This window comes from Eurosta solidaginis, chromosome 5, assembly GCF_040869045.1.
Source record: "Eurosta solidaginis isolate ZX-2024a chromosome 5, ASM4086904v1, whole genome shotgun sequence".
Taxonomy (NCBI): Eukaryota; Metazoa; Arthropoda; class Insecta; order Diptera; family Tephritidae; genus Eurosta; species Eurosta solidaginis.
The window spans coordinates 11,901,209-12,027,219 of record NC_090323.1 but is presented as its reverse complement, the minus strand read 5'-3'; the positions used below and the strand labels follow the sequence as shown (position 1 = coordinate 12,027,219).

Sequence of the window (126,011 nt, the reverse complement as noted above, 5' to 3'; positions counted from 1 at the left end):
GACGCCTTTTCGAGATATCGTCATTAGGGTGGGCCAGGGGTGACTCTAGAATGTGTTTGTACGATATGTGCATCAAACGAAGGGTGTTACTGAGCATTTTAAGAGGAAGTGGGCATTAGGTCTATAGGTGGACGCCCTTTCGAGATATCGCCATTAGGGTGGGGCAGGGGTGACTCTAGAATGTTTGTACGATATGGGTATCAAACGAAAGGTGTTACTGAGCATTTTAAGAGGGAGTGGGCATTAGGTCTATAGGTCGACGTCTTTTCGAGATATCGCCATTAGGGTGGGCCAGGGGTGACTCTAGAATGTGTTTGTACGATATGGGTATCAAATGAAAGGTGGTAAGGAGTATTTTAAAAGGGAGTAATCCTTAGTTCTATAGGTGGACGCCTTTTCGAGATATCGCCATAAAGGTGGACCAAGGGTGACTCTAGAATGTTTGTACGATATGGGTATCAAACGAAAGGTGTTACTGAGCATTTTAAGAGGGAGTGGGCATTAGGTCTATAGGTGGACGCCTTTTCGAGATATCGCCATTAGGGTGGGCCAGGGTGACTCTAGAATGTGTTTGTACGATATGGGTATCAAATGAAAGGTGGTAATGAGTATTTTAAAAGGGAGTAATCCTTAGTTCTATAGGTGGACGCCTTTTCGAGATATCGCCATAAAGCTGGACCAAGGGTGACTCTAGAATGTTTGTACGGTATGGGTATCAAACGAAAGGTGTTACTGAGCATTTTAAGAGGGAGTGGGCATTAGGTCTATAGGTGGACGCCTTTTCGAGATATCGCCATTAGGGTGGGCCAGGGTGACTCTAGAATGTGTTTGTACGATATGGGTATCAAATGAAAGGTGGTAATGAGTATTTTAAAAGGGAGTAATCCTTAGTTCTATAGGTGGACGCCTTTTCGAGATATCGCCATTAGGGTGGGCCAGGTGTGACTCTAGAATGTTTGTACGATATGGGTATCAAACGAAAGGTGTTACTGAGCATTTTAAGAGGGAGTGGGCATTAGGTCTATAGGTGGACGCCTTTTCGAGATATCGCCATTAGGGTGGGACAGGGGTGACTCTAGAATGTTTGTATGATATGGGTATCAAACGAAAGGTGTTACTGAGCATTTTAAGAGGGAGTGTACATTAGGTCTATAGGTGGACGCCTTTTCGAGATATCGCCATTAGGGTGGGCCAGGGGTGACTCTAGAATGTTTGTACGATATGGGTATCAAACGAAAGGTGTTACTGAGCATTTTAAGAGGGAGTGGACATTAGGTCTATAGGTGGACGCCTTTTCGAGATATCGCCATTAGGGTGGGCCAGGGTGACTCTAGAATGTGTTTGTACGATATGGGTATCAAATGAAAGGTGGTAATGAGTATTTTAAAAGGGAGTAATCCTTAGTTCTATAGGTGGACGCCTTTTCGAAATATCGCCATTAGGGTGGGCCAGGTGTGACTCTAGAATGTTTGTACGATATGGGTATCAAACGAAAGCTGTTACTGAGCATTTTAAGAGGGAGTGGGCATTAGGTCTATAGGTGGACGCCTTTTCGAGATATTGCCATTAGGGTGGGCCAGGGGTGACTCTAGAATGTTTGTACGATATGGGTATCAAACGAAAGGTGTTACTGAGCATTTTAAGAGGGAGTGGACACTAGGTCTATAGGTGGACGCCTTTTCGAGATATCGCCATTAGGGTGGGCCAGGGGTTACTCTAGAATGTTTGTACGATATGGGTATCAAACGAAAGGTGTTACTGAGCATTTTAAGAGAGAGAGGGCATTAGTTCTATAGGTGGACGCCTTTTCGAGATATCGCCATTAGGGTGGGACAGGGGTGACTCTGGTATGTTTTTGTACGATATGGATATCAAATTAAAGGTATTAATGAGGGTTTTAAAAGCGAGTGGCCCTTAGATGTATATGTGAAGGCGTTCTCGTGATATCCACCAAAATGTGGACCAGGTGATCCAGAAAATCATCTGTCGGGTACTGCTAATTTATTTATATATGCAATACCACTAACAGTATTCCTGCCAAGATTCCAAGGGCTGTTGATTTCGCCTTGTAGAACTTTTTCATTTTCTTCTACTTAATATGGTAGGTGTCACACCTATTTTACAAAGATTTTTCCAAAGTTATATTTTGCGTCAACAAACCAATCCAGTTACCATGTTTCATCCCTTTTTTCGTATTTGGTATAGAATTATGGCATTTTTTTCATTTTTCGTAATTTTCGATATCGATAAAGTGGGCGTGGTTATGGTCAGATTTCGCCCATTTTTTATACCAAGAAAAAGTGAGCTCAGGTAAGTACGTGGGCTAAGTTTAGTAAAGATATATCGGATTTTGCTCAAGTTATTGTGTTAATGGCCGAGCGGAAGGACAGACGGTGGAATGTGTATAAAAACTGGGCGTGGCTTCCACAGATTTCGCCCATTTTCACAGAGAACAGTTACCGTCATAGAATCTATGCTCCTACCAAATTTGAGAAGGATTGGTAAATTTTTGTTCGACTTATGGCAATAAAAGTATTCTAGACAAACTAAATGAAAATGGGCGGAGCCACGCCCATTTTGAAATTTTCTTTTATTTTTGTATTTTGTTGCATCATATCATTACTGGAGTTGAATTTTGACTTAATTTACTTATATACAGTAAAGATATTAAATTTTTTGTTAAAATTTGAATTAAAAAAAATTTTTTTTTAAAAAGTGGGCGTGTTCTTAATCCAATTTTGCTAATTTTTATTTAGCACATATAGAGTAATAGTAGTAACGTTCGTGCCAAATTTCATCATGATATCTTCAACGACTGCCAAATTACAGCTTGCAAAACTTTTAAATTACCTTCTTGTAAAAGTGGGCGGGGCCACGCCCATTGTCCAAAATCTTACTAATTTTCTATTCTGCGTCATAACGTCAACCCATCTACCAAGTTTCGTCGCTTTATCTGTCTTTTGTAATGAGTTATCGCACTTTTTCGGTTTTTCGAAATTTTCGATATCGAAAAAGTGGGCGTGGTTATAGTCCGATATCGTTCATTTTAAATAGCGATCTGAGATGAGTGCTCAGGAACCTACATACCAAATTTCATCAAGATACCTCAAAATTTACTCAAGTTATCGTGTTATGGGACGGACGGACGGACGGACGGACGGACGGACGGACATGGCTCAATCAAATTTTTTTTCGATCCTGATTATTTTGATATATGGAAGTCTATATCTATCTCGATTCCTTTATATATGTACAACCAACCGTTATCCAATCAAACTTAATATACTCTGTGAGCTCTGCTCAACTGAGTATAAAAACAGTCTGCTCAATATGCGCCGAATAAGGGGTTGCATCCACTATTACTGTGTAATACTTGACGGACTTTCTCTCGCCTTCTACCTTTCTAATTACTTGACTTGCACAGATTTCTATGAACTAATTTTGTATTCCATCAGACAAATAATGTGCTTGGAGACGATCCTTTTTCATTTGAGATTCCCTCACCTTCTCCAAATGTTCATGCAATAGGGCGTCATAATTGCTAATCAGTTCCAAAATACCAAGAAATTTTCCATTTTTTGGATTTCCGATCAATGAATTATGCCCTCTAAATGCCAGTCCTTTTTCTCCAAGAAATAAAACAACATCAAGAATTCGGCGAAGTATCTCTCTCCAGCGAGCTGCTTCATTTTTAAGGATTTCCGCTAAGAGAATATCCACTGAACTTGCATTTCGAATTCTCATTTCATATTGGCGCCACTCTATATAGCAAGTTTTATGATTTTGACTATTTTCATGTTCAGGAATTTTGTCGTGTAACTTCTTCCAACCTTTTTCTTTAGAATAACCTGAAGATTTTGTCAAAGCTGATCGGGTATTTTCGGAAATTTTGCTGAAAAGCCGGCATGGAAAACAAAAAAGCGCTTCTTTTGTTGCACTCCAAACGAGCCAATCACGCTTTACTTTTTCTCCGTTTTTTTAGAGTAGTATGAAGTATGATTTGGAGGAAATGGCAACCACTTAAGTCGTTGGGAAGTCGAAATAAACTGTGATTTTAAGTTAGTTGAAGCATTTTTGACAGATGGCGCTTATAAAAATGTGTCAAAAACGTTTATTTAACTTAAAATCACATTTTATTTCGACTATGACTATGCCCCATAGTATTTGATTGGATGCTTATGATTTTAGTTAGTGATTTTCAATTTTAAAACAATTTTTTGTAGCAACAAAATATGTATGTATCTATGAAATCCTAGTTAGAGTACTGTCAATATTGCTTTGCCTTGCCGGGCCCCCAAAAACCTTCCGGCCCCCAGGGCAGTTGCCTCTCCGCGGCCCTGAGCAGGTATGGGCTTGGCCCCAACATTATTTAAAAATCAATCTGCAGTAATTTTTTGACGTGTTTTGAGGTTAAGGCCATACCACGACCACTTGGGCCAATTCTTATAGCTTATTTGGATTAAGCGCATAAAAATGTATAGAAAACATGAGTTGCATTACCTGATCCGACAACTTTTAATTTTTTTGTATGGCTGTGTTAACAAAAAATTAGATCAGTTTTTAAAATTTTTGTTGTGCCAGAAAAATGAATGTGCTAAATTTCGGAAAATAGAAGCGATGCGAACAGAGCACTTATCTCAGTTGAAAGAGCATAGTGTGAATATAATATATATATACACTTTTACATTAGAAACTAATTCTTCTAATTTTGAGGGAGCAATAAACTTTGAAACTCGATTTCCCAACATTTTCATTTTGGCACATTCATGCTTCTGGCAAGCGGGCGACGATATAATACTGCCATTGCAGCGATTGAATTGTATTTCGAGAAGCTCGCGAGCCCAACGAGTATTTCGGGATTTGGAAATCTCGCGAGAAGCCGATACTCGCAAATAATTTTTCAAACAAATTCGAGAAATCGTAAGATCCATAACTTACCAACTATTTCCGAGCTCCGCCGGATCAAACGGATGTGACATGTGTTTCCAAATCTCATTGTAGTGCTTACGGTTATGTCCCCCAATTCTAATCAGGAGTCATCTGCTCGTTCGACCGTATTTCGCATAAGAGTTGATGCATACTCTTTACCAACTCTTCGTCCGCACATCTTTGAGGAGCACTTAAACCGAATAAGAGAACAATCGGTCTCACTAAGGCGCTTTCTTTTTGAACACAAGTCGCTACGACTTATTTCACAGCAATTAATAAAAATAAATTAAATTTTTCTATGATCAACATCTTACTTTCGGTTGCAAATTCCATTTATATGTTCAACACAAATTTATGCAGCAGCTTAACACACTGATTAACGCCACCTTGTGCGCATCTGGGTCCCTTAAATGTTATTATGCAACTACAACTCAGGCGTTTAACTATCATCGCATGGCAACAACCACTTTGTTAGCAAATAAATCGCTTATCACTGTTCAAATTAGCTTGTAGCTAATGATAATTCCGCATGTCAATGTAAATACCTACACACATCATGTGCAAAAAATTTAATACCCATATTTATAAAGTAATGATTTTTCGTTGATTACATGGCTTTTAAAACAAGGATCAACCCATACTGACAACATACAAGTCTTCTAACAACACAGGCACACAAAAACAATATAATATGAAAATAGCATCATGGAATTGTATATTATAACGTAGCCTATATGCTATCAACGATACATTACATTCTAAAAAAATGCATTCTTTTCATCACTTCAGGGATGTTGTAAGCCGAATTTGAGGGGTTGAACTGCTTGGCGAGGGTTAGAGTAGTTTTTACTTGCAACAGTGTTTTTCATCTGAAATTTCCTTTTTTGTTATGCTAATATCCTTCTCAGGTTTAAGGTATATGAGGGCTGGTAAGAACGCAAAAAATGCGCAATATCACTGCCTTTTCATAATTATATTTTTACGAGCTACTCAAGGTTCAGCACTTGTGCATGTCTGCAGCTGTACAACCAGCCATTCAGAATGTTATATAAATAAGCTATTACATCGACTTACTAAATATAGAAGCTAACAAGTAAGGAAGGCTTAGTTCGGGTGTAACCGAACATTACATACTCAGCTGAGAGCTTTGGAGATAAAATAAGGGAAAATCACCACATAGGAAAATGAACCTAGGGTAACCCTGGAATGTGTTTGTATGACATGTGTATCAAATGGAAGGTGTTAAGGAGTATTTTAAGAGGGAGTGGGCCATAGTTCTATAGGTGGACCAGGGGTGACTCTATAATGTGTTGTACGATATGGGTATCAAATTAAAGGTATTAATGAGGGTTTTAAAAGGAAGTGGCCCTTAGATGTATATGTGAAGGCGTTTTCGAGATATCGACCAAAAACTTGGACCAGGGTGACCCAGAACATCATCTGTCGGGTACCGCTAATTTATTTATATATGTAATACCACGAACAGTATTCCTGCCAAGATTTCAAGGGCTTTTGCTTGCGCCCTGCAGAACTTTTTCATTTTTTTCTACTTAATATGGTAGGTGTCACACCCATTTTACAAGGTTTTTCTAAAGTTATTTTTGCGTCAATAAACCAATCAAATTACCATGTTTCATCCCTTTTTTCATATTTGGTATTTATTATTTATTATGGCATTTTTTTCATTTTTCGTAATTCTCGGTTTCGAAAAAGTGGGCGCGGTTATAGTCGGATTTTGGCCATTTTTTGTACCAAGATAAAGTGAGTTCAGATAAGTACGCGAAATGAGTTTAGTAAAGATATATCGGTTTTTGCTCAAGTTACCGTTTTAACGGCCGAGCGGAAGGACAGACGGTCGACTGTGTATAAAAACTGGACGTGGCTTCAACCGATTTAGCCCATTTTCACAGAAAACAGTTAACGTCATAAATTCTATGCCCCTACCAAATTTCAAAAGGTAATTGGTAAATTTTTGTTCGACTTATGGCGTTAAAAGTATCCTAGACAAATTAAATGAAAAAGAGCGGAGCCACGCCCATTTTGAAATTTTCTTTTATCTTTGTATTTTGCTGCACCATATCATTACTGGAGTCGAATGTTGACATAATTTACTTTTATACTGTAAAGATATTAAATTTTTTGTTAAAATTAAACAAATTTGTTTTAAAAGTGGGCGTGTTCGTCATCCGATTTCGCTAATTTTTATTCAGCACACATATAGTAATAGGAGTAACGTTCCTGCCAAATTTCATCATGATATCTTCAACGACTGCCAAATTACAGCTTGCAAAAATTTTAAATTTCCTTCTTTTAAAAGTGGGCGGTGCCACGCCCATTGTCCAAAATTTTACTAGTTTTCTATTCTTCGTCATAAGCTCAACTCACCTACCAAGTTTCATCGCTTTATCTGTCTTTGGTAATTAATTATTGCACTTTTTCGGTTTTTCGAAATTTTCGATATCGAAAAAGTGGGCGTGGTTACAGTCCGATATCGTTCATTTTAAATAGCGATCTGAGATGAGTGCTCAGGAACCTACATACAAAATTTCATCAAGATACCTCAAAATTTACTCAAGTTATCGTGTTAACGGACGGACGGACGGACGGACATGGCTCAATCAAATTTTTTTCGATCCTGATGATTTTGATATATGGAAGTCTATGTCTATCTCGATTCCTTTATACCTGTACAACCAACCGTTATCCAATCAAACTTAATATACTCTGTGAGCTCTGCTCAACTGAGTATAAAAATGGCGGTGTCACCTCAGAGCATAATAACTTCAATTAAAGAACTTTCATTACCCTGCAGAGAAGCTTGAACAAAATTTTAACGGTGGAATATCACCGTTTTTGGGCAGCCTTTTCGAAAACACCCTTTCTGAGAATATTTTTCAAAAACAGCCTATTTCAGAATTTTCTTAAAAATGCTCTATCTCAGAACTCGGTTGAAGAACAAATTCTGATAAGAGTTTTCTGAGATAGGGCGTTTTCGAAACGGCAGCCGATTGGTTCAATTTGTAGGAAAAAAGCACCCTTGGAAAAAATTTTCAGAAATCAATGCGAATTTTGAAAGACTATAACATGTACTGTGTCAGACTAAAATTGATTTGGCTACATAACTGCATAACCAAAAAATTAGAGAGCTCCATACAAAAAGTACGAAATTTACGCGAAACTTTCTCAAGTTTTTCGAATGTTTTCAAAAACATTTTTGGGACTATGTTGAGTAGGAGCTACAACAACTAGCTTTGATAGTTTGTTGTTATTGCAAATCTGGGATTGCCCATTTGCTTTTAAATGCATTCACTATTCTTTTGCCAGCAATTATTTAAATTTTATTTTATTAATTGTTTGGGAAAGAAGTAAACAACTCGACATCAGGACGACGAGGCGACAGCTGTTTCGACTATACCTTGTAAATCTCTTCAAAGCCTTTTATCCGGCGAGTGGGGTGTGAACCCGCGAAGCAGCTGTCGCCTTCTCTGTGTCCTGATGTCGAGTTGTTTAAATTTTTTTGCAAAAAATTAATAAAATAAAATTTTTGGGACTGGTTCAATAAAAGTAATTTCTAATATTCAATATAAAAAGAATAAAAATTTAATTGACGAAAATTTATAAAAAATTGCAACCTACTGTATATATAAAATACAATATGGCAATTTCAATATCAATCACCTTATTATAAAATCTTCATCGTAGCTCACCGCTAAGTCGGGTTGGTCCTATACTTTTGCAGTACAACACAATTTAGCTCGTTGAATAAAACAAAAAAGCCATCATACCAACAAAAAGATGAGAAAATGTATTTTTTTGTAATTTTCAGCACTTTATGCGGTGTATAATTTGCGCCCTAAAATCGTTGTGGCACTTGAACTTATTACGAGATAATATGCTTATAGTGGAATAAATTTGCGGAGTGATAAAAAGAAAATACTTTGCGGTTATGAGTATTTTTATTTGGTTATTTCACTTCTTTCCTTTATCTGTTTAATTAAGGTGGCGTAAACGACGTTTACTAATGCTAAACGTATATTATATAGATTTCGCTTGGATTCCTTTCAGATGAATGCCGGCAATAGAAAGGTGAAGTGAGACCAAAAAAGACTTGTAAATGATATTTTACCAGGATAATGAAGTACTTTCTAAATAACGCCACTAGAACATAAACTAGGATATATAAGTCTCGTTAGATCCTAGAAAGGTCAATGTCCCATGTATTCTGTACAGGGCCTTGCTAGATTATTTTTAGCCTCGCTCGAATGGCAAATTTTGTCTTGTTTTTCCTAGGTTATTACATATTCTAAAAAATTCTATCTTGGTACTAAAAGTGGCCTGCCTTGTGCTATTTAGATAACTTCAGAAGCTGACTGGACAATTTTTTCCATCATAACTGGTCTCTGTATCAAGAGAGCACCATGAGCCACGAGCACTAGTGGGCTGATCGGCTGAAATGGTGGTATGGAGCTAGCGTGCTCGCCTCATTAGCAAATATTTTAAAAGTGTTAGTTATAAATGGAGTCACCCCTAGGCAATGGTTTGGCAAGCAATGCGAGTATATTCAGCCATGAAAATATTCAAAGTAGCACGCCACAATTTGGAAACAAGGTGGCATGGCTCTGCTGGAGGGAGGTTAAAATTCTAAGCCATATAACGGTCACAGTGGTAAATGATCATGATACAAAAAGGGCACAAAGGGGTACAAGAATGGATTTTTTTGGCTTTGGAATTTCTTGGGTTTCAACTTAGCCAGATCACAAAGATCGTTAAAGAAGGGAGATCCCAGAGATTTCTTCCTCTTCAATCGCACAGTAAATGCTTGACCCAGCCGTTGTGCATGCTTCCCGATAGCTATATGGCCAACCACCAGAGATATGTCCCCCTTCTAAGAAGAAGAAGACTTCTTTTGCGTCTCGCATCCCAATCAGGCCACACGAGCGTAGTGTTGTAGCAGGACTCGATATTGCTCCATCTCACACCCGCTTCCCTAAAAAAATCCCTTTCAAAGTGAGCTTACCGGTAGCGAACGGCATGCTCAATCCTTTCGAGGACGACGAAAGCGGAACGAATGTGCCGATGTGCTTGCAAGTTCATCAGCCATCTCATTGTCCGGTATATAGGAGTATCCAGGCGCCCATACAAGACTGAGGGAAGTTTGCTCAGCGATCTCGTTACGAGGTCTACATGTGACCGATCGAAGCGCTTTTAGTGCAGCCTGGCTGTCAGAGTAAATACAAATTTCATTATAGCCGTGAACAGCATTTCTCAGATGATCAACGGCCTCAGTTATAGCAGCCACCTCCGCCTGAAAGACGCTGCAATGATAGTTGAGGTGCAAAGACCCCGCTGCCCACCTTTTTATAGTGCTAGTAGAATTTGGTAACAACCAAAGTTAAACTGGGCGGTCAAAAAAGACCTCACATTGACTCAATGCGTATAATGTTACCAGAATTTTGTGGCGACGAAACGGAAAACTCCCAAATAAGGTACGAGGTATGCTGGTATAAAACAACCCCGTCCTCTTGGCAAGTACTAGTTGTCTAGGGCTTAGCTCAATTGCTGTCTCGATATCTTGCAACTTTTCTGTTCCTAGGTAGCCAATAAGGTACCAGGTATTATGTTATAAAATAACCCTCTTCTTGGCGAGAGTTTTCTATGACCTTAATTTCTGCTACAATATCTGACAACTCCGCCGCCCCTAGTAGTTGGAGAGTCGACCTCGTAAGCGCACGACACGAACACAGAACGTGCGAAACCGGTGCTTCCTCCAGGCCGCTCTTCCTGCATCACTTATTACTGACGGGGCCTTATTTATGTGACGCCCGAAGGCAGTGTTAGTTAATCTTCTTCTTAGATAATACAAAAAAGTCTGGAAGAATAGTCACTAGGTTTTTTTATATTAAGAAATATCTTGATATAGGGTTAACCTTTTTTTTTATTATTTTTTTCCGGACGTTGTGGAAGCGCACTGCCCTCAAGTGGCCAGATGAAACCAGGCTAATCCTGTTTTTGGTTTTTTTTTAATTCATACATACATTTTTTTTTGTATGTATCCTAATTCTTATTTATGTGTTATTTATAATTTTTTTGTTACTGAGTCTTTGAGAGGCAGTGGCTTCTTAAGCGCCGAGATCTAAAACCGCTCAGCTACAGAGAAACTCATCAGCTGAGAAATACAGATTCACAAAATACAATAGACTAAAAGTTAATATAATTTTTTAATTATTAAGAGAAGATAGAACCGTCTTTTTTATGGCAAAGAGCGAGTCCGAAACATCAATTATTCTCGAGTGAGAGTTATAAGGGTTCGTGTAGTTGAAAATTGCTTCTGCATTGTTTAAGAATTATAGGCTTATAATGCCTTGAAACACGGCATGGAACATTCAAGTTTACTTCGTTCAAAAGAAATGGCCATTAATTGTGTAGGAAGCCGGCTGTATGTTCCCACGTGAAAAACACATGGATTTACATTTTTCTATGTTGAGAGGCATAAAATTCGCATTACACCAAGTAACTAAACGATTTAAATCCGCCTGGAGTACAGAATGTTCTTCAACCGACGCGTATGACTTAAAAAGTTTTACGTCGTCGGCATACATTAAAATTTTAGAATATTTTATAGTTGTGGAAACATCGTTTATAAAGATCAAAAACAAAATAGGACCGAGATGGCTGCCCTGAGGCACACCGGAGGGAACATCGATGACATTCGAACAAAGGTTTTTAAAAATGACTCTTTGAGTTCTACCGCAAAGATAGGAGGAGATCCAGCGAGTTAGGCTAGGTTGAAAACCAAGCAATTCGAGTTTATAAACAAGTAATGAGTGGCGTACTTTGTCGAATGCTTTGCTGAAATCAGTCGGTACGATGATTGTTTCTAAACCCATTAAAGACGTGAGTTGTAAATTCAAGCAAATTGGTTGTGGTAGATTTGGCTCTACAAAAGCCATGCTGAGAACTATCTATCAATGTAGAAATCGAAAGCGTAAGGTGATTAGTAACGATTGCTTCGAAAAGCTTAGGGATAGCGGAGAGCTTTGCTATTCCACGATAGTTTTCAATAGACGACTTGCTTCCTTTTTTATGGAGTGGGATAAGAAAAGACTCCTTCCAAGCCGTCGGGAAAATACCATTTTTTAAAGAGTGGTTAAACAGATCAGTAAGGGGCTGGTAAATGTATTCCGCACATTTTTTAAGAAAACATGTTGGGATCAAATCGGGACCGTATTTGAAGGATTCTTTTAGGGTCTTTAGATGTAGTAGAACATCTTCAGGCAACAAATGTGGGGCATATATTGAGTTACTAGAATGGAGCTCATACGGATAATTTGTAGGTGATGAATCAACCACAGCAGAGTAATTAGAGTGAAAGAATTGAGCGAAGAAGTTTGCAATCTCTTGATCGTCGCTGGAAATGCTATTTCTAAACTTCATGGCAGAAGGAAACCCGTTAGTTCTGCGTTTAGAATTTACGAAATCATAAAAATACTTCGGGTGGCAAATAATGTTTCTTTTAATTTTACATATGTAAGCTTTATAACACTTTTTATTAAGTTCAAAATACTTATGACGGAAAATAGCGTACTGTGTATAATGAGAATGTAAATCGGTTCTCTTATATAATTTGAATAAACGTGATTTCTTATTTTTTAAAGCTTTTAAATCTTTAGTAAACCAGACTTGCACTGGTTCAATGTACGAGCATGTGCGTTTGGGCACATGTTTTTCAAATAAAGTATAAATGGTTTTATTAAAATGTAAAACGTTTTGCTCTACATCCTCTTTATATCGAGGCCACGGTATCTCAGATAGATCTTTATTTAAATTGTTGAAATTAGTTTTGGAAAAATCAAAGCATCTGGTAGAGACACGTGTTTTGTTGGTGCTGCCGACTTCGTTGCTTATGATTTCGTAAGTTATCTCAAGAGAAGGGTGGTAAACGTCTTCTGACAAAACAAGAGGTTCACACCGATTTATAGAGAAGTTAGATATGTCGTCAACAAATGCTAATTCTAAGAATTTTCCATACTTATTCGGAAAGAAGTTGACCTGATTAAGGCAAAGATCAGTAATTCCATCCAAAAAGTCATTGTTATGGATCTTGGATGATGCGGGCACAATATTGTTATCAACGGTATTCCAAGATATATGTGGCAGGTTAAAGTCGCCTAAAACAATCATTGAGTCCGTGGGCTTTATCATCGAGTTGACTGATTGTAACAGTGAAATATGGTGCATATACACTGATAAATCAGAAGACGGTGGAATATAGCAAACGGCTAAGTAAATATGACCCCGGCCTAGTAAGATTCGGATGCATTTAAACTCGATGGAATAAACTTCGGCTAAATTAACATCTTCAGATGGAATTGAAGAATGTACAGCTAGCAAGATGCCACCTCCGGTCTTATTTAAGCGATCATTTCTATAGGTCTGATACTCACCGCAAAAAATTTCGGAATTTAAAACATTGGGTTTCAGCCATGTTTCGGCAAAAGCAATAATATTATAGTTACAGTCAATGGTTTTCAAATATAAGTCAGTTAATTTAGTATTTAAGCCTCTAACGTTTTGATAGTAAATGCTTAAGCAAGATGTTAAATTAAGTTTTTTGGATAGGAACTTTGAGGAGGAATTTTTGCTACATTTTGAGTAATCTCAATAGTCTTATGCACAAATTCGCGAACAAAAGTCCCTGGCGGCCAAAATGCGCTGTCCAAAAGTTTATCAAAATCTTTTGAGTAAACATCAATTCTAAATGAAGAAATGTTTCTTTCGTATTTAAATTTAAATTTTCTTAAAGTCATGCCGTCAGCCTTAATTTTCGAAGTTGAGACTTGATATCCTCAACGGAAGTGTCTTTGTCAAAGCGAGATACAAAAATTAATTTTTTGAGAGGGACTACAACCAACTTCTTAGCCGGTGCTTCTGAATAAGAAGTCACAGATTGAGAAGTTACAGTTTCAAAAGTTACAGTTTGAGACTCTAAGGTTTTTTCCGCGGCCCTAGAAGTGGATGGAACCACAGCTTGCGGATTAGGGGAAGCCAAGTCTATGAGCTCCACTTGCGGAAGATTAATGTTCTGAGCAGGATTAAGATTCAAAGCGTTAGGTGAGTCTTCAGAGTGTTTTTGTTTATTATCGCGGTTGTCTTTTTTTCTATTTAAACAATGCGGTAACTCATCCAAACACTTGAAGGTTTTGAACAAGCTATCGTATTGATTGAACTTTTCCGTGATTATGGAAAACTCTTTAGCAATTTCAGAAAACGCATTTCGTGTTTGTCTAAACAGTTTAAATAGGTCAACCTCAGTTGATCTGCATTTAATGCATGACCAACGTACTCCCTTCTCCCCATCATTGACAGTGTCAACAACCATAGCCGTCAATCCCGCGTACTTTCCATGGGCGAGTCCATCGCAAAGCCAGCAAGAGACAAAACGTTCGGATTCGCTTTTTACCTAACAGTTTTTAAAAATGCAAGTCATTTTTTATAGAAAGGTGAAAATAGACTAGTATAAGAATATAAGCTGGAGACATTGGTGCTTTATCGGTAACCGTATCGGTAACCTTTTAACAGCTGATTCGACCATCCTTATGAGAATCAATGCAATCGATTATTGGTGCCGCTAAAGTCGTAACCGTATCGTAGCCAACCAATTGGGTTTTGGTTTACCGTCGTAACGATAAACAGCTGATTACGTTAGGGATACGGATACAGCGATACGACATACGGCACCAATGACTCCAGCTATAGAAATGGTAAAGATATGTTTGTAAGTTACAAAGAAAAAACAGTTGAAATAGCACTGAGAATGAGAAAGGTTATATATAAAGCAACTCTGAAAGTTTGGGAGCTTGGCGGTAGCTAGCAGTTTTAGAGTCACTGTCACTTGACACTTAAAAAGCGACGCAAACAGCTGCGAAGACAGTAAATTGCGGGAAAAACAAAAATTGTGCGCACAAAAACAATTGCAAGGTGAATAGGTGCCAATCAAAATTGCAACAAAAACACAAATGCACAATGACTCGGCAAACACAAAATGAATAATAAGAAATTGATTAAAAACTTTAAAAATTCACAAAATCTTAACTTTTCAAAACAAACCAATTGTATTAAAATGAACTCTAGGTTTTCGCACTTATTTTTGTCACAAACTAGTATTACAATTTAGATATTATAATTTAAAACTCGCAAAATAAACACAGCAAAATAAAATGCTACTTCACAGCTATAATGACGTTTGCGTTAAGTCGAAGATCTTAAATTTTGAAGTTATAGAAGCTCATACTAACCGGCTCCCCAATATTAGTTCCAGTACTCACCCAGATAGGGCTTAGTAAATACTAATATCAAGCCGACCCATTCCTGATTCACTTTTAGGAGAAGAAATTATCTCATGAAAAGGCATAGGTAATAATGTACCTATGTGCCAGTTTTGGAATAGGCACATGCACAAGTAGTTCCGAATATTATAAGATTGTATAGATTTATTTTCTATTGGAAGCTGTACAACCCCCTTATTTTAAAATAATTTGCCTAATCTAATAAATAGTTTGACAGCTCAAAAACATGTACAAATAAACAAAAAATATCAATTTTTATATACAGACATATAAGATTTTAATATTAGGCACACAATTTAGAGCTTGCACATACAATCAAACACCTACTACTTTATACATAAAAAAAAAATATTGAAATTAAACCTTAGTTAATAGCAACAATCAAATGTCAAACTGCGTCAAAGTACTCTGGTGACGCATGTTGGCGATGAACTCTGAATATTAAAAAATTTCGCCTAATTGCTTTATCCCAGCAGTACTTACATACATATGAATATATGAACGCGTATTTTGGCAGCATGTGATACAGATTGTATTCTGACAAAAATTCATATTTGATTATACAATTGACATTGAAATTGCATGCCGTCAGTTGAAGTTCACATCATTGGCTATTTATTGCACGTGCAACAAACGAGTCCGCCAACTTCTACACCTTTTTTAAAGTACGAAATCTATAAAAAAATTGTGTACTGATAATTTTTTTTTACATTAACATTTTACCTTAATGACATCAAATTTGTACATCCCTTACAAAATACTCGAAATATCCAATAAGTTAGGTCATTGGCATATGATTTTGAAACCTTACGTAACTCGCTGGATTTTCTGAGCCTAACGCAAAATTTTTGGTAGACATTCTGATTGCTGGGAATCGGACAAATTATTACGAATATAATCAGGGCTGCTCAATAATTTGTATTTGGACGGGCAAATCACAATACATATCGTTAGCTTAATGTGAAAATGTGCTAAGTCACTTTTTTTGAAAAATTGTATTTTAATGCAGTTTTAAAACTGAATTCAAAATACATCGATCACAAAAAAAAATATTTTTATTTTTCATTTTTACGTGCTGTGGGCAATGGTGTGTAAATGAACTCAGTCGTCAGTTGTTAAAAACAATGTGCTAAGTCAACCTGTTAATAATATCAATCTGAATTACTAGTCATTTCTTTGTGGGCGCATGCTTTGTTGTTGTTGTATTAACGATAAAGACACTACCCGAAGGCTTTGGGAAGTGCTACCGATGTTGGTGGTCCTTTGCCGGATATACATAGATCCGGTACGTCCCGGTAACAAAGCACTATTAAGGTACTAGCCCGACCATCTCGGAAACCATTTATATGATCACATTAAACCTTCTAGGCCATCCCGCCCTCCCCACGCCCTAGTTCCATGAGGAGCTTGTGTTCGCCAGAGTCTCGGCTGTCAATGAAACAGGATTCGCCACGGTTAGGTGAGGTTGACAATTGGGTTGGAGAAACTATATATTGCGCTGGCAACCCCTTAAGAGGGTTGCGAACACAACCTCTTGAAATTGGATTCACCCAATTGAGACATGCTTTTGGTTCAATTCTTACATGTCGATAACTACATGCTTTCTTAGAGACTAGTTAAAAATAGAAAACAATTCAAGCTTAAACTTATATAAGCTGTTATTAAGATTAATAACACTACTGAATTGATTTGCTAGATGTATAGTCCTAGTTATAGGTTCATTCATAGCATATTTCGTTTTATGGGTTATTGTGGTAAATAATCTATTATGCCGAAGATCACGCAGTGGAATATTTGGAATGGACAAATTGGATAACTCAGAGCAATTCGTGCTAAAGTTTATAACATTATAGGCAAGCATGAGTGAGATAAAAGTTCTTCTGTCATGCAAAGCCTGAAGACCAAGCAATTTGTGCCTGCTGGTATATGATGAGAGGCCGTCTGGCCAGTGAAGCATATGTAAATGTGTATGGAGTTTGGAGTCAAAAATTACACCCAAGTCTATACTCTTTGAAACGGTTAAGAGATTTAGCATTTAGTTTGTAGATAAAGTATGTGGCGTTGTCGTTATGGAATAAGGACACAATACAGCATTTGTTTGAATTTAAAAATAAATTATTGTCTGCTCAGCATGAGGCAAAACAGTCCAGATCAGCACCGTTTGGAATAGTTTGACAAATAAATGGTATTTTTTGTGAAATATATAGTTTTAGTGTTATATTTCAATCATTAAAAGGGAGGAATGATGGGGAAACATATTGAGCAAAAAGTGCTAAAGTCAGGAGAAAAAATTTGTTTTGAGTGCGGAAATTGTGCTAAGTCATAAAATAGCTGCTGGGTTAGCATACATGATTTTTATTTATCTTTTTCAAAGCTTCTACACTCAAAAGTATTGCAACTAAGGTATCTTCATTCACAGTTTTGAAAAAAAGAGGTTATTTCAAAAATTATTCATTTTTTTCGTCTCCTGTAAAATTCGTAAAAAGCGACTTAACACATTTTCACACTAAGCTAACGATATACAAAATTATATGTTAACTGAAATTTTTTTAAATAAAAAAAATTATTTTAAATGTTTGAAGAATTTTAATCAGGGACGGAAAATAATAATTTTTTTTTTCGGAGTCGAAAAAGTCCTGGTGGGTTTTGAACATATGGAAGCTCATAGTAAGCATCCGTTATTGTCGAGACTAGTTTTGCGATAAAAATTAATAGAAACGGGAGTAAGAGAAACATTTACCATATTTATTGGCTATCAGTCAACAAATGCACTCTTCCATCTACCACTTTTTATGAAAAAAATTCAGTCGTTGTAAGCCCATGGGGGGTTTGAACCCCCAGACGCCCGCCCTTTAATTAATAGTTTTGCAAGGCTTTATATTATAGAAGGAATAACAGTTTCCGCCCTGATTTTAATGGCGCCCTTAATGAATAAATTTTGAATAAAAATTTGTATACAACATTTTTGAAAAATTTGTTGTTGTCAATTTGTTAGTGTAAATTTGAATATCATACCGAAGTGCCTTGGCTTCATATGTAAATGCTTTTTCTTTGCACTTTCAAATTCAGGCACTTTCATATGTGAGGGCATTTTCTTTTTTACATTCAAAGTATGAATTTGTATGTGAGCCTATTCTTCAGGGCAAAACAAAAACAAAAGCGCTTTTAAAAGTATAGGGGTTGAGCAGCTCTGAATATAATGTTTAGGCAATTCACACGGTCACCTATTCGCCGTATGTGCTATGCTTTAATCAAATGTTATATTGTAAACAGGTGCGGATCTAGGGGGGGGGGGGGGGGGGGGGGGGGGGGGGGGGGGGGGGGTGAATAGGGGACATCCCCCCCAAAAGGTCGAGAAATGTTATTTTTCAAATACTTTACAGAACACAAATGAAATATCCAAAGAAAACAAATATTCAAATGTTCAATACTTAATATTGGCATTTCACGATGCACGGCAATTTATACATGAATACCGCTTTTATAAAATAAAAACTAAATTTATGAAACTTGTTGATACCACCCCCCCCCCCCCCCCCCCCCCACTCCACACTCACCGCCCACAGTCAAGCTCACGATCCGCTAGTGATTGTAAACCATGGAAACAACTCAAATCGTTAATTATTGCATGATCGACACTCCTGCTAATTGCCCAATTATTAATAGTAATATTGTAAACTCTTGATTTAAAAAAGACAATTCCTGATGTAAAGGGAATAAGTATTTTTTTTTTTCCTACACAGAAATTTTCATAAGTGCCGTGAGTATGTATGTATAGACGTTCGGGCAGTTCCGCTTCCGTCAGCAAGTACCACTAATGGAAAAAATGACTGCAAATTGTTCAAAATTCATGTTTTTTACCATACTCATATGGTGGACTTAATTAAAATTCATATCAGGTTATGCTTGTAAGTACAGTACAGTTTCTATGTAGTATGAAAATTGAGTTTGGAAGTTTAATATTATTTCTTTTAAATAAATGGGCATTGACTTTAAGCTTAAGTCTTGGCTGATAAATATACTATTTTATTATTATTTTAAGGATGATGAGTTTAATTGTGATATAAGTAGGCTGTTATTATAATAGGCCTGATTACATTCACGACGGCTTCTACAAACCCAAATTATTTTTATACCCAGCTGTACTTGTACACAAGGTATTATAACTTTGATTGGATAACGGTTGGTTATACAGGTATAAAGGAATCGAGATTGATATATAAATAGATTTCCATATATCAAAATCATCAGTATCGAAAAAAATTGATTGAGCGATGTCTGTCCGTCCGTCCGTCTGTCCGTTAACACGATAACTTGAGTAAATATTGAGATATCTTCCACCAAATTTGGTAGACGAGCTTATCTGGACCCAGAATAGATTGGTATTGAAAATGAGCGAAATCGTCTTTCGTCCACTTTTTATATATATAACATATTGGAAAACACAAAAAAAACTGATTATTTAGTAAATAATACACCTAGAATATTGAAATTTGACATGTACACTGATATTGAGACTCTTGATAAAAATTTGAAAAAAATTTTTTAAATGCGCGTGGCACCGCCCACTTGGGATAAAATCAATTTTACAAATATTATTAATCATAAATCAAAAATCGTTAAACATATCGTAAAATTCGGCGGAGAGGTTGCCTTTACTATAAGGAATGCTTTGAAGAAAAATTTACGAAATCGGTTAAGGAACACGCCCACTTTTATATAAAATAATTTTAAAAGCGTCGTGGACGAATAAAATAAGCTATATCTTTGCAAAAAAGAGATATCATTGGGATTTCATTTCCCAAGTGGATTTATAACAATAAATAGGAAAAACTTCAAATTTAAAAAAATGGGCTCGGCACAGCCCCTTTTACGGCTAAGCAATTTTCTATGTTTCGGGAGCCATAACTCGAAGAAAAATTAGTTCAGAATAGAACCATATGTATATGTATTATTGCGCAGCCTTGTAACACTATTAAGCACACAAAACAAACAACAATGACTTTTCAAATGTACAGCTGGGTATGTAATGTTCGGTTTCACCCGAACTTAGACTTCCTTACTTGTTACACATGTTCTGATGATGGTCGTTATTTTCAACGCGACAGAGCGACACGACAATCAATCACGAATGCCGCTATAGCCAGAAACTAAAATAGAAGTAAATAACAGATAATAAAAGCTAAAATCATTCTTTTGGGCATTTTTAAACTACGGTTGTCGTCAAGCTTTGCTTCGTTGTGGTTGTGGTCTGTAGACACCATGTTGGATGTAAGCAGCCCTAATATTTGCTCAGTAAAGGTGTGGGTGGTATGAGTAATATTTACATATCGCTCACGTTGGTTAATAGGTTGCTAATTCAAATCCCGGCGACCGCCGTTACGTGATGGTGGCGTACTCCGCCTACCACACCCTGGATCCCGGGTTCCCGCCGCGAGCAAAGCAAAATCATGAGTATCGAAGTGCATTTATGCTTTGAAAAGCTTCTCAGTGAAAACTCGTCTGCCTTGCAGATGGGAGCTTCCACGAGAAAGAGAACCTCAGACCAAAAATTAGTTTTTTATTAAAACTAACAAACCCTTGCGAAAAACGCTGTTAAATATATTAACGCATCCGAAAAATAACAAATTTTAACATTAAATACACTTTTAATGACTTTTTTCACTTTTTAAAGTAAAGTATTTGCCACGCATTTTTTGTAAGGATGAATAAGGTAGTTTTGAAATACCTGTCAAATTGTCTGTGGTTCTAAATTCAAGTGAATGATAATTGTAGTAAATACAGGGGATCGTCTTTATTTAATAAAATGTAGTTTTATCTCACATTGGGTACGTTATTACTATTTTGTGTACAATAAATAAAACAATATCGGCCTTGTCCCAACCGTGACAAAAAACACAAAATTCCTTTTTTTCATTAATTTGTGGTGAACCGTTTTTTTTCTTGTTTATTGCCTAAAATTAGAATTATATTGGGAATGTATACCACAATTCCAATATCGTTTCTACAAAGTTTTTTAAGAGATGTGCAGTAGTGAAATATGTCCCACCCGTGACAGATATGGGAGGGACCGTTGTTGGAGGTGGGTTAACAGGGCTGATGGGCCTTGTAGTGAAAAAAAAAAATGTTTCTTATAATTATGTTAACAGAAATTTTGATCAGAACTATGGGTAAAACAACATCGGCGGAAAGAATGAATACATAAATAAGGTAAGGAAAATACTTCCTTCCAGCCCAAACAAGAAACTAGCACTCATTCGAAAGCTTGTTTTGGAAAATGTTGATAATCCTCGTAACTTACTGCTCCCACCTGAAGGGAAAAGAATGTGTAGGCATGCTATTTCTAATGTAATAAAAAAATTAGTAACAAACTTTTATCAGCGCGACGATATTAGCCGCGAAACACCTGGGATTAAAGATGTTAAGATTGTAAAGGATATTGAAACAGGGGAAAAAGTACCAATTCAGAAGCTTTATATGAATATGACGGTTCGAGAAGCTTATTTTCTCTTCCAAAATGACAACCCTGAGGCGAATATACACATTTCCAAATTTTATGAGCTTCGTCCTGAATATGTACTGTTGGCTAGTCGAATGCCACAGTATGGTCTTTGTATATAATTACCACGCAAATTTCAATTATCGAACAGAAAGTATGCCAGAAAGATTCCGGATTTCCCTTCTACTGGCAGTGACTTATTACAGAAGATTTGTTGTGATGTAACATGTGAGGAATGTATGCTTGGAAAATGCAGTCGATGCATAAAGCAAATTAAGAATATTCTAAGAAACACTAATAGAAATGATTTTAATGCCCTTTTTTGCTGAAAAAAATGGACAGAAATTGATGGACGGCATAAATTGATATCAGTAGAAGGCACTATCGAAAACGCCCTTGCAGAGTTATATGAACAAGTCCCCCGCTTTAAGAGTCATGTTTATGTAAAAAGAGTGCAATCTGACAAATTTATTAAGGTGAAACTAGAAATATCTACTGACGAAGCAATCATGCAAATAGATTTTGCTGAAAACTATAGCGTAATAATGCAAGATGAAATTCAGTCTGCACATTGGGGCCATGCACAGATTACAGTATTTACTGCATGTGTATGGCTGGCTGGCTGAAGGCAAAATTTATTCGTACGCCATTGTTAGTGATGTTTTATGCCACGACAAGTCTACTATGTATGCATGCCTAAAAAAGATTATCGTGTCACTAAAAAATGAAATTCTCGGACTGAAAACAATTAAAGTGTTCTCTGATGGTGCAGCATCACAATTTAAAAACAAGTAAGGACGGCTAAGTTCGGGTGTTACCGAACATTACATACTCAGTTGAGAGCTGTGGAGACAAAGTAAGGGAAAATCACCATGTTGTAAAAAGAACCTACGGTAACCCTGGAATGTGTTTGTATGACATGTGTATCAAATGGAAGGTATTAAAGAGTATTTTAAGAGGAAGTGGGCCATAGTTCTATAGATGGACGCCATTTAGGGATATCGCCATAAAGGTGGACCAGGCCTGACTCTAGAATTTGTTTGTACGATACGGGTATCAAATGAAATGTGTTAATGATAATTTTAAAAAAGGAGTGGGCCTAAGTTCTATAGGTGGACGCCTTTTCGAGATATCACCATAAAGGTGGACCAGGGTGACTCTAGAATTTATTTTGTACGATATGGGTATCAAATGAAAGGTATTAAAGAGTATTTTAAGAGGAAGTGGGCCATAGTTCTATAGATGGACGCCATTTAGGGATATCGCCATAAAGGTGGACCAGGCCTGACTCTAGAATTTGTTTGTACGATACGAGTATCAAATGAAATGTGTCAATGATAATTTTAAAAGGGAGTGGGCCTAAGTTCTATAGATGGACGTCTTTTCGAGATATCGCCATAAAGATGGACCAGGGGTGACTCTAGAATTTGTTTGTACGATATGAGTATCAAATGAAAGGTGTTAATGAGTATTGTAAGAGGGCGTGGGCCTTAGTTATATATGTGCAAGCCTTTTCGAGATATAGCCATAAAGGTGGACCAGGGGTGACTCTAGCATTTGTTTGTACTATATGGGTATCAAATGAAAGGTGTTAATGAGTATTTTAAAAGGGAGTGAGCCTTAGTTCTATAGGTCGACGCCTTTTCGGAATATCGTTATAAAAGTGGACCAGGGTTGACTCCAGAATGCGTTTGTACAATATGGGTATCAAACGAAAGGTGTTAATGAGTGTTTTAAAAGGGCGTGGGCCTTAGTTCTATAGGTGGACGCCTTTTCGAGATATCGCCATAAAGGTGGACCAGGGGTGACTCTAGAATTTGTTTGTACGATATGGGTATCAAATGAAAGGTGTTAATGAGTATTTTTAAAAGGAAGTGGGCCTTAGTTCTATAGGTGGACGCCTTTTCGGAATATCGTTATAAAAGTGGACCAGGGTTGACTCTAGAATGCGTTTGTACAATATGGGTATCAAATGAAAGGTGCTAATGAGTATTTTAAAAGGGCGCGGGCCTTAGTTCTATAGGTGGACGCCTTTTCAAGATATCGCCATAAAGGTGGACCAGGGGTGACTCTAGAATTTGTTTGTACGATATTGGTATCAAATGAAAGGTGTTAATGAGTATTTTAAAATGGATTGGGCCTTAGTTCTATAGGTGGATGCCTTTTCGAGATATCGCCATAAAGGTGGGCCAGGGGTGACTCTAGAATTTTTTTGTACGATATGGGTATCAAATGAAAGGTTTTAATAAGTATTTTAAAAGGGAGTGGGCCTTAGTTTTATAGGTGGATGCCTTTTCGAGATATCGCCATAAACGTGGACCAGGGGTGACTCTAGAATTTGTTTGTACTATATGGGTATCAAATTAAAGGTATTAATGAGGGTTTTAAAATGGAGTGGCCCTTAGTTGTATATGTGAAGGCGTTTTCGAGATATCGACCAAAATGTGGACCAGGGTTATCCAGAACATCATCTGTCGGGTACCGCTAATTTATTTATATATGTAATACCACGAACAGTATTCATCCCAAGATTCCAAGGGCTTTTGCTTGCGCCCTGCAGAACTTTTAATTTTTTTCTACTTAATATGGTAGGTGTCACACCCATTTTACCAAGTTTTTTTCTAAAGTTATATTTTGCGTCAATAGACCAATACAATTACCATGTTTCATCCCTTTTTCATATTTGGTATAGAATTATGGCATTTTTTTCATTTTTCGTAATTTTCGATATCGAAAAAGTGGGCGTGGTCATAGTCGGATTTTGGCCATTTTTTACACCAATACAAAGTGAGTTCAGGTAAGTACGTGAACTGAGTTTAGTAAAGATATATCGATTTTTGCTCAAGTTATCGTGTTAACGGCCGAGCGGAAGGACAGATGGTCGACTGTGTATAAAAACTGGGCGTGACTTCAACCGATTTCGCCCTTTTTCACAGAAAACAGTTATCGTCCTAGAATCTAAGCCTCTACCAAATTTCACAAGGATTGGTAAATTTTTGTTCGACTTATGGCATTAAAAGTATCCTAGACATATTAAATGAAAAAGGGCGGAGCCACGCCCATTTTGAAATTTTCTTTTATTTTTGTATTTTGTTGCAACATATCATTACTGGAGTTGAATGTTGACATAATTTACTTATATACTGTAAAGATATTAACTTTTCTTTTAAAATTTGAATTTAAAAAAAAAAATTTTTAAAAAGTGGGCGTGGTCGTTCTCCGATTTTGCTAATTTTTATTAAGCAGACATATAGTAATAAGGATAACGTTCCTGCCAAATTTCATTATGATATCTTCAACGACTGCCAAATTACAGCTTGCAAAACTTCTAAATTACCTTCTTTTAAAAGTGGGCGGTGCCACGCCCATTGTCCAAAATTTTACTAGTTTTCTATTCTGCGTCATAAGTTCAACTCACCTACCAAGTTTCATCGCTTAATCCGTATTTGGTAATGAATTATCGCACTTTTTCGATTTTTCGAAATTTTCGATATCGAAAAAGTGGGCGTGGTTATTGTCCGATAGCGTTCATTTTGAATAGCGATCTGAGATGAGTGCCCAGGAACCTACATACAAAATTTCATCAAGATACCTCAAAATTTACTCAAGTTATCGTGTTAACCGACAGACGGACGGACGGACGGACATGGCTCAATCGAATTTTTTTTCGATATTGATGATTTTGATATATGGAAGTCTATATCTATCTGGATTCCTTTATACCTGTACAACCAACCGTTATCCAATCAAAGTTAATATACTCTGTGAGCTCTGCTCAACTGAGTATAACAAGTATACCCTATCGAACCTTTGTTATATGCCTACAGATTTTAATGTGCAGGTAGAGTGGTATTTTTTTCGCCACTTCCCATGGTAATGGAGCAGTAGATGGAGTTGGCGCCGTTGTGAAGAGGTCGGCATTGAGTTAAGTACGGCAACGTAAGGCTGATATCAATAATGCTGTAGATTTGATGTTGACTGCTAGAAAGAAGAAGACGTTGAAGCTAACAGAATCATGCTTGACCATCGAACCTGCGTGATCATACCTAATTCCATGAGGAACTGAGCGGAGTATCTTCTGCTAAAAGACAGGATTCGCCACGGGTAAGTGAGGTTGAAAATTGGTTTGGAGAAACTACTAATGAATTGCGCTGGCAGCACATTGAAAATTTATTCCAGCGACGATGAAGGTTCATGGAACGAGTCCGAATCTGAACCTTTGGCATCTATAAATTATGGTAAATAAGCTTTCAAAGTACTTTCAGTTCGAACGTGTCCCACCCGTGACACTACAATTTTGAATTATTATTGTAAAAGTAGAAACTGAAAGTAAGCTATTTTTGTGTTATTATATTCCACATATGTCAGTGCAAATGGAGATATTTAAATAAAATTATTTGCTTTTATAAATTCCCAGAGTTTAACTAATACTTTATGTGACTAGAGAATAGCTTCTTTTTCTGTCCCACCCGTGACAATTTTTAAAATTTAATTTTTTCCAAATACGTTGTAATATTACGGTTCCGTTTTTGATTGGTCCATTAACAATTGACTATATTTTTACGAATATTAGCAACACTAAGGGGTACTGCCATCTCTAGGCCGATACTAAGCAGTGACGTGAATGCACATCAATAATTCACTCATTATGTCTACACATATGTACGTACACGCAGCGGAGAAGCAATGTACAAACACATGCATATATCTGAGATACTCCTGAAAGTATGCAATGAGAGAAGCTACAAAATCGTGCAATTGTAGTTACAGCTGAGAAATTTGAGAGCTGATGGCAACTAGTAGATTCTGGAAATGGAAGCCCTAGAAGATGCGAATGTTGAAATCAGAGAGTATAAAAGGCAGCAAATGTAGAGGCACTGGAATTCAGTTTGATTTGAGCTATCAAGCAGTTATTGATTAAGCACGAAATCTGACGGGCAATAGTAGAATTTCATTTGAGCTATCAATCAATTTGGTTGTTAAGCAAGCTAGTTGCAAAGTATAAGTGTTATTGTGAAGTATTTTAATAAAAGCCATTTTTCCATTATTCAATATTGGAGTTATTTATTGAACAGTTTAATGATTCGAACTTAGCAGAAGGGCAAATAAGAGGATTTGCAAGTAAATTCGTTACAATATTTTCCAAAATCTATATTTAAACTAGGAATAACTTGTAAAATTTATTAAAATCCTTTAACAAACATGCAATTATGCGTACAAGTGTCGCATTCGTGACGATGCCGTTCGGAGCCGGCAAAAAACATGTAGATCCCGTCCCGCCAATTCGTAGGAAAAATTAAAAGGAGCACTACGCAAATTGGAAAAAAGATTGGGCTAAAATCTATTCGAAGTTTATAGCGCCATACATTTATTTTTTATTTAAGTCAAACATCTGAAATTTCGATTTTATGAGTACTTCTAATTAAAGAGAAAAGACTTTGTAAAAAATACTTATAGTATTGCCGCATATGCAAGAGTCAATGAGTTTTCACTTTGTCTGAACATTGTGATTTTTTGAGTTCATCGCTTTTTTGATCTATGTGTGCGATATGGGGCTTTCCATGCCAGCTTATCCTACTGATGGATTTTGCATTACCGATTAAGCTGGAGTTTTAATATTTTTTCGTACTGATCGAAAAGGTTTAAATGCTTCCGAATCTTTACTTAGCAGATGGCGCTGCTCATCGTCATTCGGAAAAGCTAAGCTTTGCAGGCAACTTTATTTATATTGTGGATTCTGCAGAGCACACGCAATTCCAATATATAGGCAAGCGCTCGTCCCATCATGTAGAATTTGTTGCATGCTCTTTATATAATGATATGGTACGTTCCGGAAAACAGTACCATTCAGGCTCTTGCCGAAACGATTAATGTGACAGTGAGGTTGACAACTGGGTTGGAGAGGATATATATGCGAACCCCTTCTTGAATTCCGGTGAACTCTTAGTGTGTGAAGTGGTTAAATAAAAAAAAAAATGTTGAAACATTTTTTTGAATGTGATTTTTTTTTTCACTTGATTGTTTCACAAAAAAACAATTCCCGCTCTGGACTTATGTCATAAAATAACTCCGTTCTCTTGGCCCCTAGCAGCTGAAGCTTGGCTTCGCGCAGGACACGAATGCAGGACGTTCTCAACCATTTCTTCCTGCATCGCGCACGTCCAACATTTGCTGGTCATGACGAGGACTAATTTATAAGCATGTAATGCCCGTCTCTACTTTTAAATTCCACCAAAGGGTTTTGGGACTACTGGAGTATACCGGCGTTTTCGTTACCTTCCTCTATTTGGCGGGAAGACAGTTAAGATGTACACTCCGGCCTCTAACGCTTTATTCGCACTCCAGGACACTTCTTGATGATTATTCCTTTCTGCGCCTAACTGTAGCATAAGCACGCTTCCTCCTGAATTTTTGCTGCTTTCGTCACGGCTGCAATTTAAGCCTGAAAGACATTACAGTGATCCGGCAGCCTATAGGATCTACGTATTTTGGATCGAAACAGTATACAGTAGACCATAGATATTCAAGTGTTGCATATTGTGACGAATATGAGTGACACTAAGTGATACTCACATCCCTAGTCTAATGCTAAGTAAATGAAGTCACAACAACAATAAAGCAGACAGTCACTTGTAAACGAATAAATCATTATGTCTACACATATGTACGTACACGCAGCAGAGAAGAGATGCACAAACACATGCAGATATCTGAGATGCTCCCAAAAGTATGCAATTGTAATTGTGGAAGTGTCGCTCACAAATACAAGCATGTGAGAAGCTATATACGTGCATCTGTAGTTATAATTATATGGCGGTGACTAAGTAAATTCTGGAAGCGCCTAGAAGTTTCAGTTAAGCACGCTATCTGTCGGGCAATAGATCAGTTTCATTTAAGCTATCAGTCAGTTTGGTTATTAAGCAAGTTGCAAAGTATAAGTGTTATTGTGAAGTACTTTAATAAAGGCCATTTTTCCATTATTCAATATTGGAGTTATTTATTCAACAGTTTAGTGATTCGCACTTAGCAGAAGATTGCAAATAAGAAGATTTGCAGTAAAATCGTTACAATATGTTTTGCCATTTACGCACCTTTGTGTCAACCCTTCACCCCAAATTACATTTACTTGGTACCAAATTGTTGAGCTTCAGACCCAACCTTTTACAAATGTCTGCTTCAGAGAAACAATTGACATCTATATCTCTCCGAATATGGCTTCATGCTTATTCGAGTTTAGTTGTTCCAAAACAGATCGAAGTATTGGACCTTTGGAGAAAGTGTGATCTTCGGTAATAGTCTAGTTGAGGGGTCGACTGCTAATACGCTACCAAAAATATCGAGAGAGGTGTCAAACGACGCGTCTTGACATCCGTATTAATAATCCGAAGGCGTAAAATAAAAATTTTAACTCGTTCAAAAGATATTAATGAAAAACCGAAAAAATACCCGTGGGTACCTCCGAAACCGAGGTGGGATCTATAGTATTTTTGCGCAGAATACCTTTCTGTGTTGGCGGCCTTCGGCCGCGCTTATAAAAAATAACACTGGGCTACTCCATGCCAAGTCCTGTGTGGGTACAAACACAACAACAACCACATGAATATCGCCAACTTCAAATGCAAATATCTCCGGACAGGATTATTGTTATCGAGATTAATACGCGTCTTTTGACACCTCCCTCGATATTTTTGGTAGGGTATTAGCAGTCGACCCCTCAACTAGACTTTTACCGTGATCTTCATTTTTAGGTGGCGGCTTAACCGCAGCCACTAAATGGTGCAGAATATAAACCATGACGGAAGCATACATTTCGCCATGATATAAATATCGCGGTGCTAAGCCCGACTGTGATGGCAATTATTTGATTTGTGCGATTTACAGGAAAATTAGTAAAATTGTATGAATTCACAATGTTGTTGTTGTTGTTGTAGCGATAAGGTTGCTCCCCGAAGGCTTTGGGGAGTGTTATCGATGTGATGGTCCTTTGCCGGATACAGATCCGGTACGCTCCGGTACCACAGCACCATTATGGTGCTAGCCCGACCATCTCGGGAACGATTTATGTGGCCACATTAAACCTTCAGGCCATCCCCTCCCTCCCCGCCCCCAAGTTCCATGAGGAGCTTGGGGTCGCCAGAGCCTCGTCTGTTAGTGAAACAGGATTCGCCGCGGATAGGTGAGGTTGACAATTGGGCTTGGAGAAGCTATATATTGCGCTGGCAACCTTAAGGGTTGCGCTACACACCCCTTGAATCTGGTATTTTAGTCGCCTCTTACGACAGGTATAGCTATCGCGTGTATATTCTGACCCCCTTACCCTCTGGGGGCATGAATTCACAATAGTTATAATGTAACTAATTCACAATAGTTAGTACTCACACCATTTTTTGTGGAACGTAATTGTATAACATCCACAATTCCTCTTAGTGTATATGACTCAAATCTGGCAGCACAAGCAAGAACATCATACCAATCGAATGCAACCATGTAAATTTATGATAGCAAACGTAGAAGTCTAGCGGAATGTGAAATATGCGTGAAAAGCTGTGATTTTAACCGATTTGATAAAGAAAAAATATAAAATTGGTAATTGTATTAAATATATTTCAATTTGCTTACTTAATTAAGTTTAAGTCAAAACGCACCTGTAATATATATGTGTATATAATTGTAATCAATGTGCTTTATCAATGAAATGTGCTTAGTACGCGTATGGCGTAATGACCTCGAATGAACCGAAGTTGAGCGACCCATCAAGAACATCATCAATGTGGTGCAAAAAGCAATTCAAGGGAGAGGAGTAAGAAAACTGCGGAATTAATCAGTTGCTTATAGATTAGAAACGATTCTTATGCTTTGCATATGCTCGTCTAAACTTTGACTTTCCACGTCATGCAATAATTAGAACACTAAGTACTTAAATAGAATATAAAATTGAACAGCTGTGGCATTGTATGTCCGATATGGGCGCAAGTGGTTTCAAAACCGAAGGTAATAAGCGGAAAAGGCTATCATATTTTTTATATTTCTTTGTTATAATTTTGCTTCTCCATTACATTTGTAGATAACAAAGTATCTGTAGCAGCAACAATTTTACATAATATTACTGGAAGCGGCAATGGTACAAGTGCTGTTGGTACAATAACAACAAATACAACAGCAGCGGCCAATATGAGCATTGAATCGTGTTTGGTATGTGGTGATCGTGCATCGGGTGAGTACAAAGGGGAATAGAAATATGTGTAATGTAGACCTTTTATAATTGAATACATTATAATGAACAAATGAATGTGTTCTTTCTTGCAGGCCGACATTATGGCGCTATATCTTGCGAAGGCTGTAAAGGTTTCTTCAAGCGTTCCATACGCAAACAATTGGGATATCAATGTCGTGGTTCTATGAATTGTGAAGTTACCAAACATCATCGAAATCGCTGTCAATTTTGTCGTCTACAAAAATGTTTAGCCAGCGGAATGCGAAGTGATTGTACATACTTTTCATATACTTCGCAACACATTTTTACCCCACCCTTTATATAGACATCGTTGCTAACAAAAGCAAAATGTACTATTCAGGTCAATTTAAGGTCACGTAATGCAACATGCGGCAATCGTAAGATGGTTTTCACATGCAAAACTTTGGAAACCGCTTGCATGAGAAGTTGTCCAAAATTTTAAGGAGTGATGCTGAGGAGACAGGTCTTGACTGGATTAGAAATCATTGAAGTACCACACATATACAGGATTTGTATACTGTGTTTGACCTTGATGCATAGGCTTTTTAAGGGAACCAGTTTTTCCTAGCTGGGTTATTATCAGTCATGTTGTAGGGGGATTTAGAGTGCTGTTAAACTTTAAAATAAAAATAATTGCTTTATATTATTACAACCTAGTCTTCAGTTTTTGAAAATTAGGTGACCTGCTTCTGGAGCCAAAGATAGCTTCGGTATACACGAATTAAACAAAATTTGGGAGAGGAACAACTGGCATAGTATAAATGTTAGTTTTTTCGTTCGTATACATAACTTTTTCACCTTAGCCGGCTTAATAGACATTTTGGTCATGAAATTTCACCAATTAAACCTCTCCATCAAAGGATTTATCATAATTTTTTTTCGAATTTGAAAAAAGACCTTTGATGAGCGTTTTTGCTGTTAAACAAGCAACAAAACTTTTGCAATGTATCCAGGCCGTATCAGCACAAGTCGACAGCCTGCGATGCCATCAATCCTCAGCGATTGCATTACTTGCATAAAAGGAGACTATTCAGTGTACCTCAAATATTACACATATTTGTATCACATAAGTTCGCTACCACTAAGAGCTGACTCAATGCGTTTGGGAGCTTGCCTTTGTGCAGATATCAGCCTACGGAACCGTATCCTTCAGGATCTCAATCTCGCAGGGCCGGCATATTTTTGTCACAAACGCGGTCATATTCATATCCATTAAACGTTTTATTTGATAACCAATATTAAGTATTAAACATATTTTTTCATATTATTATTCTACATTAGCTGTACAACATGAACGCAAACCTATTCTTGACAAGAAAGAATTTGCAGGCAGCTCTTCATCGGGATCTTCCACCTCTACGGTGACAAATGCAGCCGCAGCTGTTGCTGCTATGGGTGCGAATAGTGCTGCCGCCGCTGGCGGGTCTATGTTATTCACTCATAATATGAGCGGCAATGCAGTTAATGCCAACAACCCTGATGCACCATCCACCTCAAAACCTGCACCTATATTTTCTTACAATATGACATTACCGGAAATGAGACAAGGTATGCAACGTTAACTTCGTTAAGATCTGTTTAAAAATTAATAAAAATTAAATTAACTCTCTCATGTCTTAAGCTATTTCAAATAATACGGATGTACCAGTACCACCTTTACCCTTTCATCTAACTTTTGCCGATATGCAACAAAGTAAAATAATTATTTTATGGTTCAGGGCAAAATATCAATAATTTGTTAATCAAATATCTGATTTTTTTTAGTTATACGAAATGCTAAAAATTTCCAACATCAAGAAAAACAACTAATGCACAGTGTACAAACTCAGCCAGCACAAACGCTCTATTGCTCGCCAGATATGCCAAAACTTGGTAATGAGGAGATTGATGATGATGATGATGATTCTTTGGATAATAGCAGCACACAATGCTTACAAAATCTCACCAACAGTGCAAATAACAACAATTCGCAAAATCTAAATCTTAATATAGATCCTATGCATAGTCCTGCCACAGCAGTTGCGCAAATACAAACTTCATTAGATCGACGTGTTATTGAAAAAGCTTTACAGTTGCTGATACCTATACAAAATCAGTTGGATCGTTTGTCATTAGCAACTGGTAGTGGCAGCATAAGTGGTGGTAATACAAGCGGATCGCCTGGTATTAAATCTGAAGTAGATGACGATATGGGGGAAGGTACGTATATACATGCGCATGTAGTTAAAAGTTTTCCTACCATCTCGTTAAAAAAACAAAAAACTACAAATTTAGTATCAAAAGTAAAAGTTTGAGAAGAAACTGCAAGACTCAAACCAAAATGAGAATTACAAATTTACATGATTATTATTGTTTATTTTTTAGTTAAGACCTTTCCGTTATAACATTTACAGACAGTGGCACTGATGATGACTTTGAGCTTGCAGAAACGATACTTGGCATTGTTAATACAAAGGAATTCATCATAAACGAATGTGTCTTCGAAAATGAAATTTTGTCTGGCGATCAAGCCGCTTTTAATCTCCAAGTGCCCACGTTGGTATCGGCTTACTTAAATCTACATTATATCTGCGAGACTGGATCACGCATAATATTCCTTACCATATATTGGTTGCGCAAAATAGAAGTATTCGATCAGTTAGATAGTCGCAGTCAAATCAAACTTTTACGTGCTAGTTGGCCCGGTTTGTTGGCAATAGCGTTGGCACAAGTGCGTAGTCTAGCAACGAATACTATAATAAGTACGTTGGTGACGAATGTACGTCAACTGGCTGAAATTGATAAAATCGAACCACAAAAAGTGCGTAAACTAAGTGAACATATTGCACGTGTACATTCTTATATACAAGAAACACTCTCCTTAGAATTAGATGATATGGAATTTGCATATTTACGTCTTGCTATTATATTTAATCCACATATGATGCTGCGTAAACGCGAATCTGTTGTTCGAAATTTTATACAACGTGTACAACTCTATGTTTTATCTAATTTACGTAAATATATCGCATTGCGCTTAAGTGATGAGCAACAAGCTGAGGAACGTTTTAGTACGTTGATAGTAACATTATTACCATTGGCTGCCTTAGAATCAGAAGTTATTGAGGAGTTATTCTTTTCTAGTTTAATTGGGCAGGTGCAAATCGATAATATGATACCTTATATATTGACGTTGAGCGCCAATACAAGCCTATGAGTCATAAGATAAGGACGAAAAATAAGTATGGTCTGTCTGTAACAACTGTTAAGGTTCTGTCGATACATTGTTACAAACATGTTTAAATTTGAGCACTACTATAAGGAAAAGGGCATACTAGGATTTAAAATAACCGAATGCCGTACACGGATTCTGATAAGTATATACGAAATAATGGTTTCTTGAGTTGTCAACGTGCATAATAAAAGTACTTGACAAAAAGTCAAATCACAAACTGATTTATACAGTTCCGTGATACTTTCTAGTACTTAAGTAAAGCACCTTGAAATTACAAATTTCCTGGTGTGCGATTTATAATTTCTTGTCACTTGCGATTTTAGTCAGTAGTAAGCAGTTATGTACTTCTGCTGCTACATCAGGACAATAAATAACAAATTTTAATCTAAGTGTAAGCAGATGCTTAATAAGAAGTCTGCCAAAGTGAAAATAAATATATAAATATATAAAAATACATCTAAGTGACAATATTAATAGACTGAAGTTAAAAAATGTATAATAAAACTTAAAATAGCACTTTTGGCTATTTTCGTTTATGGGCACTATGCTCCCAAATTAAGCAAGAAATTGGTGCCCAGAAACAAAGAAGGGTGAAATTAAAAATTTCACCTGAATATTTTTGAAACCACGAAAAATTAAGTGCAAATTTCAAAGATCAAATCTTTGCAATTACAATTAAATATACATACATACAAATGTTTTACATTATTAGGTAGCAACCAATGAAGGTGAAGCTATGTCATAGATTTAAGTAATATTATTGGAATATACATATATAAATATATGTAATATCAGCATTTTTGAATTGCAATAAAAGTAAATTTTTTTATCAAAAAATAATTGAATAAATACCAGTTTAATCTTCAGATTCCATTTAATTTTCAGCTAAATTTACAATATTGTTATAAGCTGTACACGTTTCTGCCAATCAGTCAATGTTGGCGTCAGCTCTTTAGTTGTTATATCAGGTAAACGTTTAAACGAGCTATACACGCCAATATCAGCAATTGAAATTTCATCGCCACTAAAATATTTTTGTTTTCCCAAACGCTGATGGAGTGCACGTAGCATAGAGGTACGACTTTTTGGCGTTGTACAACGTAACAATTGATAGCATATATCAAGCACAGCATCGATTTCATTACAGTGGGGTGAGTCTTCATAACGGTATGCGATTGGACCAACACGTCCCAAGTAACGTATTATATTCACTTCACCATAAATGGGTACATACATTGTTGGCGAGCTAATCATTTCAGTATGTGCGCCTTTAATTAAAATAAAAAAAGGTAATTTAATATGAATTTAAATGTATCAAAAAATGTGTATAATGTGGGCCTCACAATTTTTCCAAATTAGCGACACATTCACTTTAGGCTTTGATGGATCAATTTTTACTTCTGCTAAGTTACTTTCAAATTCCGCAGCTGGTTTACCAATATCAGGCACTGTAGAGTGCTTGTACGTTTTCACATCAATTGTAAATGTATCCTTCCAAGCATTTTTTAATGCTAATAAGGCATAAGGTATAAAGTTTGGATGCACATTGATAACAATATCATGTAGAGGTTCCTAAGAAAAGGAAATGTGTGTTTTTTTTTTAAATCTACTAAAATTAAACCAATGCTGTATTAAGGCTTGTGGATTTAGCAACTACATTCATCAGAAATGAAATTAGAAAGAAACTGTTCAAAACGAACGTCACGTCTTGATTTCCTCGATCAGATGCACATTTGGCCCTCTTGTACAATAGTAGCTTATTACGAGGAAAGGGGATGATATACCACCGACGCATACCGTCACTATGTATCTCCCCAGGAGCAATGATCAGGAATTCGCGCTTGAACTGCTGAAGGCACAGAACACATTCTTAAATGTCGCGTTGTGGCGTATAATCAGCAGCAGTGCGGAGGAGGGAGGCCTACGGGTAAACGTAGCTATCGACGAGGCATCATTTATAAAAATAAAAGAAGCTGGTTTCAAGGTGAACTACCGGTTTAGCTTTGTCCCGGTCAGACCCTGGAAACAAAAAGCCCCAGCTAGTGTGGAGCAAACCCACTCACAATCGCAGATCACTGGGGGGCAAATCCCAGAGGCACCAACAACATCCACCCAGTGCCCAGCCAGCGTCTCCTCAGCCATAGGCGCAACACCCGGGTTAATCACCGGTCAGGAGCCTACGCAAGCTCCCTCAACACAGGAGCTACTGGAAGGGCTGAATTTAGAGAACCTAGGTTTGGAGGACAAAGGAGAGGAAACCCTGCGGCTGTCCGGTGAGGACGAGCTGTTAAGGTTTCAGCTCTGACCGACCCACACACAAAGGTTGCCCAGATCAACCTGCACCATGCTAAAGCTGCTTCGGCAGTAATAGCATGCAGGTTCGCCTCGGAAGATCTGGGCATAGCACTCATCCAAGAACCTTGGGTGTATAAGGGTCAGGTGAGAGGACTAAAAGAGAGAAATAATAAGGTAATTTGGGATCTTTCTCAGGAAAGACCAAGAGCGTGTGTAGTGCTTAACAATTCCATTAACTACTTTTGCATTACAGAGTTTATGAGTCAAGACCTCGTAGCAGTTCAGGCGGTGATGTAAATACAGGGAGAGCCAAGGAACATCGTCTTCGCAGCGGCCTATTTTGCGGGAGATAACCACGAGGTCCCTCCAGAGGGTGTGAAGAAACTGACGGAATATTGCAGACGGGCAAAATTACCGTTAATTATGGGATGCGACGCCAATGCGCACCACGAGGTATGGAACAGCTCAGACACCAATTCAAGGGGTGAGTGCGTTCTTGAATTTATTATTAGTAATGACCTAAGTATATACAACGTTGGGAATTCACCAACCTTCATCACTAGGTCTAGAGAGGAAGTCCTGGATATAACCCTGGGTAACGATCTGGCTGATGAGCTGGTCTCGGGATGGGGGGTTTCCTCTGAACCCTCCATGTCGGACCATCTTATTATCCAGTTTGTCATCGGGGCTATACCTCTAGAAGGACCACCAAAGCGAAATCCCAGGAATACAAACTGGGATATGTTTAGAAATACAATACAGGAAAATCTTGCCACTATAGAGAATAGGAACAGAGGAACAAGTTATATGGAATTAGAGATCAGGGTTAACAACTTCAACAGTGTGATTATTGAAGCGTATAACTCTAGCTGTCGTGAATCAAAGGGCCCAGGGAGTAAAACCCCTGGTGGTCGAGGAAGCTCTCGGAAATGAGGAAAACCGTGCGCAAACTCTTCAACCAAGCGAGACGCACGGGAAACTGGGAGCAGTACACAGCAAATCTAACAACATATAACAAAGAGATTAGGAAAGCTAAAAGAGAGAGCTTCAGGAAATTTTGCGAGGGCATAACAGAAGTTCCAGAGGCAGCAAGGCTTCATAAAGCCCTAGCCAAGGACCAAAGGGAGACGCGATTATCGATGAAACTCCCCGATGGAACCTATACAAGGACAGAGGAGGAAAGAGCACATGCCCTGCTTGCAGCGCACTTCCCGGACGCATCCTCGGAAACCTCGCCGGAGGAGGTTCGAGAGGTAAGACCGACACCCACAGATTGGAACCTCGCCAAAGAACTCTTCAGCGACAGCACAGTTAATTGGGCAGTAAGGTCTTTCCAGAGCTACAAATCTCCGGGAGTGGATGGCATATATCCAGCCTTTCTGCAGCAGGGAGAGGAATTGATCCCACACCTGGCCAGGATTATGAGGGATAGCCTCGCACTGGCATACATCCCAACAGTGTGGAGAAGAGCAAAAGTGGTCTTTATACCTAAAGTGGCAAAAAAGGACTACTCTAGCCCAAAGTCCTTTAGGCCTATAAGCCTGACATCCTTTGCTCTGAAAGCAATGGAGAAAATTGTAGACCACGAGATCAGATCAAAGGTTCTCGATAGAATGCCACTACATCGAGATCAGCATGCATATAGGACAGGCAGGTCGACAGAAACTGCATTGTATCAACTGTCCACAGAAATCCAAAGTGCGTTCGAGTGCGGGGAGATAACGCTATGCGCATTTTTGGACATAGAGGGGGCTTTCGACAACACGACACACAAAAGTGTGAATCGGGCACTCGAGAGAAGAGAGATACAACGTCCAATCCGTATGTGGATAAACGCCTTATTGCGTACGAGGACTGCCGAAACCTCAAGTGGGGACGGTACAGTAGAGATCAAAACAACGAAAGGATGTCCGCAAGGGGGCGTCCTGTCACCCCTGCTGTGGAGCCTGGTAGTAGATGAACTTCTACAGAGGCTCTCAGAAAACGGAATCCGATGTCAGGGGTACGCGGATGATATTGTTATCATTGTACGGGGCAAATTTGAGAGCACCCTTTGCGACATAATGCAAAGGGCATTGAGGCTAACGAAAGAATGGTGTAATGAGGTAGGGCTAAGTATCAACCCTAACAAGACATCCATTGTGCCCTTCACCAGGAAAAGAAAACTGGAAGGGATTAGGCAAATCACAATGGAGGGAGTACAGATGGAGTACACGACTGAGGTGAAATACTTGGGAGTCACGTTTGACTCTAAGCTCTTATGGAGGAAACACGTCGACAATACCATATCAAAGGCTACAAGAGCAATAATGGTGTGCAGACGTATTGCAGGAAGATCCTGGGGATGCAGCCCAAAGATCCTAAGATGGATGTACACTATGATAGTGAGACCTATCATAGTGTACGGAGCAGTTGCGTGGGCATCAAGGACAACCATGGTGACCGTACAAAAATCACTCACGAAGCTTCAACGCTTAGCGTGTGTCTGCATTACGGGAGCTATGCGAACATGCCCGACGGCAGCAATGGAGGTGCTGATTGAGTTAACGCCTCTACATATAATAATTGAGCAGGCAGCCAGGAGAACTTTAGTAAACATAGCTAAAGAGGGATATGGAAGAGGCAAAGTGATACAGTCACGGAGCATGGCGAAGCTGCAGGAGCAGATTCCACTTATCCAACTTCCCAGAGATGATACGAGGAAGATAATTAAGTTTGAGAAGCGCTTCAAAATGGAGCTGGGGAACAAATGTACGTGGAACACTTCCAGGATTGAAGCGCTTCACCAGGAACACACCATAATATGGTACACCGATGGCTCGAAGACACCGGAGGGCATAGGAGCGGGGATCGTCGGCCCCCGAACCAAAATATCCCTACCACTCGGAAAATATCCGAGCATCTTCCAAGCCGAAGTTGTTGCCATAAGCAGGTGTGCAGAGACAAACTTACAGCGGGGATATACCAACGAGAAAATCGCTATACTCAGCGACAGTCAAGCTGCACTCAAGGCATTATCATCAGTTGAGATTAAATCATCAACAGTCCTTGAATGCGTAGAGAGGTTAAACAGTCTAGGAGTTAATAACACCATCAGTCTAGCATGGGTACCTGGACACAGGGGAGTGGATGGTAACGAGCGAGCGGACGAGCTTGCCAGGTTGGCAGCGGCCGGAAAGCCAATAGGTCCCGAGCCTATGGTCCCAATAGGGTCACATACAATAAGGGAGGAATTTAGACAAAAGGAGGCGTGCCTCAGAGAACAACACTGGCGTGAAAGTCCAGGACTTCGGCAGGCAAAGGCACTAATAGGAGGGTACAATTCAAAGCGATATAAGGCTATGATTAATCTCCCAAAAATTAGCCTTAGGATTTTAACAGGTATACTCACAGGTCACTGTAGGCTAAAGAGCCATATGCATAAATTGGGTATATCGGCTAGTAGCCTCTGTCGATTCTGTGATGCCGAAGATGAGTCTGCAGAACACATCCTGAAGGAATGTGATGCAGTCGCGAGACGAAGGCTTAGGATCCTAGGATCATCCAAATTAGAAAATAGTCACATACATTCTCTGAAGCCAAGAACCATTCTGGATTTTATCAGAGAACTCGGCTTGGATGAAGTGTTGTAAAGAGAAGGAGGGCACAATAGACCAATAGGTCGCAGTGCTTAACCTCACAACATCTATCTATTTATCTATCTATCTACAATAGTAGCTTGATTGTAATTAAATGCCCATGCATTATCATGCAAAGTGTAAAAAGTTACAATTTTATGTTTTATCTGTTCTTCTCAATTGTTAGAATTCGGTGAACTGTATTATTCTTATTTCAATGCATTTATATACGAACCTCTCGTAATCCTCCATTACGTGAACGAGTTTGTGCTGTATGCTGTAAACCTTTTTGACAGAGCCCTAATGTAGCACGTATACTGGACATTTGTTGTTTGAGTTCTTCTAATTGCTTTAACACTTTCTGTTGACGTGCAGCCACCGCTGCAGCATCATTCGATGTCTGTAAATAAATGTGCAAAAATTAGTTATATAGCAACACTACTTATTAGACAAATGAGAGCACATTATGCAGTTTGACATCGATTAAGTATACATGCAATCTTTTAACACTGTTTTAGAGTTTCCATGATTTCTCTCATTATTCTTTCCACAGAACCTAACCTCTTGATACGCATGTGGCTCTGACATTCTTTAGCAGAGAACTTATGTCAAATACTAAATGCCATAAAACGAAAGTTGTATGAGATTAAAATAGATTGTACCTACATATACACATATGTATATAGTATACAAATGTTGCACATTAAACACTGAAATCATACAAGAGCCATTCGCAGCTGCATACTGTTAAACATTGTTAAATTTACTATGCAAGGTCCTTTGGTGTGACCAATTGGCGCCGGTTGGCGGAGCGAAGGAGCGACTGGCGCGCCTTGTTGGACGGCCATAACCGTTTAGACGGTTAAGCGCCAATTAAGTAAGTAAGTAAGTAAGATGAAGATTGTGGTTGATGTAGCGAAAAATACACTCCCCGAAGGCTTTGTTGTCATTTGCCCAAGCACAATCAAGATACTAGCCCAACAATTTCGGAAAAATGCGTGTAGGTTTGAAAGAGCATTTGAATAGTTACCAAAGCTTTTAGCGTTTACTCTGTACACAAATCGTGTTATCCACTGGACGAGAGCCCAGATAAGTTCTGAATGATATGTCAATGTATGATGTTGAACATATGTCTAAAGGTGGCAGGTGTCAAGGTCTTGAACGTACGTCTAGCGTAGTACTCCAACGGGTCTCCTGTAACCTATTAGCTCAGGCCCAGCGCCAATCTTGTCAACTGTATTAAATGTAAAATTAAAATAGACATTAGACAAACGAGATTATCGATTGTTCCATAATTGAGCAATTTCATATTAAATTAACACCAGCAGGCAAAATAACGCCGTTGCATATATAAATTGTCGTGAAAAAATAATTTTTGTTTAGAATGCCCTACTGGCATATACTCAAGTTTGACCTGTGTTGTACAATACGGAATTGCAAGATCCCATAGTAATGACAAAGGTTTCTGGGGAGTGCTATACGTGTAAAAGTGTTCTTTATTACGGTGCTCAGGACCAACTTGAGTTGCTGAAAGTATTCGATGCAAAGCAAACTATGTGATGCCGGGCGGAAGGTTATAACTAGCATCTTGTCAAAAAGCAAAAAAGTAGCAATGTTGAACATCATGTCAGGCAGTTGACGGATAATATATCACACTTGTCCGGTCAAATGCTTTCGCTCAGGTGGGTAGGTGGAGTTTAGCAATGGCTTGAGGTTCCCGTTGAGTGTTACATTAAAGACAAAACTTATTTAGATAACTACTGGGTAGTGGTCAACTAGGAACAGTCCTTTTTACATTGCCCTATTAGAAGTAATATTTTTGTATACATTGCCACGTCCGCCGCTGCTGTTTTTGAATATAATGCATTTTTAAAGATCTAAATTATAAAAAAATCATGCCTGTAAGTCTTTCATGCTGTATTTAATTCAAAACGAAATTGATAAGTTTGTAAATTTCAGCAATTTTGAAAGATGTGGAAGCACGTTAAAAGGGATGAATGGTAACACAGTAATAGATTCTAAATAAATAAACGAAAAGCCAAATAAATACCTAGATTATTAAATTTAACTTAGAGTTATGTATATAATAAATCAATTTAAAAAAAATAACCTTGAGTATATTCTGGATTAGTGCACTCAAACTGTCCAAATCAAGTGCGCACCCACTTTTGTGTTTCAACCAGGGAGAGAAGTCAACAGCGGACGGGGTTTTATGACTAGCATTGCCATTACACAGTACCTTCAACATGTTTATTTCATAATATTTATGAAACTTATAATGAATCCTAGCTATACTTACCATGCTTGCGTCAGCTTTTTTGGGTGCAGCAGCCAGTGCAGCCGTGTTAAGTACTTTCATTGGATACATGCAGGTGGGTAATTGTATATCATATGCCGGCAAGAGTGTCTTTAAATCGTACATTTTAGTTATTTGCAGTGTCACTATTTTATTAACCAATTTAGTCGTTCTACAATTACTTTTTTCGCACAATTTTGCTAACGCCAGAGATGCGCAATGTATCGATTCAGGTTTACCTGTACTATGTATCGATTTTTCTCTGCCAATGTATCGAATGTGAATAATACCCTACAAGACAGGTACCCGTTCCCTATTCGATTACTTAATCGTCACCAATAACTTGTTCACCAATTATCGTCTTAATAACTTTTACATTGCTGTCGTGAAAAAGGTAACGCATGCGCTCTCTCAAAATAGTGTACGTGTGACTCACTCTCTCGCTCTTACCTATTGTGTTTTCGACATTCCTTCTCGCTCGATGTTATTTACATTTTTAAGTTACTTCATCAGTTATGTTTTCGTTATCGCTAACCAAAACATATACAACAACAACAACACGGGTAACTGACCTATCGGTTACCCGTATCGGTTACCTTCTGTCAATTCGCTTTTTATATGAATGAAACGCGTCCTTTTTGTTTAAATAATATTTAATTCATAAATAATGCATGTTTAAAATAATTTTTACATTTAAAATCATGTCCTATTATTCTAGTAATATTTACATATTTGCATTTTTATATTCATAAACTATATAAATACACTATTCATGCGGTGGTGGTGTTGCTCATTATCAGTTTACAGAGTCATATTAGTTTGGTAGGTATAGTAAGATCAGACGTAGCGGAATATACGCAGCATGTCAGGAGCATCACCACAATCCAAATAAGCACTGTAATTCATTTCGTCATTATAAATAACTTGTAGATGCCACATAGGTGTAACCATACTCTGAGGATATTTCCGTTCAGATCTTGTAGTGTACAACGAGCAAACTTTTCATAAACATGCACACGTAAACTTGTATTTGTTCTAAATTCTTCACCACATTCGAAAAAAGATGTTCTTTTATCCATTGTTTTCTCATGTTCCTGTGTTTGCGTAGGTACCATTGTGATGCAAGTTCTTGATTACAATATGGACAAACAGTTAATTCTAGACTTTTCGTTGTTACATCAATTGTTTCAGCGTGTTGTGCATGTATACTAAAATTCATACTTGAATGTGCTTTAGTCCCAATGGCATAATTTACATTTTAAATACTGACTATTGGGCATATGAGAAATCTCATGGTCCAATAATTTGTTGAAGCTTGGTGTAGCTGTATGAAAATCCCACAATTTTTAAATTGTAAATGTTCTAGCTTCTCTAGACGATGCATAAAGTAGAATGGCGTTGGCTATCTTCACCTGGTATATATTGATATTCGGGCGAATAAACAAATGGACCACTTATAATTGCACACCTCAAGTGCATTCGCATACATATGTTGCATATGTGAAACATATAACGATGTACCAGTGGCTTTTTATGCAGCTGACGCTGGATGAAGCATTGGATTTTGTGTTGCAAAGTTGGCGACATATGTTGCTGTTGATGGATGCGCATATTGCGAATATGTTGGTGGTTCACTTGTCATTAATTGATTAGAAGTTTCAACTTGTTGCGATTCTTGTTGTTGCTGCTGGCTGCTGATGTGGTGTTAACGTCTGTTGTACAAAATTTATTGTTGGTGTTGTTATGGTGCTGGAAAGCCTTCCGATATTGAAAGTCGTTGATTAGTGTAATCTCCACGTAGTGAACTACTCCCACGGCTGCGTCCCCGGTAACTATTACATTTGAAGGCCCTTAAGTTACAGGCATAGTTGAAATCGCTTACATAACCGGTTGACTCTAAAGTAAAAACCAAAACAAAATATTAGAATCAGTGTTAATGAATAACATGTTTAAAGTAAGCTCTTACAACAACGTGATTGGCGGCTACATCCTGGAGTGCAGGATAGTGGTTCACTAGTCATTAATTGATTAGAAGTTTCAACTTGTTGCGATTCTTGTTGTTGCTGCTGGCTGATGATGTGGTGTTAACGTTTGTTGTACAATTTATTCGGGTGATTGCACATATTGTTGGTGTGTTATGGTGCTGGAAAACCTTCCGATATTGAAAGTCCTTGATTAGTGTAATCCCCACGTAGTGAACCACTCCTGTGACCGCGTCCGCGGTAACTATTACATCTGAAGGCGCTTAAGTTACAGGCATAGCTGACATCGCTTATATAACAGGTTGACTCTAAAGTAAAAACCAAAACAAAATATTAGAATCAGTGTTTATGAATAACATATTTAAAATAAGCTCTTACAACAGCGTGATCGGTGGCTACATCCCCGTGAAAGTAGTGTGGTGTTCCTCCTTGTATAAACGTAGATACTGGATGTGCTCAACCGTGTAGTTTTCTTCTAATTTGAGCAAATGTATGTTCTTACAGCCACAGCTGGAATATTTGGGATATTTCTATCCTCACATCGTCAAAATCAAATTACCTAGAATGAAAAAGAAACTCATATCAGTAAGAATAGATTAAAAGTTTTTAATATAAGCAGAAAAGTGTTCCATAAATAGGGCTCCACACATAGCTCTTTTCCAAAGGCACAAGAGAAATTTCAGATAACTAGAATCAGGACCTGGTAAAGTAACTTCAAAGGCGATTTAGTCGCCACTACTTCGTATGCGCATTTCTCTGCGCTCCCTTTCGGCATGCATCATCAATTTCGTCATTACTATAAAGGCCATCTTGCTCACAGCAATCCAACAATCTATGTGTCCGCAAATTCGTGGAACTAAATTCCTAATGGAAGGTTCCTCTCCAAAAACTCTGTTTACAGACAGTCCTTCGCCGTGAAAACGAGGACAGTGAAATATTACATGTTCTGCGCTTTCCAATTCGGACGGACAGCTTGGACAGAAAGGATCCTCCTCTATCCCACGCTTATTTAGATATTCCTTGAAGCCACCGTGCCCGCTCAATATCTGTGTGAGATGGTAATTTAGTTTGCCGTGTTTTCGCTCGTACCATTCCGCTATATTCCGGACTAGCATGAAGGTCTAGTGCTCTTTTCTCGAATCTTCCCACCGTTCTCGCCACCTAACTATTGTTCGTGACCTTGCGCTTTTCTTAGCATCTTCAGATGGTCGGCTGAATCCAATGGCATACAGATCGGCCATTTCACCTGAAAGTAGATCTACTGGGATTTTCCTGGATAAAACATGGATCGCGTCGTCGGAACAGCACATGCTATTCGTATAGCAGTAATGCGGTAGGCTGCTAGTATATCTTTTTGGTGGACCATTTTAGATCTGTGCCATACTGGTGCTGCATATAATATTATAGAGCTGGTTACGTTGGATAATAGCTGACGGGTAGCTTCGCTTGGGCCGCCGATGTTGGGCATTATTCGCGTTAGGGTTCCACTAACTCTAGAAACTTTGTCCCACACCGCCCTGAAGTGCTCCCTAAAAGTTAGTTTTGAGTCAATGATTACTCCTAGATATTTCAAGGAGGGCTTTGAATTTATTTGATAATCTCCTATGGTTAGGACCAACTCATCCACAGTCCGCTTTGAGCTCATCAGAACCACTTCTGTCTTATTGCTAGCCATCTCCAGCCCCGTGTTCGTCAACCACTCCTTTATTCCTCCCACGGCGTCATTACATAATGCTTGGAGCAGATCAAGTTTCTTGGCCACTGCTACTACGACAATATCATCTGCATAGCCGACAATTTCCATGCCTCCGAGAAGGTCGATTTCTAGCACCCCGCCATACATCGCATTCCAAAGAGTTGGACCTAGAACAGATCCCTGAGGGGCATTTACTAGCAGAAGGGAGGGAAAAGAGAGAACACTGGCGCAATATGCCAGGCCTGAGTCAATCTAAGTTACTGTTAGGGGGTTACAGCACAACTCGATATAGGGCATTAATAGGCCTCTCAAAAAGATTACCTAAGAACCCCAACGTCTATTCTTACAAGACACTGTAGACTGAACAGTCACATGCAAAAGCTGGGTATAGTATCGAACAACACATACAGATGTGATAGATCAGCAGACGGTGGACCATATCCTTCTAGATTACGGCGCAATTTCAAGACGTAGGGCTAAGTTTATGGGCTCACCATGGCCAGAGCATTCCCACATTTAATCCCTCAAGCAAAGAACACTGCTGGGGTTCATCAAGGAAGTCGGCCAGGATGAGGTGCTGTGAAGGAGATGTGCAAGTCACTGTGCAATCCTCAATAAATGATCTATCTATCTACGTTCCGGTAACAAGCACCATTGTGGTACTAGCCCCACCATCTCGGGAACTATTGATATGACTACATTAAACCTTCTAGGGATTGAATATTAATAATGCCGGCAATGCAAAAGTCTGCTAAAATGTACCATTCTCAATGGAATGCTCGATATATAATTTTCCACGTTTTAAAACAGTGATGAAAAGAGCAAAATTTACAATAATTTTAACTGGATGTGGGTAGTAAGGTGTTGATGTCCTCTCTTAACGCAATGTAATGACAACTGCGATGCAGGGAAAATGACAAAAATCTTGCAAATCTACTGATTATAATTAATTTTTCCTCCCCTTCTATGCAGTTCTATGCATACATACATATGTATTTTTCTCTCCAAACGCTAATTAAAAAAATTAATTGGTTTTCACATCAACTTCGAACTCTGTCGTATTTGCATTCTTCAGTTGATTATCAACAAAAGCATGACAAATTATCACTAAAAAATTCATACATTTTGCTTATATATTTAATATGGTAGCCAATTCACTTACCCTTTCTGGTGCGATGATTCCTGGACAATCGGGCCTGACTAGACGCGATTTTTTTTGCCTTAAGAGAGCGTGCTTAACGCGAACCCTATCATGTTATGGCACACCTTTGGTGATGCAAAAAATCAAAGAAATTTCTGCTTCTAATGCTACTACGATAGCAGAAGCAGCTCCCGGTGCCGCAACATAAATAACAGGTGCATGCCGATCAGTTGCCTTTTTTGCTCCAGCTACCTATTCAGTTTTAATTCACATTACATTATCTACTATTGCAATTTTTAATCACTACAAATCAATATAAATTACCGAAGCAAATACTGGAAAACCAAGATGCGTAGTTCCACCCTTTTTTAGGGAAACACATCCAACCAGTTTGGTACCGTATTCCAAAGCATGTTGTTGTAAAGTACCTTGTTTTTGTAGATTTCCTCTGATTTTGGCATATTCTGAGCTGAATCGCAACCCGGCGGAGATGCTATCTATTAGAATAATATAACATTTTTTTTATTATTTTTTAAATGCACATACGTATGAATGAAAATCAGAAAGTAAATAATGTTGTTGTTGTAGCGATAAGGACACTCCCCGTTATCGACTTTGTTGGTCCTTTGCCGGATGCAGATCGGGTACGTTCCGGGAACCATTAAGGTACTAGCCCGACCATATCGGGAGCGATTTAGTTGACATAAAACCTTGTAGGCCATCCCGTCGATTCTATACAACTTAATATGGTAAAGATTTAAAAGACGGTGCACCACCCAATTTTTATCAAAAATTATCAAACGTGGAATCAAAAGGCGCGCCTCGAGCTCCGTTTTTATTATTATTTTATATTTTTAAATTAGGTGGTGTACCGTCTTGTAAAACGCTACCCTTAATATTATTTTGGGCGCAGGCCGCCAACGCAAAAAGATGGTCTCTGCAGCAATATCTTTAATTTCCGTCACATGTCACAACTCAAATTAACTTAATGTTATTTTGGGCGAAGGTCGCCAACGCAAAAAGGTGTTCTCTGCAACAACATTTTTAATTTCCGTCACATGTCACAACTAAAAGCACAAGATATTTTTCGTTGTAAACAATTTATATTTTTTTGCGTTTCAATGTTTTCCGGAATAATTAATGAACTGTCATTTCGATGACAGCATGAAACGTCGATGTGTTAGTGGAGAGCGAAAAAAGCTTTGAATGTGTTGGTGAACTGGTTACCTCCGTCTTGTAGGGTAGATAATGGAATTGAGATGTGTGGTAGATATCGTCTGAAATCCCGGTAACGGTTGACATCATGTCAACTGACACGACCCATCTTTTACCTATATGACACTATTTTCGTGAATTTTTTCTTGTATTTTATCTTAAATTTTTTGTCGCACTCCCGCCTAATGCGGCTTCAGTACTGGTGTCAGTGTATAAACTATATTTCAAAAAACTAACGAAATACAAGGAAAATACAACCTAGTTCAGTTTGTATTTCGATAGCTTTTTTTGACATTCGGCCGTTTTTTCTTTATATTTTCTGACACAAAAATTTTGTTTTTAGTTTGAAAATTTGGTGCATAAAAACACAATTAAAATCAACTTTCTTGTGAAAAAAGTGAACCATTAGAGAACGAAATAATTTTCGCCTGTTATTTACATTGTTGTTATTGTTAAAGGTGTTAATGTAAAAATAAAATGTAAAACATAAACAAAAACATGTCAAACTCACTAATTTTTGGGGAATAGTGGTCTCACTTTTTCATCATAGAAATTGCTTTTGTGTTTTGAAGTTCCGATAAACTCTCACGTATGTACTCTATGGAATACTCAAAACCAAAGCGAGAGTGGTATCACCTACTCCTCTCCTAAGACTTCGCAATATTAATTGGGCACATTTCTTGTATGAATACAGATTAGTTTTGGAACACTCCTATACTCCCAAAGGAGTATTCCTTACATTATTTATGGAGTACTCGCGTTTTTTGATGGGATATTCACGTCCGTACGCCGCGGTTTCTCAATGCAAACGTTGATTGATGGCTTTTTATTTGATAGTCGCGGGGCAAGCTCGTACACATACAAAATTCAGTCAATCTCGTTGTAAATCGCAGGAGGTCTTAATCGAAAACGCACGTACGTACATAGACCGTAACGTAGAAATCAAAACAATTTTTATTATTATACTGTTTTCACACAGACGGCTTATTGAATAATAAAGGTAGTTTTCTACATTAAGACGCTTATTGAGCTCAATCTTCCCTACAAAATTCGAATATATAATTATTTCATTAGTAGCTAATCGAATGCCTAATGAAGTCAAAAGCACAATGCAACTCTGTTGGCAGCGTTCCGCTTCTTAGTTTTTGGTGTGTTCAGTGTTTAAAAATGTCATTTGTCAAAGTAAATGTCATTGTCTGCATGGCGGAACGATACAAGGTGGCCGCATCGAACAGCTGATTATAACCTTTTTTAATACGATTTTGTACGATTTTGACATTTGTCCATCGAATTTACAAGTACATGGAATTTTTTTTATGTTTGTAGGTATGTCACCATGCTGCCACCTTGTATCGTTCCGCCATGATTGTCTGTCATAGAGCATTGTCATTTTATTCGCTTGACATTTCATCCTTCATACTAATCGAGCAGTTACTTCTGTGTGAAAGCAAAAAATTTACGATTTCATTAGAAGGTGAAATGAGATCATTAAGTTTCTGTGTGAAAACAAATTGCTCAAATGTGTGTACGTACGGCATACGTATACATACGTTAAACACGTCGGTGGGTAACTACAGCTTTACTCCATTAGTGGCCAAAATGGTAATATTGGGCTGGGTTACTTCCCAGGATCCTATTCTTTTATTATGGAATTTCCGGAGGAATAGTTTAAATGTTTATTATTTGACGCACAGAGCGTAATACTATGCATTTTTCAAAGACACCAGAGACCCTATTCAGTAACTACGAGTTTTGAAATGTACATTTTTCTTTCATACAAATTATATGAAGAAAAAGTGTAAATTTTGAAACTCACAGTTACTGAATAGAGCCCCAGATTGCAATGATTTTAAAAGAGTAGTACAAGTAAAGTATTCGAAAGTTTTGGATGATTGCCCCGGTCGTTAGGGAATAATACTAATACTAACATGTCCGAAGTTTCCTTCGGGTTTATAGCCGAGCCTCTACTCCCGTTTGTAGCTTGCTCTTTTATGGTGACATCCCCAAAACCTTCTTCATACCAAATTACTAATCATGTTGTATAACTTTGTATCTCCAGAAACACAGACTTTGTACATTTTAGTAGTTTACGAGGTCTTCTATTCGTCGTGTTTGCTAACATTTTATACTAAAAACATGGGGACAACTTAAATGGTGTACAGTGGAACGATTTTCTGTTATTCCTTGTCAAATTTTCTTTCGAGACAAACCGGTGTCAGCGTTGTGCCACCATCAGTGTCGATTTGCGAACGGAAAGGGATACCGTTCCAATATACATCATTTATCCACCCTGTCGGAAAATCAAAAATACAAAATAAGCCAACTTGAAACTTATACTTTTTTCAGTATATATATTTTTTTATTTAAAATAATAAATACTCGAAAAAGGTTGCCAAAAGCCTGCTTCCCAAAGTCGAAAAAAATTGCGCAGCGTTCGATTCACAGAACAGGGTCAAACACCGATTTAAAGTAGTTCGCTGCGACATTAACGATTGATTATTCAGAACAAGTCGAACGGCTTGAAAATGGAAAATATATAAAAGAAAATTCTCGAAATAAGATTTAAATAACGGCGTGGCGCCTTTTAAAAAGCAAATCTATATATATAAAAAGAAGTGTACATATTTGATTGTCACTCCATATCTCGAGAACGGATAGAAAGATTGTCATGAAATTTTTAGGAAAGATAAAGGAAGGAGAGATGATGGTTAGTTGATTTTAAAATCCCAAATCGGTTTAGCCATTCTTGAGTTATGATTTTTTTTTAGAAAAATACTATATAAAAGAAAGTCGTGTAAGTTACACTACGCATAACTCAAGAACGGATGAACCAATTTGGCTGAAAATTGGTGGAGAGGTAGCTTGTAACTAAGGAACGGACATACAATACTTTTTATCCCATTCTGGCTAGGGTCTTGAGATCAAAACGTGGACCTGGGTAATCCTGGGATGTGTTTGTACAATATGGGTATCAAATGGAATCTGTTTATGAGTACTTTGATACTGAGTATTTTGCGTACCCCTGGGTGACTCGGGTCTCGAGATATAGGCCAAAACGTGGACCCGGGCACCCCTAGAATGTGTTTATACAGTATGGATATCAAATGAAAGCTGTTGCTGAGTGCTTTACTACAGGGTAGTTTTCATACCTATTGGTGACTAGGGTCTCGATATATAGGACAAAACGTGGACCAGGGCACCCCTAGAATGTTTTCATACAATTGGATATCAAATGAAAGCTGTTGATGAGTGCTTTAGTACAGGGTAGCTTTCCTACCTATTGGTGACTAAGGTATCGAGATATAAGGCCAAAACGTGGACCCGGACACCCCTAGAATGTGTTTATATAATATGGATATCAAATGAAAGCTGTTGATGAGTGCTTTAGTACAGTGTAGTTTTCATACCTATTGGTGACTAGGGTCTCGAGATATAGGCCAAAACGTGGACCCGGGCACCCCTAAAATGTGTTTATATAAAATGGATATCAAATGAAAGCTGTTGATGAGTGCTTTAGTACAGGGTAATTTTCATATCCCTGGGTGACTAGGGTCTCGAGATAAAGGCCAAAATGTGGATCAGGGTAATACTAGGATGTGTTTTTACATTACGGGTATAAAATTGAAGCTGTTGATGTGTTCTTTAGTGCAGAGTAATTTTTATATCTGTGTGTGACTAGGGTCTCGAGATATAGGCCAAAACGTGGACCCAGATACCCCTAGAAGGTGTGTGTAATATGGATAGCAAATGAAAGCTGTTGATGTGTGCTTTAGTACAGAGTAATTTTTATATCGCTGAGTGACAACGGTCTTGAGATATAGGCCAAAACGTCGACCCGGATACCTGTACAATATGTGTGTATTATGGATATCAAATGAAAGCTATTGCTGAGAACTTTAAAGTAGTTTCCGTTGTAATATTCGATTTAGTAGCATCAACCTTGCAAAACTGATAAATAAGCATGCGAAGCCGAAATAGAGACATGAATTAATAATACCCACATACATATATATGTACCTATGTACGTCCTATTCGATTTGCCTGAAATTTGGTGTATTAATTTGCCTGTATTAGTATTTACGATATTTTTTTCCGGGAACTAGACCAGAGACGGACTGGGACTGGGATTAGGACCACCCTCTGGGACTGGCAATAAGAGATGAAGGAGAATGAGAAGAACTTGAGCGAAGAGAAAAGAGGGTAGGAGAGGGAGACTGAGTAGAGTGAGACGAAATAGAGATAGATGAATCGAAAAGACGGACCGAGGAGTGAATGAAAGATTAAGAAAAATATAAGAGGGGGGAGGCAGAGTTAGACGGAAAGAGCTTATTAAGATATATGCAGATAGATCAAATTTAGAGCAGAACAACGTCTGCCTGGTCTGCTAGTTAATTATACATATATAACGTAACACAACGGGGTGCTGCTGTACATGGTTCTGGCCTCTATGGTATTACCATTGTAAAAGCAGCTGTCATCAATATAAAGAAGCACCAAAGAGGATAGATATAATAAGAGCCGTCGCTCGTTATTTTTTAGGCATTTACTCGATGTAAACTGTGAGGTAGTCGCTACTTTAATTTTATGAGGGACATTTTTGAATTGTCTCCCATTTATCCATGCGGTGTTGACACTTTATGCAAACGTGATTTTTCGAAAGACAATTAAATAATTAATTAAATACAGTCGGAAAAATAAACACAAATACACCATGAAAATGTATAGAAGACATTTATAAACATCTCGCCAAAAAAAAAGTAGCGACTACCTCACAGTTTACATCAAGTAAATGCCTAAAAAATAACGAGTGACGGCTCTTATTATATCTATCCTCTTTGGAAGCACTGCAATTGGACTAACAGTGCAAAATGACAAAAGCACACATTTTGAGGGATAACCTTGTGTTTTTGAAGGCCAAATTAAACTTCCTTAACCCTAACGCCATAGTCCATAACCATCTCCAATGTGATCGATTAATGGTGCGTTAACCTAAAAATCGTGAAAAAATCATAAAAATGAAAACGCAAAAAATTACAAACATGTTCCACAAAACATAATTATATTAGTCATAACATATCCAAAACAATGTATGAAATCTACAAAAAGTTATTAAATTCACCAACTCAAATATATTTAGTTTATGGATATGGCGAGAAACCAAAAATCAATTGATTGTTATGGTATGGTTATGGTATGGCACCATTAATCGATTACATTGATTTCCATAAGGTAGGTTCGATTAGCGGCCACCATGGTGTGATGGTAGCATGCTTCGCCTACCATACCGTATGCCCTGGGATCGCACCCCGGCAAAGCAACAACAAAAATTTTAGAAATAAGCTTTTTAAATTAGAAGAAAATTTTTCTAAGCGGGGTCGCCCCTCGGCAGTGTTTGGCAAGCACTCCGGGTGTATTTCTGCCATGACAAGCTCTCAGTGAAAACTCATCTGCCTTGCAGATCCCGTTCGGAATCGGCATAAAACTTGTAGGTCCCATCCGACCAATTTGTAGGGAAAATCAAGAGGAGCACGACGCAAATTGGAAGAGAAGCTCGGCCTTAGATCACTTCGGAGGTTATCGCGCCTTACATTTATTTTATTTATTTTAGGTTCGATCAGCTGTTTTATCTGGTTATGGTTTTATGGTTATAAGCCATCATTAATTGACCATTAAATTCTAAAGTAAAAACAAAATTAAAAATAAACAAATGATATCGATAAATAATGATCCCCTTACTAATCGTTGATCACTATAGTGTTTTTAAAAGGACCGTAAACTAGTGGTGGGTAATGAGACTATTTTTTGAGTGTTAACACCCCTACAAGACGGAGGTAACCAGTTCACCCACACATTCAAAGCTTTTTTCGCTCTCCACTAACACATCGACGTTTCATGCTGTCATCGAAATGACAGTTCATTAATTATTCCGGAAAAATTGAAACGCAAAAAAAATATAAATTGTTTACAACGAAAAATATCTTGTGCTTTTAGTTGTGACGGAAATTAAAAATTTTGTTGCAGAGAACACCTTTTTGCGTTGGCGACCTTCGCCCAAAATAACATTAAGTTAATTTGAGTTGTGACATGTGACGGAAATTAAGAATATTGCTGCAGAGACCATCTTTTTGCGTTGGCGGCCTTCGCCCAAAATAATATTAAGGGTAAAGTTTTACAAGACGGTACACCACCTAATTTAAAAATATCAAATAATAATAAAAACGGAGCTCGAAGCGCGCCTTTTGATTCCACGTTTGATAATTTTTGATAAAAATTGGGTGGTGCACCGTCTTTTAAATCGTTACAATATTAAGTTGTATAGAATCGACGGGATGGCCTACAAGGTTTTATGTCAACTAAATCGCTCCCGATATGGTCGGGCTAGTACCTTAATGGTTTCCGGAACGTACCCGATCTGCATCCGGCAAAAGACCACCAAAGTCCATAACGGGGAGTGTCCTTATCGCTACAACAACAACAACATTATTTACTTTCTGATTTTCATTCATACGTATGTGCATTTTTAAATAATAAAAAAAATGTTATATTATTCTAATAGATAGTATCTCCGCCGGGTTGCGATTCAGCTCAGAATATGCCAAAATCAAAGGAAATCTACAAAAACAAGGTACTTTACAAGCAACATGCTTTGGAATACGGTACCAAACTGGTTGGATGTTTTTCCTTAAAAAAGGCTGGAACTACGCATCTTGGTTTGCCAGTATTTGCTTCGGTAATTTATATTGATTTGTAGTGATTAAAAATTGCAATAGTAGATAATGTAATGTGAATTAAAATTGAATAGGTAGCCGGAGCAAAAAAGGCAACTGATCGGCCTGCAACTGTTATTTATGTGGTGCCACCGGGAGCTGCTGCTGCTATCCTAGAAGCATTAGAAGCAGAAATGTCTTTGATTTTTTGCATCACCAAAGTTGTGCCATAACATGATAGGGTTCGCGTTAAGCACGCTCTCTTAAGGCAAAAAAAATCGCGTCTAGTCAGACCCGATTGTCCAGGAATCATCGCACCAGAAAGGGTAAGTAAATTGGCTACCATATTAAATATATTAGCAACATGTATGAATTTTTTTAGTGATAATTTGTCATGCTTTTGTTGATAATCAACTGAAGAATGCAAATACGACAGAGTTCGAAGTTCATGTGAAAACCAATTAATTTTTTTAATTAGCGTTTGGAGAGAAAAATACATATGTATGTATGCATAGAACTGCTAAGAAGGGGAGCAAAATGAATTATTATCAGTAGATTTGCAAGATTTTTGTCATTTCCCCTGCATCGCAGTTGTCATTACATTGCGTTAAGAGAGGATATCAACACCTTACTACCCACAGCCAGTTAAAATTATTGTAAATTTTGCTCTTTTCATCACTGTTTCAAAACGTGGAAATTTATATATCGAGCATTCCATGGAGAATGGTGCATTTTAGCAGACTTTCGCATTGCCGGCATTATTAATATTCAATCCCTAGAAGGTTTAATGTTGTCATATCAATAGTTCCCGAGATGGTGGGGCTAGTACCACAATGGTGCTTGTTACCGGAACGTAGATAGATAGATCATTTATTGAGGATTGCACAGTGACTTGCACATCTCCTTCACAGCACCTCATCCTAGCCGACTTCCTTGATGAACCCCAGCAGTGTTCTTTGCTTGAGAGATTAAATGTGGGAATGCTCTGGCCATGGTGAGCCCATAAACTTAGCCCTACGTCTTGAAATTGCGCCGCAATCTAGAAGGATATGGTCCACCGTCTGCTGATCCATCACAAAATCGGTATGTGTTGTTCGATACTATACCCAGCTTTTGCATGTGACTGTTCAGTCTACAGTGTCTTGTAAGAATAGCCGTTGGGGTTCTTAGGTTATCTTTTTGAGGGGCCTATTAATGCCCTATATCGAGTTGTCCTGTAACCCCCTAACAGTAACTTAGATTGACTCAGGCCTGGCATATTGCGCCAGTGTTCTTCCCTATTTCCCTTTCTTCTACTAATAGATGCCCCTGTGGGCCAACTGGCAGGAACGGCTCGGGATCGATGGGTCATGCAGTTGCTGCCTCTCTTACCGTGTTGTCCGCCTGTTGTTGTTGTAGTAGCAGTGCTTCGCCCCATCCAATAGGTGCGACCGATCACAAATTGTCATCAATGTCCTCTAACGGGAGTCCAAAGAAACTCTGTTTCAACAGGGGTGGGCCATAATGAGAGGAGTGTTAGAGGCGTTGGTTGCACAATACAGTTAAAGAGATGGTTGGTGACATGTGGGGACACATTACAAGCAGGACAATGACGTGTTTCCAATCCCCCTTGCTCCAACTTTTATTTGGCCTTATTTTCGTTAATTTTCTTGAGCCTAGTAATACATTGCACCCGCCTATACCTATACAGCCGTACCAAGAGACGGAGCAGCCCATTACATATTGGCACAACCGGAGCACTGCTGGACATCCATCCTATATGAAAGCTATGCATTCAAAAGTGTTTGTACCAGTGGCTGGTGCACACCGAACTGGACCAATGTATGCTATATTGAGGCCTGCACAAATACCAAGCTATGTTTATGTAAATAATGTTACTGCTAATGTCAATTTGCACGGTTGAGCACATACAGTACCTACGTTTATACAAGGTGGAACACCACACTACCTACATGGCGATGTAGCCACCGATCAGGTTGTTGTAAGAGATTAATTAAAATATGTTATTCATAAACACTGATTCTTATATTTTTATTATCATTAAACTGTAGACTAGACTCATGACGGGTATTCTTACTGGACACTGCCTTCTGGCGTCACATGCCTTTAAATTAGGCTTGGTCAGTGATAGCAGATGTAGGAAGTGCGAGTTGGAGGAGGAAACGATCGATTTCATTCTGTGCTCGTGCCCTGCGCTTGCCGGGCTAAGACTCCAGCTGACAGATGTCAGATCTAGAAGCAGCAAGTGGCTTAAGTTCTAGGAAGCCGCTAACCCGCTGGAGCCATGAGAAACGTGGGTGCACTTTGGGTGTCCCAAGACAAGTTCCGTACCTGCTCCGAATAATTTGATAGATAGATAGATTAGATAGGGATCTGTTCTAGGTCCAACTCTTTGGAATGCGGTGTATGGCGGGGTGCTACAAATCAACCTTCCCGGAGGCATGGAAATTGTCGGCTATGCAGATGATATTGTCGTAGTAGCAGTGGCCAAGAAACTTGATCTGCTCCAAGCATTATGTAATGACGCCATGGGAAGAATAACGGAATGGTTGACGAACACGGGGCTGGAGATGGCTAGCAATAAGACAGAAGTGGTTCTGATGAGCTCAAAGCGGACTGTGGATGAGTTGGTCCTAACCATAGGAGATTTTCAAATAAATTCAAAGCCCTCCTTGAAATATCTAGGAGTAATCATTGACTCAAAACTAACTTTTAGGGAGCACTTCAGGGCGGTGGGGGACAAAGTTTCTAGAGTTAGTGGAACCCTAACGCGAATAATGCTCAACATCGGCGGCCCAAGCGAAGCTACCCGTCAGCGATTATCCAACGTAACCAGCTCTATAATATTATATGCAGCACCAGTATGGCACAGATCTAAAATGGTCCACCAAAAAGATATACTAGCAGCCTACCGCATTACTGCTATACGAATAGCATGTGCTGTTCCGACGACGCGATCCATGTTTTATCCAGGAAAATCCCAGAATATCTACTCTCAGGTGAAATGGCCGATCTGTATGGCATTGGATTCAGCCGACCATCTGAAGATGCTAAGAAAAGCGCAAGGTCACGAACAATAGTTAGGTGGCAAGAACGGCGGGAAGATTCGAGAAGAGTGCTGAACCTTCATGCTAGTCCGGAATATAGTGGAATGGTACGAGCGAAAACACGGCAAACTAAATTACCATCTCACACAGATATTGAGCGGGCACGGTGGCTTGAAGGAATATCTACATAAGCGTGGGATAGAGGAGGATCCTTTCTGTCCAAGCTGTCCGTCCGAATTGGAAAGCGCAGAACATGTAATATTTCACTGCCCTCGTTTTCACGGCGAAAGACTGTCTGTAAACAGAGTTTTTGGAGAGGAACCTTCCATTAGGAATTTAGTTCCACGAATTTTCGGACAAATAGATTGTTGGATTGCTGTTACCAAGATGGCCTTTATAGTAATTACGAAATTGATGATGCATGCCGAAAGGGAGCGTAGAGAAATGCGCATACGAAGTAGTGGCGACTAAATCGCCTTTGAAGTTACTTTACCAGGTCCTGATTCTAGTTATCTGAAATTTCTCTTGTGCCTTTGGAAAAGAGCTATGTGTGGAGCCCTATTTATGGAACACTTTTCGGCTTATATTAAAAACTTTTAATCTATTCTTACTGATATGAGTTTCTTTTTCATTCTAGGTAATTTGATTTTGACGATGTGAGGATAGAAATATCCCAAATATTCCAGCTGTGGCTGTAAGAACATACATTTGCTCAAATTAGAAGAAAACTGCACGGTTGAGCACATCCAGTATCTACGTTTATACAAGGAGGAACACCACACTACTTTCACGGGGATGTAGCCACCGATCACGTTGTTGTAAGAGCTTATTTTAAATATGTTATTCATAAACACTGATTCTAATATTTTGTTTTGGTTTTTACTTTAGAGTCAACCTGTTATATAAGCGATGTCAGCTATGCCTGTAACTTAAGCGCCTTCAGATGTAATAGTTACCGCGGATGCGGTCACAGGAGTAGTTCACTACGTGGGGATTACACTAATCAAGGACTTTCAATATCGGAAGGTTTTCCAGCACTATAACACACCAACAATATGTGCAATCACCCGAATAAATTGTACAACAAACGTTAACACCACATCATCAGCCAGCAACAACAACAACAAACGCAACAAGTTGAAACTTCTAAACAATTAATGACTAGTGAACCACCAACATATCCGCAATATGCGCAAACATCAACACCAACATGTGTCGCCTACTTTGCAACACGGTGAAGATGGCCAGGGCCATTCTGATTCTAATACTGATAAAGGCGAACCATTGGCAAATTTAAAAACTCAAACAGACCACGAAAAATGTTGATGATGGTATTAATTCTAGTACGGATAGTAAAGAATTTAAACCTAGGAAAAAAGCTAAACTTGATAAAAACTTAACCGAAGATGACAATGTTTCTAATTCTAATACTAAGGAAGATGAACCTTTGATAAATATGAAGCTTAAAACAGAGTTATCAAAAAATGACGATGATGATAATGATGTTGATGCAAAGTCCAATGTTGAAAATGATGAAAATTATGAAACAGAATCTGAAAATAGTATGAGTGTGGATTATAACCTGAAGCAAAACTGTCATATCCTGTACGGCCAGAATTAGATGTTAAGAAAAGAGCCTACATAAAGAGGCTCAGTATATTTATGGAAAATTTATCATGAGACAATGCCCAATGTATGTATTTCAATTAAATTCAGCACATTGTTGGAAAAAGCATCTAAACTTTATGCATCGTGTAGAGAAACCAGAACATTTACAATTTAAATATAACGAACGTGGTGCAAAATGTAAATTTTGTGTTATTCAAGCAGCTACACCAAGCTTCAACAAATTATTGGACCATGAGATTTCTCATATGCCTAATAGTCATTATTTAAAATGTAAATTATGCGATTGGAAGACGAAAATACATTCAAGTATGAATTTTTATTTACGTGTACAACACGCTGAAACAATTGATGTAACAACGAAAAGTTTAGAATTGAATGTTTGTCCATATTGTAATCACAATGGTATTTACGCAAACACTTAATACATCTTTTCTATGTTTAGAATGTGGTGAATAATTTAGAACAAATACAAGTTTACGTGTACACCACAAGATTTGAACGGAAATATCTTGAGGGTATGGTTACACCTATGTGGCATCTACAAGATATTTATAATTACTAGTATGGAATGAATCCGGATATGGAAGAAAACGGAGGTGACGAATCACCATGTTTCTTTGGATTCTGGTGATACTCCTGACATGCTTCCTAATTTCCCTACGTCTGATGTTACTATACCTACCAAACTAATATGACTGCAAACTGATGAGCAACACTACCAGCGCAGGAAAAATAAGAACTTCAAAACAAGGTTTCGGAAAGGGCACGACTATGAATAGACGTTAATGTATTTATATAGTTTATAAATATAAAAATTCACATATGTAAAGTTCGCTAGAGTAATAAGGCAATAATATAAATTCTAAAAAAACATTGTATATATGAATAATTTATAATTAAATATTATCTGAACATAAAGGACGCGTTTCATTCATAGAAAAAGCGATTTGACAGAAGGTAACCGATACGGGTAACCGATAGACCAGTTACCCGTATTGTTGTTGTTGCATATGTTTTGGTTAGCGATAACGAAAACATAACTGATGAAGTAACTTAAAAATGTAAATAACATCGAGCGAGAAGGAATGTCGAAAACACAATAGGTAAGAGCGAGAAAGAGAGTCGCACGTACACTATTTTGAGAGAGCACATGCGTTACCTTTTTCACGACAGCAATGTAAAAGTCATTAAGACGATAATTGGTGAACAAGTTATTGATGACGATTAAGTAATCGATTAGGGAACGGGTACCTGTCTTGTAGGGACAGTAGCACAGGCACACTTTGCAGTATTAAGACATTAGGGGGACTCATGTAACCGTATAAATGCCTTATAAAGTGTGTAAACGTATAAATTTATCTAGTGCGTAAACGAGCTGTCAAATTTTGTATGAAAAATCCCTATTGTGTTGACACAATTGTGTTATAACTGATTATCGAAAGTCGATATGAGTGTTGGCACAATATCAGAGCACAGTACTGTGTTACTTACCTGTAACGCCACGTTTGACGCCATTTAGAAAAGTAAATCGTGGCAACATATACCTTCTTTCATACTCCCATGTTAAGGGAATCTACGTTATATAACCACAACTTTTGTTTAAATAGAACATTTTCAACTTAGAGTATACATTTTGTGCCCACATCTTTTAAACGTAATACACAGGCCAGAGTATGTGTACAATCAGCACACAAGCAAAACACAAGCACAATGGACTATGTATGTATGAATGTGCACTTACGATCCGAGTGTCATTCTCTGCGCTATAGAAACAGTCAGCTTTGTGCCATCGAGTGTGCCACTGTGTTATAAATTAATCGATAAGTGTGCGTGTGCGTGCCGCACATTACTGAGTGTTAATACAATAACACATCACAGCGCTGTTTTACTCAGCCTTACCGTAAACAGTTTTTTTTTATCTCGATCGGGCGATTCCTAAATATATTGCAACTCATTCCAAAACTTCCATAAATTCAACAACGACAACGTTCCGAACTCAATACATTCACAACTGAGTATCCAAATAAGTAATCTAACATCTTAAAATTCTAAATTCTAAAAAAGCTATACGCCCAGGCGCAATAGCAATGGCAGCATGTAACATAACAAGGCAACGCCTCTCAGAGCTAAATCCAGATGGAGCCAAATACTTTTTAGAAAACGTTTTGATTCAAATATATGAACACTTTGACGACAAGATTTTAGTGGATGTAACATTCAAATTAACAAATCCAACTTCCTTGTAAGTAAACTTCCATTTGAATTAACGCTATTTCAGCATGTATGTAACATACATTAACTACGCTTGTTATATATGTATGTAATCACAGAATTACGGCTCATCGCCTAATTCTATCAGCGGCAAGCCCTTATTTCCGTGAACTGTTCAAAAGTTACGACGGGATTTGTCCACTTATAGAAATCACCAATATCGATAGCGACACTTTCGAGCGCTTAATCACCTTTTGCTATACAGGCAAAACGCTCGTAACCATTGACAATGTGGATCGGATGTTAAAAGCGGCTTTAATACTTCAATTGAAAGGCGCTGTTGCAAATTGTGCTGATTTCGTCATAGAGAATATAACCGATTTTACATTGCAGCGAGCATATAGCCTGGAAAGGTAGACTCAGTGTGAGATACTAAATGAAAAAATTCTGGCTTACGAAACACGAAACTTTATGCATGTAAATTAACATGGGTAGTGCTTGTTAGCTCATTCAATTTATTGTTCTATGATCTCGCAGGTAACCCAAAGCAGTGAATTTTTAGATTTTGATGCCAAAAAGATACAAGCAATAATAGAAAGCAACAATTTGCAGGTACGGTCCGAAAAAGATGTTTTCAATGCAGTAAAACGTTGGTATGAACATAATGCCTATGCGCGTCAACATCAACTACCAAACGTGATTGCCTGTATACGATTAACGCAATTTGACATTGACTTTATTATGACTGATATTCACTCGTTGCCGGGTTGTGAAAAACTGGCACTAATGGCGGTAACGTGGCAAACCTGCCCATTGGCTCGTTCTAAGCTGACATTGAAGTATACAGAGAAACGTGATGGTCAGATTATGTTTCCTGACGAAGAATCACTTTTGGCGCTTAACCTAGAGGTAAATAATTCTGGGATATTACTCTTTACAAATTGTTTATTTATTTATTAGTCTACCATTTTAACAATTGATCAGACTAAATATATGATTCAAGGTTCGATTCGAGCTCAATATAATTAAGGATTACAGATAAATTACAGGAGTATACAAAGTGGGGTTTATATTATAAAATATTTACTATATTATTAAATCAGTTGTCGGCATGAACTGTGATGCCGTAACTTTCTAAGGTAGAATCAACATAGTCGATTTTAATCACCAGCATAAGAATAGCTTCCCGCTCAAGAACTTTTATCTGTTTATAATATAATCTTAGCTATTATTTGTGTATCGCCTGCAGGCACATTATCAACTTGTACGTTCCATTAGTGCACTAAATTTTTATTGCATTACACTTTCGTTAGCATGACACTATATTGTGTTTTTGAAGGCCAAATTAAACTTCCTTAACCATAACGCCATAGTCCGTAACCATCTCCAATATGATCGATTAATGGTGCGTTAACCTAAAAATCGTGAAAAAATCATAAAAATGAAAACGCAAAAAATTACATATTCCACAAAAAATAAGTATATTAGTCATAACATATCCAAAACAATGTATAAAATCTACAAAAAGTTATTAAATTCACCAACTCAAATATATTTAGGTTATGGATATGGCGAGGAACCAAAAATCAATTGATTGGTTATGGTATGGCACCATTAATCGATTACATTGATTTCCATAAGGTAGGTTCGATCAGCGGCCCCATGGTGTGATGGTAGCATGCTTCGCCTACCACACCGTATGCCCTGGGGTCGCACCCCGGCAAAGCAACATCAAAAATTTTAGAAATAAGCTTTTTAAATTAGAAGAAAATTTTTCTAAGCGGGGTCGCCCCTCGGCAGTGTTTGGCAAGCGCTCCGGGTGTATTTCTGGCATGAAAAGCTCTCAGTGAAAACTCATCTGCCTTGCAGATCCCGTTCGGAATCGGCATAAAACTTGTAGGTCCCGTCCGACCAATTTGTAGGGAAAATCAAGAGGAGCACGACGCAAATTGGAAGAGAAGCTCGGCCTTAGATCACTTCGGAGGTTATCGCGCCTTACATTTATTTTATTTATTTTAGGTTCGATCAGCTGTTTTATCTGGCTATGGTTTTATGGTTATAAGCCATCATTAATTGACCATTAAATTCTAATACTATGTTCAAACAGAAAAATAAATTGAGGAAATTTCGATTTGAATTGAGTGCTGTTCATACAACTCGATTCAGCTTACACAATAGTAATTTGATAGCTGGTTGGCTCATCTCTACAGCAAGAGCATACCTTTGTTCAGACTGTCAAAATGTGCGTGTTGGTATTAGGCGAATGAAATGGAATGAAAACATAAAACTTTGAAATTTTTGTGTGTTGTAAGAAAATGTGTTCAATGTTTTTGTTTCATTTTGAGTTTGCCATCTTCTTTTGACCATCCCTACTCCAGTGAAATGAAAGACATAAAATCAGCTGATGATATGAGCCAACCATATAGTTCAGCCATGCGTAAGTGACGTTTAAATATACTCAATAAACACACTTTACAATGTTGCATTTGTAGTTTGAAACAATTTATTACGCAATTTTTTTTAAATTGGCAATTTATTATTACAATTTGTTATATGACAAACTGCGTAATAAATTGCCCAAATAGTATAAATTGCCAATTTGGTGTGTGTTTGAACCTAGTATAAAGTAAAAACAAAATTAAAAATAAACAAATGATATCGATAAATAATGATCCCCTTACTAATCGTTGATCACTATAGTGTTTTTAAAAGGACCGTAAACTAGTGGTGGGTAATGAGACTATTTTTTGAGTGTTAACACAGTAGCACAGGCACACTTTGCAGTATTAAGACATTAGGGGGACTCATGTAACCGTATAAATGCCTTATAAAGTGTGTAAACGTATAAATTTATCTAGTGCGTAAACGAGCTGTCAAATTTTGTATGAAAAATCCCTATTGTGTTGACACAATTGTGTTATAACTGATTATCGAAAGTCGATATGAGTGTTGGCACAATATCAGAGCACAGTACTGTGTTACTTACCTGTAACGCCACGTTTGACGCCATTTAGAAAAGTAAATCGTGGCAAATACTCCCATGTTAAGGGAATCTACGTTATATAACCACAACTTTTGTTTAAATAGAACATTTTCAACTTAGAGTATACATTTTGTGCCCACATCTTTTAAACGTAATACACAGGCCAGAGTATGTGTTCAATCAGCACACAAGCAAAACACAAGCACAATGGACTATGTATGTATGAATGTGCACTTACGATCCGAGTGTCATTCTCTGCGCTATAGAAACAGTCAGCTTTGTGCCATCGAGTGTGCCACTGTGTTATAAATTAATCGATAAGTGTGCGTGTGCGTGCCGCACATTACTGAGTGTTAATACAATAACACATCACAGCGCTGTTTTACTCAGCCTTACCGTAAACAGTTTTTTTTTATCTCGATCGGGCGATTCCTAAATATATTGCAACTCATTCCAAAACTTCCATAAATTCAACAACGACAACGTTCCGAACTCAATACATTCACAACTGAGTATCCAAATAAGTAATCTAACATCTTAAAATTCTAAATTCTAAAAAAGCTATACGCCCAGGCGCAATAGCAATGGCAGCATGTAACATAACAAGGCAACGCCTCTCAGAGCTAAATCCAGATGGAGCCAAATACTTTTTAGAAAACGTTTTGATTCAAATATATGAACACTTTGACGACCAGATTTTAGTGGATGTAACATTCAAATTAACAAATCCAACTTCCTTGTAAGTAAACTTCCATTTGAATTAACGCTATTTCAGCATGTATGTAACATACATTAACTACGCTTGTTATATATGTATGTAATCACAGAATTACTGCTCATCGCCTAATTCTATCAGCGGCAAGCCCTTATTTCCGTGAACTGTTCAAAAGTGACGACGGGATTTGTCCACTTATAGAAATCACCAATATCGATAGCGACACTTTCGAGCGCTTAATCACCTTTTGCTATACAGGCAAAACGCTCGTAACCATTAACAATGTGGATCGGATGTTAAAAGCGGCTTTAATACTTCAATTGAAAGGCGCTGTTGCAAATTGTGCTGATTTCATCATAGAGAATATAAACGATTTTACATTGCAGCGAGCATATAGCCTGGAAAGGGAGACTCAGTGTGAGATATTAAATGAAAAAATTCTGGCTTACGAAACACGAAACTTTATGCATGTAAATTAACATAGGTAGTGCTTGTTAGCTCATTCAATTTATTGTTCTATGATCTTGCAGGTAACCCAAAGCAGTGAATTTTTAGATTTTGATGCCAAAAAGATACAAGCAATAATAGAAAGCAACAATTTGCAGGTACGGTGCGAGAAAGATGTTTTCAATGCAGTAAAACGTTGGTATGAACATAATGCCTATGCGCGTCAACATCAACTACCAAACGTGATTGCCTGTCTACGATTAACGCAATTTGATATTGACTTTATTATGACTGATATTCACTCGTTGCCGGGTTGTGAAAAATTGGCACTAATGGCGGTAACGTGGCAAACCTGCCCATTGGCTCGTTCTAAGCTGACATTGAAGTATACAGAGAAACGTGATGGTCAGATTACGTTTCCTGACGAAGAATCACTTTTGGCGCTTAACCTAGAGGTAAATAATTCTGGGATATGACTCTTTACAAATTGTTTATTTATTTATTAGTCTACCATTTTAACAATTAATCAGACTAAATATATGATTCAAGGTTCGATTCGAGCTCAATATAGTTAAGGATTACAGATAAATTACAGGAGTATACAAAGTGGGGTTTATATTATAAAATATGTACTATATTATTAAATCAGTTGTCGGCATGAACTGTGATGCCGTAACTTTCTAAGGTAGAATCAACATAGTCGATTTTAATCACCAGCATAAGAATAGCTTCCCGCTCAAGAACTTTTATCTGCTTATAATATAATCTTAGCTATTATTTGTGTATCGCCTGCAGGCACATTATCAACTTGTACGTTCCATTTGTACTAAAACATTGTCAAAAAGTCTAGCTATCATTTGTATCATAGCTGGGGGTAGTGCACTAAATTTTTATTACATTACACTTTCGTTAGCATGGCACTATATCGCAAAAATATGCACGCTATTTTTTGTCACTACAGCCATTTTATTGCTTCACTACCACTCAGCTCATTGAAAAAAAATAATAATAATAATAATAATGGACCTTTCTATGTGCCACTTAAAGGGTCAACATTCTTTTTAAAGTAACAGTCAACATGGATAATATGAGTACGAATTGTCCCCATCTCAGTTATGTTATTACTCTGATTCACCATATTAAAGCTATTGTGATTTCAAAAATAGTTTTCGATCACGGATCGAAAGGCCTTGGGGAGTGTTATCGATGTTGTATCGATGATGAAGTGAGGCCGAAATTTTTTGTAAAACCACTCAACTGAGTGAAGGCTGGTGCATCAGTGCACTACCCCTAACTCTGATATGTATTAACGAGGCTTTGGTATTGCAACCTCAATAGGACGGTGTGATATTGCAGGAACTATAGAATAATAACTAAATGTGTTCAGGTAGGCGGTAACCCCCAAAAGCAATTCTATACACTGGGAAGACTGTTAAAATTTCAATATAATCCTGCTTAGTTTATCACATTTTATGCCAAAAATATTATCGCTGCAGTAGCTTAAAGCAGCTGCAATGCTCTTTGCTCTCCTAATACCGGTTAGAGTGAGGATATTGATAACAATTTGTGATCGGTCGCCCCTATTTGCTTTCTTAAGCAGTCTTTTGGAGAACAGAGGGGGGAAAAAATAATTCCACGATTGTCGGGCACTGAAAAGTGCTAGTCCCAAAGTTTTCTTCAAATCCATCCTTTTGGAGCGATATTTCCTTGTAGTGTGCTCGCCTACCGTACCAAGGTTCAAGTCCATAAAGAAGTAACATTAAATACTTGAGAAAAACATTTTTTCTAAACGAGGTTTCAACACGGCGATTGGATTTTCATCGTTTAAAAAGTCTGTGTCGGTATAAAACATGTAGTTCCGGTCGACTTGTAGGCAAAATTTAAAGTAGCATGCCACAAATAGGAAGAGAAACAAGGTCTAAATATGGTTGAGCAAAGTGGCGATCGATAAATTACCTGACGGCCATTTTGCTGCATTTAAAGCCCCCTTATATCTCAAGTGACGAATCTTGCAGCTTGATTGCTTTCCCCCGTTATATAGCATAAAGCTGACTTTAACCCCCTCCTCCCAATGCGATTAATATTGTTTTAATCCTGGATGTCTTGACCTGAGGCCCGTATTGTATTTTACGATCCGTTTTCGAAATCCATTTTCTTAAATCATAATAGCTTCGAATTGGTGAATCGGATGAGTTGCATACGTACTCATTAGATCCATAAGACCGAACAAACGAATATTTTTGTTGTTGTGTTAATAGTGCTTCGCCCCATTCAATGACCCCGACCACTCACAAATTGTCATCAAAGTCCTCTAACAGGAGTCCAAGGAAACTAGCAATTTCAACAGGGGTAGACTATAGGGTTAGAAGCGTAGGTTCCACATTACAATTGTAAATATGGTGTCATGTGGTGACACCGCATGCAGAACATTATGTATGTCGGGGTTGATTCTGGATAAAAGTTTCACCTGTTACAGCATCCAACACAAAGTCGGGTGTTTCACTTTTTTTGAGAAAGCTTTTTATAAACTTACATTACGTTTACTTTGTTTGTTGGGATACGATATGACTCCTTCTCTGAACATTGAAAATTACAAGTATATACTTGATTGCATTAATTTTAAAATAAACAAAAATTTGCAGACTCAGACCATTTATCAATATAACAAAACTGAGGACTTATGGCAGAAGTGGGTTGATATTAAAATAAATTTTGACTGTTTTGGAGTAATTTTTATGGGTGAAAATTTAATTTTTGTGGGCGGTGAACGTGACGACGATCGCATTAATGAAGTGCGCAGCTGGAATTTCAAAACAAAAACATTTAAACAGTTGCCAGCAATGAATCAGTCACGATCCAGTCCTTGTGTTGCAATATTAAATGAAAAAATCTATGCAATCGGTGGACTTTCAGAAAACGATGTTATTTTAAGATCAGTGGAAATGTAAGTACGTTTTTGACAAGAAAATTTTAACATAAAACGAATCACAGCTAAATTGGTTTGGAGGAAGATCGCTGTCACAGGCAAACGAGTTTTTGCTATATTTAACTATTCCACACATCATACTTTTCCAGGTCTTCCGTTTCTAATGGATGGAAGTCAGTAAGTAATATGATCACACCACGTTATGGTGCCTGCGCAGTTTCTTTCAATCACAAAATTTATGTAATGGGTGGATGTGATAAGGATAATTTAAAATCTGTTGAATGCTATGATCCCATAACGAACGACTGGACTCAATGTGCTGATATGAATGAAACACATTATATGGCTAGTGTAAGTGCAAAAACAAATTCAATAATAAATTTTGTATATACATGTACACTAGGGTGGAGTGATACCCTATGGATTTTTTTTTTTTTTTGTAAACGATACAAATGAAAAGTTGTCTTTATAAGAGTTAACCATAATCACCACATATTATTTTCGTAGGATGGCGTTTTGAGGTGCCCCCAGCCCTTACTACTTTTTTACTTTTACTTTAGTAAAATTACATATTATAACTAAAAACGACAAATTTTAAATGGTGTTTTACAGTTTTTTGTTTATAATAGTATGTTTCTAATCAAGTGTATAAGTAAGAGTTTTACAGGCACATAGTAGGCCATGAAAATCAGTAGGCTTTGAAATCAATGAGCACAATAACAAGCAAAAGTAAATTGACAAATGTAAACATTACCCCCGCTGTCTTTCAACGCTTTATTAACAGCGCATTTCGTGACTTGATTGAAAATAGGACGCTTATAGTCTACATGGACAACATTCTTATTGCCAGCCAGGATTTTGAAGAGCACAAAGATGCACTTAAGACTGTTTTGGAACGGTTGGCTATGCGAGGACTAAAACTCAATCTTGTTAAATCGAAATTTGGACATTGTGAAATAGACTAACTTGACCAAATGATTCGCATATTAAGAGTATACGCGATTTCCCAATACCCGTCAATCAGAAACAACTACAATCTTGTTTAGGACTTTTTTCATATTTTCGTCGTTTTTCCAGTCTTTTTCGCAAATAGCCAAGCCACTTCAAAACCTTCTTAAGAGAAACTCTTATTTCAATTTCGATGGGAATTGCCTCAATGGGTGCCTTTAATGAACTAAAATCTCGACTGTCCAACAGTCCAGTTCTTGCAATATACAACCGTGATAGAGAAACAGAATTGCACTGTGATGCTAGTAGAATTGAATTTGGTGCTGTCTTACTACATAGGAAAGACGACAAGAAATTTCATCCAGTTTCTTATTTCTCAAAGACTGCCTCAAGCGCTGAATCCAGGTACCATAGTTTCGAACTCGAAACTTTAGCGATTATTTACGCCTTAAGAAGATTCAGAACTTACTTGGAAGGTATTTTAAAATAATCACGGACTGCAACGCATTAGCCATGACTTTAGAAAGGAAGCAGCTGAACTCAAGAATTGCTAGGTGGGCGCTTGAACTAGAGAACTACAATTTTAAAATACAACAGAGGAAAGGAGCCTCAATGGGACATGTTGATGCTTTAAGTAGGGCAGAGATAGCATTAATTATAGATACTAACGACGTAGAATTTCAGTTTCAAATAGCACAGGAGAGGGATGAGACTATTGCTTCCTTGAGAAATCATCTCATCGAAAGCGCTGTTGAAGGGTTTGATCTAATAGATGGTTTGATATATAAGATTAAGCACGACAAAAAAAGGAGGTTGTATGTACCCTACGAAATGGAAACAAATGTCTTACGAGTGGTTCACGAAAAACTGGACATCAATCCGTTGATAAGACAGTTAGTAAGCTAGACATGTATTATTGGTTTCCAAAGCAAAAGCAAAGGTAGAAATGTTTGTTAGAAACTGTTTAAAATGCCTAATGTACGCAACTCAACCCAGGGCCAAAGAGAGAAATTTTCATGCAATACCAAAAGTTCCACTTCCGTTTGATACATTGCATATTGATCATTTTGGTTCATTACCATCTATAAACTCAAAGAGGAAGCACATATTAGTGGTAGTTGATGCCTTTACTAAATTTTTTAAGTTGTATCCAACAAATTCCACTAGCACTTGAGAAGTTACTGCCGCACTTGAAAAATATTTTAGCTACTACAGTCGCCTTAGAAGAATTATTAGTGATAGGAACAAGTTTTACATCTTTGGAATTTGCCGATTTGGTTTCCAAACGAAATTTATACCATGTTAAGGTTGCTGTCGCCTCTCCACAAGCCAACGGGCAAGTTGAACGCATAAATAGGATTATTAAAACAATGCTAGGGAAATTAACGGATCCAATAAACCATGCCGACTGGTGTAAAAAGCTGCTGGAGGTTGAATACGCTATAAATAATTCGGTTCATAGAACCTGCCGTGACACACCCAGTCGGATGCTATTTGGGGTGGAGCAAAAAGGGACTTTAATTGATGAATTCACGGAATACTTTCAGGACAAACTATATTCCGATGCAAATCGGGACTTGGTCACTATACGGTAAAAGGCCTCCAAAGAAATTAAAAATAGGCAAGAATATGATGATTCAAAACGGCTCTCCGCGTCTGGTACAAAATGCAAGACGTATGAAGTAGGAGACTACGTAGTCATAGAAAAATGTTGATACGGCCGTAGGTGTCAATAAGAAATTTTTTGCCTCAGTATAAAGGACCTTACGTAGTGCACAAGGTATTAGGGAATGACCGCTATGTCATTCGTGACATTGAGAATTGTCAACTGACCCAGCTTCCATATGATGGGGTCATTGAAGCCCATCGCATTCGGAGATGGGTGAGTAAAGCCGATAACTTCGACATTGGTAGAGAGGATGCAGTGACTGATCCTTTAGCTTAATTGTCATTAATATACATAGGATCGAGGGCGATCCATGGTCAGGAATGGCCGAGTTGTAAACATTGTATAAGATTAGATTGTGAACGTATAATAAGGTTAGATTGTAAACGTAGTATAAGGTTAGTTAAGGGTAACCCTATAAGCACAGCATATTCTGTAAATATTGGCAACACCAGATACTAATATAGAAGAAGATGGCGGGACACTTCCGACTAGAGGAGAAAAGCGTCGACAACGTGGAAAACTAAAATCCAAATAAAACAAATAATAAAACATCCCTTTTTTTTGAGTTGAATAATTTGTACCTACCGTCTTTTGCAAAGTTTAGTTGCGCAGGGGCACCACTAAACATACGATGAGATGATAAAAATTTTCAACCTTATTTCTGGTCTAAAAAAGGCAACTTTCTGCAGGTCAGCCAAAAGCGATTTCGAAAAAAAATAAATTCACTTCACCCTAATGTACCCAGCTAATTTTATAGAATTGCTATATTCAATATATTTTAGGCCACTGTGCACAAAGGACAAATATTTGTATTTGGTGGGTCATTCTCTGCCACAGTAGAAAGTTATGATACACAGATTAACAAATGGACCAATGTAATAAAAACATACAAATTTGTATTGCAATTTTAAAGATCTTAACGCACATCAACCTCTTTTTACAGATTTGTTGTTTGAGCTATTCCACTTGGAGAATTGGTTCCATTTCTGTCGACAATCAACTGTGGGCTGTAGGTGGCTTTAATTCAAACTGTGTTTCAGTTTACACTGAACACAATAATAAATGGATCGCTAAGGGAAAAATACCTGAAGACGACGAATACTATTGTTTTACTGTACCAAAAGTTTTACTTAAAAGTTAATAATAAATGTGAAAATTAAACAAAATATATTTAAATACTCACATAAATTATTGAAGGTAGGACTGGGACTATCCGCATATTCGAATATCCGGATATCCGTTTATATAATTGCTATAACTAAAATCCGGACGGCATGGATATCCGATTAATATTCATTTCTGAAACTATACGGATATCCGGATTTATGAACATCCGGTTAATAACCGTATTTTTGGATATCCAGTGAAAGCAATAAATTGAAGTACCATATATGTTTATTTAGCATTAAGAACAATAAATTCGTGGCGCATTTAAATCAATTAACAGCGTTTTTTCACAATATAAACAAACGGCACTGTTCTTATTTTCACTTCTTTGTAAAATTGTACCTTTTAATTTTTGGTGTTAATTTAATAATCTACAAACATATTTTGTGAATAATTTTTTGATGTTTGCTTGGTTCAATTCTGATATGCAGATATCCAACTTTTATATTCCAGTATCCGGATATCCGGGTTTTCAATTTACGTATCCGGATAGCCGGATTTCCTATTTGTGAATCCGGATAGCCGGAGTTTTTGCTTAGCTATCCGGTTATTCGAATATCCCGTTTATCCGGATAGTTGAAAAATCCGGGTGCAGTTCACAGCCCTAATTGAAGGTGATGTCTCATTTCTTTGTAAAAACAGGTGATTTTCCGATTTTTGAAAAATGTTTCATATCGGGTTACACTTTGCCTTAATACTTCACATTTTTGATTTGGACTTTAAAAAGTACACACTTCGATTAAATTCGGGGAGGGCGTCAGATGAACTTCGACGACAGGTAACTGTTTTTATTATACAACACTATTTAATTCGAGACTTTCAATTTCATGAATGAACTTGCTGACTGAGGAGTGCGAAGTACACAAGTTTCAGAAAATGCACTTTCATAAATTAAAAAAAAAGAAAGTTTGAAGACTATAAAGAATATATCGACAATCGCTTTTCTGCCCTCCCAACCCCGACTGATGCCCGTCAAAGGAAGAGTGCTTCCCTCAAGGTCATTGAATCCGCGGCAGCTCATTTCATTCCCGCTGGAAGAATTCCGGAAATCCGGCCAAACTTCTCAGCGGAGGCAGCAACTTTAGCGAGAGAACGCTACCTTAGAAGACAGTCTAAATTTGTGGGAGGGACGCAACAAATTAAATGGGTTACACTTAAATGACAGTCCTTGGTCGGGAAAAATCACGAGTCGCTCCGGTACATAGAATCGACTGCCTTGGGAAGCGCCCCATTTGTCGACCATTTTGAACATCCACGTCGATGGCACTACGCTACCGACTGTCCTATACCCCAAAATCTTGGGTGTGACGTTTGATCAGGATCTACATTTTGGTGAGCATGCAGTCGCAATTGTACCGAAAATCTAGATCCGTAATAAAATCCTCCAATCCCTTGCTGGCAGTACTTGGGGAAAAGACAAAGAAATGCTCATTACCACATACAAAGCAATTGGCCAGCCGATTGCATGCTACGCGTCGCCTATATGGTCGCCAAGCCTAAAGACCACTCACTGGAAGAAGCTACAGGCCAGGTCTTCTTATGTCCCCAGAACACCATCTACATAATGAGGCGAGAATACTTCCATCAGGGAGAGAAATGAGATGCTAACCTAACAGTTCCTGTTGAATACCCAGACACCTGGGCATACCAACAGGCATCTGATTGATGAGCCAACACCGCCCAGGGGCTTAAGGAGTCATCTCCGTAAGCATTATGAGGAAATACCGCACCTGAGAACTCAGCCGTATGAAGCCAAAAACCACAAGCAGGTCCTCAGCGAACTCCACAAACAGGCGTCGGACCTTTATACCAGGAATTGCCGGAGGAATCCAGTTTTTAAAAAATACCTAGAACTAGCAGAAGAGGCATGCACTCTCCCTAGGGAAACGCGCGTCACTCTAGCTCAACTTCGATCTGGGTACTGTAACAGGTTAAACTCCTAAAACCTATCCAGAATCAACCCCGGCATACAAAATGTATATCCTGCTTGCAATGTGTCCACACATGACACCAACCATCTCTTCAATTGCAATGTGGAACCAATGCTCTAACACTCCCCTCACTATGGTCCGCCACTGTTGAAACTGCAAGTTTCCTTGGACTGCCGTTAGAGGACATTGATGATAATTTGTGATCGGTCGCGCCTATTGGCTGCGGCGAAGCACTGCTACAACAACCACAACCCCGGTGACATCCAAATATGGGGCATAAACAGACAACCCAGATAGCTTGTGGATGAACATAAGCGTGTGAAATGGGAGCAGCATATAAAAAATTGTAACCTTTCTGCCGTAGTAGGTAAGTTGTGGTATACCGTAAAGCAAAAACATAGTGCGTTCCCTATTACCAACACCACCAAAGAGGTTGAAGATGCCATCGATCATGCTAAACCATCTAAAGCTGTTGGCGCAGACGGCATAGCCATGCCGAAGCGTTAAAAAACTTGGCAAAGAGGGATTTCAATACCTGGCATATGTCATCAACCGGTCTTTTTCCACCTTCGTCATGCCCGAAAAATGGAAAATAGCGAGTGTGGTAGCACTACTAAAGCCTGGGAAACCAGCTAACGTAGGAGAATTTTATCATCCGATATCTCTTCTATTGCCAGTAGCCAAGACACTTGAGGCCATTCTGCTTCCCTCTGTCACTGCTTTTTTGCGTCTTTGCATGGCTTTCGTAAACTTCATAGCCAATCATCAGCATGGCTTCTTTTGAAAATGACAACTATGGATATTATGAGTACGAATTGTCCCCACTCAGTGATGTTATTACTCTGATTCACCATCTTAAAGCTATTGTGATTTCAAAAATAGTTTCCGACCACGGATGGTAACACACGATCGTTTGAGTGAAAACGGTTTGTGGATCCGTGATTTGTGCCTAACACAGACACTAATTCCAATTCGAGCATTAAACCGATAACATTGGATTTCATGACACCAAAGTAATTTTTTTTGTCGTTTTTAAATCCGATTCTGACCACAATTGGATTCCATGAGAGCCCTGAACCCAGCGTGTTAGGGGGTCAGAATATACCCGCGGTAGGTATGCCTGTCGTAAGAGGCAACTAAAATACCAGATTCAAGGGGCTGTGTAGCGCAACCCTGCAGGTTGTCAGCGCAATATACAGCTTCTCCAAACCCATTCCGCCGCGAATCCTGTTTCACTGTTGTTGTTGTAGCGATAAGGTTGATCCCCGAAGGCTTTGGGGAGGGTTATCGATGTGATGGTCCTTTGCCGGATACAGATCCGGTACGCTACGGTACCATAGCACCATTAAGGTGCTAGCCCGACCATCTCGGGAACGATTTATGTGGCCACATTAAACCTTCAGGCCATTCCCTCCCTCCCCACCCCCAAGTTCCATGAGGAGCTTGGGGTCGCCAGATCCTCGTTTGTTAGTGAAACAGGAGGCTCTGGCGACCCAATGGAACTTGGGGGTGGGGAGGGAGGGATGATGGCCTGAAGGTTTAATGTGGCCATATACATCGTTGCCGAGATGGCCGGGATAGCACCTTAATGGTGCTGTGTTACCGGAGCGTACCGGATCTGTATCTGGCAAAGGACCATCACATCGATAACACTCCCCAAAGCCTTCTGGGAGCAACCTTATCGCTAAAACAAGAGCAACAACATGAGAGCCCTGAATACTTTTTTCAATATATATATTTTTTTAATTTAAAATAATAAATACTCGAAAAAAGTTGCCAAACACTGCTTCCCAAAATTGCACAGAGTTCGATTTACAGAACAGGGTCAAACACCGATTTGAAGTACTTCGATGCGACATTAACGATCGATTTTTCAGAACAAGTCGAACGGCTTGAAAATGCAAAATGTGAGGAATTGCAAATCATTAATAACAATAGAAATATAATAATGCAGTTTTTTTTATAACTGTTTTCTCTTTTATTTAACTTTAACCGTTTTGTTTACATTCGCTTTATTCAAATGCGCTATCCGTTTGTCAACAACATTTTTCAATTTACGTTTAGGCTTTGACAATTCCATTTCGCCCATTGGTTCAATTATCTGACCTTTGCGTACTATAACCGCTGGTCGTGTTAGCATACGAAAGGCAGTCTCTGGTACACAATTCCGCCCAATTGTAGCACTAATAGATGATTCATATTCGGCAACAGATGTGAAAGGAAATGGCACGGAGGATACCAAATGTGTACGTAATTGTTTACTAGGTGCTTCATTAATGTATAGCTCACCTTTATTATCATCACGTCGCTTCTCTTTGTCAGCCAATTTTAGTATAAGACGTTTATTTTTATACTTAGCATTTTGTTTTTCAGCAGATAAACCTGCACCAGCCCATGAGCCCCAACCGGGCATAAATAAATCGATTTCAGCATTTTTAATTTCAGCGTCTTTGGTTTTATCGCGCGTAAAATCGGCAACAATATCATCATCTTCAAATGCTTCATTAATGGTCATTTGTTGATCCAAATGTGCACGCTCCTCCGCCTCGTCATCACTCATGTCTATATCAGCGTTATCGTCATCGATCGTTTCATTTAAACCACTAAAATTATTTACATGTTGTTTTAGCTTAACATCAGCTAATTTGTTTGGATCGATTGTGGGTTGACTATTTTCAGCTGCATTGAGTTTGGTGACTCTCTGTTCCTTAGTTGCGTTTTGTACGGCTTCATTGTTGTTGCTATTGTTTAAATCCGTTTCAATTTGTTTTTCCGTCTCAACGCTTTCGCTATTAAGTAGTTCTTCATCGATTTCAGGATTTTTTGCTTGCTTTTTGAAAGATAAGTCTTTCAAGTTTTTTAATGCATCCTTTTCTATACGAGATTTCAGGTGCTTTTTGCCTTTAAATTGCGAACTTTGTATTTGCTTCGATTTCTGTAAAATATTTTTTAGCTTGTTATTTAACTTCGATTTAATTTTATCTTCATGCTCATCAAACATTTCATCAATATTAGCACCATTTTTGGATTTGGTTGCAGCTACTTTGTTTTGCATATTTTCCGCTGACGCCTTTGCAGCTTTTTTGTCAACCTTCTTTAGCTTTTGTTTTGCTTTTTTAATCTTACCGATGTTACTGTTTAATGCGGCATTTTTAGTTGAACTACTTTTCGTTTTTAAGTGCACATTTTTGGTGCTTTCAATGTCTTCACCATTCTCCGATTTTACACATCCAACTTGTGCTACTCCCACTTTAGTTTTGTCTTCCATGTCCTCATCACTTCCACTTCCCCCAACTTCCAATAGCTTTTTATACTCATCAAGCATTTTCTCATTTTCATTTCGCTCCAACCAATATTTACGCCAATTTTCTTTTTTATTCTCTTCAGCTTGCTTGGCACTTTTGGCAGCATTACCAACACGCGTCCACGGATTAAATGGATCAGCATCAGCTTCTTGGACTTTTTCAACTTCCATTTTTGTATTTACATCATCACCATCTTCATTTTCATCATCGTCGCTATTTGTTTTCTTTTGTGTTAATTGTCGACTTATCTGCAATTGCTCAGCCAAATCCTTTCTTACATCTTTATCATATTTTGCGCGTATTTGCAAATTTTTTGCCCAAGTTCCAGTATTTTTATGTCGCAAGCTTGCTCTCTCACGCACGCGACTCTTTTCTAATTCATTTAATTTTTCCAGTGCTGCTTCAGGATTAGTTTTTTGCAATATCTCAAATTGTTTTATTTGATCTTGCATCTTTTGCTTTTTTAATAATTTATGATATTTTTTCGATTTTATTTTATTTTGTTTTCGTGCCTTTAACGATTTCTGGGATTCTCTAATCCTCAAGTATTTCAATTCCTTTCGACGCGCTATTAACTCATCTCGTGTTAATTTCTTTTTTAACAGTTCTTCTTCACGTTTAGCTAAGTCCGCCTCGTTCTCGGTTTCACCGCCTAAGGCACGCTTAGCTTGCCTTAAGCGTTCATTTTCTGCTTCTAGTTCTAAGGCCAGTTCGGATTTAATTGAACGTTGTAATGGTGGCCTACGATGCATGGTTGTGTTAATGTATATTGTTTCTGAAGGTAATGGAAACACCTGAAAAATCCAATATTGGTAGCGTTGTAGCAAACAAAAATACTAACAAACCTGTTGTTCCGCATTACGATTTTGTGCGACCACTGCATCCCAACGCTCTAAACTTTTTTTAGTCTTCTCATAGCCCAATCCACGTTTCATCCGATCCGCTTGTGGCTTCTCCAATGGTTTATCGAGAACATTTTTCGATCGCTGCAGATTTTTTAGCTTCCTACCAGTGTCAATATGCCTTTTAGTTGTTTTTAATACGCCCACAATGTCTTTTAAGGCCACAGGATGACGTACTACAGTTTCATCTGTAGGTTTGACCAATTGAAACTCGTCCTGCTGTCGTAGTGGTTCATTGCGCGTAGTTTTTCTTATATGCTGTGTTTTACCCAAACTGCTTATGCCCTGCAAAAGCTTTTTGTGAGCGGTTGGATTAAATTGCTCTTCCTCGTCAATCATTGCGATATATTTTTCCAAAATTTAGAATTCAACCACAAATCACAAAAGAAAAAACACATGCGTTTACGAACTGTCAGAGGAATGCGCATTCGTCAGCTGTTTTGTGCAGTGTTTGATTATAGCAATAAATTATGGTATCGTGGTGCTACCATATCATTTTAAGGATGTGGGAATTATTTGTAAAGCCGCCGTGATGTTGTTGTTGTAGTGATGTCGCGGGTAATGCTGTTCGTTATATAGACAATTTTATCTCTGTCCGGAGAAATTCGTGCAGTTGATGCTGGCAATTTTCATGTGTTTGTTGTAATGTTCTTGTGTACTGAAAAAAATTTGGTGTACAATGCACGCATTAATTTTGATCCCACACCATTGGTGGACCGACCAGGGTATTTTTTTATAAAATACTATGGATCCCATCTCCGGTTTCGGAGGGACCCGGGGTCATTTTTCGGGTTTTCGTTAATACCTTTTAAACGCCTTGAAGTTTTTATTTTCCGCCTTCGTATTATTAATACTGATGTCAAGACGCGTCGTATGACACCTCTCCCGACATTTTTGGACGCCTATTAGCAGTCAACCTCTGTTCTAAACTATTACCAAAAGCATAATACGGTTGTCACAGGGATGCCAAACAATGTATAGCTTCTCCAACCCATCAGGCAGCCTCACCTACCCGTGGCGAATCTTGTTTCTTTAGCAGCCGAGGCTCAAGCGACCCCAAGGTCCTCATTCAACTGGGGGGTTTGGTTCGGGATGGCCTAGACGGTGCATTGTGTTCATAATAAATCATTCCCGGGATGGTCGGATCATACCTTAATGGTGCTTCTTAACGTAACGAACCGGATCTATAACCGGCAAAGGACGCTTCCCAATGCAGTCGGTTCTATGTACCGGAGCGACTCGGGATTTTTCCCGACCAAGGACTGTCATTTCAGAGTAACCCCACTTAATTTTTTGCGTCCCTCCAACAAATTGTCACCCTCCCAGCAGCTCCTTGCAGCGGGACTGCTCCATATTCTCTTGCTCCGGGAAGGTATCGAATCCAATCCGGGTCCGTCTCCTGACCCCGGTCATGAGAAATGGTTTTGCTGCATCTGCCGGAAAATAATCTTTTTAGGATGGTCATACTCTTGTCAGCCAGTCTCGTGTTAGGGATGGTTGCATCGGACTGGTTGTTCTGGGCTAGATCCCAAAACCAGACAGCCACGTAACTTCTATAAATCTTTTGTGGCTCCTTGCTGTTCACGCCCTAGGTCGTCCCGTAGTCTGCGCCTTAGCAGCTCCTGCCATGGACGGTGCCACTTTCCTAGATGTTCTGGTCTCCGCGACGGCAACCCCCCGACGGGTTTCATTGCGCCATGTTGCCAGGCCGCATACCCAAATACACCGGGTACCCCAATGCTTACCCAAGGAAGTCCAGTCCCAGGGAAACAACAGCAGTTGCGTCCTAGCCTTCCACAACCCAGGCGTAGTCACCCGTCACTTACTCCCAGAGTGATGACGTCTCCCCTTATGCACTTCAGAATTCTGCAGTTAAACTGTAATGGATTAACTGGGAAGATTTAGACTTGTTTAAATCTAAATCTAAATAAAGGATTCAAGGGGTTGTGTAGCGCAACATATAGCTTCTCCAACCCAATTGTCAACCTCACCTTCGAGCGGCGAATCCCGTTTCACTAACAGACGAGGCTCTGGCGACCCCAAGCTCCTCATGGAACTTGGGGGCGGGGAGGGAGGGATGGCCTGAAGGTTCAATGTGGCCATATAAATCGTTCCCGAGATGGTCGGGCCAGCACCTTAATGGAGCTGTGATACCGGAGCGTATCGGATCTGTATCCGACAAAGGACCATCACATCGATAACACTCCCCAAAGCCTTCGAGAAGTAACCTAATCGCTACAACAACAACAACAACAACTGGGAAGATCACGGAGATAGTCGATTTCATGAAGCGGCACAACATCCGCATTGCTGGGATTCAAGAGACTAAACTCACAGTAAGATCTGCTCTGCAGACCTTATCTGGGTATAATGTCCACAGAAAAGTTCCACACTCTATGCAATACCATATATTCGATCCCGACATCCGCCGCAGGGATAGTGTCTTAGAACGTAAAGGCCTATCTGTCCGGTCAGGCGATGCAAGCCTAGAAATCATTAACATCTACATCCCTCCTGCCACCTGTTGACCCAGTGGATACCGCCCTAATATCAGCGTCCGTCTTACTCACTGGCAACAATGGCATTATCTTAGGCGATTTCAATGCCCTTCACGATCTATGGCAATCAAACTTACGGGCGGACAGTTGGGGTGAGATGTTGGCGGATCAAATAGGAGAAACGACGTTCTGTACAATAAACGGAGACGCCCCACACGTATGGTAGGAATCTGTCACAGTTCGCCGGATATTTCAATCGTGAGCGCAGAACTCGTAAACTGCGTCAACTGGCAGCCGATGGTAACATTGGCATCCGACCACCTGCTTATACTTATTTCGCTCGAGCGTACCGCCGACTTCATCGTCACAGAAAAACGCACTTTCATAAACTTTAAAAAAGGAAAGTGGGAAGTTTCAAATCCTTTACAGAGAACCGCTTTTCTGCCCTCCCTATCCCGACTGATGCACGCCAAGGGGAGCGTGCTTTCCGCAAGGTCATTGAATCCGACTCGGCTCGTTTCATTCCCGCCGGTAGAATTCCCGAAATTCGGCCCACTTCCCGGCGGAGGCCGCAAGTGAAACCAACGCATCAAATTGCTTGTGGATGAACACAAGCGGGCGAAATAGGAGGAGCACCTAAGCGGTTGTAACCCCTCTGCCAGTATGGGTAAACTTTGGTCAACCGTAAAGTCCCTATCGAATCCGTCTAGGCACAATGACAAAGTTTGCATCGCCTTTGGCCATTAAAGTGCTGTCGGATGCAAAAAAATACGCGAGCGCTTTCTGCCGACAATATATAATGCATTCTACGGTCGACAAAGATAGACGGAGGGCCAACAGACACGCACATAAACATAAATTCAGCGCGTCACCAATTACCATCACCGCCAAAGAGGTTGAGGATGCCATCGGTCATACTAAACCATCCAAACCAGTGGGCCCAGACGGCATAGCCATGCCGAAGCTTAGAAGCCTAGGGGAAGAGGGTTTCAAATATTTAGCGCATGTTTTAAACCTATCTCTTTCCACCTTTGTCATACCCGAAAAATGGAAAATGGCCAAGGTGGTCCCGCTACTAAAGCCTGGGAAGACAGCTAACATAGGAGAGTCATATCGCCCGATATCTCTCCCATCGGCAGTAGCCAAGACGCTTGAAGCCATTTTGCTCCCCTACTTCAAAGCAAATTTGCAGCTAGCCTGTCATCAGCATGGCTTCAGAAAACTCCATAGCACCGCCACCGCGGTAAATGCCATCAGCACCCAGATAAATTGCGGTTTAAATTAAAACCCCCACCATAGAACAGTACTCGTTGCGCTAGACCGATCAAAAGCTTTTCATACGGTCAACCATTGCACGCTACTGCAAGACCTGGAAGGGTCTACCCTTCCCCCATGTCTTAACAGTTGGCAATTTAGAAATGAAACATCAAAACCAAGAAGAATTAAATAAGGGGTGCCACAGGGTGGTGTCCCATCCCCACTTATGTTTAATTTCTACATATCTAAGCTACCTTTGCCACCAGAAGGGGTTACTGTCGTTTCCTATGCCGATGACTGCGCAATAATGGCCACAGGCCCAGGCCCACAGATCGATGAGCTTTGCAACAGAATAAACGGCTACCTCCCTGATATCTCCAGTTTTGTCGCCTCGCGAAACCTGGCATATCACCGACTAAATCCTTCGCGACCTTATTTACAACATGGACGTCCCAAATGTCGACCATTTTGAACATCCACGTCGATGGCACTACGTTACCGACTGTCCTACACCCCAAAATCTTGGGTGTGACGTTTGATCAGGATCTACATTTTGGTGAGCATGCAGCCGCAATTGTACCGAAAATCCAGAGCCGTAATAAAATCCTCAAATCCCTTGCTGGTAGTACTTGGGGAAAAGACAAAGAAACGCTCATTACCACATACAAAGCAATTGGCCAGCCGATTGCATGCTACGCGTCCCCTATATGGTCGCCAAGCCTAAAAACTACCCACTGGAAGAAGCTACAGGCCTGCCAAAATACTGCGCTTAGAACCGCCACGGGCTGTCTTCTTATGTCCCCAGAACTCTACATAATGAGGTGAGAATACTCTCCATCAGGGAGAGAAATGAGATGCTAACCAAACAGTTCCTGTTGAATACCCAGAAACCTGGGGATCCCAACAGCCATCTGATTGATGAGCCAACACCGCCTAGGGGCTTAAGGAGTCATCTCCGTAAGCATTTTGAGTAAATACGGCACCTGAGAACTCAGCCGTATGAAGCAAAAAAACACAAGCAGGTCCTTGGTGAACTCCACAAACAGGCGTCGGATCTTTATGCCGGGAATTGCCCGGTGAATCCAGTACTCAAAGAACAGTACCCAAAACTTGCGGAAGACTCTCTAGCTCAACTTCGTTCTGGATACTGTAACAGGTTCTTACCTATCCAGAATCAACCCCAACATACAAAATGTATGCCCCGCTTGCAATGTGCCCCCAACCATCTCTTTAATTGTAATTTGGAACCAAAGCCTCTAACACCCCTTTCATTATGGTCCACCCCTGTTGAAACAGCAAGTTTCATTGGACTCCGGTTAGAGGATATTGATGGCAATTTGTGATCGGTCGCAACTATTAGGTGGGGCGAAGCTCTGCTACAACAACAACAACAACAACCATCAACATCGATAACACTACCCAAAACCTTCGGAGAGTGTATTTAACGCAACAACAACAACCACAGCCACCGAAGAGAAATCAAAAGACGCGTTTTGGATGCAGGATACCGAATACGAAAGCGGAAATTATATATATTACGTCTGTTAAAAGATAGTACCAATAATCTGAAAAATTACCCTGGATCCATCCGATACCCGGAGTAGGGTCCTTGGAGTTTTTGTGTACGACACGTTTCTGCATAAGCGACCTTCAACGCCGACTGAAAAAAATAACTCTAATCAAAACCGACTAGGAGGTCCAAACAACTTCTTGGTTTGCTAATATCTCTTGAATAAATTAAAATTTGTAGTTTCCGCTTGCGAATTACTTTTAGTGTGCTTTTAACAAACCAGGCGAGCTTTCTATAAAGTAAAACGATTTTGTTATGTTCGTCATTATGCTTGAACACCTCCGCTACGGATACCTTTGGTATTCAGTTTATTTTTTTTAGCTCAAATAACCACTTAATTATTCAACTACAAAACAATAAAAGTTTTTAAACATTAGCGGAGCATCCTCGTCAGAAATAAAATTGCGTTCAGGTTTCTTTGATGCAAAAGGGTTTAACGTAGGTGGCATAACCATATTCAGACATCGGCTGGACTCTTGCATCAAACGTGAAATATCCATTGGCGCTTCGTATTCGGTGTACGAAGTAACTACAATCGGGCATTTTATACTCGTAGCAATGCGAATAGTTTCGGGCCAAGTATCTTCCATTTCGAACCCATTATAACGATAAAGGCCAGCATTAAAGAAGCAAACTGTGAATGAAAATAGAGATAAGCCTTGAAATGCACAACTGAGTTAAGGCTTTCTTACTCAAATCTGGCTTCAGAAACGTTGCTAATTTGTTGTAATCGTGGTATAATTGATTTTGAAAATGATAGCTAACGCTCCGCTCCAGTTTTCGACAGGATCGACAGCATCTAAGTTTTATATAAATAATGAAAATAGTCTTTTAAGGTTTTACTTTTTATTTGTTAGATCAATATTCACTTTGTCTTCGTCAGTTCTGCAAACTGCACGTTGCCCTGTCTTAGCTCGGGCCCTACGAAAACGACATTAAGCTTCTTGGTATTTGGATTTAAATGCAGAAAGAATAATTCCCATTTATGTAGGGCATCAACCTCGAACTCGATTTCAGCACCTGTTTTGGGGAAACATTTTAGGCTTATTATGCTATAACAATATAGGTCTAAATAATAAAAAGAGTTTGAAACAGCATTAAATTACTTACCTTTGTGGGTTTATCGCATACCGGATAACAGAAACAGGGGCGTGAGGACGAGTGGGGGGAGGGGAAGGTGGTCTGGAATACTACATACATCCGACCCATACCAAGTACTTACCTATGAGATGCACTGTGATTTCATCCGATTTCTTTAAATATCCACATAACTTCAGAGCATACCAAGCAGTTAAGGGACATGTCGAGATTTGACTTAGCACCGCAAACTCGCAAGCATCGCGCACAGCTGTTGAGCGAAATCAAAATTGGACTGAAAAAATGAGGTTTTTAAAAAACATTCAAAACGTTTACCGCAATCTAGTTTGGACAAAATCTGTTTTGTATTGCAACAAGCGCCTGGTATATCACGGAGTTGTTTTGTAGGCATTGGTGGCTCAATTCTTCCAAATTTTGTTTGTACTAACTCCATATTTTTGAATAGTTGATAGAATTGGCACCACTGCTGATGAAATAAATTCAAATGTTCCGGCTTGTCACGACAATATGCTACCTTAAATGGTCATATGTAAAATAAAAAATACGATTTTTTAGGACTATGCTATGGGGTTTTTACACATATTCGCCAACTATTCGCTATTTCTAACATTTGATGCCTCAATATACTGTTAGTGAGAGTAAAACCGACACTCATTTAGTTGGCGAAATAACATCTTAAGACCTATTTTTGAGTGAAAGTTAAAACTAGAGTTCACTACAGTTTAAGCCTTCCACTTGGACACTTAAACTGAAATTAAAGTTAAACTGTAGAAACTTCTAACTTTAGTTTAAACTCGCACTGAAAAACAACAACGTACCTGTCCACACTCTTCACAGTCCACAAGTTTCTTAAAGGCATATTCTCTGCACGATGTTTTAGAGCAAATACGCGGAAATAAGATAACCTCTTGTTCGGCAGCAGTCATTGGACGATTTATGATTGACTCTATTTTTCGTATGGTAACGATACGATAGGATCGAAACTGCTCAGCTGTAAAGTCCCCACATTTTCGGAATATATGGCCATCTGCAAGGAAAAATTGGCAGACCTTTAATGAACTTCGTGCCCCAATCAAATTTTTACATATATCGCTTTTAGTTGTTCTAAGGTGTCGAGCGCAATGTTTTTCGAAAGGGTTTTTGACTTCTAAAAGTTGGACATGGGGAGTATCTCAGAGAATAAATCAATAACAGTTGCGTAGGGACTGGTCAGTCGCTTGTATATGAATGGTTCATAAAGCACTCTCCCAATCTGTTGCCGTTCGATTGTCATGAACTGTAAATTCCTATAGTTCATAGAGTAGGACCTTTTATTACCTTTAAATAAATGCCTTCTAATTGTTAGCATAAGAATAGCAGGATTAATATTACGAAGATTTCTTGGTTTCTCCAGCGAGTTCGAAGAATTGATCTGGGGTCAATATCAAAATATATTGCTCAATAATTTGGAAAGGATACAGCTAAATTTAGTGTTGGGCGATCTTCACTTTTTTTCTCAGGATACTATTAAAGAAGATTTATAATTATCACAGTTTCCGTCGCATTTACTATAACAATTACCTTAACGCTTTGCATCTAGTAAAAACGGTAACGTTTTACAAGACGGTGGGTGCACCATCTAATTTTTATCAAAAAATTATCAAAGGTGGTATCAAAAGACGCGTCTCCACCTCCGTTTTAAGAATCCGGAAGCGAAAATGAAAAATTTTATTTCTGTCAAAAGATATAAGCAAAAAATCGCTTCTAATTTTCATGTCGTTGTTGTTTTTGTCAGATTTGTTGTACACACACACATACACTAATGCAGAAAAGTTATCTGCGCGTATTTAGTTTTGATCCCCAAACCAGTGTCGGACCCACCCAGGGTAATTTTTTATAAGCGCGGCCGAAGGCCGCCAACGCGTAAAGGTGTTCTATGCAAAAAAATATGGATGGGGCCCCATATTTCGGACGGTCTCGGGGTCATTTTACGGTTTTCTGTGAATAACTTTTGACAGAAATAAAATTTTTGATTTCCGCTTTCGTATTCTTAAAACGGAGGTCGAGAGGCATATTTTGATAAAAATTAGGTGGTGCACCGTCTTGTAAAACGTTACCGTAAAAACATATGAAAGCAAGAAGACAGATGTCACGGGACAAATCGGGGGCATTTTTATATTTTTCGTCATAACTTTATCAAACACCAATGCATTAAATAATTCCAAAGGAAGCATGCCTTTGTAAGGGACGGCACGCTGATTTGTATTAATTGTTAGATAGGAGAAGCTTTCGAGATACTAATAATATTAAAAAAAAAAAGATAAAAACATATTAATTTAAACTGTTTTTTTTTTTTATTATTAAATGAGAGAGCAATTAAAAATCGGCCGACATTTAAAACTGCCCATGGAATGCTATTATTATAATTTTAGTGAAGTGAACATTGTACAAGTCAGATATTGCACTTTATAATTTTTTAACATGCAGTTCTCTGAGATGCTGAGTAAAAATAATCACGTGCAGTAGCAAACACAAGAAATCAATTATTTTTTTGGTGTCTGGCGAACGCGAATATTGGGACAGTTGCCAAGAAAGATCTCAATTTATTTGCTTACATCTTTGACGACAATCGAAGTGTAAGAATATATAAACATAGAAAGCAATGCCCATAAATCCAAATATGTAATAATTTATCGTTTATAGCTTTATGATTGAACGTCTCTTTTTTAATTGGGCGTGCAGCAATTCCTATAAATATTGGCTAGTTTCGGGTTATTAATTGCTAATGGACGTTTAAAAACTGTCATGTTTTTAGGATAGGATTTTCAAAGCAAGTTTTGTCAAGAATGTTTTTGCTGACGCATGACCATTTCCGAAATGTGTTCATAATTTTATAGATTTGCTACAAATAATCCAAATCCTCTAGGCAAAGGTTTGCGGGACGTCCATGTACACCTACGTTTTAACATAGGTACAGCACAACCGTTGTTATTCCAACACCAAAGATAGGTTTCTTGAACATCCCGGGGTATTGAGCAATGAAAGCAAGGAACATTTGACTAATCTTCTGCAAAAATCTTCAAGCAAACTCATCTCCTTTACCGTGAAGTAAAATTTAAGGATAAAATATAGAAAGACCACAATGGGCTTAGGTTAAATGTAACCCCATTTAATTTTCGGCTCTGCGAGTGTTCGAGAGAAAAGTGCTTCGAAAGATTTATGGACTTCTACGCGTTGGCGAGTACCGAAGAAATTTAACGATGAGCTGTACGAGCTATACGCAGACATCAACATAGTCCAGCGAATTAAAACGCAGCGGCTGCGCTGGCCAGGCCATGTTATGCGAATGAGAGATGACGCTACGGCCAAGAAAGTGTTTCTATCGGAAGCCGCCTATGGAAGCAGAGTTAGAGGGCGCCCCCACTCCGTTGGAAGGACCAGGTGGAAAGTGATTTAAACTCCCTTGGCGTGACCAATTGGCGCCGGTTGGTAGAGAGAAAGAGCGACTGGCGCGCCTTGTTGGACGGTCATAACCGTTTAAATGAATAAACGCCAATTAAGTAAGTAAGTAAGTAAAGATGGGCGCTGTTTGCATTAATTAACAAACTTTTGTGTAACAGAACTATCGATCACTATAAGCTGGTGCGAGAATCCACAGAAGAATATATAGCGATATGTCACAAGAAGGGTTGTGCCCTTTACTCGGAATTTTACTTGATATAAGGTTGTTCCCTTTACTCGGAATTTTACTTGACATAAGGTTGCCCTAGAATGAAGAGAACAGAGTAAAGAAGGCTCCGGTAGCCTAGATTCTTTAAGCTAACATAGAAAAAAGTAAAACAACTTAATTTAGTTAGGAATACGTTGTTAGATTTTTAATTTATTAAAAAGATATTCTCACCACAGCTATCAGCCACTTGTTGTATAGCATAGCAAATTTGCCGATGTGGCTCGTCGCTGGTCATGTGCTCCTTACAACAGTAATAGACCAAGCTGCAACGGCTGCATGGAGTTTTTGTTTGCGCGCTCAGTTCGGTTTTGCAAAACTAAATGAAATTGAAATTCAGCCTAAAATTATTTAATCCAATTTAAAACTTACATTACATAGGGCAACCAAAAAATATTGACGAGGTTTATAAACATATTCAACATAGTCTTCGTCATCGTCAGAGGACTCAACATCACTCAATGGATCTTCGTTGAGTAGTTTTTGTAAATTATCAAGCAGTGTATTGGATAGATCGGTGCTACCTGGAAATATAAAGTCAATAAAGCTAAATAAAACTATATAAAACTAAAACAAGTAAAAAAATCTAGTTCGGGGGTGGTCGAGCAGCATAGCCAAATTGAGCAGTGCTGTCATATTTCTTACTTTCTCCGTATGCGGCTGAAGACAATCCAATATTCTAATAAGGTTGGAAGCAAAACTTTTTTTTTTAATTTTGAATGTTGCTTTGCCCGGTACTTAAACACAGGGCCTTCGGTGTACTAGGTCTAGCAGGGAGTGAAGTAGATTTCGGGGAGGTGTGAAGGACGAGTATTGACAGAAATGTTGGTGTGAGATGACTTAACTTGCGCATATATAGACCATATAAAGACCGTTTGAAGCGGGCTAAACTACGAATGAGCAGGAGGAAGATAGTTATGAATGCTTATTTTTGATCAGACATGTGCGAAATTTCTGAATATAAACTTGATCGACTGTTTAGCAGAACTAAGATCAGATGCATTTGTGCAATTGCGACCTTAGAGGGAAGCCATCATCCAGCTCCTTTCAAATCTATATGAAGAATAACTTGAACGCACATTAATGGTCCTGCGCAAACGGCTTCAATATGCAACGTGTGAGAGACAGGGGCGTATGATGAGATCCAGATAGTAATCACTATATTTAAAGAACAGTACAGGAACTCAGTAAATTTTAACGATGCGATTTGTACTTAGCCATTGCCGGGGCTTTCAATAATGTTTCTAAATGGGCTATTATGGATGGTCTTAAATACATTAAAGTATATCAAGCCTTAACCAGATGGATCGGCTGCATGTTAAATTGCAGGAAGATTACATCATAATGGGGATTGTACGAGGCCACGAAATTAGTGGACAGGGGAACGCCGCAGGGAGGGTGCTATTACCTCTGCTGTGGATGCTGACCATCAACCAACTGCTCAGGCGATTTAATGAGGGACCTGTAAAACTTACGGCTTACGCAGATGACGTTGCAATTATCATAACGTGTGCCTTCCAACGATTAGTTCTTTGATGGATCGGGCGCTTCGGGATATTCATACCTGGGCATCTAATGTCGGGTTGAAAGTCAATGCGGAGAAGACGGATATGGTCTTGTTTACAAAGAGGTACAAGGTCCCAAATTGGACCAGGCTTAAGTTAGGGGGGGTGACCTTACAGGAGAAACCTTGCACAAAATATCTAGGAATCATCCTAGACAGTAAGCTGTCATGGAAGCTCAACGTGGAGGAGAGGGTGAATAAGGCCTCAACGGCACTTTATACATGTAAAAGAATGCTGGGGTGTACGTGGGGCTTATCGCCCTCTCCTTTGGGTTTATATTGTAAGCCCTATTCTATACTATGGAGTTCTTGTTTGGTGGAAAGCCACACAAAAAGCAACATACCTCAAAAAAATTTGAGGGGGTATGCAGACTATCGTTGCTTAGCATTACGGGAGCCCTGAAAACAACCCCGACGGCTGCACTGTATGCCATTCTGCACATTTCACCTGTAGACCTGGTAGCAAAGAACATATCATTAAGAACTGCAACCAGGCTCGGTGCCTCGGGGCAGCTTGAGCGCAACCACAAGACGGACAGACTACCTGATTCCCTATCTGCGCTTCGAGGGAGATCTTAAGGCCACAATAGAGGTGGACGGTTGGCGCAAGGGTGCGCAATTAACGGAAGAGGCGATACATGTGTACACAGATGGTTCGAAAGTAGTGAAAGGAGTAGGGTCTGCGGTATACTGTGCTGATCCGGAAATAAGATTCTACAGGCTGCCGGATTACTGTAGCGTTTTCCAAGTGGAAATATTAGCCGTAACCAAAGCAGTAGAAACCCTGGAAGAGAATAGCTTAAGCTGCAACCGTGTTAGCTTTTATATTGACAGTCAAGCTGCAATTAAGGTAATAATCTCGCATAGCACAGCATCTGAATACGTGTTGGAGTGCAAGCAGTCTCTGGAGAGAATCGGAACAGGGAGAAGCATACAACTATATTGGGTCCCAGGGCATATAGGAATAGATGGGAATGAAAAAGCGGATGAACTAGCTTACTAAGGGCGCATCCCTTGAAGCTTGCTCCGTAGGGGTCCCAATTAGACTGGGTGAGATTAAGCGAAGGCGAGAGGTGCACATGATCGACCAAGCGGGAAAGGCGTGGCTTCAAGCGCGGTGTTGTAAAGTGTCGCAGATTATGTGTAGGTCTTACAACCTTAGACTAACAAAGTTGCTTCTATCATTAAAAAGAGAGGACAGTATACTCATGACGGGTATTCTGACTGGACACTGCCTTCTGCCGTCACATGCCTTTAAATTATGCTTGGTCAGTGATAGCGTATGTAGGAAGTGCGGGTTGGAGGAGGAAATGATCGAGCACGTTCTGTGCTCGTGCACTTGTCAGGCTAAGACTCCAGCTATTAGGAGTGATACAACTGTCAGATTTAGAAGCAGCAAGTGGCTTAAATCCTAGGAAGCTTCTAGTATTTGCCTGTACCTAGATATATTAACGAACGAGTTTTCATTACAATAATGATTATATTTAGTTTAAGTTTATAAAGCCTAGTATCGCAGCTACTAAATTCCGTTAACAACGTTAAAATATTATTCTATTAATAGGCTACTACAGCAGATGACAACATCTGATTTTTATTTTGACGTCTATGCTTCATATCCCATACTTGTTCTCTTCACAATGACTATATCGACTTCCTGATGTCGCTAAAAATTTAACGGTGTACTAAGTCCTTACCCCTTACTCAGTTACACTACACTAATTAAGTATTTTACTTATTAACATACCATTTGCCACAGAGTTCTCCAATTTCTTTTGTAAATTTGCAATAAAAACACTTTGTTCTGTTAAATTGATATCTGCGGAGCATTCTGTTTTCATCGATCGATTCTGCACACCTGTTGAATTGGTACTTTCTTTGATCCTAACTGTGTTCGAGAGCTTTGATTGGTTCGTTTTGCTCGACTTGACAATATTCTCATTTGCTGGAGATGAAACGCCGCTAGGTTGCTCTTGTTTCAGAAGTTTGGTTCGCATCATTTGTTGTAATAATTTGAGGCTTTCATTTTGAGCGTTTGAAATAGGTGTGAGCACTACGTTGTCCTTTTTAGCCTGACTCTGACTTTGCTTGTTTTCAATGTTAGTTGCTTTAGTTTTTTCTTCTTGATGAGCTACCTTATCTGCAGCTTTATCTGCTGTAAAGGTATTTTCTTGTTCGGTACGAATATTTCCTTTTTTATTTTCACTATTCTCAATTAATACTTCGTTAAACTCCTGTTTCGGTTCCGTTTCCGGTTCCTGTTGTAGGCGATTCGCTTTATTTCTTGGCCTATTTCGTTGCCGCGTCTTCTTTTTCTTTGCGTCCATAATTTATTTATTAATAACAAATTATGCAACTGTTCTTTATAAACTCAAAATTTAGTATATTAATTGCATTTATGTGGTATTTAACAAACTTGTCACTTTGAATTTTCGCGAGTAAATGGCAAAATGCGAAATGCGTTTGACGCTCCTAAGGTTTTAAGTTGCCGCTCTCATGTCTAGTTTGAAAATTTCTTGTACTATTGTTAGTACATACAATGTAATTTATAGAATTTACAAATGCAATGGGATTTTATTTTTATTGCTTCCCATACAGCTATTTGTATGTTGTTTTTTTTTTTCATTACTTATTGCCGTTTGTGTTGTTGCATTGACAATATTTGTTTGTTGTTTGTTCTTAGGTTTTTTGCTGTTCGCAAATTATTTTTACTACAAAGATGTGCAACTCAAATGCACATCTCATTAGTATAATATGGAAGGGCGTATCTCGTATGTTTTCGAAATCAGGGTTCTTAAATTTTGCTATCCGCCAAAGTAAATTATTTTGATGAAACTTGCCTAAAACGCTAAACCACTGTGACTTAAGACCACTTGAGGCATGGTTGACGGAACTCGCATATAACTTGCTTCACATTCTTTTGAATGATGACGTACAAGTCGTGGCCCTTCCTATTTCACAGCGCTTCAAAGTAGGGAAACAGAGCTGAATCGACGCCCATGGCAACGAGAAGTTTGTTTATAACAAACAGCTAAATAAACTCTTGTAATCAATTTCAGTTTTAAACTCTGGTCAACAATGAATGTATCCAGCAGAACAGGATTGGTACCGGCTAAGCGACGAGAGCTTATAAGAAAAGAGAAGGTAAACCAATTATAATAAAACAACATCTTTTAACTACTGTTTTTTTATTTTTTTCTAGCCCAAAAAATTCACCGATGAGCTGCCAATCAAATTTGAAGCCATACCCATGGCTTTATCTTTACGTCCATATGGTAGTCTATCCAATCCATTTGCCAAAGGCTGTTCCGTGCTATGCAATCATCCGGCGCCGTCAGACCTTAAAGATATTATAAGTCAAATGAAAACTTCGATGGTAAGTGAGAGATAATTATAAATATGTACATATCTATATTTACTAGGGTGGGACTTAAACTTTTCCAGATAGGGTTTGCACTATCTTCCTGGGAAGGTAAGCTTAGGTTAAACTGGCCGGGCCCAGAAGCACCTCACATAGCTTCAATGAGTCCACAGTGTTACCATAAGTTTGTTTAACGATCAAACTGAAAAACCCTATCAACAATCAGAACCTATGTTAAAAAAAAAACTCTGTCCTCCTGACAAATACCAGATGCTTTCTAGGACCCATTCCACTTGCAGTTTCTAGATCTGATAGCTGTATCACTGCTAATAGCTGAATTCTTGGCCTGGAAAGCACAGGGCATAGCACAATACCTGCTCGATCGTTTCTTCTTCCAAATCGCACTTCCTACATCTGCTATTACTGGCCTAATTACAAGGCATATGACGCCAGAAGGCAGTGTCCAGTCAGAATACCCGCCGTGGTTGGTCGATCATGAGCACCTCTCGCCTTGTTTTAAATTCGCCCAATCTAATTGGGCCGTCTACGGAGCAAGTATTCTAATTCATTTCTATTTGCGCAGGGACAGACTATGGATGCATCTTATTGTCTTGATTTTTTGCAGGGATTGCTCGCCCTCTAACACACTTTTAGATGTTGTGCTTTACGAGATTATTTCCTAAATTGCTGCTTGGCCGTCAAAATAAAAGTTGATACGGCTGCAGTTTGAGTCATGTTTCTACTGCTTTGGTTACGGCTTCTACCTCCGCCTGAGAAATGAAACAGGGATCTGGCAGCTTTTAAGATGTGTTTTTTATACTCAGCTGAGCAGAGCTCACAGAGTTTATTAATTTTGTTCACATAACGGTATCCCGTAACGGTATAAATTAATCGAGATAGATATAGACTTCTATATATCAAAATGATCTGGGCGAAAAAAGAAATTCATTTAGCCATGTCCGTCCGTCCGTCTGTCCGTAAACACGATAACTTGAGTAATTGCTATTTAAAATGAACGAAATCGGACTATATATAACCACGCCCACTTTTTCGATATCGAAAATTTTGAAAAACTGGAAAAGTGCGATAATTCATTACCATAGACGGATAAAGCGATGAAGCTTGGTAGGTGGGTTGACCTTATGCCGCAGAATAGAAAAATAGTAAAATTTTGGACAATGGGCGTGGCACCGCCCACTTTTAAGAGAAGGTAATTTAAAAGTTTTGCAAGCTGTAATTTGGCAGCCGGGTATGAAATGTTCGGTTACACCCGAACTTAGTCTTCCTTACTTTTTTTCAGACGATCACGGTAAACCGCAGACCCTACTCAATCCGCTACTTTGGAACTAACTATCGCTGTACACGTGTATCGCCTCATCCGACATTTGGGCGCTCTTGTGGCAACCATCCACCTCTATTGTGGCTCTTGCAGCCCTGCTTACCTCTATTATTTTCCACTCTCTCTGGCCTTTTCTTATGGCTTTTTCTTCCTCTTTTTATCTCTTTCGCTTGCGTCTTATCCTTTTACCTAATTTCTCCCATCATTTCTCTATTTCTCCTCTCCACCTATCCCTTCTATTCATTTATAGATACACTACAAATTATTTGATATTAACTAGAAATATTTTTTATTGAATGAGGCTTGGCTTCCCGAACTTTCATACGTTTTTTGTCTTCAAGGAACATAAGCCCAGTTATGCTGAAATACTGGACTTCTTTAAAAATTTTTAGGATTCGATAATAAACAGTTTTGCCTCGTACATACATGTCTTCCAAGGCTGTTTTATTAGCTTAAATTACATTTCTAGGGGAGCGCCAGGTTTCTAGCTTGGTTGTACAAAGCGGAAAACTAGATGCACCCCAATATGCCCTCCTTCTTCTATTTCCTTTATTATTTCAGACAGTGGATGGAAAAAGTGTACAGCAGCTGAAAGACAAAGACATATCCTTCTCAAAAAATAATCACGATAACATACCCGAAGATCTTTTTCGACGTTATACCGACACCGACTCACGTCCTCTAACTCCTACACCAACTGTAACCAGCATACATACACGAAATAGCACAAGTTCGTTTTTGAATAATCGACGCTGCATAACACCTGAATTGGGTAAAAATGAGATAATTAAAAGGAAAAAGATTATTTTAGATCTAAGAAGAACACATTCACAAGAGACCCTGTACTGGAAACCCTCATCGGATATATCGCAAAGTATTACCGATATCGGTGGTGTGAAGTCTAAAAGTGCTGGCGCAAATGAGGACAGGAAAAATAAACAACAACGAACTGATGATAAACGTCCGAGCACTTCTTTGGGTACGGCACCACTCGGCGATGAAAGTAAAGAGCTCGAGGGTGTAGAAATCAAAAAAGTTCAAACTTGCATAAACGCACAGAATATAGATGATAAGGATGTGAGACGTGGCAAGAAACGCAAAAAGTTAAAACCGCCAGCTGGTTTGTACACTGTTCATATACATTAGTATATGTAAGATTTTTCATTATTTACTTTCAGCTCCAACAACTACATTCCATCTAAGCGAAGATCCAGAGACACAAGTAGCTGCACTCGGTCCAGATTCAGTTAATCCAAGTACACGTCCCAGTCTTATACCGAATGCGGGAAGTTTACTATCAGGCAAGGAGAAACCTGAGGGCGAGGCAGTGCTTTTGAAAGGCAGCTTTCTCACAGAGGAGGCATTTCAGGCGTTGAAGATAGAATTGGATATTGATCGTATAGAGAATACTTTCGATAAATATGTAAGTAGCGGAAAGATTTATGGATATTTGCTCTTGAAAAGCATCTTCTATGAACATTTGAACATTTACAAAAGTAAAGTGAAATCGCACTAAGTACCAACTTATCATCCATAGTGAAAAGGCCCCTTCAACGACAATAGAATTTTTCACTGGAAATTTTTTAGACGCCAGTCTCATTTCGATCATGCCACAGGACCGTGGAGATCAGATTCCCAAGATTAACCCAGGCCTTGATAGATTTCAAGCGGACTAGCACATAGCCTTTGCTAATGCGTTAATTTTTGGCTCGTGAATAATCACTAGCTGTGCTTTCCTCGGAGGCTTAAAAATTTGAACCAAAGCCTTCCAAAGCTTACTATCGCCAAACTAAAGCATCTTCAGTTATACATCATTTTTTCAAAACGTTACAGAGGCTAGAAAGAACCTTCCCGGCCGCTAAGAGACTACCCGCGTTTTAATGCTTCAGATAGAGCTTTTTGGCCCAATATGATATTTGGACTCGTTTTCTTCGCACGGGTTTTTTAAAGTATTTTTTTAGAAGTTGAGTTCATCGTCTTTCATAGGAACTTGTTCCCTAATAGTCGACATTCTAAATAGCTTCTGATAATTACGCATTATATTGAATGCCGGTTAACGGTGCAGGCGGTTATTCCAAGAAATCTCACCAATACCATATCACCTATCGATGTATCGGCGTCTCCTCCTTGCTTTGTATTCATTGATGTTCATTTTGAATATATAAAAATAAATGTAAGGCGCAATAACATCCCAAGATATCTAAGGCCGAGCTTCTCTTCCAATTTGCGTCGTGCTCCTCTTGATTTTCCCTACAAATTGGCCGGACGGGACCTACATGTTTTATGCCGACTCCGAACGGCGTCTGCAAGGTAGATGAGTTTTCACTGAGAGCTTTTCATGGCAGAAATACACCCGGAGCGCTTGCCAAACTCTGCCGAGGGGCGACCCCGCTTAGAAAAATTTTCTTCTAATTGAAAAACCGTATTTCTAAAATTTGGTGTGCTTTGCCCGGGGTGTGAACCCATCATTTTGAATATAAATAGTTAAAACTTTTGTTTCTATCAAAATAGTTAAATCGCGCTTTACGTGAAGCAATTAAATATTTGCCGAAAGAGAAGCCTAAAAATTATACTGAAGTAGTAGCAGAAAAAGCTGGAAGTCCGATATTTAAAACACAATCAAAATTACCGCGCAAGCTCTCAAAATCTGCAACAAGATTCGATGTACCATTGGACCCAGAATTGCTAGAAGGTTATTTTATTAGCTAATGTAGTTCATTGATCTCAAAACTAGATTCCTTAACATGCACCAAATTTCAGAAATGACTGTTCTAGACTATCTTAGTGAATATGTTTGGGTCTCTAGTCAACGAAAGCAACTTTTTAAACGTGTTTTCGTAAAATATTTACCCAGTCAGGAAGAACCGCCAAAAGTAAATGAAGACTTAAATGAATTTAAAGCCAATGAAAATGCAGATGAAGAAAATTTGCACGTACTTAACAAATATGTCGAACGTAAAATACCAATGACCTGCTTTCCGCAAGCTCTAGAAGATGTACTGGAGTTCTACGGTACTGAAAAAAATATATCGGAGATATTACGCCTATTGGACTATGAAAAAGAGAAGACGTCAAAAGGAATAAATTTTCGTACTTGGTGTGGTGTTGTTGCATTTGCTGAACGATTAGCGCTACGCGATCCAAATAGCTCAGATTCGTGTGATGAGGTTTGTAGGAAATATTAGATTTTTATGACTTTTCACAGTAAAACTAAGTTCACTTAATAATTCCTTTTTGCAGCTGGAAAAGATCGATTTTAGCAGCTTAGAAGAAATATTGCACAAATTCAATGTTCCAGAGCATTTATTGGAAGTTTTTCGTATAATTCGTTCAACGCATAACATAAAGAACTGAAAATACAAAAAAAAAAAAAACAAAAAATAGTTATTGTATTATTCCGAGCAGACAAAAATTGTCATCAGGGTGGCTCTTATTGTCCAGGTTAGGTTCAAAGGACTGAAGACCGAAAAATTACTTTTCATTGTGATGCCCCAAAGGGTTTCTCACTTCGCTGTACCAGCTACCCTGGTTCGAATAACTTTAAGGAATCAAAAAAATTTAGCTTTCGTCCTTTTTTGAAGTTTGGACACCTCCATAAGATCATTAGGAAACTTCTGACCAATATGAATAGCCAACTGCCACTACTTAGTGCTGGGCAAGGCCAAAGAAAAGCTGCACCCTTTCCTCCTCCTCAATACATCTGCAGTTGCCACAGCAATCGTAGGATCTAATTCCCATTTTATCGACGTGCCTATTTAACAAACAATGTGCAGAGAGAACCCTTACTAGGGCTTTGACTTATTTGGAGCTGCAAGTTTGTTTGTGTATCCTTTATCATAAAAAGTCAAAACCGGCCTTGGTGGTTTCAGTGTGGAAAGTATTTGCCTTGTTCATAATGACGGTGCTTGCATGAAGCCAAAAGGAGGCTGAGTTATGATTACTGCGTTATATGAGCGGTCGTATTCCAGTTGGTCACTACAACAGCTCTACAGTTAGCTTAAATATACGCGTGTCCAGATATCAATATAAGGTTGATCCTGCCGGCTTATCTCCTTGGTAGATGAAGTGATGCTTTGTGTTGTCGAGATATGAGGCCTTGGATTTAAGTGTGCAATGGGTCTCTGAGAATATAAGGCCATGTTCCTCTTTCTAGCCCCGTGGAATATCTAACAACAAGTCAGTTAGTATTGGTAATGAAATTGAGGGATTGGTGGTGGAAGTTGAAGTATGCTCATACCTCGAATGTTTCCAATTATCATTTTATAGTCAGTTGAGCAGAGCTCACAGAGTATATTAACTTTGATTGCATAACGGTTGGTTGTACAGGTATAAAGGAATCGAGATAGATATAGACTTCCATATATCAAAATCATCAGTATCGAAAAAAAAAATTCGATTGAGCCATGTCCGTCCGTCCGTCCGTCTGTCCGTTAACACGATAACTTGAGTAATCTTGATGGTATCTTGATGAAATTTGGTATGTAGGTTCCTGGGTACTCATCTAAGATCGCTATTTAAAATGAACGATATCGGACAATAACCACGCCCACTTTTTCGATATCGAAAATTTCGAAAAATCGAAAAAGTGCGATAATTCATTACCAAATACGCACTAAGCGATGAAACTTGGTGGGTGAGTTGAGCTTATGACGCAGAATAGAAAACTAGTAAAATTTTGGACAATGGGCGTGGCACCGCCCACTTTTAAATGAAGGTAATTTAGAAGTTTTGCAAGCTGTAATTTGGCAGTCGTTGAAGATATCATGATGAAATTTGGCAGGAACGTTACTCTTATTACTTTATGTCTGCTTAATAAAAATTAGCAAAATCGGAAAACGACCACGCCCACTTTTTAAAAAAATTTTTTTTTAAATTCAAATTTTAAAAGAAAAGTTAATATCTTTACAGCATATAAGTAAATTATGCCAACATTCAACTCCAGTAATGATATGGTGCAACAAAATAAAAAAATAAAAGAAAATTTCAAAATTGGCGTGGCTCCGCCCTTTTTCATTTAATTTGTCTAGGATGCTTTTAATGGCATAAGTCGAACAAAATTAACCAATCCTTGTGAAATTTGGTAGAGGCTTAGCTTCTAGGACGATAACTCTTTTCTGTGAAAAAGGGCGCAATCGGTTGAAGCCACGTTCAGTTTTTATACATAGTCGACCGTCTGTCCTTCCGCTCGGCCGTTAACACGATAACTTGAGCAAAAATCGATATATCTTTACTAAACTCAGTTCAGGTACTTATCTGAACTCACTTTGTATTGGTGTAAAAAATGGCCGAAATCCGACTATGACCACGCCTACTTTTTCGATATCGAAAATTACGAAAAATGAAAAAAATGCCATAATTATATACCAAATACGAAAAATGGGATGGAACATGGTAATTGTATTGGTCTATTGACGCAAAATATACCTTTAGAAAAAAACTCGGTAAAATGGGTGTGACACCTACCATATTAAGTAGAAGAAAATGAAAAAGTTTTGCAGGGCGAAATCAAAAGCCCTTGGAATCTTGGAAGGAATACTGTACGTGGTATTACATATATAAATAAATTAGCGGTACTCGACAGATGATGTTCCGGATCACCCTGGTCCACATTTTGGTAGATATCTCGAAAACGCCTTCACATATGCAACTAAGGGCCACTCCCTTTTAAAACCCTCATTAATACCTTTAATTTGATACCCATATCGTACAAACACATTCTAGAGTCACCCCTGGTCCACGTTTATGGCGATATCTCGAAAAGGCGTCCACATATAGAACTAAGGTCCACCCCTTTTTAAAATACTCATTAACACCTTTCATTTGATACCCATATCGTACAAATAAATTCTAGAGTCACCCCTGGTCCACCTTTATGTCGATATCTCGAAAAGGCGTCCACCTATAGAACTAAGGCCCACGCCTTTTTAAAATACTCATTAACACCTTTCATTTGATACCCATATCGTACAAAAAAATTCTAGAGTCACCCCTGGCCCACCTTTATGGCGATATCTCGAAAAGGCATCCACCTATAGAACTAAGGCCCACTCCCTTTTAAAATACTCTTTAACACCTTTTATTTGATACCCATATCGTATAAACAAATTCTAGAGTCACCCCTGGTCCACCTTTATGTCGATATCTCGAAAGGACTCCACCTATAGAACTAAGGCCCACGCCCTTTTAAAATACTCATTAACACCTTTCATTTGATACCCATATCGTACAAACAAATTCTAGAGTCACCCCTGGTCCACCTTTATGGCGATATCTCGAAAAGGCGTCCACCTATAGAACTAAGGCCCACACCCTTTTAAAATACTCATTAACACCTTTCATTTGCTACCCGTATCGTACACAAAAACTCTAGAGTCACCCCTGACCCACCTTTATGGCGATATTTCGAAAAGGCATCCACCTATAGAACTAAGGCCCACTCCCTTTTAAAATACTCATTAACACCTTTCATTTGATACCCATATTGTACAAACAAATTCTAGAGTCACCCCTGGTCTACCTTTATGGAGATATCTCGAAAAGACGTCCACCTATAGAACTAAGACCCACGCCCTTTTAAAATACTCATTAACACCTTTCATTTGATACCCATATCGTACAAACAAATTCTAGTGTTACCCCTGGTCCACCTTTATGGCGTTATCTCGAAAAGGCGTCCACCTATAGAACTAAGACCCACGCCCTTTTAAAATACTCATTAACGACTTTCATTTGATACCCATATCGTACAAACAAATTCTAGAGTTACCCCTGGTCCCCTTTATGGCGATATCTCGAAAAGGCGTCCACCTATAGAACTAAGACCCACGCCCTTTTAAAATACTCATTAACACATTTAATTTGATACCCATATCGTACAAACAAATTCTCGAGTCAGGCCTGGTCCACCTTTATGGCGATATCCCTAAATGGCGTCCATCTATAGATCAATGGCCCACTTCCTCTTAAAATACTCTTTAATACCTTCCATTTGATACACATGTCATACAAACAAATTCCAGGGTTACCCTAGGTTCCTTTTACAACATGGTGATTTCCCTTACTTTGTCTCCACAACTCTCAACTGAGTATGTAATGTTCGGTTACACCCGAACTTAGCCTTCCTTACTTGTTTTCAATGACATTGTAAGAGTAGGCCACCAAACCTGGAACTCCTTACATTGGAATATACAGTACAACGGCTGTATAGATTCAATGTACTTTTTTGGGAGAGCCTCCTATTGCTCCAGGCTTGGCGTTTTAAGAGCTACGATTTCGAAGACACGTATCTTAAATGTATCGTCATTTCATGGTCACCAACCGGCTAGCTGATGTTCGCGTGAAGACAGAGTAATATAATCCTTTATGGCTACTTGGAACGTCATACATTTTCTGTCCTTGATCACGATGGACAAAGGAAGGGGAAGACACATTTTCTTCCACGGTTCGAGAGCATATCCTCACGACGAGACGGCACGCAATAAATAAGAGTTCGATGATTTCTGTGTCGAAGCAGAGTCAAATAATGTATTAAGTTGAAATGCGCAACGATCCATCAAGTTACAAATCTGCCTTCTTAACGTACAACATACATTCAAATCGACCATGTCATAGAAGGCTTCCAGTGTTTTTGATGTACGCTCAATTTGAGGACCCATAAATTCGACTCCCGATCACGACTTCTTTCCCATCGCAGCCAGTATCTGCGCTCGACTCCTTGCAGGAAAGAAGATGCGTATAAGATCAGGAGGAGAGCTGGACTACGCCATGCAGTGTGATCCTATTTCTAAAGCAACTGAAATTCTGAAATTGTGAAGAAAACATCTTGAGGCTGAAAAGCTTAAGGGCTTCATTCTGTATTGCGAACGATAGCTCAAACGAACGATTCGTTCCAAACGATTTCGTCTAGCAATGGTTTTCTCTATCATTTTCGTTCGGCCTTTACGTTTCTTACTTTATGTCAAACAGAAAGGCGAAAGGAAGTGTTAAATGATATGTTGCCATCGTTGAACATAATGAAAATACACCAGCAATTAGTATCTGAAGCGAAACGGACGTTCGTTTCGTAATAGAGAATGGGGCCCTAAATCGCTTAAATTTAAGGAACTAAGGTTTTCATGCACCCTGTTTTTCTAGTTGGTTGCTGTCTATGACAAAATCTGTTTAAGTGCCGTGCTATTAGTAGCCAGATGTCGCTTATCTTGTATTCTTGTATTTGCTTTGCAGCTTGCACATTTATATGAACGTGTTTAATTTTATACATACATACATATATACATATAACAGGTAACAGGCGAGCTTTAGACATACTTTTTGCAGCGCGAAAAGGAGTTGCTTATATGTTGTTACATCTGAATTTGAGTTCTCCATGAGTTGACATGAGCATATTGGAACGAATAGAAGCAAAAAGGATTCTCGGTCTATTTCATAGGAATCAAAGAATCACTCCGGGAGAGAAAGAATCGAACTCATTTGTTGGGCCTAGCCGGTCAAACGTCAGTTAAAGAGCAAATGAGATATAAGAACCGAATGAGCTCACTCACAAGTGGGAGTCTTGGTAAGCAAACATAAGCCCTGTGCTTCCTAGTGTCGCTTACTTGATGAAACAAAGCTCCCTTGGATGTCTCACATTGAATTGGCTCTTTCACACGTAACGAAGATATGGACTCAAAAGTTTAGACCCACATCATCGAACGCGCAGCTCGTATATAGCATATTCGCATGCTGAGTTGGTCGGTAAAATTTTCTGGGGGTTAGAAACCGCTGGGATGGGACCTCTTGAAGGATCGCAAATGAATCGTTTTAGGAAACTCTGTGTAACTTCAAAGCCTTCGAATTTTGTTTACTGTAAAACTGATGAGGCAGAAAGAAAGCCACTGCTGGTGAAAAACTTTCCCGATGCATTACCAAAACTGACAAAATCATGGTCCCAAAATATCGTCAACGTCACTAAATTGTCAGCGTATGCGACTACTCACAATCTTTTTACTTTGATAGCTTCCAAAAAATTCTTAACTGCCCGTAACCAGCGGCAGATGGACAGAGCTTCTTCTAGAGAGGTAAATCGACAAGAACGCCTCAAGTTTTAGTACATAAAAGCGTTCCACTTTGTATCTATCACTCTCCTAGCGTTAATTCATGCCACTTCAAAATTATGACTTATACTAAATCTTTATCCTCATGCTATTAAGACTTTGATACTAAAAAGCCATTCGCAAATTGGTCACGAATCAACAATGTAGAGTTCATCGCTGTTAGTAAACTATGTACATATTGGCAAACACAATTACATATGAAAGTACTAATCTTTAAGGACATTCAAAAGGATATGCACAGCAGAAGTGAATCCAGTCGTAGAATGAAGGAAAAGATTTTAGTTATGCCTTGGCAAACTGTATTCCAGCGAGGGGGAAAAATAGTACTCCCAACGGAAATGTATGCTTTTACTGAGTATGTATGTGAAGCAAAAAAAAAAAAAAAGGAGTGAACAATGCGTTAAATGGATAAATGAATGGTTGGGAAGTAATAAAATCGTCACGTGACTTTGTTGTTGGATCATTGAAAGCACTTTCAATTACAGCCACGAAATAATGACGGTCAATGCTATTTTTATTATTGTTGTTGTTGTTCTACGCTAATATTCGTCTCCTACTACTCCAATTTAGTTATTTTCCATACACATTCACAACTACTTTAATTACTCGTTTTAACCGTTTACTACACTTTTATGCATATCTGTCAAGCTAACTAGTACGTTTTTATACCCAGCGGCGCAGGCACGAAAATTATTACAAAAATAACTTTGTTTTCGTAACGATGATTTGAAAAAATTATTTAGAAGATCTCGGAAGTGTGGCAGATATAGGCAGAGCTTTTTGACTCCTCGAACCCGCAAGTTAGTGCACTATACATACACGATTATTCTTACAAGTTTCCTCTGTTCCATCAATGACTTCGTAATGGAATTTGTGTTTCTTTGAGTTCCTAAAGTAACGTTGGATGGCTGACTGTGTAGCAAACTTCCAACAATTCCTTTCCTAGCTTTCGAAGACTTTAGGAATAGCTTAAGCAACTAGCAACTTTAGGGTACTTGGCCGACCATCTCAGGAACGATTTTATGTGACCACTTTGAACCTTCTGGGTTATCCCACTATCTGCCAAGGTGTAATTTATATGGTTTTCCATTATTCTACCGTCGGAAATGAAACAGAAGGCGTTAATTTTTAAAACTGTATTAAGATCGTCGAAAGTCTATTCGAATAAAAAAGAACAGCAAAAAAGCTCCATGTGGTTTCTAAGACGTCACAGTCTGCCTTGCATAAGATTGAATTGCCATCAAAGTCACATCTCCTCTGAGACGTTTGTAGTTAGATAGTCCACTGCAGTCTCAAGTCAATGGTGCGTGCCTACGACAAAATTTCAGATAAAACTGACTTTCCATGTGTACCGCGGAGATCCCAGGAAACCGAAACTGAGGCTTTATCCTAGTGGTAAAAGCTGGATAATGTAGTATGAACTAATCGACCGCAACTCACAAGAAGTTGTATATTCAAATCGTTTGCTAAGCTAAAGTTACTCGTGTGAGAGCAGACTATAGGCGCGCAGCGTAACTTTGAATTTTCGACAACCCGCCGTATCATGTTTACCAATATCCATTCCGGCTCACGTTACATTTACTCGTTGGGCATGTTTGGGTACAGAAATGATGTTTATCTTAGAAGCGGGGGAGTACAGGCATGGTGGGACATTTGCCGATAACTTAGCTTGCCAGGCAAACTCGTTTACGACCATAACCCAGAGATTAGAAGACAGAACTTCTATTATGGCATATGTACACCCTCTTCTCTGGATTATAGTTCCATTCCACTATGCTGCGACTATAAGGACCATCCAAGATAATTTAAAAATAAAATTTAGAATTGGGTATATAATATTCCGTTTCATGCATACTCAGGCTTTCCTACTTTTGTTGTTGTTGTTGTAGCTTTTCGTATTTTCCCAATGTTCACTTTGTAGCATTCTTCTGTCAATTAGCGAATTGACATTGAGGCGACACTTCAAAGGCAACACTGTATGGAGTAGTTAAGAATAAAGTCAGTTGAGCGGGCAAACGAGGGGGCGTGCGTGTGTAAGTATGTGATGAGTATGTCGAGAACAAAGAAAGCCCTATTGGCTACGGCTGAGGGCTGAACTATTAAGCTAACGAAGAGAGGTTAATAACAACAAAAACGAAAAAAACCTGTAAAAAAGTAGCCGTCAAAAAGGGAGTTACCATAGCGTGCCGTTTGTGGCCATTCTCCCGCCAAAAATAAAATAAAGCATTGGGCTGTATTGGCACGAGGGCGAAGTTGATGTGAAAAGCCAGTATTTAATCCATGGGAATGTTGTTCATTTATTCATAGCGAGCGAAAAAATGAATTTTGGCATTGCAAAGAAGTAGAAAAAATACTACAAATAATGCGAGAATGGTAGGTAAATACTAGTACGAAAAAGTGGTAAGAAATAAAAACGTAATTTGAAGTGGTCATTAAAAATTGCCGTTAAATTACATACGAGTATGGGAGCTCTTCTTCGCACATACTTTTCAATACTTTGTCATTACATTTTTAAGTGATTTTCACTACGTTTTTTGCGGTTAAAGTGCAATTTCATAAATTAAACAAGTTCCATTATGGTATGACCAAGAATATTGAACTTTAGCGGAAAGAGAGTCAAATATGCTGGCTATTGGGCTGCGTTTTCGATGTCACAAAAGGCAAAACAAAACTTCGGGTTTTTAAGACAAAATTTACTTTCCATCTAAATAAAAAGCAAAGAGCTTAAAAATGCTCAAAAGCGGATCAATATTCAGAAGATGCAACTCCTCATGGAGGGGATGAGAAAGAGCGAATCTCGAGCTTATCTTGAGTCCCTACACTTGTAAATTTTTAGCGGATTCGCCCATCGATTCCGCGGCGCTACTATAGGTAAGAGACTATGTTCAACTTCTCACTTGAAAGAAGTAGCGCAGAGGCAGGTTCGTAGAAATACGAAATTTAATAGGGGTACTCGAGCGGCCAGTTCAACGAAGTGTTCCTCTCTGAAGAGGTTTCGTGCCGCTTGAAGAATAAGTATTTGAGTAATTTGGAATGGATGTAGAGTTCTTAGCTAGCTGCTAATGAGCTACAAAAAACGTGGAAAATCTTCTAAGTATATATCACTGCCCCCATTGGATGAAGTTTGGAGCCGTTTAATGAGGGTCTAAAGAAGAGATATCAACTCATTTGTGCTTCTCTGGGATTCTAATTGATATGAGGTTGCCTAGAGAGAGGGTCGGTGTAATGCCATTTAGTCGGTGTTATTTTCGGAAAATTATCACGGTCCTGTCCAGAATGCCGACGGCGGGTTTTGAAGCCCTAAGGCTTCGCCATCTAACTCATGTTATGAGAATGTACCCCGAAAGTATTTTAATGGAAGCCACAGTTTGGAAGCAGAGAAAGTGCGAGTACTTAGTTAGAAGAGGGAGACGGAGGAAGACTTGACCGCCCTTGGTGCTCCCAATTGGCGTTAGTTATCGTAAACCAGGGATAGCGGGTGTGAGCTGTACAAAAAAACGGCCAAAATCACTTATGCGGCTAAGCGCCAACTAATGATGACCATGATCGCCAGTTTACATCCATGACCAAACCTAATGTCGCTCCAGGCGAGAACTACATTCAGTCTAACTACATTACAACTTGCGTGGAGTTTGTCTTACAGGTCTATCGGGAAGAATTTGAGCATAATTTCCAGAGCCTTGCGGATGTTGAGGGACGTGCGGTGGATACAAGAAATGCAGCTTACAGTTGGCTTATATTTGCCTTAATTTACTGTGCTGCCTTCTAATAAAGCCGCTTCAACTTAACCTAATAACTTAGTGAATAAAAACTATGCGTTAAGGAACTTTTAATTTGAAGCAGATGTCTAAGTAAGAGCGCGCAGAGTTATTAAAGCCGATGACAAGCTATTTAAGTTTTAAAAACTTTGTTGTGAGACAAAAAATAAAAAAAAAACAGAGGAAGTAATTTTAATATAATTGAAAAAAGGAAAAAAAAAAATACAACAACTGCAAGTATTATGCGGCGAAAGTTGTAGAAATTAAAATTAAAACTTTATGTTGTGGTATCCGTCCAGGGTTGCAATTTCAGTAAGGAGGTGTAGTAGTTAATTATGCCCTACAAGCGCGCGTCATTGTATAAGTTGTCAGCATAAAGTTTTTCTAATAGGATTTATAGAAAATGATAGCGCCAGTGATAGAGAGAAAAAGAAAGAGAGATAAAGGGAAGGAAAAAAGCAGCGGCAGGATACAGTTAGAAGAGAGGGAGAGCGAAAAAGGGAGGCGTGGCGACTGTAGAGTATTTTGATGATGATTACGACGCGTCGCGATCGAATTTCTCGTGCCACCTTAAAATTTAAGCTGGGCAAACTGTTTGAGGATATCAACTGGATAAAAGTTTGCAAAAAAATGCAAAACATAGAAAGCAAAAATAAAAAAAATTAAGTATTTAATGGTTCTTGAGCTTAAGCGCTAATTTACCAATTTGGCAGTGCCTTTGAAATATGAGAGTTTTTTTGCGAGTACTTCTTGGCTGTGGCAACTTTTTTAGCAATTTATGTAAAGGGTGCCTTAATTAAAATGTGCTATTGGGAAAATAGCTCTGGTAACAAGATGGAAAAGCATGGTACACGTCAAAGATTCCTGATAATACCATTTATCTCTTTCCAAATTATTTTATTGTAGCTCATCAGCGTTTGAATCTGACGCCACTGTCGGGGACAAACTTACGCCAAAGCTCACTGTTCATTCGAAGATTGATCTGTAGAGTCGGACTTTTGCCGATTTGCTATCTTTGAGTTATCAGCTTGTTATTGACTTCTTACCAGGTAGTTAACGATTTGTTATCAAGGGGTTATGGGTGTGATATCGATTCATTATTTAAAAGTTATCGGTATATAGAAACTTCTCGGAATATGTGTTCTTTTATTTGTTCCAGCAAACACCCTGCGCTTAGATTAGAGAACGCGCATATGCTCTATGCATCGTAGAAATGGTAATAGACGCGGGAAAATAGCAGTTCGCAGATTCCGTTCACGTAGGATGATAATATGAATGTATCATACACATTTTTTGCAGGCGAAGCGCTGGCGACCCCAATTTCCTCACAAAACTAGTCGGGCTAGCACCTTACCTACATGAGACTGCCAACTTAGTCCATAGAGCACTTTTCACGCTTGTGCTTATAAGCGTGAGTTATATTCGGGAGTTTACGCTTGTTCCCGAATAGACAAAATCTATTTCTGTTCTAAACTTAAGCCCTATTCTATGAAGGAAAATACTTTGCCTTTTGAGGCTGATAAACTTAGTAGAATATCGCAAAGATAGGGTGTCGGTAATATCGCCTGACTTTGACTGGATCGGATAGGATTTTACCAATCCTGACTGGTTCGAACATTGTGAGCTACAACTTCTGCTATCCACAGCTGCTGCAAAAACGGGAATATGACAGTCTGTTCTTATTCTCTTTTATGTTTCTTCTCCGAGGGTTGGTTTATCACGGAAATTCGGTCGATGACTTAAGAGGTTTGAAGCCTTTGCTGTTAACTCCATCTTAAGTAGGTGCTGGCTGGAAAACCTGGTTCTCCAATGGACCTTAGAAGGTAAATTAATTTGGGTGGACGTTTTTGATTAAATGTCTAAATAGACTATGCAACTAGCTAGCTACTGCAGAGCTGGAATTGTATTCTAGACCCAATCCGCAAATAATTATTTAAAAGAAGAAGTATAGAAAATGAAAGTGATTCATTAAATTTCAGTGCGGTGATCACACATTACCAATCATAATGGTCACCCCCCATTGGACTCCTCCCAATCTCATACCCCTTTCAACTACATATATGCTTATGCATATGTACGCTACGGGTGTTGAATTAATTAAAACTCATTCCAAGGATACATTAGTTACACATGTTTTTTGGTAGAAAACTAAAATTATAAACGATATCCCCAGCTTTATATGCTCCAACGAGACTAAGCATGAGTAGTACAAATAAAATTTAACAATTTTCCGCTTATTAAAATAAACAAAAGTTCGTAATCGGGGTTGCCATGCTGCTGCCCGAAAATTACATGGAAAAGGATAACACACACACCAAGCTCCACGCTTCCGCTATAGCCAACATTGTACGTACATAATTGTGGTCAGAAAATTTTGCAATAAACTGTAGCACCGAATATTTTGAGGAGTGAATAGGGGTTGGGGGCCTGAGACAAATGCGTTGCACGTAATCAACAAATGTGAAAAAATACGAAAAAAATAAATTAAAAGGAAGGCAACGGTATCACAAATGGAATAACAACAGCAATATGCGCAATAAAAGCAATGAAAGTGGATAATAAAATTTTTGTTTTAAGCTCTCATATGGCAATGCAGGAAAATTACTCATAAATAGGTGCATTTATGGGAGATATTTTCGCGAAAATGGATAAAATGAGATAATAAATGAGTTTGGAATGAATTTGCATGTGTTACCATTAAATACGAAAGGGGGTTTAATACAAGAGAGGTTGGGTAAGGTAAGAGAGGCTGCCTGCCGCAAAAGAAAAAAGGCGCATTTGGTTGGCTGGGCCATTGCAATAGAATTGGTAAGAGAGGTCTACTGGCTCTTCGAAGAGGCATATGAATAAGAACTACTGGAATTGCATAACAAAGCGTATTATGATGCAGATTTTTTTGTGTTATAACCAGGCTATGGTAGAAAAATAGAAACTATAAAAGAGGTTAATTCATGATTTCTACAGCTGAGGCACAAATCACGTATGGAAAGTATAAAGCCCGTACATCTTTTATCGGACTGATTTACGTTAATAGGTCAACCAGTTGACCGAAGAAATGCCAACCTCACTGGATGAGCGATCTTTTACTGCTTTCATTGATGATGCACCATTTAAGTTCCTAGATCTGTGGCCAGAGGAGAATGCGCATCTGGCGCCCTTTTATAGATGTCTAAGAGACTTGTAGGACAACGGCCCAGATAATCAGCTAAACAAAAGAAAAAAAAAGAAAAATTGACAAAACGCGATATACCTCCAAGGGAGATTTAGACCTGAGCTTCTCTTCCAATTTGCGTCGTGTTCCTTTTAATTTTTTAATGTGAACTCCAAACAGCATCTGCGGGCAAATGAATTCTGGCTGTGTAAATTTTCATGACAGAAATACACTTGGAGTGTTTTCCAGGCCATTGTCGAGCGATGACCCCGCTTAGAGAGATTCTTCTAATTGAAAAAAAAAAACCTTTCTTAATAATTTGGATGCTGCTTTTCCCGGGCCTTAAACCCACGTTCATATTGCTATGTGGGTCAGAAGCATTGACCATAGATATTTGCACGATTTTCTACTCTAAACTGAGCTGGAAAAGACACGCTGAGGTGAGAACAAAGAAAGCTCTGACAGCGTACTACACTTGCTAAAGAGCTTTCGGTAGGAATTGGGAGACTGTCTCCGCCTATCATCCATAGTACAATCAATACAGTCTATGGCATAGAAAGAGCAGCAATACTGCTCCAAGAGAGCACTGTCTCAGACAATATTGAACCATAATTGTCGACAACCAAGCCACCTTAAAAGCATTAAAATCGAAATTGCTATCGGATATCGTGCGGAGGTATCGAGTCTCGCTGGCGTCCTTAGGGTATCTCAATATCTCCCTTTGCTATGCCCCTGGGTACAACAATATTGAAGGGAATGAATTTGCAAATGATTTTTATAGAAAAGGTTCCGAAATGGAAAAAAAGAGGCCGGCAGCAACGTACGATCACCCCTTGGATGTCTCCTGACGTAAATCGATATATATAAGGATAGGACAACGGCCTTTCAGTGGACCAACAGGAAATATTACAAGGCGTAAAGGCCCTTATAGCAATGTGTAGATAGAAGAGGAACTAGCTTCCTTCCTTTGCAGAGAGAGTACTTACGGATGTCATCACAGATCATTGGCCTATTGCACCGATGCTCCGACAGTGGCACATACCAAAAACCTCCCTTTGCAGAAGCTGTCAATATGAGGTGGAAAACGAGTTGATTCAAAAGTTTGTCTGCTGATGTTTAGTACTGCAGACAAGACTACACACACTTCCGGCCATACGATTGTTTGAGGGATTGGCCGAGGTTGAGAAGATGGATATTTGGCTTATACTTAAGTTTATCAGAGGAATAAAGTGGTTCGTTGAGTACTATTTGATAGTCCGAATGCATTCACAATGTACAAAAATTTCTACGAGTGGAAGAGTGGGAAGTTCCCATGGATGCTCTCTCAACCTAACCTAACCCAAGTATGAGAGCGATGACCCAATCAGAATGAATTGCTGAAAGAATAAGGTAGCGATGTTTCATATTTCATATTTCATATTTCTTTATTCAGTCTATGATTACAAAAATCTTACAGACTATATTAAACATTATTAAACATAAGGTTTATTTACAGTAAACTTAATTTAAAATGGAAAATAACATATTTTTAAAACTTCGACGAGATATCGCAAAATCAATACAATAATTATTATTGATTGAGTTAATAGCAATTAGAGCGCGAGTGATCGGGCCATTAAGTGCGTAATTAGATCTAAACTGGTCAATTAAAAACATATTATATTGGCGCAAAGTCCGTGATGGAACATAAAAGTTCAAAGACTCTAACAGTATCGGGCAATCAATATTGCCATTGGAAATATCATAAATAAACATTATAGATGTAATTAATCTTCTACTTTCTAATGTGTGAAGATTAATTAGCTTACACCTAGAGATATATGGAGGAAGAGGCAGATCGAAGTTTATATCGTATAAACAGTACTTCATGAATATTTTTTGCACACGTTCGACTCTCTTATTGTGTACCTCATAATAAGGACTCCATATTATGGAACCATACTCAAGCCTTGACCGCACAAAGGCATTATATAATAGTTTTTTAGTATATGGGTCCTTAAACTCGGATCCATTTCTTTTAATAAAGGCCAGTAAGGAATATGCTTTGGGGATAATAAAATTTAAGTGCTCGGTGAATGTAAAAGACGAATCAAATACAACACCTAAATCCCGAATTTTATTCACCCTAAGTAACGGCTTATTAGAGACATAGTAAGACGAAATCAATTTATTACATAATTTGGAATAAGTTATGTAATAACATTTGTTGGCATTCAGCGCAAGCTTATTTTTACAGCACCACTCATTAAAATTATTTAACTCAGATTGTAGTATGAGAGTATCAGACTCGTTCTTGATTCTGAAAAAAATTTTCAAATCATCAGCGTAAAGGAGATAATTGCATTGCTTGAAACAAGCACTTACATCATTGATAAAGAGAATAAAGAAAAGTGGGCCAAGGATACTACCTTGGGGCACACCTGAGGTTGCTACATAAGGCGATGACTTTACGTTGTCAATAACAACAAAATTTATCCTATTGGATAAGTATGAATAAATCCATTGTAAAAATGTTGAGTGGAAACCCATTTTTCGCAATTTAGCCAAGAGAGCTTTGTGCGAAACTCTGTCAAAAGCTTTGGATATGTCCGTATATATGCAGTCAACTTGACAACCATGAGTAAAAGACGAGATGCAGTAATTCGAAAAAACGACCAGATTAGTTACTGTTGAACGCCCCGGAACAAAGCCATGCTGACATGGGCAAATATAACGCTTAACTGCGGACGATAATTTAAACATCACCGTTTTCTCAAAAAGTTTTGAAATCACGGGGATCTTCGATATTGGCCGATAGTTTGTAACGTCAATTTTACTACCACTTTTATGAATAGGTTGAATAAAAGTAGTTTTCCATTCATCCAAAAAGATACCAGACTTTAATGATAAATTAAATATATGCAACAAGGGCTCTGCAACGGAAGCTACACATTGCTTCAGGAAAAAAGATGAAAATTCTTGATAATCACATTGCTTGGAGCTCTTGATCGTCTGAATACTTAAGATAATATCATCAATATCTAGAACTAATGAGGAGAAGTCGAAACAAGACGTTATCTCATTCAACATATCCCCGTCGTCATTCCATAGATCATCAGTAGCAAAGTTTTCTTTAAAAAATTCTGCAAACAAATTGGCTGAATCACTAGACGATGATGAATTCTTGCCCTTGTAAGACACAGACAACGGTATTGTTGAAACCGATTGTTTGGAGCGAATGAAATTCCAAAACGATTTAGGATTCGATTTGATATTATTTTCGAAATTGAGAATATATCTATTGTACAGAAACTTATCAAGACAATTAAACTCCTTCGCGTAATTCAGATATTGTTGCTTGAGTTCGGGACTTCCTGATTTTTTAAAAAGTTTATGATATTTATTACGCAAATTTTTTAGAGTCTTTAAGCTTTTGGTATACCACGGCAACTTGTAAACCCTTGCCGGGAAACGAGGAATATTAATATTCATTATTTCCGAGATATTACTTTTGAATAAGTCAAAGCAGTCTGAAAGATTGCGATTATTAAAAAGAGACTGCCAGTCAATATTTGAGATCAAATTATTGATCAAGGCAAAATCACATCGGCTATAGTTGAAACCAACTTCATTATTGAGTTTAATATTTCCAAATTCATAAAACTTAATCTCCAATATCAATGGTACGTGATGTTTATCAGTATTAGATAACGGGCAGAGAGAACGAATTAAATTATAATTAAGATCATTACTAACAAATATAAGATCGAGGATTTTACCTAGCGTATTTTCAAAATCATTGATTTGAACTAACTGTAAACTATAAAAATTATCAACTAAGTACATTTCACTAGCTTGATTGACGTTAGTAGGTATGAGAGTTTTCTCACCTGGAAGATAATTCCATACGATTTTATTTAAGTTAAAATCCCCTAAAATACAAAATTTAGAATTCAAGTTAGTGCTCGAAACATGCATAATATTATTAACGTGATTTTCATAAACACTATCTACACTATTTGGTGGTATATAAGAAACACTGACAAATAGACATTCTGTTTTGCCTTTTATACTGATTATAAGCTGATCAATAGAAGTATCAGCGATATTAAGAGGAACCTCCGAGGTTTGTAGGCTTTTTCTTACAGCAATTAGCACTCCTCCACCTCGATAAAGTCCTGTACTTACACTATCACGATCTTTGCGATATATATTATACAAATTTTTATCAAAAAACTCATTACTAAAAAAGTCCGCAGTAAGCCACGTCTCAACAAGAACTATCAAATCGTATTCTTCACTAGAGGTAGCAGCAAATACAGCAGAGGCCTTAGTTCTCATGCCTGATATGTTTTGAAAATATATTGATATTGAGTTCTTTAAAGAACGGACATCATCAATTAGACAGGAATTGTAGCAGTCATTACTGGTGACGGAGCGAGGACTTATGAGTTGTCCTTTTGCACCATAGTCCTTTGAAAAAAACGAAACGGTCTTACTTTTACATCCGATGGCCAAATTGACGAATCGAGCAACTTATTATAATTAGATGCTGAGATCCCAAGCTTAAAATTAACACTCCGTAAGGACTTTTCATCTATGTCCCTTTTCGTAAGTTTTTGGCACCGCATTAATAAAGGCGAAATATTTGCAGTTCTTGATACATAGTCAACTATAGTTTCAGCATTCACAGATGGCTTAAAAGATGACAGATGAAGCCATTTGAATCGTACACTAACTTCTAAACTAGCATTAGAGTTACTACCAACAACTATTGGACGCGCCTTTTGGTTATTCATTCCATCACTTTGGGAACTATTTTTCAATTGCTCATTGGGATGTCCGGTATTAGAAGAATAAGAACGAAATGAAGCGACATACTCTGCAGTATCAGAAACAGCGCCAGCTACAGCAGAATAACTACCAGCATTCACACTCCCAATATCAGCGACGCCAGCAGCAGCTGCAGCAGCATCTTCACCACCAACAAGACTCGTGCTCGCATGATCAAAATCACTAGCACTCAGTTGTTGAAGAGAATGAGATTGCACTTGACACTGCATTTTTTCTATTGCTTTTTGTGGTTGTTTCACGTTCGGTTCGACGCCCTTTGTTTTTGACCGCGTTACAATAACATTGTCTTTAGCAGCAGAGTTATTTTTGTTTCTCTGTTTATTATTGGCATTATTATTTAACGACTTGAAAAAGCTACTGAGAGCTTTGAGACTTTTTTGAGTCTCTGCAATTTTGGTCCGCATAACGGAGGGCAAACCAACAACACAATTGTCACATCTGTAGAACAAATATGTTCATACTTAATTAGTCAGAAATAACGCTGGCGTAAGCATAGCATTAATTATGCATGTCTAGGTTCCTATAGACATGACAATTTGGTTGTCCATATACTATATTTTTAATGTGCTGGAGCACCTCACTTTGAAGGGGAAGGGGAAAATAAACCCTACCGTCAAGGCAGATCTACGAGAACTCGAACAGAGTTTATCCTTACGGAGACTCTCTCAAGTTCCGTTCCGACTCTGAATACTGCACTATACTCCAAAGCTTCAAATTTCCATTGACATTACTAAGTTAAGTCGTTTTTGGACTAGTTCGATTCCAATACAAAAAGTATATTTTGCACAATAATGATATTTCTCTGCTGGGTATGTGTAAAGTTGTACATTCCTTGCATGTGATTATTGTATGCAGTTGCAAGGCATAACAAACTAGAATATAAAAGGAGCAGCTATTGTAAATGCATAAGAAAACGTCAAGTCGCGTTCTTTGCTCCTTTCAGCTTATTGCAGTCACTTTAGCGTTAAGCCTTCAAACGCCAGAAGCGATTGGCTTTTATGTATCTGTTGTTGTTATGTAGTTTGTCAAAATTTTGGATTTACGTATTCCTAGATTTTTATAAATTTTTTTTTTTTTCGAATATTTACTCAATTTTTATTGCAATATGGTGAAGTATAAAACTGCATTGGTATGCGTGCGTTGGCATTTCCTTTTATCTAACAAAAACAGACGCATATTTTATGTTGAGGAAGCTATTCACGGATATTGATTGGATTGATGATGATGGAGATGATATTGTAGGGTAATAAAAGAGAGGAATTTTATCTATTTTGTATGCTTGTTTTTTTGTGGTTTAGTTTGGGGAAGGGGTTTTGACATAAGATAAGAAAGTACAGAAAATGGAGGCTAAACCTTTACATACAGAATAAATGATTTGAGTTCTAGGTAAAGTTCTTGCTTTGGATGACTTTTCTACGCTTATTTTTACAGCTGGAAAGGTTTGAGAGAAAAGTAAATGTCACATTAATCTTTGGACAGTGTATCCTGAAAATCCATATTGATCCAATATGCCACGGTACTAGCATCTTTATTGATTGATTAATTGATCCTATGGGTGGATTGGCCTTGTTGGTCTGCTGTTAAAAAGCAATTTGGCTTCTAAGGTGTGAGTGACACTTTTTTGCTTGTAAATGATCTTAATTGTTATGGAAAAGATGATTCAGCTTTTTATTGGGCAGCCGTAAGATTGCAGCTACTGATCATTGCATACGCGCTCAGTGTCTGTATCGTGAGATCACAATGAAAGTTATATAAACAGACATACAAGCGCTGTTATGTCTTTTTTAAACTCTCATAGCAGTAATTTTTGTATGCAGGTTATTATCTCGAACCACACATATAGCTCAATCCCTTATACAACATACCAAATCCTTCCATTTGAATAGTATGCTTAGGTGTCGAGAGACTGTTAATCTGTAAACAATGGGCACTTCAACAATCTCAACAGCTTCGACTATTGCTTAAATTGCTAACTACACCACTTGTTACCGTTGAGGGAATAGTAGGTTGAAAACTACTCTGGAGCAGTGAACTTGTTTACCGATGGATCCAATCTGAATGCGGAGAGGGTTTTTTTTGTGAAGACCTCATGAGAGTTTCCAACCACAGCTCACGTCACAGGCATATTCAACATTTTAATACGAAGCAATGAGGGTGTCATTTGTGTTGTGATTTGTGCTATGAATCAGTAGCGAGCGCTGTGATTGCGGTTATTGGAAAGCCGTATCGGCTTAGATCAAACAAATCACAATCAAAAACCACGCTGTTCTCCAAAATACACGGCATATGTCAACTTTACTAATACGAACGAAAAAATCGGAAACAACTCAGTTTGTATGTACCGAATCTGCGAAGTACTTATCTGTGGTCTGCCTTAGGCGGAACAATATATTGTTATACAGCTCTTTTAAACCGGTCTCACTATTGGCATCAGTGTTTTAACATAACTCACAATAACGTTCAAGTGATATGGATCTAATCTCTTACTCAATCTAAGCTAGCCTGGCATCGTCATCAGGGAATGTGTGAGTGACCGAACGATCTAAGCAATCCTGTCTCATCTCACTAGCTTTTAGTGAACATTATGAAAATTATATTGAGTCCTCTCGGTACTGGCATATCTAGTATCAGGGTATGTATATATGTAGGCTGTTAATTATTTTAATTATGTATGTAAGTATGCACATTTGCAAGTGAGACTAAAAAGTTCAGTCATTGAAAACATTATCTCTTTGGCAATGTCAAACAGCAAAAGCGTAAAGTCATTAAAATCCATTGCAATTTCTCTGAATGACACCATCAGCAACTGCAATTACGAGGAGCCTGCACCAGCCAAGCAAAGAGTCAAACGAAATGAAATTAACAAAAATATTTCAAAAGGCTTGAATGTGTGAGGCTCTACTGACGCCCGCACCGTAGCCACAAATGTTTTATTTTTTCAATGGTATCACAGCGCACATACCGACACATACATAAACACCAGTATACATACATATATTGAAACAATTGAATATGTGAATTTTTAAATCTTTTATATTTGGCTCCATTGTACAAATCACATGGTAGCTACATATTGGCGACATTAAGTCTAACGGCTTCACTATAGAAATTAGCCAAACAAACAGCCGCCGCAAAGTTTTCAATTGAATAGCGTATTTTCGAGTTCGTATCTGGAGTGGTAGGTGGTAGAACTTTCAAAAGTTCAACTGCTAATTAATAACAAGACATTTATTTTGACACTCATACTTCGTAAAGGCTGTCCATGTCCGCATTTACTTGGCCATGAGCTCAGTGTTCGAACTTGAAAAAAAATGTTTTGTAGGTAGTTCACGAAGTTACAATGCTCCTCGTACCAGATGGCTAAGGGAGTTCAGATACCATCCATCACTTTTTCACGGGATTCCAGGAGTTGTTGTTTCAAGGGGTTGTTTGCGCAATCAAGACTTCTCCCACTCAAATATCAGTACCCACAGTGGCGAACCATGTCGGTGAAGGTTGGAACATGTGTAAGCACGAAGGAGCCGGCATGACCTAAACTGGATAAGCAACATACAATAACCTCGAAAGCATTAAACAGGGGACAGGACGAAGGCGTCATGACGAAGGGGTTGGAAAAAACAGCTCAATGTCAATGAGCCTTAGAAACAAAACTAGAACAACTCAACGAAGTCGGCACAACATTTGAGCTAGTGGAATTCAATAACTTCCTATCAAAGACGATTATGACTGCCCAAATAGAGCTTACCCTCAAATAAGATTTAGAGGAAAAGCAAAGCCGCCATGGTGCAGCAAGGAGTTAAGTCTTCTAAAGAAAAATAAAATAAGTGATTAAGCTGAAAAACGTGAAGGACTAGTATAGGGTTCGGTTGACAATCTATAAGTGTGAAAAATACAAGAGCGAGAGAGTCTCATGGAAAATGCGGACGTTGAGCAATCTAGCGAAACAACGCAGTTTCTGAATGTCCTATCTAGGAGAGACTTTGACTAATAAAGAAAGAGAACGGGGAATGGGCGCATATTAGTGAAGAGTTCTTCAAGCTCGACACACATATCCCATCGGCAGATGATGCAGAAGAGCCAGCAGACAGCAATTACACTTCGATCACTGCGGGAGTACTGGGCGGTGAAAACTTTCTCTGATTTTAAATTGCCGAGCTCAGATGGTATCTGCTGATTAGTTGTTTGAATAGAGGCGGAGTTATGAAAATCATTTTCTTCGTAATTTTTTTATGGTTGCAAATGAAAAGTTGCCGATCGTTCGAGATTATTCACTGCCTTTAGAACAAAAAGTATCCAATTTTAAATAGATTATATCTCCACATGGACCCATGATATAATTGAGGGAGAACCCTATTAACGTATGTAGGCTCGATAAGACGAGAGCTAGGATGATTTTCAGAGCTTCGCTAGCTTCAATATTATAAAAAGTTCTACCCCTCAAAGCAATTATGATACATCGAAAGGTTCTTCAGAAATCTTCTAAATAAAATGGTAAATTTTTACTACTTTAGTGTTAGAAGTCCGAAAACTGTGTAAAGCGCCAACAGTCAGCAAAACTAATATGTCCAACTCTAGATCCGATAAGCATACACATACGATACTAACGAATTTTCATGGACGACGGACATTGGTGCTGTGGTTAGAGGAAAAGCAATTTGTAAGAGTTTTTGCTAAAATCGAAACGATCTAAAATAATGAACTCAGCGGTCTCGCAAACTAGTACATGTCGTAGTGCAGTCGATACATGCCCGACAACTGTAACTTGAGAGGGGCAAGTCCCATGTTTGGTTTGTTCGGTTTGAACAACATCAAAGTAAAATAATAATTCGGTATGTGTGAGTATTGTAAATGGTTTTGGTGTGTAATTTTGAAAATTGTTAACGTTTGTTAACATTTTAGCTTTGTTGTAGTGTGTATTTTGAATGTTTTGAGGTTTTAAATTGTTAACATGAATTGATACAGCGATTAATATAATTGAGGAACTAAAAAAGTTTTAAAGGGAATGTAAATCGATCAATGAGGCCAAATGATGGCAGTCGATTTAAAGAGAAGTTTTAGATGGTCCTAGAACGATCGTCTCTACCAAAAGAGATCCTCAATTACTAGGGGCTGCACAATATCGGGAAAGAAATATTTTTGGGAAAAGCATTTACTTGGGGAAATTGAAACTGTAAATCATGCCTCCGCAAAAATACAAGTGAATTTCGCTTAAGTAATGACAGCACAATTGTGCTATGGAAAGTGAAACCCGCTTCAAATCCACAGTGCGATCAGTCTTTATACTGCGAAACCTCGTTTTGACTGTGTAGACAAGACGGTAAAACATTGTGCCTTTGGAGTATCTCATTTCTTAGAAAATTTCAGTTCGCCCCACTATTTACTTCAAGCACAAGACAATTTAATTATTTGCATAGAAGGTTGAAGCAATTTCAATTATATGTAGCAAGGAAGATTTGGTTGGATAAAGCAGGGAGGCCGTACGTGTTATATTTTATATTGACACTACGAGACATTTAAGTCGACTCTGTGCATTAGTTGGAGGCACATTGTTGCAACTAGTTATTTTTCAGTTAAAACAGTTAGTGGGATTTGGAACTGGCGGCCACCTTGGTGTAATGCTACTGTGCTCCGTTCACCACACCGAGGGCCTTCTTCTATTCAACTCATGGGCAAAGTAACATCAAACATTTCTTCAATAAGAAAACATTTTCCTAACCGGGCTCGCCCGCCGAAAGTGATTCTACCATGAAAAGCTTCTCAGTGGAAATTCATCTACCTTGCAGATTCCGTTCGTAGTCTGCCCAAATCTCCTTGTAGGTAAATCTCACCAAGTATTTGTAGGTAGTGGAGCTTCCAAAACTTCTGCAGACTATGAAGGAAAACGCCCCGCAAATCTAAGTTGCCTTGTCTGCAGTTTGGACACAGAAAGTATTAATCGACTTTTTTTTTATTCATTCTTCGCATTCCCCTTTGGTTCAAATCAGTTTTCTGCATTAAAAAATTAGGAGTTTTCACAGGAGATCATCCAAACAGCGGACGTACAAAGTGGTCCGTCTCGCTTATAACCTTTTCTAAACCTTTTCTGGCCTTCTCATATCCCTCATAACCCACCTTCTTTCCATCGAACGTCCTGTGGCCGGGAAACCAACACTCAAAAATATTGGATAACTCCATAGGCGCCAACTTTTGATATAAATATCAAGTGAATCATGTCATGTTTAAATCGATAGTTAGTGAATATTGCGCATTCGCATTTCATTATCAATTTTCAGCTTTTCTTCACTTCAGCAGGTATAGATAAAATTCAATTATCTATTTGCAGAACCGATAAACAAGACGAGGAGTATTTTGGGGTACTTTTGTGAGAAAGTACAGAAGGCACTAGGGTCAGAGCCGTCAGAGGATTACTCTAACCTTTCGTATATATGACGATACAAGAAAAAATAAGTGAGGTTGCTATCAAAGGTAATTTTCGACTGATCCGCAATCGGTAGCATACAACCATGGACGTGGATACGCAGTAGTAATAAAATTGTAACTAACAAGTGAATAGGATGTTTTATTGAGAATTGACTAGTGATGAAATATAACTTCGTGAGGTAAAGAAACAAAGCAGTACGGGAAGATAACCTTTAATTTTGGAGTAAAGCTCATTAATTAATTCGCGCTTAACCTCCTAAGCGATTTTGGTAATTGGTGAGTAAGGCTGTGGTTAAGTTAGATGAACCGGTTGCCTTAATATTTAAGGCGACACAATTATCCTCCGTCACCTTATATCCTGCACTTTAAAAATACTACAATCTCTCCGGGTTCAAGTTGTGACTAAGCACAACGCAAAACTAATACCTTCACAACTTCCCAAACTTAATTGACAACCTCACCGAAGGCGTATCCTGTAATAAATATGAATATACCATGCACATAATTAACAATCGAGGGTCTGCCAACCTCGAGTTCATTATGGCGTGAAAATTTCAATGTGATCAAATTAAATCGTTGCTGAAACGGTCCGTCTAACACCTTAATGTTGCTTGTTAGTCGAATTTACCGATCTTTATCCCGAAAAGGACCATCAACATCAATGCAACTTTATCGCTTAAACCAGGGACGGAAAATAATAATTTTTTTTCGGAGTAGAAAAAGTCCTTTTCAAAAAATTGTCCTAAATGAAAATGTATAGCAATATCATGTCGAATCATGCATCCTTTTTATTTTTCCAGCTTTTTCCATAAAAGTTCACATATAAAAGTAAAATCTGTATTTGTATTTTTTGGGTTCGATAGAACTAATAAGAATAAAAGTCCAGAAATAAAAGTTAAATCCGGACTTTTATTTTTTAAGGCCAAAATAAAAGTCCAGCTTGATAACAAAGAAACGGCTTATCCGAATTAAAAACAAATTTTATTTCCGATAAGCCGTTTCTTTGTTATAAAGCCGGACTTTTATTTTGGCCTTAAAAAATAAAAGTCCGGATTTAACTTTTATTTCCTTTTATTTTTAAAAGTCCGAGTTTAACTAGTTCTATCGGACTCAGGTAATAAAAATCCGAAAAAATTTTATATCTTGATCCAAATATATTAAAAGTACACAATTAATAGTTTTGCAAGGACTTATATTATAAACGGAATAACAGTTTCCGTCCCTGGCTTAAACAAAAAGAAGATAACTACAATCTTGCCTTGTCACTCTGCCATATATATCATCTCTGGCCCGACGAGAGGGGAGGAGAAATGTGCGGATTCCCACCGGGCCCGGAGTTTCTGAGGGGGCGCGCGATTTAGATGTACTAAGACATTTTTTTTTAATTCAAGAGAGTCTTTAGTTGTTCCATATGCAAATTTTAAGCCGAATTTCAAAAGCAATGAATATTGGTAATGATTTTTTGCCTTCGAACAGTAAGGATACAATAAAAACATCAAACAAAAATGTATGTTTACATGAATCCGAAATCGTAAAATTGTCGTGGTGACACTGATGAAGGTCCATCTGCAAAAAGTCTTCCAACAATACCACCAACTCTATATCAAACTCCAGATTATTTAAACGAGTTCGATATTGGTACCGTGAATAATGAGTTTTTGCGATCTCGAGAAGTCGACGAAATAATTCGTCGAGGTCATCAAAAGTGTCCTGTTATTTTTTCACGTGATCGTCATGACGACGCATTTCCTACCTCGTTGTTAAACAGAATCTTGGCAAATGGAGAGAAAGTGGAGCGTCACTGGTTGGTGTGGAGTTCCAGTAGGAATGCTTTTTACTGCCTATCATGTCGTCTGTTAAGCACCAATACTTTAAATCGACCTAAAATTTGTTGTCCTGGCGGATATTCGAAATTGCAGGTGCAGGAGCTATAGGATAAGCCGCCAGCACACGAAAATACTTAAGATCACATTAAATGTTATATTCAATGGCGATCTTTACAAAATCTAATTCAAAAGGAGGCAACAATTGATACACTTATCAATGAAGAGCTAATCACTGAAACTCAAAAGTGGAAAGAAATTTTATATATAATTTTGGCCCAGCTTTCAGAGGCGAAAGCATATATCTTGGTGAACGAAACAATGGAAATTTTTTGGACATCTTAGAAGGATTAGGATTTCACAATAGCAGCACAAACGTTTACAAGTTTGCTATCTTTCCACAGACATTCAGAGCAAGTTTATAGAAATTTGTGCAAAACACATGGAAACAGGGAAACTATATTAGATCAACGGAAAAAAACCAAGTATTTTGCTATTATCGTTGATGCTATGCCTGATGCTAATCACGTTGACTACGTTCATTTTGCGCTACCTCCATTTCAATTCGAAAGCACGAAGCTTTCATGAATTGTAACCAAAAAACTGGTAAGGAATTCGCAGATATAATTTGCCATACTCTAGGTAAACTGAAATCCCATTAAAAGATTGTCGTGCACAAGGGTACGATAACGGCGCCAATATGAAAGAAGCTTACAACGGAGCACAACGTCACATTCCCGACAAAAACCCGAATGCTGATTACTCGCCTTGTGCAACCCACAGTCTCAATTTATGTTGTGTTGATGCTGCAGAATGTTGTACGGCTGCAATTACTTTCTTCGAAGTTGTACAAAAATGTTTTACTATTTACTATAATGAGGCGAGAATACTCCCCATCAGGGAGAGAAATGAGATGCTGACCAAACAGTTTCTGTTGAATACCCAGAAACCTGGGCATCCCAACAGACATCTGATTGACGAACCAGCACCGCCTAGGGGCCTAAGGAGTCATCTCCGTAAGCTTATTTACTTACTTAATTGGCGTTTAACCGTCTAAACGGTTATGGCCGTCCAACAAGGCACGCCAGTCGCTCCTTCGCTCCGCCAACCGGCGCCAATTGGTCACACCAAGGGAGTTTAAATCGCTTTCCACCTGGTCCTTCCAGCGGAGTGGGGGCCGCCCCTCTACGCATAACATGGCATAGCCAGCGAAGCCGCTGTGTTTTAATTCGCTGGACTATGTTGATGTCTGCGTATAGCTCGTACAGCTCATCATTAAATCTTCTTCGGTACTCGCCATCGATCAACGCGTAGAGGTCCATAAATCTTTCGAAGAACTTTTCTCGAACACTCCCAAAGCCGCTTCATCTGCTGTTGTCATGGTCCATGCTTCTGCCCCATATAGCAGGACGGGTACGATAAGTGACTTGTAGAGTATGATTTTCGTTCGCCGATAGAGGACTTTACTTTTCAATTGCCTACCTAGTCCAAA

At 38.5% G+C, this 126,011-nt stretch overlaps 7 protein-coding genes and 2 long non-coding RNA genes across 14 annotated transcripts; 5 read left to right on the top strand and 4 right to left on the bottom strand.

Moving 5' to 3' along the window:
- The first annotated feature begins 30,223 nt into the window (after window positions 1-30,223).
- Hr78 (Hormone-receptor-like in 78) lies at window positions 30,224-34,680 on the top strand. 3 transcript variants are annotated; one of them, XM_067791040.1, is made up of 8 exons: window positions 30,224-30,360; window positions 30,480-30,765; window positions 30,839-30,988; window positions 31,081-31,260; window positions 32,291-32,557; window positions 32,631-32,702; window positions 32,774-33,208; window positions 33,403-34,680. In XM_067791040.1, the coding sequence occupies exons 2-8, from the start codon at window positions 30,729-30,731 to the stop codon at window positions 34,203-34,205; spliced, it is 1,944 nt and encodes a 647-aa protein (XP_067647141.1). In that variant the 5' UTR covers window positions 30,224-30,360; window positions 30,480-30,728; the 3' UTR covers window positions 34,206-34,680. The 3 variants fall into 3 exon arrangements, with proteins under 3 accessions (XP_067647141.1, XP_067647143.1, XP_067647142.1); XM_067791042.1 differs by having other exon boundaries at window positions 30,268-30,765; window positions 30,839-30,966; XM_067791041.1 differs by having other exon boundaries at window positions 30,270-30,765; window positions 31,081-31,254.
- A 398-nt stretch (window positions 34,681-35,078) lies between these two features.
- AIMP2 (aaRS-interacting multifunctional protein 2) lies at window positions 35,079-42,683 on the bottom strand. 2 transcript variants are annotated; one of them, XM_067791043.1, is made up of 5 exons: window positions 42,435-42,683; window positions 42,246-42,374; window positions 40,371-40,535; window positions 35,567-35,795; window positions 35,079-35,491 (listed from the first exon to the last, which is right to left on the bottom strand). In XM_067791043.1, the coding sequence occupies exons 1-5, from the start codon at window positions 42,555-42,557 to the stop codon at window positions 35,115-35,117; spliced, it is 1,023 nt and encodes a 340-aa protein (XP_067647144.1). In that variant the 5' UTR covers window positions 42,558-42,683; the 3' UTR covers window positions 35,079-35,114. The 2 variants fall into 2 exon arrangements, with proteins under 2 accessions (XP_067647144.1, XP_067647145.1); XM_067791044.1 differs by lacking the exon at window positions 42,246-42,374 and having other exon boundaries at window positions 42,435-42,682.
- A 383-nt stretch (window positions 42,684-43,066) lies between these two features.
- Window positions 43,067-48,472, bottom strand: LOC137254614 (uncharacterized). 2 transcript variants are annotated; one of them, XR_010954046.1, is made up of 5 exons: window positions 47,575-48,472; window positions 47,272-47,502; window positions 44,792-44,972; window positions 44,398-44,721; window positions 43,067-44,327 (listed from the first exon to the last, which is right to left on the bottom strand). It is a non-coding gene; the product is annotated as an uncharacterized lncRNA (long non-coding RNA). The 2 variants fall into 2 exon arrangements; XR_010954047.1 differs by lacking the exon at window positions 47,272-47,502.
- Window positions 48,473-54,295: 5,823 nt separating this feature from the next.
- LOC137251709 (uncharacterized) lies at window positions 54,296-60,167 on the top strand. Of its 2 annotated transcripts, XR_010953318.1 has the most exons (6): window positions 54,296-54,626; window positions 54,777-54,973; window positions 55,050-55,195; window positions 55,268-55,498; window positions 58,857-59,037; window positions 59,108-60,167. It is a non-coding gene; the product is annotated as an uncharacterized lncRNA (long non-coding RNA). The 2 variants fall into 2 exon arrangements; XR_010953317.1 differs by lacking the exon at window positions 54,777-54,973 and having other exon boundaries at window positions 54,297-54,626; window positions 55,022-55,195.
- A 1,505-nt stretch (window positions 60,168-61,672) lies between these two features.
- LOC137254113 (kelch-like protein 17) lies at window positions 61,673-63,088 on the top strand. The gene is made up of 4 exons (XM_067791850.1): window positions 61,673-62,090; window positions 62,179-62,536; window positions 62,597-62,968; window positions 63,044-63,088. The coding sequence occupies exons 2-4, from the start codon at window positions 62,531-62,533 to the stop codon at window positions 63,086-63,088; spliced, it is 423 nt and encodes a 140-aa protein (XP_067647951.1). The 5' UTR covers window positions 61,673-62,090; window positions 62,179-62,530.
- Window positions 63,089-65,384: 2,296 nt separating this feature from the next.
- LOC137234047 (kelch-like protein 5) lies at window positions 65,385-73,062 on the top strand. The gene is made up of 7 exons (XM_067757714.1): window positions 65,385-65,781; window positions 65,870-66,227; window positions 66,288-66,659; window positions 68,847-69,148; window positions 69,280-69,481; window positions 72,530-72,622; window positions 72,691-73,062. Exons 1-7 carry the CDS (start codon window positions 65,627-65,629, stop codon window positions 72,886-72,888), a joined length of 1,680 nt encoding a protein of 559 aa, XP_067613815.1. The 5' UTR covers window positions 65,385-65,626; the 3' UTR covers window positions 72,889-73,062.
- Window positions 73,063-73,562: 500 nt separating this feature from the next.
- On the top strand, window positions 73,563-98,796 carry LOC137254112 (uncharacterized). Its single transcript, XM_067791849.1, has 8 exons — window positions 73,563-73,692; window positions 93,802-93,886; window positions 93,945-94,118; window positions 96,004-96,562; window positions 96,621-96,865; window positions 97,954-98,134; window positions 98,203-98,609; window positions 98,683-98,796. Exons 1-8 carry the CDS (start codon window positions 73,676-73,678, stop codon window positions 98,794-98,796), a joined length of 1,782 nt encoding a protein of 593 aa, XP_067647950.1. The 5' UTR covers window positions 73,563-73,675.
- Window positions 76,800-79,472, bottom strand: LOC137253700 (U3 small nucleolar RNA-associated protein 14 homolog A). The gene is made up of 2 exons (XM_067791080.1): window positions 78,996-79,472; window positions 76,800-78,944 (listed from the first exon to the last, which is right to left on the bottom strand). The coding sequence occupies exons 1-2, from the start codon at window positions 79,389-79,391 to the stop codon at window positions 76,824-76,826; spliced, it is 2,517 nt and encodes an 838-aa protein (XP_067647181.1). The 5' UTR covers window positions 79,392-79,472; the 3' UTR covers window positions 76,800-76,823.
- On the bottom strand, window positions 84,637-93,371 carry LOC137254650 (uncharacterized). The gene is made up of 9 exons (XM_067792495.1): window positions 92,490-93,371; window positions 89,554-89,705; window positions 89,356-89,500; window positions 86,294-86,502; window positions 85,791-85,989; window positions 85,600-85,725; window positions 85,247-85,397; window positions 85,070-85,176; window positions 84,637-85,011 (listed from the first exon to the last, which is right to left on the bottom strand). Exons 1-9 carry the CDS (start codon window positions 93,067-93,069, stop codon window positions 84,716-84,718), a joined length of 1,965 nt encoding a protein of 654 aa, XP_067648596.1. The 5' UTR covers window positions 93,070-93,371; the 3' UTR covers window positions 84,637-84,715.
- Window positions 98,797-126,011: the final 27,215 nt, after the last annotated feature.

Coding starts and splice junctions, on each gene's coding strand:
- Hr78 (XM_067791040.1), top strand. CDS start 30,729: ATGTCCGATATGGGCGCAAGTGGTTTCAAAACCGAAG. Junction 32,558..32,630: donor ATTACCGGAAATGAGACAAG/GTATGCAACGTT, acceptor TCATGTCTTAAG/CTATTTCAAATAATACGGAT. Junction 33,209..33,402: donor AGATGACGATATGGGGGAAG/GTACGTATATAC, acceptor TAACATTTACAG/ACAGTGGCACTGATGATGAC.
- LOC137234047 (XM_067757714.1), top strand. CDS start 65,627: ATGGCAGCATGTAACATAACAAGGCAACGCCTCTCAGAGCTAAATCCA. Junction 69,149..69,279: donor ATTTTAAGATCAGTGGAAAT/GTAAGTACGTTT, acceptor ATACTTTTCCAG/GTCTTCCGTTTCTAATGGAT. Junction 72,623..72,690: donor AGATTAACAAATGGACCAAT/GTAATAAAAACA, acceptor CTCTTTTTACAG/ATTTGTTGTTTGAGCTATTC.
- LOC137254113 (XM_067791850.1), top strand. Junction 62,969..63,043: donor TTTTGGCGCTTAACCTAGAG/GTAAATAATTCT, acceptor ACAATTGATCAG/ACTAAATATATGATTCAAGG.
- LOC137254650 (XM_067792495.1), bottom strand. CDS start 93,069: ATGGACGCAAAGAAAAAGAAGACGCGGCAACGAAATAGGCCAAGAAAT. Junction 85,398..85,599: donor AATCACAGTGCATCTCATAG/GTAAGTACTTGG, acceptor TCCCCAAAACAG/GTGCTGAAATCGAGTTCGAG. Junction 85,012..85,069: donor GTTTCTGAAGCCAGATTTGA/GTAAGAAAGCCT, acceptor TTTCATTCACAG/TTTGCTTCTTTAATGCTGGC.
- AIMP2 (XM_067791043.1), bottom strand. CDS start 42,557: ATGTACGATTTAAAGACACTCTTGCCGGCATATGATATACAATTACCC. Junction 42,375..42,434: donor AAAAAGCTGACGCAAGCATG/GTAAGTATAGCT, acceptor AACATGTTGAAG/GTACTGTGTAATGGCAATGC. Junction 35,492..35,566: donor GTCGCTAATTTGGAAAAATT/GTGAGGCCCACA, acceptor TTTTAATTAAAG/GCGCACATACTGAAATGATT.
- LOC137254112 (XM_067791849.1), top strand. Junction 96,563..96,620: donor AAAGTTAAAACCGCCAGCTG/GTTTGTACACTG, acceptor ATTTACTTTCAG/CTCCAACAACTACATTCCAT. Junction 96,866..97,953: donor AGAATACTTTCGATAAATAT/GTAAGTAGCGGA, acceptor CTATCAAAATAG/TTAAATCGCGCTTTACGTGA.
- LOC137253700 (XM_067791080.1), bottom strand. CDS start 79,391: ATGATTGACGAGGAAGAGCAATTTAATCCAACCGCTCACAAAAAGCTT. Junction 78,945..78,995: donor ATCGTAATGCGGAACAACAG/GTTTGTTAGTAT, acceptor TGGATTTTTCAG/GTGTTTCCATTACCTTCAGA.